The sequence below is a fragment of the Zonotrichia leucophrys genome, chromosome 14, assembly GCF_028769735.1.
Source record: "Zonotrichia leucophrys gambelii isolate GWCS_2022_RI chromosome 14, RI_Zleu_2.0, whole genome shotgun sequence".
Classification (NCBI taxonomy): domain Eukaryota; kingdom Metazoa; phylum Chordata; class Aves; order Passeriformes; family Passerellidae; genus Zonotrichia; species Zonotrichia leucophrys.
Genome location: NC_088184.1, coordinates 11,273,457 through 11,410,374, shown reverse-complemented (window position 1 = coordinate 11,410,374; position 136,918 = coordinate 11,273,457). Strand labels below are relative to the sequence as shown.

At 49.9% G+C, this 136,918-nt stretch overlaps 6 protein-coding genes across 23 annotated transcripts; 5 read left to right on the top strand and 1 right to left on the bottom strand.

Annotated features, from left to right (window-relative positions):
- The first annotated feature begins 19,491 nt into the window (after positions 1-19,491).
- Positions 19,492-23,490, top strand: PSMG3 (proteasome assembly chaperone 3). 6 transcript variants are annotated; one of them, XM_064726069.1, is made up of 3 exons: positions 19,492-19,610; positions 20,170-20,387; positions 22,386-22,931. In XM_064726069.1, the coding sequence occupies exons 2-3, from the start codon at positions 20,172-20,174 to the stop codon at positions 22,536-22,538; spliced, it is 369 nt and encodes a 122-aa protein (XP_064582139.1). In that variant the 5' UTR covers positions 19,492-19,610; positions 20,170-20,171; the 3' UTR covers positions 22,539-22,931. The 6 variants fall into 6 exon arrangements, with proteins under 6 accessions (XP_064582139.1, XP_064582137.1, XP_064582141.1 ...); XM_064726067.1 differs by lacking the exon at positions 19,492-19,610 and adding an exon at positions 19,713-19,807 and having other exon boundaries at positions 22,386-23,490; XM_064726071.1 differs by lacking the exon at positions 19,492-19,610 and adding an exon at positions 19,823-20,037 and having other exon boundaries at positions 20,170-20,392; positions 22,386-22,522.
- A 951-nt stretch (positions 23,491-24,441) lies between these two features.
- On the top strand, positions 24,442-36,405 carry TMEM184A (transmembrane protein 184A). Of its 5 annotated transcripts, none has more exons than XM_064726055.1 (9): positions 24,442-24,600; positions 27,879-28,103; positions 28,729-28,894; positions 29,700-29,790; positions 29,878-29,953; positions 30,494-30,585; positions 31,000-31,169; positions 31,269-31,466; positions 31,891-36,405. In XM_064726055.1, exons 2-9 carry the CDS (start codon positions 27,879-27,881, stop codon positions 32,139-32,141), a joined length of 1,269 nt encoding a protein of 422 aa, XP_064582125.1. In that variant the 5' UTR covers positions 24,442-24,600; the 3' UTR covers positions 32,142-36,405. The 5 variants fall into 5 exon arrangements, with proteins under 5 accessions (XP_064582125.1, XP_064582124.1, XP_064582128.1 ...); XM_064726054.1 differs by lacking the exon at positions 24,442-24,600 and adding an exon at positions 24,865-24,965; XM_064726058.1 differs by lacking the exon at positions 24,442-24,600 and adding an exon at positions 25,414-25,511.
- Positions 36,406-36,500: 95 nt separating this feature from the next.
- On the bottom strand, positions 36,501-50,662 carry MAFK (MAF bZIP transcription factor K). 5 transcript variants are annotated; one of them, XM_064726059.1, is made up of 3 exons: positions 50,539-50,662; positions 42,504-42,583; positions 36,501-41,338 (listed from the first exon to the last, which is right to left on the bottom strand). In XM_064726059.1, the coding sequence occupies exons 2-3, from the start codon at positions 42,537-42,539 to the stop codon at positions 40,904-40,906; spliced, it is 471 nt and encodes a 156-aa protein (XP_064582129.1). In that variant the 5' UTR covers positions 42,540-42,583; positions 50,539-50,662; the 3' UTR covers positions 36,501-40,903. The 5 variants fall into 5 exon arrangements, with proteins under 5 accessions (XP_064582129.1, XP_064582133.1, XP_064582134.1 ...); XM_064726063.1 differs by lacking the exon at positions 50,539-50,662 and adding an exon at positions 50,354-50,416; XM_064726064.1 differs by lacking the exon at positions 50,539-50,662 and adding an exon at positions 49,616-49,634.
- On the top strand, positions 48,799-64,669 carry LOC135454170 (lysosomal alpha-glucosidase-like). 4 transcript variants are annotated; one of them, XM_064726051.1, is made up of 20 exons: positions 48,799-48,906; positions 54,831-55,510; positions 55,715-55,860; positions 56,807-56,972; positions 57,436-57,532; positions 58,515-58,634; positions 58,889-59,007; positions 59,090-59,221; positions 59,979-60,089; positions 60,874-60,987; positions 61,146-61,230; positions 61,557-61,674; positions 62,020-62,153; positions 62,237-62,388; positions 63,011-63,159; positions 63,238-63,379; positions 63,554-63,652; positions 63,768-63,932; positions 64,012-64,158; positions 64,346-64,669. In XM_064726051.1, the coding sequence occupies exons 2-20, from the start codon at positions 54,989-54,991 to the stop codon at positions 64,406-64,408; spliced, it is 2,781 nt and encodes a 926-aa protein (XP_064582121.1). In that variant the 5' UTR covers positions 48,799-48,906; positions 54,831-54,988; the 3' UTR covers positions 64,409-64,669. The 4 variants fall into 4 exon arrangements, with proteins under 4 accessions (XP_064582121.1, XP_064582119.1, XP_064582122.1 ...); XM_064726049.1 differs by lacking the exon at positions 48,799-48,906 and adding an exon at positions 53,720-53,839; XM_064726052.1 differs by lacking the exon at positions 48,799-48,906 and adding an exon at positions 53,750-53,839 and having other exon boundaries at positions 54,982-55,510.
- Positions 64,670-65,396: 727 nt separating this feature from the next.
- On the top strand, positions 65,397-93,206 carry INTS1 (integrator complex subunit 1). 2 transcript variants are annotated; one of them, XM_064725887.1, is made up of 47 exons: positions 65,397-65,552; positions 65,639-65,929; positions 66,495-66,691; positions 66,907-67,044; positions 67,635-67,794; positions 68,158-68,263; positions 68,530-68,716; positions 68,846-68,991; positions 69,287-69,428; positions 69,777-69,953; positions 70,202-70,310; positions 70,914-71,034; positions 71,674-71,751; positions 72,247-72,404; positions 73,577-73,673; positions 74,072-74,163; positions 74,490-74,550; positions 74,933-75,130; positions 75,399-75,528; positions 75,742-75,921; positions 76,013-76,162; positions 76,669-76,848; positions 77,030-77,134; positions 77,969-78,136; positions 78,442-78,553; positions 78,880-79,038; positions 79,767-79,913; positions 80,310-80,408; positions 80,783-80,907; positions 81,605-81,934; positions 82,522-82,681; positions 83,294-83,434; positions 83,819-83,993; positions 84,077-84,200; positions 84,728-84,846; positions 85,825-85,912; positions 86,515-86,741; positions 87,619-87,742; positions 88,217-88,350; positions 88,716-88,908; positions 89,164-89,291; positions 89,750-89,862; positions 90,418-90,531; positions 91,379-91,449; positions 91,953-92,044; positions 92,159-92,268; positions 92,648-93,206. In XM_064725887.1, exons 1-47 carry the CDS (start codon positions 65,495-65,497, stop codon positions 92,761-92,763), a joined length of 6,630 nt encoding a protein of 2,209 aa, XP_064581957.1. In that variant the 5' UTR covers positions 65,397-65,494; the 3' UTR covers positions 92,764-93,206. The 2 variants fall into 2 exon arrangements, with proteins under 2 accessions (XP_064581957.1, XP_064581955.1); XM_064725885.1 differs by having other exon boundaries at positions 78,877-79,038.
- An 8,801-nt stretch (positions 93,207-102,007) lies between these two features.
- Positions 102,008-127,086, top strand: MICALL2 (MICAL like 2). The gene is made up of 17 exons (XM_064726236.1): positions 102,008-102,273; positions 109,171-109,219; positions 113,019-113,160; positions 115,633-115,793; positions 116,411-116,532; positions 116,892-117,563; positions 117,771-117,940; positions 118,773-118,848; positions 118,968-119,083; positions 119,607-119,756; positions 122,389-122,444; positions 122,965-123,088; positions 123,682-123,772; positions 124,133-124,206; positions 124,456-124,570; positions 125,437-125,483; positions 125,575-127,086. The coding sequence occupies exons 1-17, from the start codon at positions 102,131-102,133 to the stop codon at positions 125,658-125,660; spliced, it is 2,394 nt and encodes a 797-aa protein (XP_064582306.1). The 5' UTR covers positions 102,008-102,130; the 3' UTR covers positions 125,661-127,086.
- Positions 127,087-136,918: the final 9,832 nt, after the last annotated feature.

Genomic DNA, 136,918 nt, shown 5'->3' with positions numbered 1-136,918 from the left:
CACTCTCTATTATCACAAGTCCCCCTCAGGCTCTTCTCTTTGCCTTCCCCAGTCTTACACAGAATTTTGGCTCTTTCCCTGTTAATTAAATGACAGCCAGAGCTTGAATTACAGCTGCCTAAAGCGATCAGCAGTGATTGGAACTGTCGGATCATTTTGATTGCAAAGATTCCCACACGAGTCAAAACAAGCAGGGAGTGCAGGCATATGCTGGGAGCTCTTAGGAGAGCTCCTTTCTTTCTGCTCACACAACCCAAGGCCTGTCCCAAGCTCTTCTCTGAAAGAATTTAAGAGCAAGGCTGAGCAGAGTGGGGTTTTTTTCCCTTGGGTGCAGCTCCTTGCAATGGTTTGCAGTGGGAGCAGATGATGCTGCTGTTGGCCAGAGCTGTTTGTGGGACCCGAGGTAGTGCTAGAGATGAGGCACAGCCCACATACATCCTGCTCTGCTGTTTCAGGATTATTTCTTCACATCAGGCTTGCAGCAGTTGATGTTTCCCTGGCTTGTTTTACAGCTGTGGTGGAAGGAGAAAAACCAATGAAAGGGATGTAACTGAAATAGAGCAACTTAGAAGCAGGCACATAAAGATGAAAGAGTACAGATCAGTGAGGCTGTATGGAAGCTCTCCCCAGCAGGATTTCCCCAGGGATTGTCCACTCCTCTCTCTACTGCACTGCAGTGCAAACACCAGCCCTCCTCTGCAGCTCCTCTCCTCTCCTCCATAAAGTCTTGACCATACACACATCAAATGGGATGCCCAAGACTTCCCAGTACATCAGGAAAAGTCTGTCCCAGAGCTCATGGGAGGCAGTGATGGCACACTGGGAGTGCTATAAGAGGACTTGTGAGTAGCTTGAGGAGAAGAGGGTCAGGCATCAACTGAACCCCTGATCCCCCACTTCCATCAGCTCCCACATTGAACCAGGCACATGTAAAATGTTCTCAGTAAATATCAAACCAGCCAGGAAATGGAGAATCCAAGAATTCAAAATCGTTGGTGAAATCAGGCTGAATTTGGGAAAGCTGCAATGAAAATCCCTGGGGGAAAAAGGCAGCAGAAAGATGTTGCCCTCTATAAATGAAATTTCTAACTTGGGTTTCAAAGGACAGTTTTCTTTAAGACCAGACCTCATATTTAAAGTGAAGCAGGGAGAAAGCAGGAAAAATGTGCTTCAGGTCAAATAACCTAAAGCAAAATATTTCAATTAAGGTCTAGTGAGACAGCTGGGGTCCCCAGCTGAAAGACAAAGCAGGGGGAAACTGAACCAAAATTTTCCCCCTGATTTATCGGATCAGATACCAGCCAGAAGCCCTGAGACTTGCCAGCTCTGCTCTCCAGCCCAGGGCTGTTCAGGGGCACACACAGGACAGTGCTGGGGAGCATCTCCCTGCTGCTGGATGCTCTCAGGAGTTGCTGTGCCCCTCTCTGTTGCTACAGAAACAGCTGTGATGTCATCCCGAGATGGAGCTCCCGGGAAGGGCAGAGAGGTCACCCAGGATTGTGTCCTCCTGTGCCAAACCCCAGGCACCCTGTCCCTGGGCATGGAAAGGTGTGCTGGGGAACACAAGAGCTGCAGGAGAAGAGGCGAACAGATTTGTTGTCCTCGGGAAGCACATTTTAAGCATTTTAAGTACTGAAAATTCACATTTTTTTGGAGGTCTGGAATAGATTCTTAAATGTATTGGTTTGGAGCAATAATGACATCCAGTGGCTGGTTAGCTTAGTTCTCAAGGGGAATTGTGCATGAGTATCCCCCGTCCTGCTGCTGTCAAGGCTGTTAGAGAGGGGCAGGCTGGAGCAAACAGGGCTGTCTGCAGTCACTCCGCACTCCTATTGCACCTAGGATGAGAGGTCCAGCAGCTAAAGAACCAGCTCCCAGGACATGTTCCTGCTGCATGCTCCCCAGCAAGCCCCAAGCCTGCTTCTTTTGGAGTGAAATCTCTTGGTTTCAGGGAGAGAGCAGAATGAGAGCCAAGAGCTCTGCTGGTTCCTGCTGAGCTGGGCTTGCTGGAGAAGCCTGTATGGTGAACACCAACCTGCAGCAGCCAGACAGCAGCAGGGGTGCTGAACACTGACATGGTCTGAGGAATTGACTGACAAGAGCTGAGACATCTGAGGCCAAGCTGAGCAATTTCTGTGCCCAGGGAAACCAGGGAACCCTGAAACACTGAGACACCATGACAGGTTACACAGGCCACAGGATGCCAACACAGAGCAACTCCATTGGATGTCACTGTGCCCATGCCAAGGGTGACACTACTGCTGTGCCCCACAGCTTTCCCACCAATTGCCCTGAAAGGGGTCCCCAGGCACCATGGGGAAGGGACCAAGGCCGGGGGCACATCACAACCTCTGCATAGGAGAAACACTTTTGTGTGCATGGTGGGCCGGAGCACATTGCCTTGGTGTCAGGCAGATGGTCTGGAGTCAGTGTCTCTCCCCAGCCCTGCTGTCCCTCCCTCAGTCCCAGCCAGGCTGCGTGTGTGGCATTTGCAGAAGCAGTGGCTGGAGATCCTCTTGGCAGACCTCCTCCTGCAAGGTCAGCCTCCCAAGCAGGCACAGAGCCAACCTTAAAAAACCAAGCAGCATCTCAGGGCCCTCGGCAAGATGCAGTTGTGTCCCTGTTGCCCAAGCCAGGGAATGGGACAGCACAATCTGGGGATCTGAGGCATGGAATATTAGCAGATTTACATGGAATTAAATGAGACTCAGCCCCTGGGGGTGGCTTCATCACATCCCCTAATGACAGCAAAGGCAGGAGAATGATTTATTTGAAGCCCAGTCATTGGGTTTTTAAGGTGTCTGAACGCATCCCTCACAAAAAGCCAGGTTGGCAAAGCCTGTCAGGAGTGGTTTCTCTGCTCATCCCTGCCAATGATTACTGGGTCAGGCAGAGGTTTCACTCCGGAGCTGATGGCTTTACATGCATGGATGTTCCCTGTGCCCCTCAAGGCTGCAGCAGCAAACACAGCTCAGCTCACGTGCGCCTGCCCAGACCCCAACCAAGGCAGTGAGACGTGAAGGATGCAGTTATGCAAGCAGAGAGTGAGCTCCAGTGCCTTTTCCCTCTGAAACTCAAACATGCTGCTGTCAGAGGGCTGGCACAGCATCCCCCCCATCCCTGCCAGGGCAGACAGGATGATTGGGATCAGTGCTGTGCAGGCCACGGCCATGGCACAGTCCCAGGAGCCTCTCACCCCTTGACAGCAGCCTTAAAGCTCTCCCTCATGTGTGCTGAGAGTGTGAAATTTATCCCACATCTGCTTCTCATCTGTAACTGCATCTCAGGGAGAGCCACCTTTGTCCTGGATGAGCAGACGGAGCCATTCATCTCTGAGGAACCTGGGAGAATGCTGAAGTCAATTAAACCAGGGTACTAATTGCAGAGGGTCAACAGGCATCTCTCACTGCCCTGGAAGATGTGCAAAGACCCATGAACAATCAGGGACACAGAAGATCAGTTGATTTGGGGAATTATCTCTTTACAAAGCCACTTTAACAGTAAGTGATATTACAAAGACTAAAAATGTCCATGTAGTTAAAGCTCTGGGGCTCAGAGACAGGGGTTTGACTCCCCTCCCTGGCACACTCTCTTTGTACAATAAGGTGTTTAGATATGACACCACTGAGACCCATAGAAAATCCCTCTGAGGCTCATTTATGGAGGATGGCAAAGTGCATTTGAACATCCAGTCCCTACAGGTGCAGAGTTGCTCAATCTCAGTCCTCCTACTCCATGTGACACTTCTGTGAAGTTTAGAAGCCTCAATATTTCCCCAGCCTAGCACTACTCTGTTGCTAGCATAAATCCCAGCTCCCCCGTGCTGCAGCAAGCCCTTTAGAGCTCTTTTAAATGACATTACCTTTTCTTTGTATATTTTTGATCCAAAGCACAGGAGAAAGCTAACAGAGGGAAATCAGCATTTTAATCAGGATTGGTGATGTGGCATTTCATAAGCAAGTCAGCTTATACATGGGTTTGGATGATACAAAAATTGGCTAGTGGGAAGAATATTTACAGGAGTCTTTTCCCAGCTTTGGAATTAGAGAAAATAATCCTACTAAATTAAACAAAAGTGATAATAATATAAGAGAGTGCTTCTTAAACACAACAGCATCCTTCCTTGCCAGCAACATAGAACTCAATGTTTTCAACACATGTATAATGCATTTTTAATGTAAACAGCATGAGGCAAAATTCCAGCATAGGATGTGAAATAGAAAGAGAAATCGTTCAGGAAGGGAGCTGGGGAAATTGCTAACGTTGCACACAAAATGAAACTTTCTCTAAATCCCAAGCTCTGTCTGTGGGGCATTACAGAATCAATACCATTATCGCTGCACACCATGGGCCGCTTATTGCTTTTAATTATGTTAGCAAAATAAAGGATCCTTTCTGGCCAGACTGGATGGACAATGTTAAGCCATGCTGGCAAAGCTGGATAAACCTCATTAAGGAGAATTTGGCACAGAGAAAGATAAGGCTGCACGCTCACCGAGCTGAGGATACTTCAAAGGGAAAAAAGGCTTTTGATAATGGATTTCTTGGGAGTCACAACATGACTGGGCACCTTACTCATCCTGCAGCCAAGAGGAGAGGAGGTTTTCCTGGGAAAATGCCCTCTGCTTGCCTTGCCACCTCCACAGCCATGTGATGTAGTGGTGCTGCATCACACCCTGATTGTGGGGTGACAAGATTTTGCCCTGTTGTTTTAGTGCCCCTGAAACCACTGAGCATGCAGTGAAAGGACCATGGCCCCAGGCATGCACAAAATGGGATGGCAGAGCCCTGCAGATGTGCTGCATCCAATGGCTCCCAGACTGTATGGACAGCTGGGCTGCACGTTCTCCTGGGTTTGCTCCACTTTGTTTGAATGGAAGATGTGGCATTCACATCTTCTGAAAAATCCCTTCACCCAGGATTGTTCTCCTGGGAAGCTGAAAAGCTTCAGAGAAAAAGGAAAACAAATTCTTATCTCATTTGCTTCTCCTGTGTTGTGCTCACGTGTGGAATGTGTTTGGAGATTGTTTACCCACAGGGGATTGTTCCATTGGATTCTGGTGTGAGTTGTTTTCACTCAATAGCCAATGAGTGCCAAGCTGTGTTAGGACTCTGGAAAGAGTCACGAGTTTTCATTATTATCTCTTTAGCCTTCTGTAAGTATCCTTTCTGTATTCTTTAGTATAGTTTAGTATAGCATTCTTTAATATAATATAGTATCATAAAATAATAAATTAGCCTTCTGAAAACATGGAGTCAGATTCATCATTCCTTCCTCCATCTGGGGGCAACCCAAATACAACAGCAAGACACAGTGAGGGATGAAGGAACAGGGTTATTATGCATGCAGACAAGAGTGATTGGGGAGGGATGGCAAGGACGCTTTGGGGACAAGGTTAGAATTCAGAATTATTTAGACAAGTTGGATGAAACAGCCCCAAATACTGAGGTGAAATGCAAATGGGGAACAAATGCCAGGCACTGCATTTCAGCAGGAGGCACATCCAGGGTGGGAATGAAGAAAGGCATGGCTTTTCTTCCAGAAAGGAGCTGGGATAATGGCAGTTACAGAGGAATGGTCTCTCCTTCAGCTCCAAATGGTTCCTCTCCTTGCATAGCTTAACAAGTAGCAGAGGAGAGATGTTAACCTTGTCTCCCCCTCAGCTTAACTATTCAGTTCTTAAGGCCTTGAAAAGATAACCTTCTGAGAGGGGAACAGTCTGTCCTGCCCAGCTGCAGCAGATAGGGCAAGACGACACAGGTTTAAATTGCAGTGAGAGCAAATCAGGTTAGACACGCAGGACTGTTTACAGGGTCCGGAGCAGATAACTTTGGGATGCTGGGCAGTCTCCATGTTGAGAGCTGTAAACTTTTCTTTCCTGTTCATCTACAGATCTTTTCTCCCTTCTGTGATATCTGTGTGGCAAAGGAATTTTAGAATTTTATCCATCCTTGAGGAGAGGAGCTTGTCTTGGTTCCCCTGAAGCATTTTCCATAGCACAGGGGAGGCAAGGCCAGCTCATCATCCTATGCACTAACACTGCCCTGAATATTGGGAAAAAACAGAAGCAATGCTATTTTTGAAGGCAATATTGAATATAAATAGACATGGCAAGGTGCCAGCTTCAAAACAGAACTGTTTCCAATAGAGCTGGGTGAGGCACTCAAAGAGTCTTTTGAAAAATCCATTAAGGCTCCATCAAAACAAGGAGCTTTTCAGGATGACAGACACATAGGTGCCTCCTTCAGCTCGTTCATTGAAATAGAAAAATCAGGCATGTTTTCTCCTTATTTCCTTTCATTCAGATTCAGCCCCTTAAGAGGACAAAAAAAGTAAATTAAAGTTTCTGTTGCAGAGAAGAAGGCAGCAGCATTTCAAGTTTTAACAGATCTTCTATTGATCAGGTTTAAATCAGATGTTAAATCAGCTGTGTGCTGCCTGCAGTCGAGCTCTCGGCTCCGCTGCACTGCTGCTGACATGGAAAGGACTTAGCAGGCAAGCAGAGAGCTCCCGAGTCTGCAGCCCTCATGTGCTGCTCAAAGCTTCAAAATGCAGAAGCTTTCAAGTCTGAAAAGCCCAGGCTTTTGCCTTTCCACCAGTAGGTCTTTGAACACCTCTGGGTTTTTGTAATAGCAGCATCTGCTTCATCATTTCAATTTCTGCATGAGTCACAGTTCCCCTCATGTACTACTTTTCCTTTCCCACTCTGCCTCAGAGATAAGAATTCACTGTCCCAGAGCAGAGATTTGAGAAACCTCAGGCAATGGATTCATGTCCAGAAAAAAATGAATCTTATCTATGACAAAGAGGGAAAAGGAAGGGGGCGAAATGTGTTTGTAGTAAAATTGTTAAGAGACCAAATCTGTGCTTCCTTAGGAAGTTCCTGGGTTGTAAAGCACCAATTAATGTGCACATGATGTGAAATATGAATAGACCAGGGCTTTGACTCACCCCCCAGTGCAATGCAAGGGAAGAGCTTGAGTCGGCAAGGCAAGCAGCAATTTCAGGAGGGAAAAGGGAAGCCTTTCATTTGAACTGTGCCTCCAGCCACAGCAGAGGGACAGAGGAACTAATACAAGTTAGGAAGTGCCAGGACGTGGAGATGTGAGAAAAGGGTGCCTGGGGTCTGCCCTGGCCCCGTGCCAGATGAGAGCCCTGAGTCCTTGCAATTATTTCCATCACAAATCCAACAACCACTGCTGGTTTGCACACATAAGCAAGGACCTCAGACTCCAAAGGAACAACACACACTTCAGCTGTGGATCCCCAAGCACTGGGTCATGCTGATCAGCCAACCCACTCAGTGCCTCTGGCAGTAGAGTATTTTTAAAATATTTTAGGAGACAGGACAAGGATCAAATTGTTGAGGAAGCCAGCAGAATCCATGATTTGATTCTTCAGAAGATGCTTGTTTTACATGATTGCAGCTGAATGCTGGAGATAGTCCTTGGTTGTGACCCCCAACTGTCCCAGGCAACACAGCATCAGTGCCCCTGTCCTGCCTGATCCCCTGATTGATATTTAGGACCCAGCAGAGCTGGTGCTCAGATGCTGAGGACAAACCAAAGCCATTTCTGGTGCACTCTCTATTTACAGCTGCAGCACAACCAAATCCATCAAACGAGAAGAGGAGTTCAGTTGTCACTGTCACATCCTGGAGGAAGACTGGGCTGACTCAATTAGAAGACATACATGAGTATTGATTATTGCCAAGTACAAATTCTCTCTCCCTCTCAACTATGTGGTACACTGTTAGTTTATTTTCCCCCTCCAGGTTACTCTTAATTTCAAAATAACGTGATTGTTGTTGCTCCCAATGTACAATACAAATTGACAATATAATGTAGCTTGTACTACCACAATCCCTACTGGCTTCTGATGAGTTAGTAATTCAGCCATTTGATTTCCTCATTTTTTTTTTCCCTTTTCACTTGTGGATTCCAAGAGCCCAGAAAATGTATTTCTTGTTTATGCTCAAAGCAAAGCCACCTCACAGCTGCAGGATGCCTGAAAGATCTTTCTTGCCCTTTGACTCTACTATAGAGGGGGCTGGATCCGTTCCAAAGATCTCATCCTGTAATTGCAGCCATCAGTCACTTATTCCCAGGGAAACTTATTTACAGGGCATTAAAGTGGGGTGTGGGCAGATTCCTGGGAGCCAACCCTCTGTGTATGCTGGGACAACTATTTTGGAGGGACAGCAGAGGCTGTGAGCTCTCAGCTTACAGGCTGGGAGTTATCAAGAAATGGATGTTGCAAGCTACAGTCTCCCAGGGTAAATGAAGTGTTAGATCCCACCAAACAAATCTGCCAAGAGACTTTTTTATTCAAGTGGGAATCCATCATCCCTGCCTCTGGAAATAAAGACATTAGAATACCTTGCTATAAACTCATGAGACTAAAAAAGAATCTCCCTCATCTGAAAATAGAGATTCCCTGGTCCTGCACAGAGCAAACAGAAAAGTCCAACTTTCTACACAAACATCATCACTCTCCTGCCCTTGCAGGGGAGTCTGGGAGCCCAAATTCTCCCACACCTGCAGTTTCCTGCATGGAACTGGCAAAATGCACTGACTGCATTGAATAAGCCTAGAGACTCAGAGGTCCCATGATCTCACCAGGAGATATTAAAATTCTTCATCTTCCTCTTGCCTGATGAAAGAGGGATGAACTGTGCTTGGACCAGTTAGAAATTAAACTATTTCCAGTGTATAACATCTATTGCTCTCCTTGGGGATGACTCAGATGTGAGTTACATATTTCTGGTGGAATGGTACTGGAGAGGACAGCAGGGCCAGCACTTCAGGGCTGTATTTATGGATATCATCAGAAAAGTTTTATTGGATTCATATTTTGCATCACTCTCTGGAGGTCTTGCTACTTTCATAGTAGTTTTGTTCTCTTGCTTTCAGTAACTGATTTTATACATGTATGTACACACAGGGGATTTGGGTAAGAATTCCTCAAAGTATGGAGAAACACTGGTGGCATGACTGAAACATGGGTTCACTGTGTTTATAAATACAAAACCCATCTGCATTCAGATGCACCAGAGAGAGATTCAGTACCAGTCCTGCTTTAGCACCTTGGTCTAGGTACCACATGCCCTCATGTGTTGTCCTTTCTCCAAAATGTGAGACATGCTAAGATTTTCACCCAAATAGGAAAAAAGGAAGAAATTTTTTAAAGCTTTTCACAAAAACAGCATGTCCTGCAGGTAGTTTGGGTCAACCAAATGTTTTCCTTTGCTCACTTTTCCTATATAAGATAAAATGTGGATAAAAAAAATCGACATGAAGTGAAATGACTGCAACTTTGTTTGAAAAATCATCAAAGCAGAACACTGTAACCTAAAAGTTACTTTTGAAAAGGGAGTGATCAAAACAATACGGCCTGATGTATCGAAATAACATTTCCAACAAAAATTCCTTTAACAACATTTTCTCAAAGGCTCCTCATTGCACCATTCCCAAAAGGACCATTCCTGGTGATAACATGAAGAGATCACCTAGGAATTTTCTCCTCTTATGCTTCCTTTTAAGGCAGTGGTGACATGCATTGGTCTCTCCTTTTCTCTTCATGCGCTGTCTTTGAGACTTTTAGTCTTTTGTACCAAGTCCTGTTATTAATGTTGGGCATGGGGTGTGAGATGCACAGCACCACAGAGCCTGCACAGCTGTATCACATTTCCCTGCAATAGTGGGGGACTCATTGGATTGACACTGATATCCCCAAGACAGCAGTGATCTTTCAGAAGGAAAGCAGCTCCACATGAAGGTCACACAGATTTTGCCCCATTCATACTGGTAAGTCCAATGTGCTGCTGTTTGCTGCTGTGCATGTACAGATACTCAGATAAGAGGGGATGTGCTCATGCACTTGTCAGCAGAGCACTGAGATGTCCAGCACGTAGTAGAAATATATAGGAGATGATTGTTGGAGCATGATTATGTGATCCCTCAGCCCAAGACAGCACAGGCTGAACTCTGTCCACACCAGTAGGCTGGTACAGACCTGAGCAGAGCAGAATGAATGCCCTTCTTCATCATGCAGGTGTCACTTCTCCTGACTCAGATTCAAGTTCACTCATGGAGCTGATTGCAGATTTCAGCCTACTCTTGCATATCAAGAACATATTCAGTGTTCCAGGGACTCCATGAAACAAAAAGTCAGCACGTGGTCTTCCTTACAGCCCCTGAGGCTTGTTCATCCCTGGTGGAGCCACATAAAGAATGAGTCTGGCCTATTTTGTCAGGTGCAGGGGTATCTGTGGGATAGCATGTTCAATCCTTTATGTCATCTATCTTTTCTCAGTGAAATGTATCTGTGATCACTTCTCCATTTGCTGGGTTTTTAAAATGCAGAATTATACAATAACCCTCAAACTGAAGGAGAGGGGAATAAAAATGTTTAATTTAAAAGTTTAACTAGTCAAAACAAAGTTAGGGAAAGCACTGAGCATCTCAGGTGCTGGTTAACCTATAAATGAAAAATAATGAAGGCTGGAAAAAGGAATATTAAATTAAGTATATTCTTAGAGGAATCATATCTTGGCTCATATACAAGTCCTCAGCGCTGCAGGAAAGGAATGGGAAGACTGAGCTGGAAGAAAAGGGAAAATCAGTGTCTTCTCATGAAAAACAAGGGAAAACATCGGTGGAGCTTGGGTAAAATGGAAAATAGCTCTACTTTAAAAAGTTCAGGTCACATTCATACCACATAACAGCAGTAATGTGTTTTGCCCTCAAAAACAAACAGCAAAGCAAGTCTCATGCTCACATACAACTTAAAGCATGCATGTAGCTCGCACACAACCCCGTAAGGATTGTTCCCGTTCCATGGAGCTCCTGCCTTACAGAAAAGATGGAGCTGTAGTGTCAGAAAAGCACCCAGAGATGGAGCTGCACATTTCTCTTTGTCCTCCAGACAGGGACCCATTCCGGTGGGAACACACCCTGCCTTTTGCAGACACACCCCACTTCCTAATTTATGGCAAGTCACCTCAACATCTCCCTGGATGCTTTCCTTTCCCTGGGCAGGCATTTGGGATCAGGCCCAGGGCAAGGGCCACCCCTCCAGCAGCAGGTTTGGGGACAAGGGTGGCTACAGACACATCATCTGCTTCTCTGTGGGATCCATGTTGCATTGTTGTGTAGAAAAGCAGAAACTCCTCTCCAAACCTCTAATGTAGCTTCCAAGTCAACACTAAATAAACTTCTGCAAAGAATGCTGAGTTGTAATGCTGGTCCCAGCTGGTTTGGGGAACATTGTTCTGTTGGAAACCATATTTCATGGTCTGTAACTGTGACAGGGTTTTCTGAAGATGGCCAAGCATTTGGGAACACTTCTCAGTCCCTGGAAGCCAATGGTTGTTCCTCAGCACAGATTTACAATTTAATTGGAAAAAAAAAAAAAAAGGGAGAGAAAGAGAAGAGATTTTTATTAACACTGCTCTTAATCACCAAAGCTTTAGCTGGAAACTTCCTGGTCTTGCCAGCCCAAACCATAACATGTATGAGAGGACTGACAGTAGAAAGAAACAGAGAGGAGAACAAAATAAGAATGGGGTAAATGATGGTCTCACTTGCTCAGGAGCAAGCCCATGACACAAATAGCTACTCTGCATTTATGTGGCTGCAGAGGCTCAGTTTGTCCCAGTGCCTTCTCAACACTGAACATTTGTCCGGCTTTCTTATCTTTAAGACCTGCCCCTAGCAAGTCTCCTGTCAAGCTCTTATTTGTCTTGTTTGCATGATATATCAGGAAACATCTCTAAAAAGAGACATCAGTCTGTGGCATGGAATTCTCTCTGGGAAATAATCTGCTGTGCTGCAGGCTGTGGAGGGGAGATCTGTTACCATTCAAGAGCTGTCCCATTCAAAAACTGCTGAAGCAAAAAGCAAAAATTACCAGAGTCAACCCTGAACCAAAGTCCCAGCCAACATCAGGGAGCCCTTTTCTGTTAGAAGAGCCTCTTTTCTGTTAAGACTTTCATCCAAGGTTATCTGAACACTTGCAATCAAATGGCATTTTGTGCTAACATTAATCCTGGTGTCCTGGCCACATTCCAGTTTGAGTAACAACATTCTGCCAACCTAAATTCCTCCAGAGGTTTCAGCAGGATGGAATTTTCTCCTTCCTTTTTGTCTTACATTTCTGGGTAGTCAATTCTGGACAGTGCAAACACGGACCATCTTCCAACCCAACATTGGCAGCACCTCTATCAGGAGGAAAGTGGACCTTCAAGTGAGAAGGACCAAAATCCTGCATGAAAACACATAATTAATAATAAATGGCTTTTAAAACACTTCAGTGCTTTTATTTTAAATTCTAGTATCAGTTGAAAATGTAGAGCTGGAATACTACGGACACCTCTGAGAAAGTTTATCAGCAATCCCAGCAATCAGAAGAGAGAGGTGCCTTTTAACTTCTAATCAATACACTGGTAACACAAACGAAAGGGAGATGTTACATAAGGAGGATTTTTCCACTGGAGAGAGCCCTGACAGGCAGTTATTGCACTGAGGAGAGGAAGTCACCCAGATGGACTCTCCGTCACACTAATGAAGCCATCTCATAACTGTAACAGAGACCTCATGTATCTGCTGTGACACTTAGCAAATCTGGGCATGAATAAATAGCCAAAGTCCAATTGAATTAACCTCCAGCTGATCAGCCCTACTAAACAAATTATCCTAAACTCTGAACAAGATTAGAAGGACTGGCACAGGCCAGAATCGTGTGGCAGGAGTGTTAATTCAGTTTAACAAGTTTAAAACTAATCCTCCAGTGTTCTCAGATGTCAGGGTTTCAGGGCAAACTAGTTCCAAAATGCTCCTGGAAGGGTTAGAAAAGGAGGCTCACATGAAGTTGAGAACAAAAACAAGAGCTCAGCCTAGAGTCACCTAAAGATACAGAAGAAGAATTTCAAATGCAGAGCAAAGAAGGATTTAGGCAGAGCATTTCTTACTGAAACAGAAGAGAGGAGGAAAATAACATTGATTTCCTCATGGAATAATCCAACCTCATTTCCAGGATGAAACTTAAAAAGTTGATAGCATATCTGCTTTTTCAATTATCATGTTTTTTGTGCAGAAACAGGAGATAAGCACCTATGAAATAAGGGACAATACTCCATTTTAATGCCATTTTCTCCAGTATATAATTGTATTTTCTTCTAAGAGTACATTTGTACAGTCCATCAAAAGCACAATTAAATTATCACAAACTTCAGTTCATTACTTAGAATGGCACTAACAAACAACTTCAGTACTTGTTTCTTTTTATGTTGATTCATAAAAGAATTTATATGGTCAGCTAAAATTAATTTTGAACTTCAACTTTAACTGGCTCAATATTTTGCAGAGCTTTGGAATATTAAACCTGCTTCCAAGAGGAAATATTTATTTGATTACTCTCTAGACACAGGAGGAGATGTAGTAAACTCCACAAGTTTTCTGAAATGGAGATAACCAGGATTAGAAACTCTTCTAAAAACAAACTCCTGCAGTATATGAACATGATGCCTCATAAAATCTTTCAAATCACAATAATCTTTATAAATGTATTTCCAATCTTCTGTTAAAGGTAGGTCTTTCAATGGAGCTCCTAAAATCTCTCTATTTCCAGTGAGTCTGCTTAGTACAGGGAGATGAAGACAGAAATGTGAGAGTCTCTGTGGCCCACTAAAGGACACCTGCCTGCACTCTTCTGCCTTGCCACGGAAGGTCTTTATGCAAGGCTGACTTGGATTCTTTACTGTGGCTTCAGTTTTATGTGCTCAACTCAAGCACCAGACAGCATGATAATTTTGATTAGATGGCAAACAAATTTAATGTATCATGAAAGAGACATTCAGACACCAGGCAATTCCATCATCTTCAATATCTTCAACATATAAAGAACTTAAAAATCAGATTAGGCAAATTTTCACCTAATATTCAGAAGTAATTCATAAATCATTTTGTTACTGTTTCACTGGCAAGGCATTGTTGCCCATTTTGTTGAGAACTGCCTGAATGCTTCCACATATTTCAGTGTTGAAAATGAATACTCCTGTAATTCTGAAACTTCTGTTACACAACCCTCAAAATGGAATCATGACTTGTCTACTGTGTACTTTGCTGTTATTTATGCAGTATATAAATGCAAGGTAAATATTTATTCTCATTTTCTACTGTGTGCACTGACTGATATCTCCAAAAGTTAACAGCAGCATTATGAACTGCAAATGATGACACATTGTCAAAGTTGAAACCATTTGGTTAGATGCCTCTTACATTCTCAAATATTCCCAATGTAATTTCATAACTGTCTTGAACATAATGAGGCAATGGATTTTTCCTCCTCCAACTGTGTAACAATGAACAACTATTAGAACCACTTTATTATTTCCAGAGTTTGAGGGATCAGTGGCCACAGAGAAAGTATGCCCTTTTCAACCAAGTTTTTAATTGTTTTCTCACTTGAAAGAGGAGCTAATTTATTACTGGCAGCACAGAAGGCATTTGTCTCATCAAGATATATCATTTTAACTGTGGGTGAATTCTAGACAACAACACTATTTAATTTGCTGTCACAATTAAGTGATTTATAGGACTGACTATACTATTAGCATCATACTAATACTCTGACATTCTTGTTACTTCTGCAAGGACCATGGAGTTATTTTCAGTACTTTCACACTTCTCAGGAACAGAGGGGTATGAGTTTTACTGTTAGAAGCTATGCCACAATAATTTTTACAATCCACTCCATTTGCATGTTGTCTCCCATCTGACAGATCACCACAAGCACCTGAAACTCTCCTACATAAACTATAGTGAGCTTTAAGGCAATTACTGCTGTCTTTACTGATCCATGGAAATGATTCCTCTGGCCACTGCAGCAACACAAAGCTTCTGCTGCTCTCAGAGTAGATTGCTGATGGATGACACTATCCACAGGCGCTGTCATGGTTGTGATCTATGAGGGGCTGTTATTTGACAAATGAAAATTATGTAAACAGTACTCAAACTCAATCTTGCCTCATGATGACTCTGTCTGTTCCATACCCCCTGCCTACAGTGCCCAGAACAGCCAGCTGTTATCTCATGATAAATATCGAGGATAAAATTATCATCAGACAGCACCAGGTTGTCTGCATGATGTAATCCTGACTCTTTTAGGTAGCTGGAGCTTTTTTAGCTCTCTTAGGTAGTCTGGAGTGTTTCTGGAGGTGTATCTCACACATTTCCAGAGAGTCATTTTCATTTCAGTGGTTGTTGAAATAATTTCTGCAGAAATTTTTGCAAAGAAATCAAAGATTGTTGGTTTCAAGGGTACTGAATATATGAAAAATATTGTTGTTTGAGATCAAGCACCCCAAAAACTGTTTTCAGCAAAATCCTTCGGCAGATGTGACTTGCTTCACTCTTGCCAGGCTCTGTAATCTCAGCAGGAGCCCCTTTCCAAATTTCTCCCCCAGCACCAAGGTTGCTCCTTTCTCCTCTCAGCCCCATGGATCTGTAATCCTCCTCTGCCAGCCTGCAGAGCAGCTCAGAAAACACCAATGACACAGCATAAAAAAGTCCTACAAGGGCTGGAGTACTCCTCTATTTATAGGTCGCTAAATCTGACTAAAAAAAACTTCCACAGAGCACCAGTCAAATTGCTACCTAGATGTTTCCAGGCCCAGCCAGGGCATGCTGGCTTGCTGCCATGTTTTTAAATCCTACCCTGTGCATTGAGCTTTCTCAGGAAAATCTGCTAGTGCTCATATGTGGGCTGTTACTATTGACACAAACATTAATGAACATTCCCCTATTGCTTCCTTACTAAGCTGCAAGTGCAAGAAACCAAAACAATAACATGACCTGACAGTCTCAAGCATGTAAGCACATCCAGCACTTCTATTTCAGATGTGCAGCTGAGTGCAGCTCGCTAGGAAAGGGAACAATTTGTGTTTAAGTGTTATGTTTGTTTTTTCTTCTAACACTGTTTTTTTGCTGGCTGAATTCTACACTGGAAAAAAAAAAGTTTCATCAACAACAAAGTAGAGTGGAGTGGTTCTGCAATGCCTGATGGATTGGCTGAGCCTTCCTCTCACACAATCAATGAAATAAGAGATGTTCCATACAATAAGAGTCATGGGGACAACTTCAGAACAAAGCAAACCTCTTAGAATTGTCTTTCAGAATAAGGACTGATAATCTTGTTATCCTGGGGAGCACAGCAAAGGGACCAACGCACAAAAGAGCCAGAACCCCCTCATCTTCCTTCAAAATATGAGCACATAAACTGAGAGCCTCAGAGCTTTAACTCAGGTATCACCTAATCCTGGACACATCTGAACTCCTCAGCAGCCCACACTCCAACCTCAGGCTCCCCTGCACTCCTGATGTCCCATGTGCAGAAACAGCTGAGCTGAGCTCATGGTTGGCAGGCTCATACCTCTATCAGGAGGAGCTGCAGAAACCCAGAGATGAAACAACCAATGTCAGGCGCAGCAGGGGTGACTCCTGACTGTGGACAGTGGGGTTCAAAGCTGTTCCCACTCTGCACCAAAGGCCAAAGCCTCTCTCTGCTGACTGCAGCCAGCCAGGGAGACCTGAGTGCTGGGCTAAACAGCCCCAGGTGTGCTCTGCTCCCTGCTTCCCCTAGGGCCTCGATTCACTAGTATTTTCTGAACATGCTCTCTTCCAGACTAATTAAATGCAGTGGGGATGGCTTGAAAAGAGAAATCCAGGAGGTGAATTTCTGCCATTCTTTTACTCCTTTTACAATGGCCCCATGGAGAGAGCCCTCACACAACCCTGCAGCACCCACACCCCCGACCTTGCTGTGCCAGTAATAAGAGGAAAAGGAGAGTTCAGATATTGTCTGGCCTGAGGAATGTACTCACAGGCAGCTCCACTTCATGTACCTGATTTATAACAAGGGTCAGAATAATTCCCAAGCAGCTCCTGCATCAGGGAGCAAACTAATTCCTTTCCTCTCTCCTCGGCTGCGCAGCTCAGAGTCCAGCTGCACCCAAGGTTCCAGCTCACAGTCTATATTCTGCATCATAAAAGATACAAGAGAGAAATCTAAACTGGAGAAGCAATAACCTGTAAACTAATAAACCAACCCAGCACTTTGATAGTGAGGCACTCCCCAGAGCAGGGATTATTAATGGGTGTCCTGAAACACTGTGTGTCTATGTTTGAGAGCAGTGGGAAATATTTCTGATTCTCTGTGGATCTTACACATATGTTCTTATAAAATCAGTTCAGACAAATGCAAAGACTAATATAAAAGCAGCCTCCTTCCAGTCTACACAGAGGCACTTCAGAAGTTTAAAAAGAAAAGCACTACAAAACTGCTTGAATAAATAATAATAAAGGTATTAAGCCGCAATATTAGGAGTAGTTTTACTTGTCAAAGTATGGGGCTGCACAGTCATTGATTTTCTCTTATAATTGAGATACTGACATGCATGACTTATGTTTCTTTGGCAGCGAGTGCATGGGGATGGAAGAAGGGATCTTGAAATCCTGTGAAATCTCCAGCTGAGGATTTGATGGCTCTGAAACTGCTGTCGGTCTCGATTCTTTATTTCCTTCGAACCATAAAATGGGCTATATTAACAATCTGTTATGATGAAAGACAGTTTATGAGGCTAAATGTAATAACGTTTGCAATGTGATCAGGGATCTGTGGAGGTAAAGTGTTATAGAAACCAGGAGTGTGAGTATGGATCCAGATCCTCCTCAGCCAGAAATGCTGGGAAGCAGATGACAGGCAGACAGACCCCCTCAGGAAAGGTCCCATTACCTGTCCTGGTGTGTATTCTCAAATCCCCATGCCCTGCCTCAGTCACACAAACAGGAATCTTCTCCTTAGTTAATTTTTTAATGTATTACTTTCAGTGATGAGGATTCAGTGCTCAGTTGCTTCCGCTTGCTATATTCCATCTCAGCTACATGCCAAAATGAGACATCTAATTGACAGGAACTGTGAAAGACAACTTTTTTTTTTTGTCCCAAACTAATGTAAAACAGCAAAGAATGGTGTTTCCATGTAAATCTGAACTACAGTGGACTCCCTTTGTTCCCCTGTCATGTAAAAAATAAAATGAAGTCTGGCAAGGATGGCAGGAAGAATCCAGTGCTTTGTGTCCTGAAGTAAAGTTACTCTCTGGAGAAGGCAGAGCAGGAATAAACTTCTTTATGAGTCAGGAGGTTTTACTGACAATAGCTGCTATTATCTCTGTCAAACAGGCAAAGCCTCGAGTGATTGTGGTAAGCAAGAAAGAGGAATGCTGTTTATTCAGTGCTGGAAAACAGACTATTTGCCAGACTGCAAAGAGTACTGAAAAGGTATCGAGTCTCTCTCTGTTTGAATTAACCACAAAAATAACCTGCTGAATTAAAAGCTTTTCCATGGATCTCTGCTGCTCTCTAACGGTGCCTTAAAGGATTGTCAACACAAAGTGTATGTGTTCCTCCTGTAATCAAGTTTTGGTAAAACTTTTAATGCAAAACAAACAAAGGAAATATTCATTAGGTCCTTCAGAGATGTTACCTGAACAGATAACTCACAGATCAGGTAGTTATTGCTGTACCCATGGCCAGAATATTTGGGATGTGGTGAGGATGGTGGCAAAGGAGAGCTAAAACATGGGAACACAAGTTTTGAATGTATTTTAGATGCAGCAATTGCAAGAATCTGGCAGGTTGCAAACTTCTGGGAAATGCCAATTTTCAGTGCTTTGTATAAATTAGAATATAAAATTTTTATTCATGAGTACCGGTATTTCAAAGGGAAAAAATAGCATTGTATTAATGAGGTATAATTAATAAAACTAATGTTTGCACCTGGGACAGACACATTTGGTTCCATTCTCCTCTCACATATGTCTTTATTTTATCCCCCTGTACAGCTCTATTGGTCACCTGCCAATGCTCACTCAGCTAGCTAATGGCAAACCCACTTTTCTGACCAAAACCAGCCTTGTTTTCAGAGAATCACAGAATGGTTTGGGTTGGAAAGGACCTTAAAGATCATCTTCTTTCACCCTGTTGTGGGTGACACCTTCCACCATCCCAGGTCGCTCCAAGCCTTGTCCAACCTGGCCTGGGACACTTCCAGGGATGGCACAACCTCAGCTGCTCTGGGCAACCTCTGTTTGTCTATGTAAAAAGTTGCCTCTTTCACACAAGCCCCCTTTATAAGCCATTTTTATTAAGATGGGAAAGCACACTCGGGGTCTTAGAGCATGGCCTAACAAAACCCAGTACTGGGAGCGATCATATCCCATGCGCAAATGGAGGGAAAACAATATTCACAGCGCTTCTGTGTCCCCAGGGTCACCTGTCCTCTCACAGCCACCCCCTCATGCAGCAGAGGGGTCCTGCCTGTGAGTCCTCCCCAACTCTCGGCGTGAAACGGGGAGAAACCGGGCGTGGAAACCGGACCGGGGGAAGGGGTTCATCCCCGGAGAAGGGGATCACTCCCGGGAAAGGGGTTCATCCCCGGGGGAAGGAATTCATCCCCGGAGAAGGGACCGGGTGCGGCAGCTCTGCCCGGGGTCGGCGAGCAACCGTGTTGAGAGCGCGGGGGGGCCGGACATGGCGTCTTGCCGCGGCGGGTAATGGCGGCAGCGCTGAGGGAAGGAGAGGGGAGGGGACAGCCCGTGAGGGCAGCGGCCGCCCTGCGCCATCGCCCCCCGCCGGCTGCGGGAGGGAGAGAGGGAGGGATGGGAAGGGAAAGGAAAAGAAAGGCGCCGCTTCCGCCACGGCGGGGCGGGCCCGGGCGGAGAGCGGCGGCGCGGCCGGGCTGGCGAGGGTAGGGGCGGTGAGGGCCGCGGCCCGGCGGGGTGGGGATGGCTGTGTCCCTGTCTCCATGTCTCTCTCAGGAAAAGCCTGGTGGAGCTGGGGTGAAAAGCAGGGCTCGAGGTTTCCCCCTCGGTACCAGCTATCCGCGCTAGCGGGGCCCCTGTCGGAGGCAGCGGGGCCATGCGGGGCAGTGATGCCATCGCTGCGGGGCTGCGAAGTCCCCCCCAGTCATGGGTGCAGGTTTGCACTGAAATTAACGTAACCGTGGGTATTTCAAGTTACGGGAATGATTCAGTCTTTCTGTAGCTCGTGGCGCATGTTTTTAATCTAATGTTGTCATACTGTTGTTGTCGTTCTGTTCTTTTTCGGAAGCGATGGAAGCGAGTCCCATCGTGACGTCCAAGCAGCGAGAGGAGGTGGTGCACGGGGTGCCCACCGAGGTGGTGTGCACAGCCTTCTCCAACTCGGTGCTCGTGGTGGTCACACAGTACGGCAAGATGGGCACCATCGTCTACGTGGACCCCAACACCATCGGCGACAACGTGGGCAGGCCCTCGCTCACCACCAAGGTGCTGCTGGGCAAGGATGAGGTGAGGTGAGAGCGGATGCGAAGCGCAGAGGCAGCGAGGATAAGGGGGAAATGGGGTAGGTGGGGCTGTGCAAGCTGCCAGGGAGTTGATGAATCACAGCAGTTAAGCAGTGTTTGAATAGTGATAAGATTAATTTTAAAATGAGGAAAAGAGGGGCTCATCAGAAAAGTATGTGTGCTCGTCTGCTCTTGGACATAAAAGTTTAACTAACCGTGAGTGGTTTGGCGATCTGTTGTTTTTATCCTACAGGATATGGATTGCTTCTGCATGTTTATGGAAAGTTTGATAAAGCTCTGTTGATTTAAGGGTTGCAAGATTAAATATGCAGCCATTGATAACCTTTTTGGGTTTCTGTTCCAGTGAGTTTGTTTTCCTTTTCAGGTCTGTTTTCCCACCCCCATCCTCCCCTGTCTATGCCAGCCCCATAATGGACTTTAGTTGCCCTCTCCCAAGTGTGTCTGCCAGCACCTTCCCTTGATAAAGTTTAATTTGTTTTGCTTCAACAAAATGAGGTTTTTATCGACCATTTCACAAAGCTAGAGAGAAAGCAGAAGCAAATGTGTTTCTAAAAGCGTCAACTGGTCAAACATTAAAACAGAAAGTTACAGAGCTACAAGATTATGAGGCTTTCCATCAGGCTTGAAGCTATCACATATTACTTGCTAGCTTTAACTAGACAAGCTATAGCAGCACAAGTTCCTGATTCTATCCATGACTTCCCCTTGTGGAGTTCTTTTTCTTGAGCAATAGCCTTCCCTTTTTGGGAGATATTTTGCTTTCTCTGCTTTGATATCTGCAAATGCTGACCACCTCCATCCCCAAGCTTATTTGGGTTTTATTTGGAAATGGGAAGTGCTATGTTTACTTTGTTCCATTCTATTTTTAAATAATTTTAACTAACTGATCTAAAGTTCAAGAGAAGACTTTCACTAGTTTGCTGCTTTCCTGCTTGTCACTGCTAACATCCTTCTTTGGGATGTTGCACATTTCCAAACAGCAGCTGAAATCAAGCAAACTCATCCTTCTGACAGATACACAGCTCTGGGTGTAAATAAACCCTGGACAAGCTGGGTGGTTCAAAGCTGTGCTGGATGAGCTTGAGACTGGGCATGAGAAAACACCTCTTCACCAAGAGGGTGGTCAGACCCTGGAACAGGCTTGAGGTGGTTGATGCTCTGAGCCTGTCAGTGTTTAAGAGCCATTTGGACAATCCCCTGAATAATGTTTCAAGCTGAGCTGTGAGTTGGTCAGGCAGTTGGGCTAGATGTCATTGTAGGTGACTTTCAAGTGAAATGGTCAATGCTGTTCTGATCTATTTTGTTAAAGAAAGCTCATGGAAAAGGTTATATCATTTTTTTGCCTCCTTCAGCCTCACTACTTATTTCTGCTTTTCATGATTCTATTAAAATAAGAAGCAACATGTCTGTAACACCATGCATACAAAAACTTTGTATATAACACCATTTGGGGATTTCTAGGAATTACAAAAATAACAGGTTTTTTTCAGAGCTTGTCAGTGGAGCATCCCCTCTTCAGAACAAGTTTTTAAACAAAAAAACTGTACTTGCAACCTTCTTTAGAAACCTGGCTGTGAAGGAAATAAAGGCATTTGGATCCACAGCATTTCATGTCATTTAACACTGGTACCATAGTTCAGGTGGGAGGATTATGGAAGGAAAGATTTTCTGTACTGAGTTTCCAAGTTTCCCAGACAGTGCTGAACTCAGTTCAAGTGCAGCACCAGTAAAGTTGTTTCAGGGTGGTGTGGGTGGCTGGCACACTCATGAGACCAAACTCTTCCCTTTTAAGCTGGTTGAGACAGGGTTTTCTGAAGTTCCCTGTCCCATGGCTTGCCTTTGCTGACCATGTTGGAACTGCTCAGTCTGAGTCCAGGATCAACAGATTCTCCACGTCACCCCAGGACTCTTCCTCTCCTAACTCCTGCAGGAGGACTCTCCCATCTGTAGGAGTGTACATCTCTGTTCCTTTGCTTTTCAGCCCCTCGTTCATGTCTGTGCCAAAAACCTGGTGGCATTTGTGTCACAGGAAGCCGGGAACAAACCTGTTCTCCTCGCCATGGCTCTAAAGGACAAAACCATGGAAGGAATACAGGCCCTACGAGAAGTGATCCGAAGTTGCCAAGTGTGGTGAAGTTGTGCCATCTGGATTCAAGGAAATGATCCTGAGCCCATGACTCATCACCACCTAGTTGAAAGGACTAGAAATGAAAATGATGGAATGTCTTTGTGGTGGTTTTGGACGTCCTGAGGAATTTCATGAATTTTTCTCTACTGTGTAGAACGTTTGTGGGTTTTATTACTGGGATAGGTTTGCAAGTCCATATAGACAGTGGTGAGACGAGAGCAATTGTCTCAACAAAGGAGAGAAGTGCTACTTTTATCATGTTGGGTGGGTCATTTATTTGGGAAAGGGCTCGGCTCTGCTCATGTGTCCTGAGGAGCAGCAGATGCCAAGCTCTGTAGCTGTGCCATACCACAAAGGGGGAACACCCAGTGCAGAGGGAATAAAAGAAACATTGTCAAATCAAATTTTACCTGTTTTCTTTTTTGCTCTGTGAGAATCACTTCAATTGAAATACAAGCTTTGGTAAAAAATCAACAGTTGTATAATGGGAAAGGTTTTCTTGCCTTTTTTTAGGAAATGAGTCCTAGATGGCTGCTTTTGTCCTTATGTCCATTCTTTTCTGGATGTAGTCTGAATTCATTTTCTACTTTCACTCTGATTTTAAAGAGAGGCAGATCATGATGCTCTGCAAATTTCATGCAAGCTGATGTCAGGGTGGAAGACAGGAACCCAAAATAGTGGTAAGAAAATAATCTCTGCCAATGGATTACATGGTACCAAGACACTGGAGAAACAGAACATCCATAGGCTGATGACCTGCAATGAGTATCTGTCTTAGGAGATGTGGGGACAGATGGTTTGAGGGGTTACACAGGGTTGTTGTTTCTGCCAAGTCATTTACAGAAGGTGTCAGATTATGTTGTGTGAGCTGATGCAAAGATTAATAACCAAACTTTTGCCTTTTGCTTGGAAAGCACATTTGTTTTTACCTCTTGTAATAAACAACAACAAGTAGTAAATTTTTAAGTGAGCTGTTACACACTTTTGTCACTTATGAACTTGACAGCACAGACGGAGGCCAGGTCTTGGATTCTGGGCAGGGAGGAGTTGTGCTAAGACCAGTTGGTACAGCAGAATCAGCACAGAGCCTGTGCCTGCCCCACCATGGTGATCCAGCTGCCAGGTCATTCTGCTGCTAAAAAATCCCCTAGAAGCAGAAAAGCAGAAAATGGATTTTGAAAGCACGCTTTTCTCTGAAGTAAGAGTTATTTACAGCATTTAAAGGGATTATGAGAAATGAAACTCTTTTAAAAATACGTTCAAACACTGCAGGCTTCCAGCTGCCCTTGACAAGAAACTTCATCTAAAAATAATTTTCTAAACTGTGCTTCCAAGAATCAAAGATTCGCATCTGTCAGAGCTATAAATTTTTCCTCTTTTACACTTCCCTTTTTTTTGTCTAGGAAGGCTGAGAGAGACATGTGGAATTAGTTATTGTCAATTTTGGTTTGCTAGTAGGGATTCTCTCCTGACACAAAACTGAGGCTCTTACTGTGTCCATAGCTCCAGCAGCTTGAGGAGAACATGCATGAATCAGCAAATTGGATGGAAATTGCATCTTCCACTGTGGTGATACAGTGGCATACCACTGCTGAGCCCCAAAGAACTGAGTGTTACTGCCTAAAAGCCAGGCACAAGTTAAGTACCCTCATTTCCTGGCTGTGTATGTGCCACCTGGTCTGCATAGGACAGTGGGTCAGGAAAGGTCATGGAAACCTCTCTGATTTGATGCTCAGAGCCAGGACAGACTTACCTTGCTGCCTTTCCACGTGCCATAAATTAGAGCACGAGCAATTGGTCCTTCGACTTTGCTCCTCTCTGCTGCACAATAAACCAAAGGGAAGGCCTGCTCAAACAACAGGCACAAGGTGCCACCAGCTGCCTGCCTTTTAGTCATCGCTCTCCTCCGGGTGGGGATTAATTCCCGGTTGAGGGAAAGCTGCCTCTGCCACCCAGGCAGAGCTCTAGCCCTCGTCGTGTGCTGGGCGGGGGGCAGCGGCGTCGGGCCGCGGCTTTCCATCCGTGTTTGCTTTCCGGGCGTGGGTGCCGAGCACGGCGGACTGGAAAGGTAAGTTGAGTGGCTTTTCTGCGGGAGACAAAGCCCGACCTGCTGCTCCAACTCCCGCGGGGCCCGGGGCGCAGGGAGGGCGCTGGCACGGTGAGCCGGGCACAGGCAGGGGGTGCGGGTAAGGTAAGCGGGGCACCGGCGAGCCCGGGGCACAGCAAGAGCCACTGGTGGGAAAAGTGGGGTGCTGGTGGGAGCCGGGAGCAGCGAGGGTAAGTGGGGCAGTGGCAGGGCCCGCGGCCAGCAGGCGGGCAGGGCTGGGACGGTGTCCGGAGGAGGAGTCTGCAGCGGTGCAGGTGGAGGAGGGCACGGGGGATGCAGAGGCAGGTGCACGGCAGCCAGACTCCCTCCCGGAGCAGCCCCAAAGGGTGAGTGGGGCCCTGGGGGGTGCACAGCAGCTGGGGGAAACGCCACAAATCGGGGTTGACCCAGCCATTGGTTCTGAGCACCTGTGGGAGCCGCTGGGAGGGCAGAGCCGCCGCTAAGAGCCCTGTGCCTGCGTCATCCACTCCTGCAGATGGGCTTCAGAGAGGGCTCGATGCTGCCCTGCCGCGATTTGTAGCTGTGTGCTGTAGGTCCTTCCCCCTGAGTGGCCTGATGGTGGTGTGGAGAGGCTGGTCCCGTGAATAAGCCGAGTGTCCTGGCTTTTTCTGACAGCAATCAGGAGGAAAGGCATGCCTCCTCCTCTGCTGGGGCTAAGCCTGGATGCTCCCCTCCCCGGGATGTGGGTCAGGGATCTCAGAGGTGCTGCTGGGGGGCTGCGAGGGCTCACCTTTCCCTGCTGAATTGCTTCTCCCCACAGGGAGCAGCCACTGAGGTGGGGATTTGTCCTAAGTGCTACAGGACACAGGGAGGGATGTGAGCTGGGAGTCTGGGCTCTGGCAGCCTGCAGATGGAGAGGAATCCCTGGCAAGGTGAAAAGCCCCATTTGCAGGTGGCCTCCCTGAACACAAGCTTCGCTGCTCAGTTTCTTTTCATTTCTCACTTAGCATCTCTAATATCCCAGCGAGTGCATGTAACAGGTAGACACTGTATGGCAGCTACCTGCAAGGTGTCTGAAAACAGATTGGATATGGCTCAGTCCCATCGAGGAGCTGAATTTTGCAGCTGGTATTATTCCCGGTGTCTCCTTGCCGCCTTTGTTTTGGAAGCAAATGGCTCTCTAACTGCATTGAATGGCCTGACTACCTTGCACGGCCGGGATCTAATTACCTGTGGAGCTGGGAGCCCTGTCTGTGAGCGGCACCGAGGCTTTTGCTTTTAATGACTTGTTCTGCAATGTTCAGAGTGTGACAATGTCGGGGAGGCTGCCAGCACTGGCTGTCGGTGCCACTGTGCGATGGCTGGGAAAGTTAATAGGAGATGGGATATCTTGGGCCAAGCATCTGTGGTTGAAAACAGAATAAATGGATCTAGTGAAGAGCACAGCTCTCTGCCGTGTCTTGGGGAGTAAGCTGGATCATTTAAAAAGTGACTAGAAAATACAGCTAGAAAGAGTGAGCTTTCAAGAGTGAGCTTTTCAAGAGTGAGCTTTCCTGCTCTGTCATGATGCTCTGGCAGAGGCAAAGTGTGGCCCAATGCAGCCATTTACCCCAGCCAGCAGCAGGGCAGCTCCCAGAAAGAGTGAGGAGTGATTGGGGAACGAGGCACAGCTGGGCTCTTATCTCCTTCCCTGTGCCACAGCTATCTCCGTCCTCCTGTTAATGTTTACAAGGCAGGTCCGGCAGCATCCAAGTCTGTCCAAAGACCAGCTCCCGCCCCGGCTTTCCCGGGATCCTTTTTCTGCTGGCCGGGGCAGGAGCACAGGCCGGTGTCAGGGAGGAGGAGCGGGCTCCCTGCGGGCTGTGTAACACTATCGGCCGCGCTGCTGTCCCAGCTCCAGCCCCGCTCCCCCTCTCGCAGCGCAGGTACTCGGGGTGAGCTGCTGGGGCCCCGCCAGCTGCTGCCCGGGCATCTCCGCTTACACCGACTCTGCCAGAGCCGGGGAAAGGTATTTTTAGTGCTGTTGATCTGACACCAGCTGGGTTTGCTCTCCTGTGAGGTTGGGGCTCGGTGAGAGGGCAGAACAGGGAGCCGCAGGGTCAGCTCTTGCTTTGGTTTGTTTTCAGCGTTTAATTGGACCGAGGTCATTCCCTACCACTCTTATCTGTGGCAGATATTTTTGTGCTTCTCTCCTGTTCACGCTTACAGTTTTACTCCAGGCGATAGTTACCCAGCAGCTAAAATATTTGTTTATTAACAATGCACTGAGAAGCATCTGTATTGTTAAGAGTTCAGCTTGTAGGTTGTTGGGTTTTTAAACCACTATTGTTATTCTTGGGGAAAAAGCAGCCTTCCATAGATTAACAGAAAGAAAACCCAAACATGGCAGTTTATGCATCTGTTGGCCTTGAGATATGAAGCTGCCCTATAAATAATTGCTTATTATTAGGTTGGTCCTTGCTGTCTGTAACCACAGGGTACACGGTGTCCGTATGCCCAGCCACCCTGTGCACCAGGAATGCTCAGTGCCTTGGGGCAGCCAGCTTTGAGGAGCACACAGCAAGCAGGGAGATGCCATAGCTCTGCCTCTGGCATGGCAGGCTTGCTCCCCTGTGCTTAATTTGGGTGCAGGAGGAACTGCTGGCTGTCCTTCAGGTCTTGGGCTTGGCACTACTGGCACAGTGACACCCCCACAATCCCAAAATAACTGGGTGAAGAATGTGGGTGACACCAAATGTCTGGTTTCTTGGGCAGCCCCAGGCTTTCCCCCAGTAGGTCACACAGGATAAAAGGAGCCAAATTTGGAGGAGGGGGGACTTGGTGTTTCCTAGGCTCCCAAGGAAGATGACACAAATGTCCTGATGGCTTGTTGGTAAGGGACTCTTTATTATCCTGGGTGAGGGATTGGTTTAACCCTTAAGTGTCTGGTTTTTGATGGAAAAGGGTCCTGAGCCACAAGTGTGAACTTACAGGGGTGCAAATATGGACAGATCATTCCCTTTCAAGTGAGAGTGATTCCTGAGAAAGCAAGGAGCAAAGCTGGGAAGGAGAAGAAGTGTGTCTTTTGGGAGACATGGGAACTGCATAGACCTCCTCAGGGAAAAGAGGGTCTGCTCCTGAAGGATATTTGCATTTTCCTGCTGGGAGAAGCAGATCATGGCAAAGGGGCTGGTTTGGGTGAAGGACACCTTGGGGAGGAGATAAACCTCTCAGGAGGTTTGTACATGCTGTGTGGGCTGGGAAATCTGCTGGGACCTTCCCTGTCCTGCACCACTCCCCTTCCCTCTCCCTCCCTGCAGATGAGTAATGCCACACGTGCTGTGCCCTCTCCCGTGGCACCTGGCACGCTGGAGCCTGGCACAGCAGCCAGGCTGGCCTCAGCCCCACCATTCTCAGCTGTTGCCCTGCTCACGGCTGCCCACAACACCTCCCAGGAGGGCCAGCAGCTTTTCCTGACCACCACAGCAGCACAGGTCATCTCTGGCATCTTCGTGTGGTCAGCACTCATCGTCACCTTCCACCAGGTATGGGCTGCAGCAGAGGTGGGGCTCAGCACAGGGGTTGACATGAGAGAAAATTATTGATTGCCCCCAAGTCCATTGCAAATTACTCAGCTCTGGGTAAGTATTTCTTCCTGTTGCTGCCCAGAGGTGATATCTCTGCCGTCAGGAGCCTGGTGCTGGCAGCTCATAAGGATGGACTTTGCCCACACCCTCCCCAGGTGGTTGCCAGAGCCAGGAGAGGCTGCAGGGCATTGGCACTGCCCAGAGACAACACCCAGTGGGGCATTTGGGGTGGTTGGGGTGCCCAGCACCAGCTGCCTTGAGGCATCTCCTGGTTTAGGGGGCTGTGCAGGTCTGTGCTGCTGAAGGCAGCCCTGGGACAAGCAGCTGTCTCCAAGCACTGGGATGGGGCTGCACAGGGGAGGGTACATTCCTCACACAGCCCAGGGAAGGAACCTCATTTCCAGGTTTTCATGCAGGGGGTGAGCCCAGGGAGTGGGATGGAGCCTGTTGTGTGTGTTCTCTGTGGTGGAAGGCTGGCAGAGCTCTCACCCTAGAGAGGAGGGTTAGCACAGCACCCCTGTGCCTTGGGGGTTTCCATCCTGACCTCTGTCAGCCACAACTCTGCATGCTGGGCACTCTGCAGATCTACACGCACCTGAGGAATTACACCATCCCCAAGGAGCAGCGCTACATCATCCGCATCCTCTTCATCGTGCCTGTCTACGCCTTCGACTCCTGGCTCAGCCTCCTCCTCCTCGGCAGCCACCAGTACTACGTCTACTTCGACTCAGTACGGGACTGCTACGAAGGTGTGCACAGCATCTGCTCAGCACAGAGGCTGAAGGCAAAGCAGGGTTCTCATCCTGCTGACCTGTCTCTGGAGCACCTTGGGTTGTGAAGTACCAAATCTCCATTGCTTTCACTTCCCACTCTCCCTTCCTCCATGAAGAAGTTTTCCCTTTCCTTCTCTGTTGGCAGCAGGGAGGGGATGCCCTACACACAAACACGAGCTGGTGCCTTTCAGACACAGGCTTGGAGGGACCCCAGCACCACATTCCTGGGAAAGAGGTTTTCTGTGAGGTAGAAGTACAGCTTCTCTAAAACACGAGGCAGATACACCCAAGAAACTGGGCAGTTGGGGTGTGTTGAAGTGCAAAGGAAACTTGTCAGGGTTAAGGATGTTTTGCTTCCTCGGTCCATTTGGGTATTTGCATTACTTCAGGTTTGGTGTATATGAAAAATAAGTGGTGGGCACGTCCCGGAAAACTGTTCAGGACTTGCTGCTTGCTGGCCACCAGCCATTTGTGCTGTCCCTTAGCAATTTTGAGGTATTTCCATGCAGATGGTCCCTGGATAGACTGTGTGTGCCCAGAGGAGCTGCTGTGTCTGTAATGAACTCTGTGCATGTAGTGCAATGTGTCTGACTCCCCTTGGAAGTCAGATAGATTTGACCTGCTGCTCCTCTCCCTGGGCTCCCACCCACCAGCATCCCAAATCTTGATGCAGTGCCAGGTTGGATGAGGAAACACCTGAGCAGGAAGAAATGTGAGATGAAACAACCCCCTCCAGGACTTCCATCAGTCCTGCTGATCCTGTCTGCCCTTGCCTTGGCAGCTTTTGTGATTTACAGCTTCCTGAGCCTGTGCTTTGAGTACCTCGGCGGGGAGAGCACCATCATGACAGAGATCCGAGGGAAGCCCATTGCGTAAGTCCCAGCATCCTGTGAGTTCCTCCTCCACCCACTTTCCCCACCCAGCACCCCCTATGGCATCCCCTCTCCTTCTGCTTCCAGGTCCAGCTGCTTTTATGGCACCTGCTGCCTTCAGGGTATGTCCTACTCCATCGGGTTCCTGCGCTTCTGCAAGCAGGTGGGTACCCCAAGGGGATCATTGACTCCACTTCCCTCAGATGAGGGCTCTCTGGGAGGCAGGTTCCTTCCCCACTGCCCTGCCAAGGGGGCTTAGCTTCATTATTCACTTAAAATGCTGTATTTGGAGGCTTTTTATCTCTGAGGGAGGCAGGTCACCAGCTTCCTGGCACCTGGCCAGCAGCAAGGCTGCTTGCTGTCCTTGCCTCTGACTCACTGCTGAGTCAGGGTCTCCTCCCACTGCAGAGCTCAGATTGCCATCTCTGTCCAGTCCCAGGTTAGCCTAGATGCTGTCTCACTCCCCAGGACTGCACTGTGGGCTGAATCCTGTCACCTGTCTGTCCCCTCTGGTCCCCCACCTTGGACTGGCTATGCTGCCTTTTGAGAGCTGCCTTCTGGAAACCCCACTCCCTCACATGTGCAGACCTTGTGCTGGTTCATATTTCACCCCAGAGCACTGCTCTCTCCTCTGTGTGTGTCCCTGGAGCAGAGGGGTGGGATGTTCTGCTGCCTGTGGTACATTGTGTCTCCCCCCATGCAGGCCACGCTGCAGTTCTGCATTGTGAAACCCCTCATGGCAATTGTCACCATCATCCTGCAGGCATTTGGGAAGTACCACGATGGAGATTTCAAGTGAGGATGCTGGGTGGGGCTGGGGGGGTGGATGGGAGATGATGGATCCCTGTTCCATCACCAGTGTGTCCTGCCAGTCTCCCCAGGAAGCTGCTCCATGGATAGCGAGAGCACTGTGAGCCCAAAGTGCTGGGGAAGAGAGACTCACTGCCTCCAAACAATAAAGGGACAAAACTCCTCTGAGCCATAATAAATAAAATAATAAATAAAAAAATTAATAAAATGAGGTCCCACCAGCAGAGGAGAAGCTGTTACCTCTGCCCTGCTCCCCCTCCTGGGCTGTGTTCTCCCCCACAGCAAAGCTATGCACCCTCCCCTTCCCCATTTGATCTCTCTTTGGCCCCAGCTGCACTTTCTTGCTCCCCACAGCCCAGGGCAGCAGCCCTCTCTCTCTCTTTCTCTCTTTGTCTGCAGTGTCCACAGTGGATATCTCTACATCACCATCATCTACAACTTCTCTGTCAGCCTGGCCCTTTATGCCCTTTTCCTCTTCTACTTTGCCACCATGGACCTGCTGCGCCCGTTTGAGCCAGTCCTCAAGTTCATCACCATCAAGGCTGTCATCTTCCTCTCCTTCTGGCAAGGTGGGTCCCACCATGGACACCCAGGGCTTCTCCTCCCATAGCCCCACCTGGATCAGGGGTGCAGGAGCAGAAATTATCCCTATCCCTTCCCCCACACAGGGACACTGCTGGCAATCCTGGAGAAATGTGGGGTGATCCCTGAAGTTCAGATCATCGATGGGAAGGAGGTGGGAGCTGGGACAGTGGCTGCTGGCTACCAGAACTTCATCATCTGCATTGAAATGTTCTTCGCTTCCATTGCCCTGCGCTACGCATTCACCTGCCACGTGTACAGGGAGAAGAAAGAAAACTCAACAGGTAACTCTTCCTCACTTCTTCCTTTCTGCAATGACTAAGGAAAGAGGAAACTTCCCTTACTTTATTAGTATCCATTACAAATGGGATGCTAAAAGCCACAAGAGGAATTTCTTTACCCTGTACTCCATGTATTTCTTCTCCCTCTTCCCTCATGACACCCACAAGCTAAAACAAGGGGGCAGGTAAGGAGACCTTGGTGTGGCTGGGCAGGATTAGGGGATGGTGGTATTACCCACATGCTCTTGGAGAGGATCTATCCTTTGGAACATGGAGCTGGGATTGCCTTCCTTCTCCTTGGAACCACAAGCTGACATGGCCCACAATGAGCCCCTGATCTCGAATTTCCAAGGAGAAGTGTCTTGGATCACTTGTGCTCATTCACTGTCTGCTGTCCCATCACCCTCCTCGTCTCCCTGTTTTGCAGCAAACCTCGCTCCGATGCAGAGCATCTCGAGTGGGCTGAAGGAGACCATCAGCCCCCAGGACATCGTGCAGGATGCCATCCACAACTTCTCACCTGCATACCAGCACTACACCCAGCAGTCCATGCAGGAGGCAGAGCGCAAAGCGCCGGGGGACAACGGGCACGTGGCCTCCAAGATAGATGGACAGAGCAGCAGGAAGAGCAAAAACATTGAAAAGAGAATGCTAATCCTGTCAGATGAGGAGCTGTAGGACATATCAGAAGAGACACTGACACTGAAGACGTTTTAACCCATGCAGAGGGGAGGTGTCTTGAGGCTGAGACAGCCTGGGCTAATCAGAATACTGAGAAGCCAGGAACTCTGTCCAAAAAGCCAGTCTCTCAAAGGGAAGATGCAATAACCCAGAAAAGGTTAAGTGAAATAGTGCCAGCTTCTGCTGTCCGGGTGAAGCTGTGTTGGACCCTGTGTTGCAGTCTGGGCTTTGCTGCCCCACTGCTGCTGTCTCTCTGCCAGCCCTGTGCCAATGCTGGGGGATGCCAGGCAGGGAGGGGAGCCAGGGTGCAGGACAGACCTGATGCCCTCACCCTCCTCCTACCTCCAAGCAGTGCTGAGGCCTGAGAGAAATGCTTTTCTCAGCACAGTTCTGCTCTAGTTTCTCCCAATTTGAGTAAAAAATGATCTCCAAGGGCTCCGTGGAGAAAACCAGCCCAGGAAGGTGACTTCGCTTCACCTCAAAACCCGGTAAAGGTTGAAAGACGTCATTCCTTATTTTTACATCTTTCCCCGTCTCCTTCTCACAGCAAAGCTTATAGAGATGTGCACAAGACTTTTACCATGGAGAAAGAGTAAGTCATCCTCTTCTCCCTCCAGATGTGGATGCAGCTGTCCAAGTAACTCCCCCGGGAGTGTGGCAGGACCTCACTGGGACTAAGCAGAGGTCTGCAGCTGCATTTCTGAGAGCTGCCAGTGACAGAAGTGCTTGTTTATGTCTAAACCAGCTTATCTCTGAATGGATCAGAAGTTAAAAGGGATTCCAGCTTTCTTATCAGAATCTTTATTAGGGAACCAGACTGTGACTGGTGGTGGTAGGAATTCACTTACTGGGAACTGTCTGTTCCTCCGAACCCTTCACCATTCCCCATCCCTGGGCTTTGCCTGACCTGTGGGAAGGCAAGCAGGAACTGAGCCCAGCTGGGTGACCATGGTGAAGGTAGAGAGGTGCTGAGGGATGTTACCACTTGGGGCAAGACCACAGGCAAGGGAAGACTGTGTATGGAGGGATGCTCTTTGTATCAATGGTGGTGAGCTCATATCCTTCTGTTAAGACTTCTTCTCCTTTCTTCCCCAATTTCTAGTCTAATTTCTATTCTCCTGTTAATGAGATGATCCCTGGGAATGAACTTAGGCACTGGTTGGGTAGTTGTCTGGGATGGTAGCTGGCTAGTGGAAGGGTGAAGGCAAATCTATAGCCTCAGATTTGCAATCATGTGGCAAACAAACCAATGGATAAGGCTTGGAGCCCTTTTAAACACAACTCAGAGAATTTGGATCTTTTTTTTCCCCTGCTCTTAAGCTGCAAAATGTAAATCACAACACAAAATTATTTATTTTTTTTTCTAATAAACAGCAATTTCTAGCACAGAGCAAGCAAGCATTTTCACTGAGCTCAGCAAGCAAAGCCCACGATCTGCCTGTTCCTGCTATAATGCTGATGCTCTTAAGCTTAACGTCCTCCCTGCCCCTCAGTGCTGGCCCAGCAGAAATACCTGCACACGCAGCATCCTGCACATTTTGGCATTCCTACAGGATTTGTGCTCATCTTTTTCACTCCACAAAGAACGTGTGTGTCTCCTGCTTTGTCTCCTTGCACAGCACCTCTTCCAACCCTCACTTAAGCTGGTTCAGAGGTGCTGGATCTGGTTTAGCTAAGCTAAGCCCAGATTCCAGCACCAACAAGACAAGCTCTGTTTATTATTATTATTATTGGAGAAATCTTACCATGCTATAGCCCAGACTCCACATGAGCAACCTATAGTTCAGCCAGTCCTGCAAGTCCCTCTGGTCCAAAGGAGCACTGCTCATACCTGCTCAGCCAGTGAGACTGCTGCCACTTTTCCTGCAAGGAGGTCCATAAACAAGAGCCAGATGCTGTGCACATCCAGGCATTCATCCAGGATCCTGCACAGCCTGGGAGCCAGACTGTCCTGCATAGAAAGTGCAGCCTCAGTACTCAGGGACAAGGCTGCTTGGCTTTGTAATGCAGCCAGCACAGAAGCAGGGACATCTCAGCTGAACATCTTGGTCTTCACCCCTCTGGGAGAGGACAGCCACAGCTGCAGGAACAGAGGCTGCTCTGGCTCCTGGGGCGAGGACAGACTGCAAAGGTGATGATGGCACATCTGCTGGTGCTCTCGCAGCCGCTGAGATAAAGACTTGCACAAGAACACAGCAAGAACCGTGGTTGTACTTCATTGCACAAATGATCGACTCCGGTGCATAATGGGCTGCCTCCACTGCTCTGCCAGCAGGTGCAATTCCCAATGCAGACAATAACATTTGCCTATTTATGTCAAGCCCTGATTACTGTATTATATGTAAAACAGATCTTTCTTGCAAGCCAAACAAGGGGGGAAAGAAAAAAAAAGAAAAGTCAGCTGTGACTCATGCAAGTCAGCAGTGTGATACCAGGCTGAAGGAGCCGTGCTGGGCTGGACACCAGCTGGCTGCCGCGACGGCAACAGCAGGCACCCTCCCTGCTCCAGCCTGGGCCTCCTGCTCGTCCTTCTTCTTGGAGAGGGGAGAGAGGCAAGAGCTGATGGCTCAGGCTGGGCGCTGTCACGGCCCTCAAAGCCTCAGGCTGTCAAAAGGCATCCATGGGGAACAGAAATGCCAGCGCTGATGTAGGCTGGACGCCGTCTCCTCGGCTCGCGCGTCTCCTCCACCTCCTCAACAAGGACACGGGGAAAGCTGGCGGCGAGCACACGGGTGACCTACACAGGAGCCTGCTGTGCCTGGAGCCACGCCAGCAGGCAGCCCGGGAGGAACAGGCGTCTCTCACTGCCAGCAGCAGGCTCCAGTGGTCGGCAGATTTGTTTTCCCGTTGTCGCCTGTCCTCGGGCTTTCCCCAAGGGCAAGGCTGTGCTGCAGCTATCGAATCTCCTGGTGTTTTTTGGGCTTGGATCAGGCAGGTTTACACCCCACTCATGTCAGGGATGATCATCACAGCAAGCCCTGCCTCTACACCTGCAGGAGCTGAGGCTGACCTCTCTAAAAGCAGAGGGGAAGGAAGGCAGCTGCTGGCACCACAGGAGAGGCAGCTCTCATGCATGGCTGCTCGCTGAGAGCACAGCACCCAGTCAGAGACAGACACTTCTTGTTTTGGGTGCTAGCACTCACCAACGAGTCCCTGAGCCCAGCTGCTGACAGGCACCAGACTGCCAGACCTGTGCCAGAGAGCAGGATTTGTGCTTTTGTCACCCTATTCACAGAGATCTTCTATGCTCCTCCCCTAAGCATGGTGAACATTGAGTTTCCTTTCACTTCTGAAGCTTCACCTGGCCCATTCCTGATCCCTTTTCCTCCTGAACTAATGCTTCTCCATCCCTCCAACAGTCACAAATGTCCCACCTCCCTGTCCCCTCTGTTGTCACCATCTCCTCACTGCAGTGACTCCAGGCAGGAGCCAAAGCAGCTGATGATGCTTTTTTTGCTCAGCACAGAGACTGCCATCACCCTCAGGCTTCATCCACGTGCTGCTCAGCCAAGCCTGCCTGGCCCCACCTAATGACCATCCATTACCTGCTGACACACAAAGCCTTCCAGCCCTGCTCCTCTTCACTTTACCCTACGTCTTAATTCCAGCTTTGGCCAACACACCCATCTGTCTCCAACCTACTGCCTCAACACAGGCCAAGTGTTTTACCCCCTTCAGCTGTTCCCTCAAGAATTTCTACCACTTGAAATAGGGAATTAAAGCCAACACAACCTCTGGAAGCTCACTGGCACAAGGTACCATAAAGCCCCAACAGGGAAAAGCAAAAAGATGAAGTATTGATGTAAGGGGTTAAAGCAGTTTATTCACAAGCAGTCACACAGGGAAACCATGAAGGGATATTTCACAACCCAAAGGAAGAGAGAGGAGTGTCTCTCTCCAGCCCTTCCAGACAGGTCGCAGTGTCTCCAAGCCACAAGTGGCTTTGCTCAGCATCACAACTACAGGCAGGTGCCTGCTGAGCTGTCAGTCCTGCTTGTGCTAACACAGACAGCCCCTGATTGTGCACAAAGAGAGCCCCTGGGTCAGGAACAGACACACGGTCTGAGCACGGCATCGACCTGACAAACAGCCTGGACAACAGCTGTCCCTGGAGCACATTCCAAGTGTCCCAAGAAAGCACCACAGCAAGGCTGAGATGGGCTCCAGGAGGTTGGGTCAGATGATTGCAAAAGCCCAAGCCGCCATCCCACTCGCCTTAGCCCAGCCTGCCTCCAAAAAACACATTGCTCACTGCGGCTGGGTGCTGCGCTGGGGACAGGCAGCAAAAAACCCGAGGAAAACACTCCATTGAAGATCAATTCAGGCTCCAAAACGCTGACCATAGACCAGGGCAAGTCTGAAACCAGAAAATGCTTTATTGGAAAGGTACAAAAAAACCAGTCACTGCAGCTAAATTTACAGCAATAAATTACGTTGTGGCTGTCAAGAGAAGTAATGGACACATACACAGGGCTATTCGCCTTACAAACAGGAATCCACATTGCTTGGTATATCAATAATTTATTTTATAATAAAAAAGCAGCACAAAAATAAATATTGAAATGAAATTACTGAGTAACCACAGAGGATAGAATGAGCTGGTGATAAAAAACAACTTAAAACAGAAGACTTCTATCATTAAAAAAATGAAAGCAAGTATCCACCATCTACGGAAACACCCCAGCAGACTGAAATACAGACGAAGGAAAACAAATCCACATTACAAAAGTTTTTCGGTTTTGTTTTGTTTCTTTTTTTTTTTTACCTTTTTTTTTCTTCTTTTTTTCCTTTTTTTTTTTTTTAAATAAAAACAATCATGACAATGAAGTTTAAATGATTTGAGAGAGAAAAAACTGCCACCTTCTCCTCCTCCCCGGGTCTGAGCCATCCCATGGCACAGCTCACATCCGCCCCAGCCCAGTGCCTCATCCCTCCCGCCGTCCCCAAGCTGCCCTGGCACCCAGGTCTCTGCACTTTGTGGTCTCCTCCTGGCAGATGGAGAACTGGGCAGGAGCAGAGACACTGCCTTGTTTCAAAGGGATCTGGAGCTGCCCTGGAGGGAAAGGTTCCCCACTCCCAACAGAGAGCACAGCAAACACGTCTACGAGAACAGAGGAGTCCCTTCCCGACGCCTTCGTCTTCTCCTGCCTCCCGCCCAGCCTCGCTTCCCGCGTCACACTGCGGATGGGGAGCAACCAAAGAAAGGCCAGGCCCAGGGGAGAGGATCCCAGCACCCAAAAATCAGAGCCCCCCTGAGCTCCTCCTCAGCAGGGTCGGGGGGACAAACTAAGAGGGGCAGGGAAGGGAGCCATCCAAAGTACTGCAGCAGAGAAGCGTGGGAGGCGCGGCCGTGGGACGCGTCCCACGCCACCAGCTCCCCGCTCGCCCTGGGTGTCAGGCTGGCAAGTGCAGGACGGAGAGAAAAAAAAAAACAAACAAAACAAAACAAAAAAAAAATTAAAACACAACAGAAACAAACCGAACCCCAGAGGAATGCAACGCGACAACCCCGAGCTGGAGGGCCCTCCAGGGAGGAGGGTGGAGGAGCTGAGTCTCCAACGCCATCGACAGCTTTCGGGTCATTCCTCCCTCCACGTTACCTTGCAATTCTGATCCCTCTGTGGAAGTTTAGCCAGGACATTTCATTCTCCTCCAGGTCACCACCCAGGGAGCCCTGGACTGGCAATTTCTTTTAATAAAGATTTACAGTATCAAACTTGGAAAAAAAATTATTTTTTTTCTTTTTTACGAAAAATCTGTACGATAAAATGTATATAATTATATATTTATATATATATTTCTCTCTCTTTAAATATTTCCACGTGGTCCTTATGGATATCCAATATGGATTACCTACCATGGCTATGGTATCAACAGCTTTAACAACACCCAGGCCTCTTGTTCTTTATCGAGTGACCAGAGATTTAAGTGCCTACCAGCACTAAACTAGCAATCACTTGGACAAGCCTTTGGCACCCTTCCAAGAACTGGAAAAAAAAGAAATACTTGGCCACAAGGGAAGTGCCACATAAAGATATGTTTCTCAACTCATTCCAACAGCAAGAAGACCCCAGGAACAAAGTTCAACCTCTGTCCCCTTCAGTGAGACAGGTCTGATTTCCCCGGAGGGGTGTCAAGGGCAGCCAGAGGGTGTTCCTATCTAGCCAGGAATGTTATGGAGCTCTGGAGCTGTTTTAAAGACTGGAAGCATTTGGGCATTTTCAAGTCAACTGGCCTTTTTCAATAAAGTTTTCATTTAAAGCCCCAACAGTGCCAGGAGTCTCCATTTTGCCTGTTTTTGGAGGCACCTGTATGGTCTGGGAAAGTGTCCAATGTCTGTGAGCTGGAGAACATGAGAGGACCAGGAAATGACCGTAACATCTTTCTCTTCCTCAGCTTCTGCTGTGGGAGTCAATAACTGGTACTGATACACAGGACATCGATCTGCCTGTTTGGAGATAGGGAGGGAATGGAGGAGAAATGAGGTAACACTAAGTGCCATCCAAACTCTACGTGTGTTGGAAAATCACTTGAAGGAAACTCCCTGCTCCCCTCCAAAACGTGTGGATCTGGCAGGGGGAGTGAGCCTGCAGGAAGCATTTTACTGACACCCTTTCTGGCTCAGTAAAGTCACGGATGTCGATGTTGGGGACTGAACGAGAACCAAGTCTGAGGTTTCTCTTTTCATTAACCTATTTCACAAAGGATCCTCCTGGGAAATCCAGAGACTCCGATGACAAGGTGAAAAAAAAAAGAAAAAGCAAGCTAACAACTTCTTCCAAAGACAAGTAGGGCTTCACTAAATTTCTACCAACTTACTGCCATTCAAGGCAAGACAAAGCCTCAAACAACAAATTATACTGGGTGTCAGATGCCAGTTCACTGTCCTCTTTCCAACAACGGTAGCACTTGATTATTCTCTTTCAGTCCAAACCACTTATGAATTCTCCGTGATCTTTGTTCCAGAGCCCAAAATCTCTAAGCTCTTCTCCTCACCTCAAAACCTCAGCAATCTCATTCTTTTCTCACCTGCATGACAACAGGCATCGTCCATTCCATAAGTCTCTGACCTGCCCTACAAAACACAGAATCCCTTCCCTTTCCTACTTCAAGAAGAAAAAAAAAACAACAACAAAACACACAAACACCAACATAGCTATTTTTTTTTTTACAGTGACCTGGAAACATTCATTGTTTCACCACTGCTGCGTGACAGCAGAATCTCTCCTTTCAGCTTCCCAAATCCTGCCCACTGCCAAGCCAGAAATCCCACTCCCAAACCACTGCTCAGAGCCAAACAAACGACTTCTCCATCCCAATTCTTCTGCCCCCTACACACACATTGATTTTCCATCCTGCCCTCATTATAACTCACCCACTTGCAAGAGAAAGCATCAAGTTTCAGGGTCACATTCACACAGGTTGTCTGAACACTGAGGGTTGTTCACCGTACTCTTTGGATCCCAAATCCAGCATCTGATGTGCTATGGAGAGGGAAAGACTCTTCCAAGCTCCCATCTGACCTCCCCACAGCCCTTTTCTGATCACCAAGGACTGGTGAGCACAGCTCTCCAGCTAAGGATGCTCATTGCTAACATACCAGTGCTTTTGTCAAAGAAGAGACTCTAAACTTCTCTCCTCCTGGCTGAATGCTATTGCCCTCTAGTTACACTTCAGTGCTTTAAAAACATCCTTCCAACATCCTCTGCACAAACCCCTCCTCGCAGTGCTGATCCCAGCAGAACTGTCCCACCTTCTCTCCCAGCCAATTCTGCCTCCACCAGTAATACATGCAGCATTTTTCCTCCTCATCCTCCCTTCTCCTCCTCACCACACTGCTCGTCACAGCATTGACTGTGCCTCCCTCCCTTCAGCTTCAGGTAACCCAGGAAAAAAAAAGCTGCTACTTCAAGACTGCGGATCATTTGGAAGAAATAAACTGCATAAATATACCCAAATCACAGGCACACCTTTGGGAAGGAGCTATCAGGAAACTTGGGCTTGGAATAAAGGAGGCTGCTATGTAGGTTTTTTTTTTACAGGCCACACAGGTAATGGGGCATATTAAAATATGTAAAATATATATTTTTCCATATTTTAACAGCATGGATTGAAAACAAAAGGTTATTCTTAATGGGTGTGGTCAGACCCAAGCATTTATCTCCATCATCCTCCCACTCCCATCCACTGTTAGCAGGATGAAATCAAACCCAAAAAGCCTATATTCCTGCCCTCATAATATCAGGTGGAAGTGGGGAAGGTAGGGGAGACCCTTCTTACAAGGAGTAGGAGGCCACTAAAGGAAACTCTTTTTCCCATACATTCATCTCACATGATGATTTCTACGGTCCATATGTTTCCTGGCTCTTGAGCATCATTCACGAAGACTCCGGAGGCTCCTCAGGTATCTTCTCCCAGCTGGAAAGCTGCACAGCTGAGAGGGGTTTGTGGAGGCAGAGGGAAGGAGGAAGCAGATCTTGCAATTTGTACTGCATACAGAGCTCAAATCCTGGACACGAGAGGTTGATGGAGCCACTGAGTCCAGACAGAAGCAGCCAGTTAAGTTCCCTTTGTAGGAACCCTTTGGGTTTGTTTGTTTTTCTCTTTTCTTTTTTTTTTTATATTCTTCTGTTTTTTTGCACTTTTGGAAGAGACTTCTTAAAATGCCAATTCTTGACGTGACCAAGGACTCCGGAACAATGCATAAGAGCCTTATCCCCTCCCCTCTGAAAGGCTGCTAGTTCCCCCCACCGAGGGCACTAGGAGGCTGCTGAAAAGGGCACAGAACTGGATGAGATTTCGGCTGATTTCACGATGGTGATGACACTGGTGGTGGCAACTTTGGTCGGGGTAATAGGCCCTCGCGCCACAGTACGAGCAAAGGTCTGGAGTGCTTCGTACTTGGAGCGCAAGGCATCCAGCTCTAGCTTCATGCTGCTGTTTTCTCTGGCCAGCTTCTCCACCTCTTGCTGCAGCTCAACCCGCTGCCTCTCGAGCTCCTCTTTCTGAGTCACACGCTTGATGCGGCAGCTGGCAGCGTAGCCCCGGTTCTTGAGCGTGCGCCTCCGCTGCTTCAGACGGATGACCTCCTCTTTGGTGAGACCCCTCAGGTGCTGGTTCAGCTCCCGTACGGACATTGACACGAGTTCATCATCACTCAGCACTGGGGCATTCTCTCCTGACTCCTCCTTTACCTGCAAACACCAACAGCACAGGGGTAGCAGCAAGGCGACGTGAGCGGACGGTCTGGGCAGCAGAAGGAGAAAAGGCCACCCCAACATGACATCCCTACCTGGGAAATACTCCTGATGGGCTGTGGAGAGCACAAACTCCACTAAAACATCTGGGTTAAACACGGCAGATATCTGAGCACTGAGCTGCAGTGGGTTTGGGTCACTCTCTTAGGTCACAGATCTTTACACACCCAATGTGAACCCAACAGCAAGATTTTCAAGGGGATAAATGTAAAGTCAGCTGAAGCCTTTTTTTGTGAAGTCCTTTGTCAGGACCTGGAATTCATAATGAATGCTAAAGATGACACCTTATCCCAGCATTATGCTGGGACACCAGTGCAGCAGAATAGCTGCCTCTGTGCAGGGCTTAATTCAGCATTTTGTGGTTTTTCGTTGAAGATTGCTCATTTGAGTTGTGAACAAAACCAGCCATGCTTGGCTTCAAGGACAGCCCGATTTGGTTTTGCTGGGGCACAGCATGTAGTAACTGAAGTTACATGAGAAAACCACCAAGGCCTTGCCCTTTCCTCAAGCACATTTGCCACCACCACTATTTTCAGAATCACAAAATTGTTTAGGCTGAAAAACACCTTCAATATCACTGAACACAGAACTTTTAGGACACCATCCTTTTGTCTTTTCAGAGACTGTAGGACATATGAAGAGCCAAAACACTAGAAAGAAATTTCAACCACGCATGAACAGCCCAGGCACAGACCACCACCAAGCTGGTATGTCTGAGGCATTTACTGTCTCATGGATCTGGGAGACACCAGCTGAAAAAGTCCCTTCCCCAGTGCCTCCCAGTCCTGAGAGTAAAAGTAGCTCATTGCCAAGACTCAGAGCACTGGTTTCAGGATGCTGCCAACACCTCCTGTAGTCAGAAGTCTCTTGGGAAGCTGCTGGGATATGCCAGCCTCCAAGCCATCCCAGAGACTTCAGGCCTCTTTCTGGGTAATGCCAGTATTCTCCTACCCTAACATTTCCTGTAGACAGTGGGAAATTGTACCAGCACCCATTTCTAAGAGTCTCTGGGAATGAAAAAGAACAGTCACGTACGAGCACAGCACAGCTCTGTGACAGCCTCCCCAGCCACCCAGCACCACCCACTCAGCCTCTTCCCTACCTTTAATGCCTTGTTCGGTTTGGGATTAGTCGTCATAACCTGAGCACAGTCTTCCGGACAAAACTGCTCAGAAATTGCAACTGGAAAAACAAAACAAGGTTTCCAGGTTAATCACAGAGACAAGGGCAGGATAAAAAACACCCAACACACAGCCCAAGCCCCCAAATCAACCACCATTAAAAGAAATAAGCAGACAGTTGTTTGAATCACTGGGATGGATTCAGATATCATTTACCCTATTCAGATAAGAGCAAGAGAAATTTGTGTTGACAAGTGCATTGCTTTTTAACAGCCAGACCTCGTATTTTGCTGTTAACCACACTAAGATGCAGCAGAGAAGACAGGGCAGGGAGGAAAGAAGGACACCCACATTCATCTGTAAACAAGAGTCACACTCAGCATCACGCACCACCTTGCCATGTGCCACCCCTTCCCAAGGGGAGAATGGAGCGTGGCCTCTGAGGCCCCGTCACTGGCTCACCTCCCTCTGGAGGCATCCCAGACGCTCCAAATGGCCTATTAGGGACTGAATTACGAGTTACCTCTGCTCATAAAAGGCACTGAAAAGCCACAAGACAACAACTCCCTTCATTCTCATTTTGATGATTATTAGCTCGGCTCCAAATTGAGCCAGCAACCCAGAGAGAAGCTGCCTGGTTTGTAACCTGCTTCCAGCGCTGTCCCCACCCAAAGGAGACGCCACCAGAAAACCCAAACAACAGAAACAAAAGCCCCCCCCAAAAACAAAGCCAGCAAGGAGTTCACCTCTCCCAACACACCAAGACTGTTCCTTCCCAATCCTCCAGCCCCAGACTGTAACAGCAGACCTGCTTGATGTTTCTAGTGACGTGGAGGCATGTCCATCCACAGCCAGCCTGTCCCCTGCCGTGACACTGCCCTTCACTCTCACCTTAGCCACGACTACACCCCTCCGACCAGCACCCTGCAGAAAATCCACCTGCCCACACCTCCACCAACCCCTTCACCCCGTGGTGCGATGGTACCTACCCCGGGAGAGGCACAGGCAGCCGTGCCACCATCACAGCCCCTGCTAAGGCTCCCCAGAGGGGAGGGGTGAGGCAGGTGCCCCCGACACAGGGCGGCTTCGAGGGCTGCGCACCCGCAGCACCGCAGAGCTCCTGTCTGGCGGGAGTCCTCTGCCTGCCCCCACCTTCTCCTGCCCAGCCCAAACCCTCCCCATTTCCACGTCTGCATCGTGTCACACATCCTAATCATTCATGAAAAATCCAGCCAAAGCATCCCAAGCATGATTCCCTTCTGATAGTTGCCATGGTGACCTTGGGAAAGTAGCCAACCCGGAGACAGTCGCCATGGAAACAGAGAAGCCCAAAAGCAATAATGACTTCAGGTCATGTCTGTGCAAAGACATCACGAGGTCGTCGGAGAGTAAACAAACTCATTCATATCTGCAAACAGGGGTGGCGGGATTTGGGGGGGTGCAAAGGTGGGGTGTGGGGACCAGTGGGAGCTGAGTGGGTGAAGGTGCTGGCTCAGCCCGTGCTGTTGTCACTTGAATTTTATCAGTCAAGGCACCTCATCATCACACGACTTACATAAAAATCAAGATGAAGAGCAGGAGGGGGGGAAAAAATAATCCTGTAATTGCAGAGCTGCAAGATACTATCCTAGATATTAGGGAGTGTATTTAGGCGCCTCCTCTATTTTTAAGCCTGAGACAGCACAGCTCTCCATGTCTGGAGGAGGGACAAGGACAGCCACACAGCACACAAGCCAAGATGCTCCGTGATGAATGGACCACTTACAGCAACTGGTGTGCGCTGCATTTTCTAGAGCATCAGCGAGTCCTTCCCTGCTCTCCTCCAGCACTGAGCCCCACCCCGGGCACACCTCCAGCCACAGCAGCCCCTTGTCTGGCCAGCACAGCAGGAATGGGCAGGGCACGGGGCAGGGGGGCGACTCCCAGCCCCCGACAGACGGAGATGCGCCCAACCTCTGTGTGCGCGCTCTCCAGAGCGGCATGTCCTGCGAGCACAGGCACCTCTCCAGCCCCCTTGCACCGTCCATCGCTTCCCCTCCACACCAGCATTTGCTGCCCACCCCTACCTCCCGGCCGGAGCCGCAGACGTAGGCACTGGCAGGCGGGGAGGAGGGAAGGAGAAAGCTCCTTGTGTTGGCCAGGAGGTCTCGGAGCTGAGGAGCGCAGAGGCGCTGCCAGTGCGGAGAGGAAAGGGCCGGCAGCCCCCTCCCTGCAGAGGCGCAGCCGGGCCGCAGGCAGTTGGTGCCATAGTTATGCAGTGAGTCACCAGCTGTTTACAGAGTTTGAGCGCTCACATTCCCACAGCATCAGAAACTCTTCCTTCCCTCGGCGGCATCCCCCCCTCCCGCGCCGCCCCCGTCCCTACAAGGGAAGGGGCGCACCGGCCGCTGGCCGCGCTGCGAACGCCGGAAAAGGAAAGGCAAAAAGGAGGGGGAGGCCAGCGAGAGCCCCGTCACACCCACCGAGCGCACAAAAAGCCTTTTGATCCTCACCCAGCGCGTCTTCAAAGCGTTTCGTGCGCCAGCCGATGGAAAAACTGAACGCGGCCGCTTGGCCGCGCGGAGATGGAAAGAAATGTAAAGTATCATGGAAAACAAGAGGCGAGGGGTGAGGTTGCCTCCAGTGGGGGTCAGCGTGAGGGCTCACCTGCCACCCTGAGCAATGCTCCAGCTCTGAGTGATGAAACCCTGCTGGTCACCTGTTGCTCCATGTCACCAAAGCAACAGCTCCTTACCCTGCACATTCCTCAGAGGACAGCACAGGCGCTTGGCTCGGAGTCTTCTGCTGCACACCTGTTTTCCCCCACACCAAAACACCTCGGATGCGCCAGCATCCCTCAGACATAGGCTGGGATCCATCCTACTGCACCAGGGGCCATCGCCAAAGCTGCTGCTGACACAGACTAACGAGGAGGTTCAAGGCACCATCAGGAATTGTGATGCCAGACCCTCTCAAAACAAGGGTGGGAGACTGTGGGCTGGCCTGACCCAAAGGGCAAGATTTCACAGAGCAAGTAGAAACACTCAAACATGCTCAAGTCAGATATGAGTGCAAGGGTGAGTCTTATCTCTGCACTAGGTGAAGGCACAGGTGTGGTCTGGGCTCCGCTCGAAACCGATACAGCAACACTCGCAATCCTCACCAGCAGTCCTCCAGAGCCTTGGGCCTCATCTCATCTACCAAATCCTTCCCATCAGGATTATTTGGGACTATTCAGCTACCAGCAAGAAGACACTAAAAATCAGCATGTCATCTCCCTTACATTTGTTACTTACAAAGCAAAACCCCGCAATGAAATCATAAACCACTCTGCAAACAAGTCATACCCAGCAGCGTTCCCTAAACATGCTGCACAGGGGTCTTCTGGGACCCTGCCTGCGATTTGATTATTAGAACCCTTTTAGTCTTTACCCTACTCCTGCCCTTCTTTCCTTAATTGCATTTGCTGCATCACATCTAAAATTAGGAGCTCAGCTTTTTGGAACAAGGACCGCGCCACATCCCTGCTCTGTAAGCAGTACGACACATTCCGAATGCCACATCAATAAAGCAGCAAGTAGTATTACACCAACTGTGAGGGGAAAAAGCTTTTCCAGAGCTGCTCCACGCTCGTATTTACAGCAAGTGTTTTGACTGTGGGTTACATAAAGAGCCCTTGTAATTCTGCAATAAAGTTACCCATTGACAGCCTTGCCAACGCCCTCTCCCTCTCTCAGACAGCTCCTGTGCCTCCTGCAGCATCCTCCCAAAAACCTGGAAGTCTCCAGCTGACATCCTAAGTCTGACAGTCTCAGCTTAGAGCATCTAGAGATCTCAGTTCCTTTGCTTTGAAAGGGAAAGGCAGCAGAAAGCCTGACTCAGGCAGAGGTAGGACAGAGCTTTCCACACAAGGCTTGCAATTAAGAAAGAAAACATGCCAGAGTGAGATTTCAGACTTTCCACGCTACAGGGCTTTCCAAACGCATTACACATTAAGGAATTACTATAAAATCACTGCCGACACCCAACAACTGCAGATGAACTTGAATTTTAAAAGTCTTTCTACACCGAAAGACAACCCTGGCCACAACACGAGTGCCTGGCAGACAGCCCTGCTGGTGTTTAGCTTCCATCCTCACACACACAGAGCAAACTGAAAACATGCAAGCCTCACCTTCCGCCAGGCCAGCGATGACTTCCCGAGGGCAGAAAAACAGCGCAAGGTTCAAGCAGTGGCAGGGATCTCTGCCATCACGTCTCAATTCGGCACCGACAGCTACGCAGGGAACACTCTACTCATTCCCAAACGCAGCCATTTAAATCCTAGGCAGCTGTTTAAATTTCTCGTTTATCCTCAAGTTGTTCCCAGCTCCAGAGCGCCAGCCAAACGGATGTGCCTACCCCGGGTAACATCTGAGCTGACAGGTGAAGGCAACTACAGATGCTTAAATCCTCATCGCCGTGCCTCTGCCGCTCGCAGGCACGACACGGATTTCCAGCACATTGCAGCATGGTAGGCAGAGCACCATCCCTCTCCCCATCACTCAAAAAGCCATTCTCCTGCTCTGACAACCTTCACACATCCTGTAAGGCAGACTGACGCTTGTCACTCATTTGTAATGAGAGCAGGGAGGGACGGGCTGGTGGTGTGAATCAGAGAGTAGAGAAGCATATGCGAGGCAATATATTTGACATGAAGAGAGAGAAGACACAAGGAGGGGGTGAGTCACTGTTTACTGTTCTAGAGGAGCTCCACGCAGCCCTCGCCCAGCTGGCCAGCTTTCCATTTCCCTTATGGATCGGAACCAGCATCCAGCAGCAAAGGGGAGATTCAGGAACCTTCAGAGCACATTTGAGAGCTGCCAGGACAGAGCTCTCTGAGGCGCTCTCCGGGGAAGCCTGGACATGGATCAGACAGTCTTCAGTGCTTTGGTAAACAACCTAGTCAGAAGCTGCAAAGAGCCTGTGGTTAGGGAGCAGGGATACAGAGCACCAGGCGGGCACGTCTGTGTGTCACCTCTGAAACTTCATGGAGGAGGAGACTGAAGGGGAAAGGTATGTGACAGCCAGCCCTGGTACTGACAAGCTTACAGCACTTTTTCCATCACGTGCTTGTAAAACGCGGTGACAGAGATATACTGGAATTACACCTCAGCATCACCAGCCCAGAGATGCAGCTCCCCAGCCGGACAAGCTGAGCCACCAAGCAACAAATAACTTGCAGATGCACAGCCAGACTCTGGGGCAGAACTGGGATTCCGAACTTTGCTGCTCCTGACCCCAAATGCCAGCCATCAAGTCAGAGATCCTCACTAACTTTAATAATGGAATATAGCACTGCTATTTGGCATCCTGCAATATCGCAAAGCAGTGGGATCCACTATGCAGCCTGTCCCTCAACTCAGGAGCACAGTGCCAGGGTAATTGCTCTCATTACTGCCTTCCCCCAGCCCTTGTGCTGATGGTCACAGAGCACTGCATCGCTTGTGCTTGCTTCATGCTTGGAAGAGTCTCTGCCCAAGTTTGAAGATAGCCTCAAACAATAGCTGAGACAGAAGTGGAAATTGCCTGTTCATCTCTACAGGGTGCTGAGCCTGAAACTTCCTGATAATTGAAAGTGCTAGCACTGCTCAAGTATTTCACAGCTGGATGTTTACAAAAATGATCAGCGAGCGAGCTTATCCCGCAAACCCCGACTGCCGCAGGGGCCAGCGCTCCCAGCTGTCCTTTCTTCGCTTCCCAAACATCTCACACAGCTAGAGATTTTCAATACCAAGTCCTGCAGCACATTCCATGCCATTAATCATCTTCCAATACTGATGGAAATCAGAGAGTATCAAGCTGATCTGTATTTTTCCCTTTCAGGAGGCACACAGCAGTACTGAACTCCACGCCGCAACAGATTGCTGAGACGGGCGACGGCGCAGAAATGACATAAAACATGACAAAGCACGCTGTCCTTGACAGGCAAGCAGGGGAAAAAAAATAAAAAACCCAACAAATTTCTACCTCTGGTTCAGAAACAGTTGTGAAGCAAGGCAAGAAGCTGGCGTAATACAGCCAGGAACACTTCACAGGGCTCAAAGCCCTGTCAAGCTCAGAGCGTGCAGAAGCGGGCAGGGTGTCCTGACGGGCCAGAGTCACCGTGTGCCCAACCTTGCGGCAAGTGCATGGAAACCCTGGGCAGCCGCAGGTCCGGCAGCCCGGCCGGGCGGGAGCAGAGTTAACTCGGGGCCGCGCAGCCCTGCCTGCCATTGGGCAGCCGCGGCGTCCATCAGCCCGAGGAAGTGACTGAAGCCTTGGGGAAGGGCTCTCGGCAGGCAGCACCACGGACACACACGGAAGGAGAGGGGGGAAAGAGCGGAGGGACGCACGCTGCTCTCATCAGTGAGAAAAAGCCACCAGGTAAACTCATTCGCTGCTAGAACCCCGACGGCACCAGGCGCTGGGCTGGGGCGCTGGGCTGCGTCTGCCACAGGGCTCACAAAAACTGAAAGTGCAAGAAAAAGGCGTGCAGCTTTTCAGGGAAACACTTTGCTCTCTCACTGGCTCCCTCCACCTTCCGCAGTCCCGGCTTAGCTTTAGGCACGCTGGCAAAGGAGGGGGCGGCCAGGTGAAAGCGAAAATGGAGGCCTTTCCCTTTTCTGTAACAACTTTGCCCAAAGGGGGCTCGTTCCTAATTTGAGACCTCATGGCCTGCTTTCAGCAGAATCTGTAAAATAAATCCTCCACGGAGAAACCCACGAGGGAGGGGAGCGGGCTCTCAGCCCGAGGAAGAGGAGGAAGGAAACAGACCCTGACACACTGTGAGAGTTTGGAGATCTCAGTTCCCGTCGCTCGTGGCCTGGATGTTTCCCCACCTTGTGCCGCTGCCGTCACGGGGAGGCTGAAGAGGTTCCCCCCACCCACCTCCTCAGTTCTGATTAAATCCCCGAACCGTCCCGCACCCACCAGACAGTCACGCGGCACTGCCCGCTCCCGGAATGTCACCGTCCCCTTTCCTCCCACGGCCAGCGCTGGGCGGCCGCAGAGCACCCCGCTTGCAGGGCGGCCCCATGCACACGCATCCCTCCCTCCCCACAGGCTCCGGGACCAGCCCGAACACAGCACTCACCTCTCCCTCTTTCCACCCGACCAGCAGCTGTGCTCAGCAGAGATAAACCCCCACCCGCTGCAGGACGACCCCCCAGCCCACCCGACGCGCCCGCCTGGCATTTCCCGGTGGCGGCGGCTGCTCCTGCCCGATAACGCGGGGCGGACAGCGGATCACGAAGCCGCCACCACGCCCGGCCAGCGCCGCACGCCGCGGCCACGCTGCCCGGCCCCGGCTGCGCCCCGGCTCCCTCCGTACTACAAAAGCTGCTATTTTTAGTCGGCGGAGCGCGCGGCGTCACAACAGGTTTCCTCACATGTATTTTAAGAGCCATTCAAAGGCAGAGGCAGGCAGCGCGCTCATCCTCGGGGGGAAGAAAAATAACAACAAGAGACAGGGAAAGCATCACCCCGGCGAACACCCAAGGGACCCCCCCAGCCCCGTGTCCCCGAGGGTGCGGGGGCGCTGCCAGCCCCATCCCACGAGGGTTCAGCGGTGCCGGCTCCGCACCGCTGGTGCGAGGTGACAGGGAAGCTGTGACGGCGGGGCCGTCGCGCCTCCGCCCCGCGGGGGCTTCGGGGGCCGCTCGGCGGGGGCGGGCGGCGCTGCCCGAGCCCCCTCCCGCTCCCGCCCGGCGGGGCCGCCGCCGCCCGCCCCGAGCCCCCCGCCGGGCCCCACGTGCGCGCCCGGCCCGGCCCGGCCCGGTGCGAGGGGCGGCGGCACCACGTGCCCGGCGCGGTGGTGACTCAGCACTTTTACCTCCGCCGCCCCGCCCGCCCGCGCCCAACCGGAGCCGACCGGACCGAGCGGGAGCCGGGCCGGAGCCGGGCCGAGCCGCCCCTTCCCCCGCCATCGAGCGGCAACGCGCGGCCACCCCCCCTTGCCGGCTCCGACCCAGCCCCCCGCCCCCGCCCCCTCCGCGCCGCGCCCGGGCGGCTCCTCACCTGCGTGCCGGCGGGAGCGCCCCGTGGCGGGGGCGGCGGCGGGGGTGGCGGGGCAGCGGGGGCGGCGGCGGGGGCGCTGCGCGGCTCCCTCCTCCCTCCCTGCCAGCGAGTCCCGCGGACAACAACAAGCGCGGGGCGGCCGCCTCCCCCCCGCCGCGCCGCCGACCAACCAGCGCCCCCGCCGCTTCCGGCATGGCGCGTCACCGCGCGCGTCACCGCCCGGCCCGGCCCGCCCGCCGCGTCACCCCGGGACCGCCCGCGCCGTTCATTCATGGGCAAGGGCGCGGGACGGGCGGGGCGCCGCTGCTGCCGGCACGTAGTGGCCCCCCTTCATCCCCATCCCCGTCCCCATCCCTCCTTCGTCTCCATCTTCCTCCCCATCCTTGTTCTCATCCTGGTCCCCATCCCTCCTTCATCTCCATCCTCACCCTGGTCCTGATTCCTCTGTTATGCCCCCTTCATGCCCATCCTCATCCGCGTCTCCTCATCACCACGCCCCGTGCCCCCCGCCCCGCTGCGGGGCTCACCCCTCTCCGGCAGCTCCCGACCAGCCGGATCAGTCCCGATGGCGGGGGCGCAGCGTGGCCGGGGGTTTTGCGCGCTCACACACGGGTGCGTTTTATGGAATCATAGAATGGTTGGTTAGGGAGGGACTTTAAAGCTCATCGCGTCTTCAGCCCGCCCGAAGGCAGGGACACCTTCCACTAGACGAGGCTGTTCCAAACCCTACCTCAATTGGCTTTTAACACCTCCAGGGATGTGGCATCCACAACTTTTCTGTGCAACCTGTGCCAGTGCCTCTCCATCCTCATGGAAAAAATTTCTTCCTGATGTCTAAACTAAACCTGCTCTTTGTCAGTTTTAAACCATTACCCCTTGTCCTGCCACCACATGCTCCGGACAACAGTTCCTCTTTAGCTTTCTTGCAGGCTCCCTTCAGACAAAGATGGCAATAAGATCTCCCTGAAGCCTTCTCTTGTCCAGGCTGAGCAATCCCACTTCTCTCCTTTCCTCACTGGAGAGGTGTTCCATCTCTCTAATCAATTTGGTTGCCTCCTCTGGACTCTCTCCAACAGCTCCATGTCCTTCCTGTGCTGAGGACCCCAGAGCTGGGCACAGCACTGCAGGTGGGGTCTCACAGAGCACAGCAGAGGGATAGAATCACTTCCCTTGACCTGCTGGCTCCTCTGCTTTTGGTGCAGCCCAGGACAAGGCTGGCTTTCTAAGCTGCGAGCGCTTTGTTGGCTCATATCCAGCCTCTCATCCACCAGCACCCCCAAATCCTTGGAAGGGCTGCTCTTTATCCTTTTATTCTCCAGTCTGGATGGATACCAGGAGTTACCCTGACCCAGGGGCAAAACCAGCTGGGCAAATGATGGTGGAGAAAGGTGTCTGGGGCATCCCAATGCTCTTGAGAGGACTCATTTTTTCCCCGGGCTCCTTGAGGTGGCCACTGACCAGCCTTGCCCTCCACTAGCTGTGGACCAGCCTTTGGACTGCCTGTCCTGCAGCCCCCTGAGCACTGCAGCAGGGCCAAATCCTGCCAAGGGCTGGATCCTGAACCCAATCTTTGCACTTTCCTCGTGCAGTTGTGTGAGCTGCTAAACACAGCACCCCAACCCTAATGGTGTGAACAGCATTTTGGACCCTGGGGGCATCCAACAATGATGATAATGCATCAAAAAATGTAATAACACAGGCAATTGACTAAACCAAACTGTCTCCATCTCAGCTGGACTTGTTTTGATTTCTTTGTGTCCATAACAATGTTGGACAGTCTGTGTCAGCCCCATGCAGTTTGTGCTTTCCAGCCTTGGGGCCAAATACTGGAGCAGCTCTAAGGGCCACAACTGAGGCTGTGAGTAAGATCCCATCTCTCCCTGCTCCCTTTGAACAACACAAGCTGCAAAACACAGGGAGCCTCATACCTGGCACAGCCCCATGGGTCTGGGCAGCCAGAGCAAGGTTTAGTGAATGCACCTCCCTGATGTTAAGAAATCCCTATTTATCATTGGAACTGGGCTAATGAGGTTGGCTAAAGCTCCCAGGTGATGGGTGGCACGAAGCTGCTGTCCAGTGTAGCTGCAGCAGCTTTGGCCTTCACCTCTCCCAGATTTGCAGGCACTGGTTGAAATCCTGCACTGGGTGCTGGGACAGGGTGAGCTAAGGCTTGGAGGGCAGATTTCAGCCAAAATTGTGGTCTCCACTGACAAACCTCCTCTGAGGTTTGTCTCCAGATCTCCTTTCCATCCAGGAAGGTTCTAGTGGCTCAGAGATCCTAGACAAGCAAGGAGAAGGGATGCTAGGTGTGAGAGCCTTCCTCAGCACAGGCACTTGCTCCTTGTACTCTGAGTGATGATAACCAAGAGTGGTCAGAGCCATCCTAAATCATCCAGGGCTTATCCCTGAGACATCCATGAGACAGTGGTCCTTATGGAGGACCACCAGGAGAGACGGCCTGGCTACATCCTGGACGGGGGTTTCACCCTCTGTGGTGACAGCCCCGCACATGGGGCTCACCAGAATTGAGGTATTTACCATGGGGTTTGACAGATCACATATAGCAGGAGGGGAGCGGCTGTGTCACCTGAAATTCTGTTTCTGGATGAATTGCCCTGTTCACAACAGGTTACTTTTCATTTTCATTCCCTGGGGAAGGTGCCTCTGCTCCAAAGGTCTGTTTTCATTCGCTGCTGAACTTTAGACAGCAGTGGCCTTCAATAGTAAACAGGAGGAGCTTTCTGGTCTTTTGAAAAGTGGGAAAGCCTGTGCAGCACACACACTTGTTAAGCAAATGAAGAGGAGTGCATGGACCTCTGGTGAAAACTTGGATGGAGAAAGATTCTGGGAGGTGTGGGGTTTTGTGAGTCTGGCCCAAAACACACCCAGCATCACGATTCCCTGAAGCCACTGAGCAGGGATAAAGTGCTCTCACTCTATAAGGGGGCACAGAGGATTAGTCACCTAAACAAAGGTTTAGAACACCTAAACAGAGGTGTTCTTTCTTTGGGTTTTGAAACCCTGCATGCATCAACTGTGGAAAAACCTAAAAAACCCGCTGCTCTCCCACACTCTAGACACAAATATTAAAAATAATATTAAAACAGCACCCAAGGCGGAAGAGCGAGCGGAGGAGGGGCGTGTGGGGATGCGCTGCTACTAGAGAGGCGCGGTAGGAGCCGGCCGAGCTCGTCGGGTGTTTACGGCGGGGCCGGCGGAGCCGCAGCGCCGGGAGCGCTGCCCGTGCCCTGCCCGCTGCCCTGCCTGCTGCCCGCAGCCACAATGTCAAGAGGAGACCCGTGTATGTAAGCGCCGGCACGGCCGGAGCGGGGCCCGCAGACGGGCAGGGGCTCCCGGGGCGCGCCGCTGCCCGGGGACGCCCCGGCCGTGTGTCCGTCCCCGTTCGTGTGTCCCTCGGGCTGTGTGTCCCTCCGGGTGTGTGTCCCTCCCCGGCCGTGTGCCCCCCCGGGCACTGCCCCGGTGCGTGTGGCCGTGGCGGGCAGAGGGCCCCGGGGCTCGGGAGCGGCCGTGCCGGGGGAAGCGGCGGGCGGGCGCATAAGGCGGAGGTGCTGCCGCTCGGGGAGGTTCGCGGCCGGGCCCCGGAGGGTTGAGCCGTGGTGGTGGCCCGAGCTGGGAGAGGGATGGGGACAAAATGTGTTTGTGGGGGATGGAGCAGTTTTCTGAGCCTGTGCAGGGAGGAGGGTGAGGGGAGCAGGGTCTGAGTGAGAGTGAGATGGAGACAAGAAAGTTATGTCTCTTTCTTATGCTGAGATTACTCCCTGCAAACTTAACTAGAGCATGGGGGTCTCCTTTGCTTAGGATCCGGGAGTTGTTTGCCCGAGAGGTTGTCAGGATCAGCATTTATCAGCGGAAAGCAAGGACTAACGGCATATTCCCAGACATCCCTTGCTCAGCTCTCCTCGGGTCTAAAACCTCTGAGTCAGGGCTTTGGACGGTGATGACAGAGGATGCTCGAAGAGTATGCTCGGAGCAGAGAATGTTTCTTACCTCGGAGCTGCAGCTCTCAGCATCACAGCTCTGTTCCCACTGGAAGAACAAGCTCGGTTTTGCTTGCACCTTCCAGAAACACTGCAGCCCATTAATTCAGATCTCCTTGAGGGGCACTCTGCCACCTCCCAAAAGCGAATGGTGCTTTGGCCTCTTCACAGAGAGCAGCAGGCACACTTTCACCCTTGGGATTGGTGGGCAGTTGGGTGTCAGTGTCTCCCCACACCTAGCAGGGTGAGGACCACCTGACCTTGGCCAAGCCTTCCTTTTGTTGAATTTTCCAGGTGCATCTTGGCTGAAGGCACAGATGTGATGCTGCAGGGTGCTGAGGGAGCAGGCTCTGCCCAAACCACAGGCATCAGGAGAGGGAGAAGCTGTCCTTGAGGCCTGGGCAAGCTCTCCCCGTCTGTCTCTTTCACCCCTTCCATCCAGCAGCAGGACAATGAAGTCGTACCAGAAGCTGACAGCAGCCCAGCCAGCAGCATGCCGGCTGGAAGAGGAGGGGGCAGCCCCGGTGCCCTCCAGCCACGGGAAGCTGGCCCCGTGGTGGGTGGGCAGTGGGCTGCTGGTGGCCGCTGTTCTGCTGAGCACCATCACCGTCTGGGTGTTGCGGCAAGTGTCGGGGGGCTGGCTGGGACCCACGGCACCCCCAAAATGCCTGGTGGTCCCCGAGAGCCATCGCTTTGACTGCTACCCGGAGCGGCGCGTGGTGGTGACCCAGGAGCTCTGCGAAAGCCGAGGCTGCTGCTTCATCCAGAGTCCTCCCCTGGCAGAGGGCAAGCAGGGCGTGCCCTGGTGCTTCTATCCCCCTGACTTCCCCAGCTACACCCTGGAGAGCCTCAACCACACGGCGCTGGGCATGGTGGGGCTGCTGGTGCGGAGGGAGAAGGCCTATTACCCCCGGGACATCCAGAAGCTGAGGCTGGATGTGGAGTTTGAGACAGACACACGGCTGCACATCAAGGTGAGCTTCCTGCTGGCTGCCTTCAAGGGCCCGTGACTGTGCTCCTGACCCTTGCACCTGCATCCTGTAGGGGACCATCCCTTGCTTGGATCAAGTCTGGAATCTGCTGTGCTCCAGGCATGGCTTTGTGGGGCCAGCGAGCATCTCCAGCACTTTGCCCTCTCGCTTAGCTGGTCTTTAAAGCCCTTTTTCTCCCTTTTGCAGATAACAGATGCAGCCAACCCACGCTATGAGGTTCCCCTTGATGTTCCCCGGGTGATGAAGAGAGCAGAAAACCCCATCTACAGTTTGAACTTCTCCTGGGACCCCTTTGGGGTGCTGCTGCAGCGCAAGGCAACAGGGACAGTGCTGTAAGAACCCATCTCATGCTCACACTGTGCCAGTGGAGAGAAGCTTTTTCCACCTTAGGCAGGCTCCAGCATGTTTCCTAGAGGTTTTCCATTAGGAAAGCCCATGCTGTGAGTTTTCCAAACTCTTTGTCTTGCATCTTTTGAGCAGTGCTGACATGGGGATGTGGCAGCAGGTGGCTTCCTGGCCCCAGGGGCTGGCCATGTGCTTGCTCTGGCCATGGCAGACCTGTATGGGATCAGCATCTCTCCAAAAACTTCCCAGTGCTCTGATTCCTCCCAGGGTGCTACAGAAGGCAAACATTGTGTAGATCCCAGCACATCACCAATAAATGATCTGGTGGCTCAGGAATAATGTCAGAGAACAGTTGTGGCTTTGGCCTCTCCCTGCTTTTGGGTTTCCCTGGCTGTCCAAGCTGTAGGAACACCCACAGCTCCAGGCTTTTTGTGGAAAAGGACTGTGGGTGACTTTGCTGTACATCTTCTGTCACCTCCACAGCTTTGCCCACACTAAGTTGGTGGTAGGCACCACCAGCTGGACAATGTCTGGTCTGGGTGTGTTTGGGGATCCCATCCATTCCTCTTCTTTCCCATATGCTAGTGGCTGTGGTCCATTCTGTACTTGGGAGCTGTTTATCAGTGACAGCAGGCTGAGAAACTCCATGGCCATACACCTCAGTGATTAAAATTAACCTGGGTGGAAACTTCTGGTGTCAAAGGGAAGGTTGTGCTGTGCTGGGCTGGCTTGGGCTATGCCTTGTGTCCAGCCAGACCTGAATTTGCTCCTGGGCCAGGGTGTTGGGGGCTGGATGCAGGGTGGGATGTGCTGTTAGACTGCCCCTTGAGATGCTTTGAGAGGGAAGAGATCAATTATTGATGAGCAAATGGATCCTAATGCATCCCAGAACCCTCTCTTGACCCTCTCTCTTTCTTGGTGTCACCCTGGCAGGCTAAACACCACCGTGGCCCCCCTGATCTTTGCTGACCAGTTTCTCCAGATATCCACATCACTGCCATCCAGATTCCTCTATGGGCTGGGGGAGCACCGTGACAGCCTCGTGCACAGCCTGGACTGGAACACCCTCACACTGTGGGCCCGTGATGTCTCTCCCACGGTACATCTGCCCTGTCCCCAAGGGGTGCAGGGGGTGAGGGCAGGAGTGCCACTCTCCTGGGCCTGGGAAAGCATGGCAGGGGTGGGCAGCAGCACTGGGAGAGGCTGATGAGCAGGTATGTGCCAGGGAGGATTTCAGAGCAATTGCAAAATGCTCTTGGCACTCCAAGGGCGCTGGGTGTTTCCGCTCCACCCTGCTCCTCGTGCAATGTGTTGTGGTGAGGCTGGAGGCTTCCCCCTCACCCACCCAGCTCAGTAGCAGCCCCTGAGCTGGAGGAAGAAGCAGCCTCCCACGGCCTTAAGCTCCAAACCTATGCTCATTTCTTGCCTTATGCTCTAGAGTGACAGATGCCTGGTGAGGTGGTGACAGCATATACAGCTCAGGGTTATTTATTCACCTTCAGTGACGTGGGGCTCTCCTGCTTTGCCCTCTTTGCTGTCTTACTGGGCACCTTTCCTTGCAGGAATCATTCAACCTGTATGGTGCCCACCCCTTCTACCTGCTGATGGAGGAGGGTGGAAATGCTCACGGTGTTTTCCTGCTCAACAGCAACGCCATGGGTAGGTGTCCAGGGGACCCCAGGCCAGCTTGTCCATGGTGGAGGAGTGGCAGATCGGGACAGATGGGAGCTGCTGGAGTGGCCAGTTTGGGACCTTGGGGTGAGGGGAAGGCATGAAAAGGAAAGATGTGGTTTGATGGCTCCGTTATTGAGAGCAGCCATCTGTTTCCTGGCTACGGCGAGGCTCTTTAGCAACTGCCGAGCAGTTTAACCACACGCCCAGCTGCCATCAGCAAGGCAGGTCCCCTGCATGCAGCTCCATGCCCATTCCCCTGCTCCAGCACTGGGCACGGCTGGGGCACAGCCAGGGGTGCCATCTGTCCCCCTCACTGTTCCCAGCTGTGCTGCCAGCTGTGGCCGTGGGATCTGCCCCTGTGTGCCAGCTGATAACGCAGCAGCTCCTGCCCTGCCAGGGGCAGCACCAGGACCACCCGTCCCTCCTGCAGCTGCCTCTTGCAGCCAGCTGGGATGATGCTGCTCACCCCAGGGCTCTGGCAGCTCCAGCTGTGCTCTGCTCTGCTGCTCTGATGCTGCTGAGCAGGAGCTCCTGTCAGATGCAGCCACCTGAGCTGAGGTGAAAAGGTTGTTCCATGTGAGGAGCCCTTCCCAGGAAAAGCCTGGCTCCCACCTGCTTGCTTGTAAAACCAGCTCTCAATTCACTTAGGAGGGGATTTCAGGGGAGCACATGAAGGAAAACGTTGCACTGAAGTGCTTAGTCTTGGTCCAGAAGCTGGCACAGATTTGAGATTAAAGAGCAGATTTTCAAGATAGCATAAACCCATGATCTCTCTGGGCTGTGATGATTTAAGCTTCCAGACACCCATTTAGCATCTGCTGAGTGCAAGACAGGGATTTCTCTGTTCCCCTGAGCGCTGCCTGTGGTGCTGCCTGGGCCCCATCATAGGGGCTAAAGTCTGGGGGCTGCTCCCCAATTGTCACTACATTTTTCTCTTCTGTTTCTCTTTCTGTGTTGCCCCTCAAAGAGGTGGCTCTGCAGCCTGCTCCAGGCCTGACCTGGAGGACCATTGGAGGGGTGCTGGATTTTTACATCTTCCTGGGGCCTGATCCCAGCATGGTCATCCAGCAGTACCAGCAGGTGATAGGTAAGTGCCCACACCTCAACACAGCTCTCTGCAGGCACCTCCTTCATGCCCACATCCCTGTTTCACCCCAGCCTCACCACCATCCCCAACCCTCTCAGCTGGAGAGGGATCAGCATCCCTCAGCCATCCTATCCCCAGGCCTTCCAGCACACTGTGGTCAGTGATCACCTTCCTGTGCCCTTACCTTCCCATGCTTTTGAGGTGCTGCTGTCATCTTGGGAATCCCCATCCATGCTCCCACTGTCCCACTGCAGGGTTCCCAGCCATGCCCCCCATGTGGGCCCTTGGCTTCCACCTCTGCCGCTGGGGCTACGGATCCAGCAACGGGACCTGGCAGACTGTGAGAGCCATGAGGAACTACCAGATCCCCCAGGTAACCCCAGCCTGTGGGGCAGGGAGTGCCCCATCACCCATTCCTGTGCCCCATCACCCATTCCTGAGCCTCTTTCCTGCAGGATGGGCAGTGGAATGACATTGATTACATGGATGGCTACCGGGACTTCACCTTGGATTCCCAGAAGTTTTCCTCCCTTCCCTCCCTGGTGGAAGACCTCCACAAACACAAGCAGCGCTACGTTATGATCTTGGTATTCCCCCTCCTCTCCCACCGTGCTGTCTTTGCTGCAGGGATGTCAGACAAGGGCATAAGGGATGCTCCTGGTCCCAGCTGGACAATCCTGGCTCTGGGAATTTTAGTAGGAGGCCAATTCCCAGTGCTGGTCAGGCACTGTAAACTATGACTGGAAATCCCCCTAATGCAGGGACCTTGGAGACACAGCCAGGTTCTTGTGCTGTTCTCCTGTGGGTGCAAGGATGGCCCTGACCTCTGGGAGAGTAGGAATGGAGGAGCTGTGGGTCAGGCAGTTTAACTTGTGGGTGCTCAGCTTAGGTGCTCTCACATCCCCACAAGTGCTGGGATCTTGTGACCTGGTTGTGATGTCCCTTCTTCCCTCTGCAAGGAATGGGGGCACGGGTTGTGCTTGCTGGAGGCAGTGGGGACCAGCAGGTCCTTGCAGGAGGAAGCTGGATTTCCTCCTCAATGAACTCTCTGTAGTAGCCCTGCCCATGACCTGACATTTCCTGCATAAGAACAAGAGTTCTTGTATTTGTCCCCCACTCCCCAAAACACCATAACGGGTCCTGGGGACTTGCAGAAGTGGCATTTTATAAAACATGCCTGGAAGTGTTGAACACAAGTTTCTCTTCCCCTTGGGGGGAAACAGCCGCCGTGTGTGGGCTCTGGCTGACCCTGCCTGGGTTCTCCTCTGTGAATCACACTGGTCTGGCCATGGGAAGGAGCCATGGGCTGCCTGGGGTGGCACTAACCCTCTGCTCCATCCCCAGGATCCTGGCATCAGCAGCACCAGCCCCAATGGCTCCTACTGGCCTTTTGATGAAGGCTTGAGACGAGGCTTGTTCCTCAACACCACCCAGGGGCAGCCACTCATCGGGCAGGTGAGGAGCTCCGGGGCAAATCCCAGCCCAAAGGGTTGTGCAACACCAGCGTTGGGATTTCAGCACAACAGAGGGAAAGCCAAGTGGCCAAGGGACTTCTCTGGGGTAATTGCCAGAGCCTGGCTCAGCTCTTGTCCCCTCCTGGTGTCTTCACCAGCCCAGGGACCAGCCCTTGCTCAGCAGAGGAGCCTGTGGAAGTCATATGAGCTTACCAGAGTCAGCAGTGCTGCCTCAGGCTGATCATCTGATTTCTCTCCCTTCCTGTTTCTGGGGTGAGGGGAGGTTGTCTGTGATGAGCAGTGTGCCTCGAGACCTGCTCTGCAGCTCTTCCCTCCCACTTTGACCCCTCTGGCTGCTTTCTCCCACCTGCTCTCTCTTGCTCTCTCCAAGGAGGGAGCTTTTGATGTAGCCTGAAAACATGGGGGAAAATGAATTGGCTAAAATTCCTGGAATGAGGCAAAGCACAGAAATAATGGCTTTTCCCTGACATGTTCTTGGTGAGGTGGTATCAGGCCTTGTGCAAGTGAGGGCTCCATCAGCTGCCACTGCCCACGGCCTGTGGGGACTCCTCAGCACCTGGTACTCCTGGTACCATGGAGTAGAAGGGATGCTCTGTGTGTGTGTAGCCCCCAGGACTCAAAGCTTTGGTTGGGTTTATCTTCTATCTCATTTCCTGTTTCACCCCCAGTTGAAATCCCTGGCGTGCTGTGGTACCCTGTTCCTCATCGTGGCTCCCCACAAATCACCTGCTTGCTGAACCCATGGATTTGTGGTGTCTCCACAGGTCTGGCCTGGTTTCACTGCCTTTGCAGACTTCTCCAACCCAGACACACACCAGTGGTGGCTGGAGAACCTGCAGCACTTCCATGCCCATGTGCCCTTTGATGGCCTCTGGATTGTAAGTCCCTCCTTGCCCGTGGGTTGCTCCCTGCCAGCAGCTCAGCTCATGCCTGGTGTGTGTCCTGGCAGGACTATCCCTCAAATGCAACTTTTTTGTGTCTGCCACTAATCCCAAAAACACACACCTGAAATTGCAGCACAATTTTCTTTGCTTAGGACATGAATGAGCCATCCAACTTCATGGATGGGTCTGAACATGGGTGCCCCCCAGGAGAGTTGGACAACCCACCCTACACTCCAGGTGAGGAGGGAGATGAGATACAAGGCTATGCTCATAGGTACTGTGTGCTTTGAGATGGCTGCCAGCTGAGTGTGGTGGAGGAAAACCATTTCTAAGAGACATTTATGAATGCCTCCATCCCTTCCTTCATGTGCCGGTATCCATGTCTAAGCCATGCACACTTGTTAGGGCCACGTCAGGGTGCAGGATGGGTCCATTTGCATGAGCTTTTGGCACTGGTTGGCAGTGACAGCTGGCTGTGGGAGGGCTGACCCAGAGCCAGCAAGTGTGGGGGTCCATGTCCCCTGCACCCCAGCTGGGTCCAACTGGGCTCTGTGTCCTGGCAGCCGTGCTGGGCGATTCCCTCTCTGCAAAGACTGTGTGTGCCTCAGCAAAGCAGAAAGTCTCCGTGCACTACAACCTCCACAACCTCTATGGGCTGATGGAAGCCAAAGCCACAGCAAGGTACCTGAGCATCCCACCTCCTGACGGCCTGGGGATGGGCTGGGACAAATCCTTTTCAGAGCTGAGCAGGAAAAGGATGGGGACTTGAGTGTGATCTGAAGTGGAGAAGCTCTGACTGTTCACTGCCTCTGGGATGGGAATAACCCAGGAGAAGAGGGGAGCTGGCACTGCTCTGAAAGGAATGGGTGAATGAGGCTGGTCCTGCTGGAAGCCTTTTCCATACTGCTCAGACTGACTCTCCACCCCTCTGCCAGCGGGCTGGAATTTCCCTCAACTGTTGTGGGACAAGGCAAACCCTGGTGGTTGCTCTTACCCTCTGCCCCCAGCTGTGCTGTTGTTTTCCAGCGCCTTGATCCAGCTCCGGGGGAAGCGCCCCTTCCTCATCTCCCGCTCCACCTTCCCCAGCCAGGGCCGCTACTCGGGGCACTGGCTGGGTGACAACCGCAGCCAGTGGAAGGACATGCGTTACTCCATCCCAGGTGGGTGCCACAGAGCCCTAACACCACTTTCCTTGTTTGAGGTGTCTTTGAAACTGTGCCCTGCTGACTGTCCCTGCCCCCAGGGCTGCTGAGCTTCAGCCTCTTTGGCATCCCTCTGGTCGGGGCAGACATCTGCGGCTTCTCGGGCAGCACCTCGGAGGAGCTGTGCACACGCTGGATGCAGCTCGGCGCCTTCTACCCCTTCTCCCGCAACCACAACACCCAGAACGAGAAGGTCCAGGGCAGGGGGAGGCATCCTAGGGCTGGGATGTGGGATGCAGGATATGGGATGTGGGATGCAGGAGGTGGGATGGGGGATGCAGGATATGGGATGCAGGATATGGGATGTAGGATGGGGGATACAGGATATAGGATGTGGAATGGGGGATGCAGGATATGGGATATGGAACTGGGGATGTAGGATATGGGATGTGGAACTGGGGATGTAGGATATGGGATGTAGAATGGGGAATGCAGGAGGTGGAATGGGGGATATGGGATATGGAATGGGGGATATGGGATATGGGATGTGGAATGCAGGATACGGGATGTGGGATGCTGGATATGGGATGTGGGATGCAAGAGGTGGGATGTGGAATGGGGGATGCAGGAGGTGGGATGTGGGAGTCAGGATGTGGGATGTGGATGGGGGATGCAGAATATGGGATGTGGGATGCAGGATATGGGATATGGGATGCTGGGTATGGGATGTGGGATGCAGGATATGGGATGTGGGATGCTGGGTATGGGATGTGGGATGCAGGATATGGGATGTGGAATGGGGGATGCTGGATATGGGATGTGGGATGCAGGATGCAGGAGGTGGTACAGCTGCTGACTGCCCGTGTCCCCCCCAGGCCCAGGACCCAACAGCGTTCAGCCCCGCAGCCAGGACAGCCATGAAGGACGTGCTGCTGACCCGCTATTCCCTCCTGCCCTTCCTCTACACCCTTTTCCACCGTGCCCACCTGCAGGGGGACACCGTGGCCCGGCCCTTGTTCTTTGAGTAAGGCCATCCCCACTGGGAGTGGGGAGATGCTGGGCTGAACCAGGGAGATCCAGCGGTGTCTCCATCCTGCTGCAGGTTCCCTCAGGATAAGGCCACATGGGAGCTGGACAGGCAGTTCCTGTGGGGCCAGAGCCTGCTGGTAACCCCAGTGCTGGAGCCTGGGGTGGACTCAGTCACAGGTTATGTCCCCCAAGGCACGTGGTACGACTTCTACACGGTGAGGAGCATCACAGCATTTGCCAGGGGCTGGGTGATCCCTGCTCGACCCTCTTGGGCTGTGGGTGGGAAGCCCTGGCTGAGCCCTAATGGAGGAAGAGTTGGGGATGGCTGCCCTGCAGACCCCTGCCTGAGCCCTGGTCCCTCACACCCATGTCTCTCACTCCCTGCCCAGGGCTCCTCAGTGAACAGCAGTGGGGAGATGTTGAAGATGTCAGCCCCTCTGGAGCACCTCAACCTGCACATCCGGGAAGGTTCCATCCTGCCCACCCAGGTGAGTGCCCACCCATCACCTCCCTGGCTGCTGTCCACAGTGTGTGTGTCCCCCAGCACCTCAACTCCTGCACCCAGTGCTCATGGCCCTACAGAACCCATGTCTTTGAACCCAGAAACCAGGAACCACCACAGAGGCCACCCGAGGGAACCCCCTGCGTCTCATCGTGGCCTTGTCCTCACATGCCACTGCCTGGGGTGACCTTTTCTGGGATGATGGCGAGAGCCTGGACACCTTCGAGAAGGGCAACTACTCCTACGTGGTGTTCAATGTCACACAGGTGGGATGTGGTGGGGAGGGCAGGTGTGGGGGTCCCATGGTACCTGGTCACCTTGAGCTCAAGCTGTCCCCTCCTACAGAACATCTTCACCTCCACCGTCCTCCATGCCAGCACTGAGGCCACCAAGGTCACCGTTGGCACACTGAGCATCTTTGGGGTGCAGAAGCCGCCCAGCAAGGTCCTCCTGAATGGCCAGGAGAAGCCCTTTTCCTACCTGGACAGCCAGGTATGGCCCCATTTCAGTGTCCTTAGCTGGGTGGGGGTCCCCATCCTGAGGGTCTCCACCCCTCCTCCTCCAGGGTCACAGTGTGACCAACGAGGGGATGAGGACTCTCTGTGGCTCTCCTGCCATGCCAGGCTTTAGCATTCTTCTGTCAAGGCTGTACCCCAAAATGTCTCTTTTCCCCCCACAGGTTCTCAACGTGAGTGACCTTGGCATGAGCCTGAGCCAGGGCTTCTCCCTGCAGTGGCTGTGACAGGGGGCTGTGGGGTCACTCCCAGGACACCCTGCTGGGAGGTGGTCCATGCTCCTGAAGCCAGGATGCTGCCATGGAGAGGGCACTGGGGGCTGTCACCTGCTGCTTCTCACTCCCTCCAGCACAGCTGGGGACAGGGGGTGTGGGATGGGGGCTTGGCTGCTGGGTGCCCCCTGCATGGTCCTGGGTGGGTGGGTGCCGTGGGTGGAGGTGTGGCTACCTGCTGTCCCCACTGCAATAAAGGCACGTGGAGAACTTGTTCTGGGAGCATGATATGGGGACAGAAGGGGTGGCATGGGGGAGAGGGAGTGGGCAGCCAGTTGCTGCTGTTTTAGTTCTTGACCTTGGTTCTCCTATCTCCATCATCCTGATTTCAGCTGCTCAATTTTAGCCCAAATCCAACACCCTCAATTCCAGCCCCACATTCCACCTCTCCAACTTCAGCCACTACTTCCAGCTCCAATTTCAGCCCCTGACTTCAGCCTCCTTGATTCCCCTCTTTGATCCCAGATCCCCCAATCACATTTTCCAGACTCATTTAAGCTGGAAAACACCTTCAAGATCAAATCCAGCTGTGGACTAATCACTTTTTCATACACCATGGCACCGAGTGCCACGTCCAGTCATTTCTTGAACACCTCCAGAGGTGGTGACTCCATCACCACCCTGGGCAGCCCATCCCAACGTGTTATCCCCCTTTTTGTGAAGAAATCCCTCCTGATGCCTGACTTAACATCCCCTGGTGCTGCCTGAGACTATGTCCTCTTGTCCTGCTGCTAGCGGCGTGGGAGAAGAGATGGATCAAGTACCAAAGAATACATTTTTTTAAGAAGATGTTTGCATTTTATACAACTCGCAGCCTCTCCGACCTCGGGCTGCCCCCGATCCCCGGCGCTGCAATTCCCCTCCCGCCCGCCAGACGGCGCTGCCCGGCCGGGTGGGCCGGGCCGGGTGGTGCCGCTGCGGCGGCGGTTCCGGTTCCGTGCGGCCGCGGCCGTCGGTCGGTCCCGGCTGTCTGTGCCCGGTGTCTGTCTGTCCGTCCCGGCTGTCTCTCGGTCCGGTGCTGAGCCGGTGTTAGGCGGCGCCATGAACCGGCCGAAGGCGGCGGCCGTGCGGCGGCCCAGCGCCGTGCCCAAGCCCTCCGGTGAGTCCCGCGGGGCCGGCCGGGCGCTGTCCCTCCCTGTCGCTGTCCCTCCCTGTCCCTCACTGTCGCTGTCTCTCCCCTCGCAGCTCACCCGCCGCCCGGAGATTTCATCGCGCTGGGCTCCAAGGGGCAGAGCGGCGAGGGCAAGGCCGCCGTGACGCTGCTGAAGCCGGCGCCGCCCGGGCTGCCCTCGGAGCGCAAGCGGGACGCGGCCGCCGCCTTGGCGGGCCCGGCGGGGCTGCCCGGGCTCACCAAGCGGCCCAAGCTCTCCTCCACGCCGCCACTCAGCGCCCTGGGACGCCTGGCAGAGGCGGCCGTGGCGGAGAAAAGAGCCATCTCGCCCTCCATCAAGGAGCCGTCTGTCATCCCCATCGAAGGTGAGGCCTCGCTGCGCTCCTGCTGTCACCCGGAAACCTCGGGGGAACTTCTCCTTGCTCTGGAGTCTCATCCCAGGAGTCGTTCTGGAAGCCCACAATGCAATTATGTGCTGTGCTCGAGGGTTTCCTTCCCTGGATATCGGGCTGAAGTCAAGGTTTTCTCTTCTGTTGGCATTGGGTTGTGTTCATTCTGTCTAACAGCTGTTTAGCAGCTGTATGCAAAATACTCTCTTGAGGAGATCTCAAAGTCTAGATTGTGGTATCTTATTCACATACTTCTTTAGCAAACTCTGGGTCTGGATGTTGCCTTTGAATTGTCCATTTCAATTGTCCAAATGTATCCATTTCTGATATTGGACACATTTACAGAGGAGTGTGCTAGCATGGAAAAACAATGAAGGAGTATTATCAGTTGGGAAATACAACTTTTAATGGCAATTGAGTAGGGAAAAACTGTTGCAGAGGCTAAAAGTGAGCTGGTCTGTGCTTTGCTGTCCCTGCAGCACCTCAGGGTGGTCATTTGGCATGAGAATAAATGCTGATGCCTGTGTGTTGGTGGTTGCAGTTGTCCCCACGGTGCTGCTGGATGAGATTGAGGCAGCAGAGGCAGAAGGCAACGATGACCGCATTGAGGGGGTGCTGTGCGGAGCTGTGAAGCAGCTGAAGATGAACAGAGCCAAACCTGACACCACTCTCTACCTGAGCCTCATGTACCTGGCAAAAATCAAACCCAACATATTTGCCACTGAAGGGGTTATCGAGGTGAGGACTCACAAAGTCACTGACTGATCATTCCTGCCAAACTGTGAGCACAGTTGCACTTTCTCTTAGGCCAGAGCATGGTCTGCATGGCTTTGTAAATACCAGAGCTCTCTGGCAAGCTGCTGCAATTTGTATTTTTCTTTCTGCAGCTTCTCTGCATGCTTTCTCAATAGATGACTTGTTTATAATTTTATTTTTTGTGGATATTATTCCAGGCACTGTGCAGCCTACTCCGAAGAGATGCCTCCATCAATTTCAAAGCCAAAGGGAACAGTCTTGTGTCTGTCTTGGCATGCAACCTTCTCATGGCAGCCTATGAAGAGGATGAGAACTGGCCAGAGATCTTTGTCAAGGTTGGTGAGCTGAGGGGGCTTCTGGACTGAGGCAGTGATGGGCAGACTGATTTGGGAAATGTGGATGTGTTGGAGTAGGAGAGCATCATGGGCTTTATTACAGATGCAGGGAAGAGAGTGGCTAGTGTTCTCTTGTCCACTGTGGGAATGCAGCTGGAGGAGGCTGAAATTGGAGTCTGGACCCATCCTTGTAAAGAAAAATCTCCATGAGTTTCTGGAACGTAGCCTCCATTGCCTTCTGTTGCCTTAACCCTGCTCTTTTCTGAGATATCTTTGAGAGTCTGTATTGATGTAAGTGTTGCAGAGACTCCTTGCTTTCTCTTTGGTGTGTAGGGATTAAAACAGCCCTTTAACTTGAAAAGGCTGAGCTGACCAGCTTGTATATTTTGTTGTAGAGTGTTTCTTCAGAAGGTGCCCAGTAGAGCTTGGGATGTGGTGGTATAAATTTTTGTTCTTTTATGATAATCTGGTCTGGTTTTCATCCATGCACTGGTTATGTTAGTTTCCTACTGTGTATATTAGAAATCCATAAAAACTCACAAATACTCCTTAATTAACCCCATGGAAATGGGTTGTGCTCCCTGCTGCAGGTGTATATCGAGGACTCCCTTGGAGAGCGCATCTGGGTGGACAGCCCTCACTGCAAGACATTTGTGGATAACATCCAGACAGCTTTTAACACCAAGATGCCTCCTAAGACCATGCTCTTGCATGGAGAAGTTGGACGTAGTGGAGGGGACCTTAGTGCTGGTAAGATGATGTTTGGGAACCAGGAGCAAAGGTTTAGGGAGAGGATGGAGCCTGCAGTGCTTATTGACTTGTGAGAATAGTTTAGATGGAGTCATACAGACCCGGCTTTGAGTTCCAGGCATTGCTTTTCTCCTTTTTGGGTCTCTCTCATGCCCAGGGGATGTTTGGGGGTAGTTAAAAATAGGCTTATATGGGATGCAGTGTGAGAAGCTGTGGTCCTGCTGAAAGGGATCCCTGAAAGAAGCTGAACAAACCAGAGCACAAGTGATTGATCTCTAGAGAGGAGTTGTGTGCCATGTCCAATGATTGACCTCTGAGGAGAGGAGTTTCTCATGGGGTGTGCTGTGTCCTGGTCTCTCTTAGGGAGTAGCCCACACCCTTCCATGACAGAGGAGGAGGACAGCCAGAGTGAGCTGCTGATTGCAGAGGAGAAAATGAGCCCGGAGCAGGCGGGCCAGCTCATGCCCAGGTACAGTGCCTATTCCTCTCCTAACATGGTTGTGTGAAGGTGTGTCTGTAGATGTGGCTGTGCTCACCCACCTGCAGAGCTGGGGCAGGAAGCTGCTTCTCTGTGCTCCTGTGGCATCTGCTGGGGGATGTTGATAAAGATAAAACTGGTGCCAAGAGAAAAGAGGGGATTTTCTTGGTTTGCGAGTCATACCACAAACAAGAAAGAGCGCTGATCTCTGGACTGTCTTTTGTGGAAATGAGCAAAGTTCAATTTGTGTGGCCCAGGTATGAAGACCTTGCAGAGAGTGTGGAGGAATATGTGCTGGACATGCTCCGGGACCAGCTGAACCGGCGGCAGCCCATGGACAACGTCTCCAGGAACCTCCTGCGCCTGCTGACAGCCACCTGTGGCTACAAAGAGGTGCGCCAGATGGCTGTGCAGAGGCTGGAGATGTGGCTGCAGAACCCAAAGGTGAGGAGAGGAGCTGCTGGAGCACAGCCCTGGTCTGCAATCCAGCCAGGAAGGCTGCTTGCTGTACTCCAGTTACATTTCTGGGCTGTAATGGTGAGTGGTTGGAGTCTTTCTGCTCTTTTTCTGCAGTTGACCAAGCCAGCTCAGGACTTGCTGATGTCAGTGTGTATGAACTGTAACACCCACAGCTCAGAGGACATGGAAGTTATCTCCAACCTGATCAAAATTCGTCTCAAGCCAAAAGTCCTTCTCAACCACTACATGCTGTGTGTCAGGTGAGTGACTGGGTCTGTGACAGGAAGGGAAAGCACTGTGGGAGACATGCCCAGGGACTTGACAGTCTCAATGTCTCTGGTTTTAAATACCAGCTTGGGGCACAGAGTGTCTTGTGCTCATTTAAATGAATTTCATTGTCCTAGAATTCTTTCAGTAGTCCTTTGATATTGTCCTTTGATATGTGCTGTTCCATCCTTTTCACTTTTGTGTGCTAAATACTTCAAGGAGAAATGAAAAGAATGTGTCCAGCTGCAATGAAATGTCAATTCAGGTGTCCCTGGTCTTCCTTTGCAGGGAGCTGCTGAATGCACACAGGGATAACCTGGGCACCACCATTAAGTTTGTGATTTTCAATGAACTATCTAATGCAAGAAATCCCAACAACATGCAGATCCTGTATACTGTGCTTCAACACAGCTCAGAGCAAGCTCCAAAGGTAGGTGTAGTGTCTTGGATAACTGATGGTTACCCCAGAACCCCACCTGACAGATACAGTTGTTTTGAGGCCCAGATGAATCTTTTCACAGACAGCTGTCTGATCTGTATCATACTATTTTGAAATTATATAATTATTCTTGGTAGTAATAAACATAAATGGGCATTTTCTAACCCCCACATTCTGGGTGATAATGCAGTTTCATGAGAGAAACATTATTACAGCTCCCCAGGGGTCTGAAGGGCAGGATACCTCCAGCATGGTTTCTTTGTGTCTCTTGTGTCTCTTCATCTTGTGGATGCAGACCCATTACAGTGCACTGAACGTTTTCTCTCTGTGTGGCCCCAGTACCTGGCCATGGTGTTCCAGGACCTGCTGACCACCAAGGACGATTACCTGCGAGCGTCACGGGCTCTGCTGAGAGAGATCATCAAGCAGACAAAGCATGAGATCAACTTCCAGGCCTTCTGCCTGGGTCTCATGCAGGAAAGGAAGGAGGCCCTGTATGCAGAGATGGAGTTCAAGGTACCATTCCCCACCCTTGTGCTGCTGGATGTGCCAGAGATGCCCTGAGCTCTCCTGTGTCTGCTTTCCTGGCCATTCTTCCTTTTGCTCTTTGGTGTGTGAGTGAGTCACTATTTGTGTGTCTCATAGCAGCACTCCTATATCTCATTTCCAAACATCCATGTTCATCCTTTTTGATGACAAAACACTTCCAGAAGGCAGCTCTGGCTGTTGCTATTCAACTCCTTTTTTTTCTTTTCTATTTTAAGGAGCGGTTTGTCATTCATATAACCGACCTGCTAGCTGTCTCCATGATGCTTGGCATCACAGCCCAGGTGAAGGAGGCTGGAATTGCTTGGGACAAAGGAGAGAAAAAGAGTAAGCAGAAGAAACTAGGTTCTCTCTGAGGATGAGCATTTTAGTGGATATCTGTCCCTGGTGTTGGGAGAACATCAGCTAGGGTTGGGAGCTTGCTGCCATCCTGGGGCTGACAGAGATTGGGGATGTGGCACTTGCATGGCCAGGTGCTTCTTGGATCTATGGAAGCAGTGGCTGAGAGGCTGGGGAGGGGGAGCTGTGGGTGAAGGGGCCTCAGGCCTGAAGGGGCAGCTGTAAGGATTAAGGGGCTGGGAACACAAAACTTTGGTGTGGCACTGATGTGACGGCCCACGTGCCTTCTTCTCACCAAACTAATCCATCTGTGCTTTGTGTTGGGAGTTTTACTGCAGAAAGCAAAGAACATATTCTGCCAGAGCTGGGGGACTCAAGTCCTTCTCATACACTCGTCTGGGTCCCCTTTTCTAGGGGAAGGTGTCCCTGCCTGTGGTGCAGGAATTGGAACAAGATGATCTTTAAGGTTCCTTCCAACTCAAACCATTCTGTGATTTACTGTTGATGCCTCAGAGTCCTGTTTACTGTCTTGAAACTACCACACTTCTGATGAGGCCCATGTGTGTATTTTGTGCCCTGAATGTTTTTCAGACCTGGAAGTGCTGCGCTCTTTCCAGAACCAGATTGCTGCTATCCAGCGTGATGCTGTCTGGTGGCTGCATACAGTTGTTCCATCTATCAGCAAGCTGGCTCCAAAGGACTATGTGCACTGGTGAGAGTCAGCCTGCTCATGTCTGTGCATAACCAGTCCCTTCCCTAGCACTGATATATTATGAAAAGCCAGGTATACACCAGGGTTTGGTTAGATTTCTCTCCCATTTTCAGACAGGGAGCAGAAACAGTTTTAGCAGGGACTGTCTCCCTCTCTGAAACTCCTTTAGATGCATTCAGAAATATATGATAATGGAAAATATTTCTGATTTATATTTGGGTCCACTCAGTAGGGGATTTTTAGCTATCTGATCAAACAGATTCCCTGTGGACTCCTTGTTGGTTTTTTTTATTTGACATCCTTTTTAAGGCTCTGTAGCTGAGGGCTCCACAGATAGTTCTGTCTTCTGGAGGACAGGTGGTATCCTGGGGTCTTGACACAAGGCATTACTGAGGCAGTTCAAGCCAGAATTTTTAGTAAGCAAGACAGGTTACTGAAAGTATAAAAGCCCAGAGCCCGTGTGGATTGCATAGTCCTCTCTGTTCTGAATCATGTTGTTACTGTTGCTGGACTCACTTACCTGAGAGGGCTCCTTCATGTGCAGGTTGGGAAGCTTTAGCAGGACTTGAGGGAGACTGGACTGTTGTATGTGTTCTTAAGCCTCACAGATGGTGTTTACTGTGCTCTTCATCTCTACAGCCTCCACAAGGTGCTCTTCACAGAGCAGCCAGAAACCTACTACAAATGGGACAACTGGCCCCCCGAGAGTGACCGCAAGTGAGTGCGTGCCCTTCCTGTGGTGGGTGCAGGGGGAGCTGCTCTAGCTGGAGGCAGAGGAATGGGTGTTTTCTGATGATCCTTATATAGCTCTGTGTTGGAAAGGCTTGGAACTGTGCTCAGATTTTCTTCATCTGTTACACTGCCATAAAACTGGGGGGGTGTTGTTCCACTCTCCATCTGTTCCTCTTCCTCCTTCATTCCTGTTCCCTGTGCCAAGCTGTTCTGTATCTTGACACTGTAGTTGTAAGGAGAGCAGCCCCGCAGTGTGTGGGTAACTGGGGTGAGGTGAGGGAGCTCAGACTCTAGGAGGCTGGAGCATAGAGGTACAAGGAACTTCAAGTGATACTCAGATAATAATTTGTTTCAAATAGTTGCTTTTGGAGATAGGGGAAAGAAGCTATGATGTATCTTCTGCTCAGATACGTTGTAAGGTCCCTGGAGGGTTCCAGGAGGTTTCTGTGCACGGTGATTGATGTCTGGTGTCCCCTGCAGCTTCTTCCTGCGGCTGTGCTCGGAGGTGCCCATCCTGGAGGACACGCTGATGCGCATCCTGGTGATCGGGCTGTCGCGGGACCTGCCCCTGGGCCCTGCTGATGCCATGGAGCTCGCCGACCACTTGGTGAAGAGGGCTGCAGCTGTGCAAGCAGATGGTGAGGCTGCACAGGCTCCCACCAGCAAGAGCTGGCTTCTGTCTCCACGTCCTTCTATTGCCACCCAGGGCTGAGACAGCTCCTACCACCTACCAAAGAGCCTTTGCATCACTTAAAGCATATTTTAGTCGTGATGGCTAAACATTTGGCTCAAAGCCAGCTGTGCTGCTGTTGCTTTCTCACTAGAGGAGCTTCTTATTTTTTCTTACTGTTTCTCTCTGTTGCTAATTTTGTATCGTGGAGTGTTTGGGAAATTATTGGTTGTGTGGAGAATGAAGGAATGTGAACAACCACCCAGAGTTTTGAGTCAGCATTTTAAAATTCAATTTAGTCCTTTGTACGTACTGTAAAATGAAATTTGTAGGCTATGCAAAAATGGAAGGATTGGAAGTTAAATTAATTAACCAATTGTATGCTCTTCTCAAGTCCATTATTGGGACACTTGCAAAATAGCAGTTACAAAAGCAATCTTTACTCTTACTCCTTTTATGAATTCATTTAGCATTTGTCTAAATTCCTGCATTGCTGGTAAATACATCCATTCAGCTGTATGTGTTTGTGGCAGAATTGAGGGTGTTGTCTGAGTTTGATTCTAAAGCATCTTACATGCTCTTAGTGCTGACTGGTTAATGACAAAAAGTGATCTTGGACTGCTCAGTGCTTGTGGAAGGATCTAGACTTTGCTTGCTTTGTTGCTGTTCAGTATGTTTCCTGCCTCTCATATAGGATTTTAAATCCTGCACCATTTCATATACTGGAAACCTCAGAATTAGAGTGAATCTGAAAACTTGCAACAAAGTTGAAATTCATTTCTAGTTCTTCTGAGCCCCAGAAGTTCTGAGCATATTTGTTGCTTACCTGAAGGAGTGTATCCAAGTTCTGAAAAAGTTACAAGTATCATATTGGATGCATTTGGGAAAAAAAAGTACCCTTAAGAATTTAAACCAGATTGCTGCTGAAAAGCTCCATATCCTTATATATTGACTTATAGGATTTTTTAAGTGTTGTTGCTCTTTAAATGTTGATTTTTAGTTTTTGTAATATCACAAGAGCAAGCCCACAATAACATAGTTGCTTGAAGTAAAATTTTTTTACACTGTGCTGCTTTTCTTGAAGGACTTTCAGGCAGGTAGACAGGTCAATAACTTGTTCAGTCTTTTCTTCTCCTCCAGATGTTGAGGTCCTGAGGGTAGAAAGAATCCAGCTGATCGATGCAGTCTTAAATCTGTGCACTTATCACCATCCAGAGAATATCCAGCTACCTCCAGGGTAAGACTTATCACACAGATAGTCTTGCTGTGATCTAGCTCACTTTCACCTTGTGACTAACATTTCCAGCACACAGATTTTAAGATGCTTTTCTGTATTAAAATTTGTAATAACAAAATGACAAGGATTTTCAGGGTCATGTTAAGGTGGGTATTTCTCTAGAGCAATCAAGACCTGAGTCATGGAATGTACTTTGGTCTGCAAGCACTGACTTTCTGCCCTAGAAATCTTCAGCTGAGCTGGAAGGATTTTTGTGTGGGTGTGGGTGTCTCTTTGTTGGGAAAAGCACTGAACTGGCATGACTGAATCTAAACAGTACATGATTAAGGGGAAAAGCAGACTTGAGATGGGCTAAGGAATCAAACTTGACCACTTATTTCTGTTGGTGGCTTTTGCAGGTACCAGCCTCCAAATCTAGCTATTTCTACTCTCTACTGGAAAGCCTGGCCTCTCCTGCTAGTAGTGGCTGCATTCAATCCTGAAAATATTGGTAAGTTTGGACATTTCTCAGGATGCCAGTTCTGCTGCAAAAATTGGCCAAGATACTTTCTTCAGAAGTCTTGTTGCTTGTGTGCAAGGCCTGTGCTGGGTTGGTGAGGTAACTGCACTTAAATAACTGTGTATCCCCTGTGGGTGAAAAATGTGTGCAGGTAGGATTTGGGCCAGCATGTGGCTGGAGTTGCCTTGTTTGTGCTCTGAGTGTTATGAGCTGTTCTCAAGTGAGCTTGTGTTTCCCCACCTTGCTATGTGTTAGAGTATATTTAAAGGCTCTATTTTTTCCTGTATTCCTTATTGTTGTTCTCTTCTCTGCTGCAGGTCTGGCTGCCTGGGAGGAGTACCCCTCTCTAAAGATGCTCATGGAAATGGTCATGACCAAGTTAGTATGGTTAAATCCCTATGTATGTCAAACAGACCACTGAAAATACACATTTCTGAATTAAGTTTGTGCCATGCAACTCCTTCCTTTCCAGTGGGACTTGTGTAAAATAAACTGGCATCAACACTGCAGTTGGAGTGGGAAAAGTGCCTTCCCTTGACAAAAATATTATAAGCAAGGGAATAAAGCTGAGAAAAAGAGGGAGGGGAATGACTGCTGTGCCTTGCTGAGAAGGTCTCAGTCTCCTGGCTCCACTGAGAAACTACTTGGTTTTTTCTATGTTGTCTATCAGAGCTGAGGTCCTGTGTTCTTTCTGACTGTGGTTCATGAATTTTGAATAGAACAAGATAACCATTTCCTTTTTCAAACTCTTTTTTCTCAGTAATTATTCCTATCCTCAATGTACCTTGACGGATGAGGAGACGCGCACAGAGATGATTAATCGTGAACTTCAAATCTCCCAGAGAGAAAAACAGGAGATTCTTGCATTTGAGGGTCATCTGGCAGCTGCATCCACAAAACAAACAATTACAGAGAGCAGCAGCCTCTTGCTGTCCCAGCTGACAAGTCTGGACCCTCAGTAAGTAGCCTTCTGCATTCTAGTACCTTTATGAAATCCTAGTTAACAGCACTAGCAGGGAACCCTGCTCCTCCACAGGGTGCATGATGGGGAAGAACCCTGTGGTGTGGTAGCCCATGGGATCACAGAATGGTTTTGGTTGGAAGATCATCTGGTTGCAACCTGCCTGCCGCCTTTTTATAAACCCCTCATGCACTACAGAACTGACTGATCCTGCTCACATCAGAGTGGAGGTCTGCCAGCCTGTAACTTGCTGTTTCTGTGGCAGGGGCCCCCCTCGCAGACCTCCACCACATGTCCTGGAGCAGGTGAAAAGCCTGAACCAGTCTCTTCGCCTGGGCCACCTTCTGTGTCGCAGTCGCCATCCTGACTTTCTTCTCAACATCATCCAGAGACAGGTGGGCTGTGATGGGGCTGGATCCCTTGCCTCTGAACCTTGAGCAGAGTGAGGGGCAAAAGGAAGCTGAGTGAGATTCAGGGGAAGGCGGTTTGCTGCTCAGGAATTAAATGATCAGTGTGCTGCTCTGATCTGTGATCTGTGTTCTATGATCTATGTTCTATCTGATCTATGATCTATGTTCTGCTGACCTTGTTATTCTCATCCTTCCCAGGCCTCATCACAGTCAATGCCATGGCTGGCAGACCTGGTTCAGTCCAGTGAGGGCTCCTTGGATGTCCTGCCTGTGCAGTGTCTTTGTGAGTTCCTGCTTCATGATGCTGCTGATGAATCAACCTCAGGTGAAGAAGAAGAGGAGGGTGAGAGTAAGGACCAGCGCGCCAAGAAACGCCAGGTGAGCATTCTCTTGGGGATCCCTTCTGTTAGCTACTTTCTGTGCATCCCAGATTTGATTTCACTGGACAGACCAACTTATCACTCCACAGAGACAACAGAAACAAAGGCAGTTGCTTGGACGTTTGCAAGACTTGCTGTTGGGACCCAAAGCAGATGAACAGACAACCTGTGAGGTGCTTGACTACTTCCTGCGGCGCCTGAGCTCCTCCCAGGTGGCTTCCAGGGTCCTGGCCATGAAGGTGAGCAGAATGGAAATCATCTTGACTGGGGTCTGTCTAAACCCCAGGGCAGAGCCCTAGATTATCTTGAGTCCAGAGCCAGCACAGTGAAGTTGTTCCATGTCATCCTCCTTCAGTGACTTGTCTCAGTCTCCAAACCCCATCAAATACACTTCTGCTCCCTGCTGCTCAGAAGTTATTGTTCAACAGCTAAGTTGTACTGAAGATAGAGCTGAATTTTATGTTTTATGTTTCCTGTGGAGTTCAGGTGTGGGCTCAGGAGGCTGTGTGCCATGTGGAGTAGCTGGCAGAGGCTGTTGTTTGTGAGTGAGTGCCTGGTGCTCAGACTGAAACTTCAAGCAGGGTATCTGTCAAGAAAACACATTACATGAGATGAAACCTGTTGTGTGCTGTATTTGGATTGTTCTGTGGTGTTTGAAGCATGTTTCTGTTTCATTCACTAGTATGAACCTAGCAGTCCAGCTGTGGCTTCAAGTGCAACAGCAGTATGTGTGTGTCTTGTGCAGGGCCTGTCCTTGGTGCTGTCGGAAGGAGGAATGCGGGATGGGGAGGAGAAGGATCACCCCATGGAAGAGGACTCTGGTGATTCTGAGCTGCTGCAGGGATATCAGTGGCTGCTGAGAGACCTCCCAAGGCTGCCACTGTTTGACAGTGTGAGAGCCACGACAGCTCTGGCCTTGCAGCAGGTAGGTGCAAGCAGCTGAAGGGAGGAGTGTCAGGCTTGTTCTTTTTCTACTAGTGCTGAAGCAGATCTAAACAAACTGGATCTGGCTGCGATATTGGCATGTTTATGTGCTTGCAGAAGAATTTTGCTTATGCTTGTTTTCATTAAATCCTGATTTCTAATGAAAACAATTCTCATTCCAGGCGATCCACATGGAGACAGATCCTCAGACCATCAGTGCTTACCTGGTGTACCTCTCCCAGCACGCCCCAGTGGAGGAGCAGGGACAGCACAACGACCTTGCTCTGGTGAGAGGAGGGATTGTGTGGGGGACACATGGCATGTTCCAGGACAGGGGTAGGTATGGGACTTGCTGTACCACCAGGATGAGTTCTGGGGAGTGTGTTACTCCAATAACTGCATGTTTGTGTCTGTGTATGGGTTGAAAGGCAAACCTGTGTCTTTAGTTTATATAATGAAATGGTAATCAGAGCAATAGCCTCCACTGTAGCTATATATTCCATCAGCTGGAATGGGGAATGCAAGAGTGGGTAGTGTTTTGATGGAAATCCCACCACCTGGCAGTGTTTCATAAATAAGCAGGTGCCAAACCTGCAGTCATATGTGTTTTGGGAGTAAATGGGAAGTCAGGAACTTCAGTGGTGGGATATGTACTCCCCTATAACCAAAACTAGATTTCTGGGTTGATTTTTTTGTGAGTTTTGTTCTTTTTAAAAAAGCTTTTGGTGATATTTTTTTAATCATGATTTTTTTTTTTCTTTTTTCTCCCTGGGTACTTTTTTTGTTACATTTAACACTCATGTGCTGATATTGCCTCTGTTTGGATACATGGGAGAGTTCGAATGATAAGTGTCAGAAGATCTTTTTCTTCAGAGTAAAGCTATGTAAAGGCTTATTTTGTAATGGGGTGCATCAGAATGCATCTGTGCTCCACTGGGGCACTGTAAGATGCATGTAAAGCACCAGCTTTTTCCCTTCTGTGTCAGTTCCTGACTCCACAAGCTGATCTCCAGAGTGGTGTGTACGGGGCTGATGATGGGAATGGAGAACACAATGCAGTGAAGCAGTGGGGCCTGGCTGTGCTTTGCAGTAAACACCTCCTGGATGTTTTCTCCCTGCAGGACGTCGCCCGACTGATCGTGGAGCGCTCCACCATCATGTCCCACCTGTTCTCCAAGCTGTCCTACAGTGCTGAGTCAGATGCAGTGCTCGTGGCTCTGCTCTCCATCTTCTCGCGCTACATCAAGCGCATGCGGCAGAGCAAGGAGGGCGAGGAGGTGTACAGCTGGGTGAGTGCCTCCTGCCCTGCCCCAGCAGCTCACAGGCACTGGGCAGGTTAACAGAAACTCTTAATGGGTTACTCAATTTGAATAAACCAAGTCCAGCTCAAGAATTCCCTGATCTGAAAATAATTGGATTGTGACATAGTATCAGAGCCAAGCCTGTGTGTTTGTAAAATGCCTTTTTAACTTTTCCTCAAGTATCTCCACTGTTGGAGATGTTGGGAACTATGGTCTGACTAAATTTGTCCATTCTCATGTTCTCCTTTCTCTCCCCACCTTTGCTCATCCTGTCTTATCCTTCCTTTTTCTAGTCAGAGTCCCAGGACCAGGTGTTCCTTCGCTGGACTAGTGGGGAAACAGCCACCATGCACATCCTTGTGGTCCATGCCATGGTCATTCTCCTGACACTGGGGCCACCTCAAGGTCAGTGAAGTATGCTCAGGGTTTTTTTGGGGGTAATGGTCAATACAGGATGGCTTTTCTCTATCTGCTGTCTCCAAAAAGGTCAGACTGGTGTTAATCCTATTCACAGGCTTGACCCTTGCAGTACATGTTTGTAGTTGTAAGATTTATCAGAATATTGCTGCAAAGAGTGAAGGATTTGCAGGCTTATTTATTTTTCTTTTTGCTTTCTGCAGACAGCAGGAAATGCCAAAACAATGGTGTGTTCTGGTGTATTGACAGAGAGGAGCAGGGCATTCTAGGTGCTTGTGAACATGGGAAATAATTTCTTATCCACTCTTAAGCAGGGGATGGTGATTTTTACACCTTACTGGATATATGGTTCCCTGAGAAAAAGCCCCTCCCTACTGCTTTCCTGGTTGACACCTCCGAGGAGGCCCTGCTGCTCCCGGACTGGCTGAAGCTGCGCATGATCCGCTCCGAGGTCCCGCGGCTCGTGGATGCAGGTGAGCCTGGGCCGTGTCTGTTGGTGTTTCAAACCCTGCTGAAAGGAAAGGGAGAGGCTTCCTTGCTCAAGTGTGCCCAGCCATCCTGTTTGGATGCCTTTGGATGTAGTCATGTTGCTTTTAAAGGAGGGGAGTGAGTCTGAATGGATATTCCCCTTTCTGTGTATTTTAAAGGAATGGGAGACTCTGAATTAAGTCCCATCTCTTTTACAACAATTCAATTCAAGCTATGCAATCATCAGACAATAGGCACAGCACTGTGGAAAGCTGTGCCTAAAGGATGTAAGCTAAACCTCTGGTTTCTCTGGTCCTCATACCACTCATCAGTGCTCTCTTTCTTCTTGGTATTCAGAGCTTTCATCCCATTTTACTAATTAAATGACAGCTGTCTATAGCCAGTGATTGAATTATTCAATAATTCCTGCCTGCAGCCATCAAGAGATAGGGTGGAAGTTATTTTTTAATACGAATGATTGCATTACTGAACTTCTAATAAAATTAAACAGAAGATCAGATTAGCCAGTGAGTGAATTAACTGGAAGATGCAATAAGGCAGCAATGATTTGCAGAGGAAAGAAAATACAGTAGGCAGCTGTCAGACTTCTGGCTTTAGGCTCTCTGCAGCTCTGTCATTAATGTGTCACAGACAAAAGCATAAAGATAGGTAATGAAGATGACCCTCCATGGACAGTTCAGAGGTCTGAGGACTCAGTGTTTGTCTCTTGCAGCCCTGCAGGACCTAGAACCACAACAGCTGCTTCTCTTTGTTCAGTCCTTTGGAATCCCAGTTTCCAGCATGAGCAAACTTCTGCAGTACCTGGATCAGGCAGTATCTCATGACCCACAGACGCTGGAGCAGAACATCATGGACAAAAGTAAGAGCTGCAGAGGAGGCTGACTAGGCATTTAACTTTTTCTTGAACTGTTTCCATGAGTATCTCCTGTGACTTCCTTGGAAAAATCCAAGCTAGTTCAGCAAACTTTGTGCACAGGCTGCTTTGGCAGCTTGTTGTCACTGTCGACACCTGGGTGGCCCTTGGCTGTATTTCCCAAAATAGAGGAGGATTTTTTTGGATTGGAATGTACAGAGTCAAAAAGTACTTTGGAAGGTACTTTGTAAAGGAAACAAAGCTTTCAAGGCATCATCTTTACAAAGTCTGTGGGAACAGCAGATTCTCTTGTCTGTGGGGGCTGTACAAACAGCCAATTCTGTCCTGCTTTAATGAAGAGGGCAAGATGATGATGTGCTCTTATTTCCTCCTTTTTTTCAGACTACATGGCTCATCTTGTGGAGGTTCAACATGAGAGAGGAGCAACAGGAGGCCAGACTTTCCACTCCCTGCTTACTGCCTCCTTACCAGCCCGCCGAGGTACTGCCCAGGATTGCCTAAATGTCAAAGTCATCTTCCAAACTTCCCTCCTTTGTCGCTGTTGAGAGGAACAGGCAGAGATGTCTTAAAAAGCAAGCGTGTTGTAATGAACCAGCAAGCTACAGTTAGACACCAGTCCTTTGCTAGCGATTTTTTGCTTCTGGCAATGAAAGAAATTCCAGTATTTTTGGAGTTTATTACAGTGAGTTTTTCTGAGTCATATAGAAAAGTAGGTCTTGCTTGGAATGAAGAGAAAAGCTGCTGAATTCCTCAGTAGTTAGAGACTGTGAAGCTGAAGGTGATCTTGTGTTGGGGCTCCAGATGCTATCTACCATAACAGCATTTTCCTTTCTTTCCTTTTATTCCTCTTGCAGACAGCGCTGAGACTGCAAGGTCAAAATCCAGTCCTGAAAACTCCCAAAGTCAGAGTCGGATCCGGGCCTTGAGCCAGGTCCGTGTGCTGGGCCCAGAAGATGATCTGGCAGGCATCTTGCTGCAGGTACTGTCATAACCTCCAGCTGAGTAGCTGCTTCCCTGCAGCAGCTTTACAAAATCCATTTCTCTTAGACTTGCATCTTGTGACTCCTTATCCTGCAGTGTTTGCAGGCAATAAATCTGGAAACCCTGATGCAATGAGGCTGTGCCATTACAGCCTGGTGGAGTTGATACTGGCAGGAATTTTCTCTTGTAGTTGGAACGTGATGTGGCTTTTGATCATGCCTGGTACTGTCAGTACCTACTAGCATGTTGTTGTCTCAGCACCTTGTTTGTTCTGTGCATAGTGCCTTTCCTCTCAGCAGTGGATGCAGGATTTGTGAAATGCTCACAGGGCCCTGGCAGCAAAGCTGTGTGCAAACAGCATTTGTACTCTGGCTTGTCTGCTTACAGAGCTTCCCTCCCTCCATTGACTCCAGAAGGAGCCTACAGGGAATTAATTGGCCAAGTCAGTTGTTGGTGTTTGGGTAGTAGGATTCCCCTGCAGTGTCAGTGTGGATAATCGTGTTGGGGTTGCAGAGATGCTGCTTATGTTCATGTGCCAAGCACTAGAATATAGAAAAAGCTGTATCAGAAGGTTCCTGTTAGCCTACAGTCAGTATAACTGTACAAGGTAAATCACTCCTCAGCCTCAGGGTGTTGATGGTACAGCAATCCTTTCATTGTCTTTCATAAATGTACTCCCTGTTGTATCTCCCCAGCTTTTCCCACTGACCCCGGACCCACGGTGGCAGAACTCCAGCCTGCGGCCACTGGCCCTGGCACTGCAGCAGTCACTGGGGCAGGAGCTGGCCCACATCCGCCAAGGGGCCGTGCCAGAGAGCGGGGTCACAGCCAGTGGGGCCACCAGCAGTGGGGTCACATCCAGCGGGGTCACAGCCAGTGGAGTCACGGCCAGCGGGGTCACAGCACGGCTGCTGCAGGCCGTGGCTGCGCTGCTCAACTCCGCGCACGGCGGCGCCCTGGCCATGGCCATGCACCGCCACCACTTCATCTCCTGCCCGCTCATGCGCCAGCTCTACCAGTACCACGTGAGTGCCTTGGGAGCATTTCATACAGAGGAGTGGGGGAGAAATGGGGAATCTGTTTATGAGCATTTCATACAGAGGGGTGAGGGAGAAATGGGAAATCTGCCGGGCATGTGCTCTGCTGTGTGCACACTTTGTAATGCTCAGCTCAGGTTGCCTGGCCATGGGCAGCTGGATGCAGGCTGGTGGCATTAGGCTGGCATTGCTGAGATTACCTGCAGAGTTGGTGCACCTTACCCAGCCTGGTAACTGTTTTTTGGATTTACAGCTGTAGGTCTCTGCTGGTTTTGGGATATGTAGTCGTGCTGTTCTGTAGTGTTGGACATGTCTTGCAAACCAGGGCATTTGCAGACAGTTTGAGAGCTGAAGTCTAATTCATAGAGTGATAAAAAATGGTTTGGGTTGGAAGGGACCTTAAAGATCACCTAGCCCCAATTCCTCTGCCAAGAGCAGAAGGACCTTTCACTAGACCAGGTTGCTCCAAGCCCATCCTACCTGGCTTTGAACACTTCCAGGGATGGGGAGTCCAGAACCTCTGGGCAATTTCTGCCAATGCCTCACCACCCTAACTGTAAAGAATTTCTTCCCAGCGTGCCATGCCACAGGACACTGCTTTCTCCTCGCTCTTCTTCAAAGTGCTCATGCAGATGCTGCAGTGGCTGGAGAACCCTGCTGTGGAAGATGGTCCCCTGCGAGCTCAGCTGAAGGCCTTTGCTGTGCAATACTCCTCAAGGCACAGGATCAGTGATGGTACGGGCACTGGGCAGCTTATGGGACTCAGAGGGGATGAGGTGGGACAAGAAAGAGACAAAACTGCACCTGGAGCAGGAAGTGTCATGGGCAGCCTTTTAGACAGGTGTCCTAAGTAGTTACAAAAATAGCACATTGTGCTGCAGAAACTCTTTGAGACTGTGAACCCTGCCTTAGCTCTGGGGGCTTGCAGTAGACACCTGGTAGCATCTCACAAAGCACAGCAGATCTCTCAGGGAAAACTTACAATTTCTCAGGCCAGGAATTCTGTGTGAATTGTAGTTTTGGTAGATGAGCATGCAGGAATGCCTCTGGAACTAGGTCACATCATGACTTATAGAGTTGTTTATCATCTGCCATCCCTTGGGAGCAGGAGTCTAACCAAGTGTTTGGGCATGGAAATGGGTTTGTGGTTACAGAGCTTCTTCTTGGCCTCATGTCCCTGTAACATGCAGGAGAGCTGTCAAGGCTTGTGGTGGCCATTAGTGGCAGTAGAATGTATTTTATGTTTGAGTGGTTGTGCCCTGGAGCCACATGGGGAATCTGTGGGAGGGAAGTCTGATGTGGGGGCTGCCTTGTGCCTGTGATGCCAGTGCTGTGATTTTGTTACAGTTAGAGGTGGATTCCTGCATCTCACAGAAGCTCTTTCTTTCCGTCGTGACCCGGACTTGATCAGCTCCACAGTCTGTGCCATCATTGCAACCCTGAAATCAGGAGAGAAGTGTAATGTGGAGCCAGAGCTCATCAGCAAAGGTATGGATGTCCTTGTGCTCTCCTTCTTTGTAGCATCAGTTTGAACTTCCAGCCCAGCAAGGCAGTGCCTAGTGTGCAGGCTGTGGGAATCTGCTGTCTCCTGGATCAGAAAATGTGAACTGATCTAAGCTTGGCCCTGTCTTGTATCACCTCCTTTCCTGCACTGTATGTGGGTTTATAAACTGTGATCTGGGGCTTGGATTAAGTATCTGAGCAAACTGTTGGTTTCCACTAACAAAAAGAAATGGAAGCCTCCTATCCAGATAAAAATGGCTTCCCTCCTCCTCTTGGATTATTCCTGGATATCAGGAATAATACTTGCAAGGTTCCATACCTTTCACCACATTCTGAAGTTAATGAGTGGCATCTTTCTCCCTCTGCTAGTCCTTCAAGGTCTGATTGAAACCCACTCTCCATACCTGGAGGAGCTCCTGACTGTCCTCTTCTCAGCTTCTGTTGAGACCAAGTGTCCTGCCATGAAACCAATTGCTGTGGTGTGCTCCTTGTTGCTCCAGGACAAGGAAGAAACCCCAGTAAAGAAGGAGGTGGAGAGTTGCAGGTGAGCCAAGGCAATGATGGGAATTCACAGGTAGGTCTGGCTGCATGGTATCACCAGTGACACTGGCCTTGCTTTGTCCACAGTGCTGAATCAGCTTGGCCAGGGCCTGCCTCTGGCCTTCTCAATGACTGGCTGGAGATGTTGGACCCAGAGGTCATCAGCAGCTGCCCTGATCTGCAGCAGAAGCTACTGTTCTCCTGGAGCAAAGTAAGAGTTGTTGGGCAGAGGGACTGCTGTGCTGAAACAACTTTCTGGGGTACTGACCTGCACCTGGAAACAGGGCAAGGGCTGTTTTTATGTTTTGCCACAGGTTACTGTAGGAGTTCCAAAGCAGTACAGGCTGATTAGGACAGTTGTGTGCAAGGCTCACATTTGTCAGTGCAGGGCTTATGTTTTCTTTTAGCTTTATATTTCCTCAGTTATGTTCTTTGAAGGACTTCACAGTGCTTTGCAGACACAGCACAGTCCCATAACAACCCAGCCAGCTGTGTTTTCATTGGTATTTTTGCAGACAGATCAATAGCTTGCCCAAAGTGCCATGCCAAAGTTAATGCTGAAACTGAATTTCACATCTGATACTATGTTCTCTAGAAAGTGCTGCCCTAAATCCTCATGCTGTCTGTGTTGTCTGCCCTCCTGGATTATCATCCTTCTGCAATACACATGGCATGTCCTACAGCCACCCTGCTACCAGGACCTGTTCATTGCATCTCCTCCTCTCTCTGTGCTTGCAGGCAGGGTCCCAGGTGCCCTCCTTCCGCCCATACCTCCTGGCTCTCCTCACTCACCAGTCCAGTTGGACCACACTGCACCAGTGCATCAGGCTTCTGCTTGGCAGGAACAGGGAGCAGAGGTGAGTCTTGTTTGGCCTAGCCAAGGGATTGAGTTGGGCAACTCTGTCTGTCTGAGAGAGAACAAGACCTGCCATGTTCATGATGTGACTGCCAGGAGATATAAGTCAGCCAGAAATAGACTTTGTGAGAAGGATGCAGATTTTAGTCCTGCTGATTTGTGTACCTTGATGTAAATATTACCTACTGTTTGATGGAAGCAGCACATAAAGATTTGGCTGTGTTCTAAACAGGAAGTGCTAATTGTGGGTAATCCATCTTGCTTTGCCCTTGTTAGTAGTGTTTATGAACACAGGGTTTGCAGGATGGCTTGGATAGCAAACTGAAGGCTGTCTCTGTACCTGGGCAGGCTCTGATGGATATTTTGGTTGTACTAAACTCCATTTCAAGTCTTTTTTCTAACCCTTTCATTACATCAGCCTCCCAGTTTTGATCTCTGCAGCAGCTCTAGCTCTGATCTTCTGTACATAGCTTTAAAATACTGAAGTTCCAGTGTAGTAGTATTGTTACAGTTATGGACCAGGACATGCTAAAAACTAATAACAGCAATACTTCTAAAACTGGTAGTATTTCAGTTTATTATTTTTTCTTAATTTCTTGCTCAAAATTAAATTGCTTTCTCAGTTCAAGGTAACTGCTGTGATAGGGACAGTCAGGTCATTGGTCTGATTGTACCAACTGTTTGTGTTCATGACCAGCTCCTGTCCTTGGTGTAAGGCTCCATGTAGTCCCCACACTTGCTGAATGCCATTTGTTCTGTTCTGTACCCTGTGCTGTGCTTTCTGCCACAATTATTTAGTCATAATCTGGGAACAGAACCAACCCCCTTCTTGGGACTTAATAGGTCCTATTTTTACATTTGCAGATGTTTCTTTCTTCACAGCACTCATCATGTTTAGTGATGCTTCCATGTGTTTGTGTGCTGCCTGAGGGTTGTGTTGATTCTAATTGCAAATCTGTCTTCTTTTGTCTTCTGGCAGGTTTGACCCAACTGCATCCTTGGATTTCTTGTGGGCCTGTATTCACATTCCTCGGATCTGGCAGGGAAGGGACCAGAGAACTCCTCAGGTATTGGTTCAGCTCTTCCAAGATTCCTATCTGGATGGAGTGAGAGGCAATGTTTTCACAGTGCCTGATTTTTCCATGGCCAAGAGGTGGCTGGAGTGATTCAGGTGCAGTGTGCCAAGTTTGCTGCTTGTACCTCAGCTGATTATTTGGTTGCTCTGCTGTTCATGTGACAGTGGCAGTTTAGAGTCCAGAAAGCTGATAGGAACACATAAAGTTTGCCCACTTGGCATTTCCCCTGCAGCAGTTGCCACAATTTCTGGTAAAGGCACAAGAGAGTGGCAAGCACGCTAAAACTCAGCATGGGATAATTGGCATTTTAGAAGGAAAAGGAGGCTGTGTCTCTTCTCCACAGAATTTCTTTGGTTTGGTGACTGAATTATGCTTTCTGACCCATCACATCTGAGATGGAAGTAAATGAAGAAGTAGAGGAGGGGTAAAGAGATTTTATTTGGGGTTGTGATTCTTTCAGAGCTCTAGATACAGAACTATTCTAAAGTCTGGTTCTGAGATGTTCCATTCCAGTCAGGGAAGGTATGACAAGAAGGAACTAAGGATCTTGGGATTTGGTGTGGAATAATTTGGGGTGTTCTCTTGCATTACAGAAGCGCCGTGAGGAATTTGTGCTCCACCTGAAGGCATCAGAACTGATCAGCATGGTGGAGCTGATCCTGGCTGAAGCAGAGACCAGATACCAGAACACTGACGAGGCCTCCTGCACACTCATCCAGTCTCGACTGCCGTTGCTGCTCAGTTGTTCTCATGGAGACCTTGAGAACATCAAAAAAGTAACAGAATATTTGACCAACTGCATCCAGCAGTGGGGAAGCAGGTGAGGGTGCAAATGAGGAGCATTGTCTGCTGGAATTGTAGTTCTTGGGCACAGGCAGGCAGGTAATGCTGAGACTTGCCAGTATGTCTTCAGTAAGAATGTCATGTTCCAGAGCCTGTATGAAAATGCACACTATCCTCCCAAGGTCTGGGGAAATAACAAGTGGTTTTAAGTGGTACTCAGCCCAGGAAGCTGACTTCAAAAGTGAAATTTAAGGGCCTTCTGCTTTTAGGACTTCAGAATGAAATTTTTGACATGATTGGGGTTTTTTCTTTCATTCTTTAAGGCGGTGGTTATTTTTGATTACTAGTTCCTAACGTGGGATTTCTTGTCTACTCATCCCTTGAGTCACTGCTTGTAATACATCCTGCTTCTGACTTGCTTTGAAAGCTGAATGGAGACCAAATTATTTCCTAACAGCTATTTTAAGACTGTGGAAAGAACAGGAAGATGATGTTTTTGTGGCAGTGAAAGGAACTGACCTAATTCCAACCTTGCTTATGGTGATATTAGGAAAGATTCTGAGTGACTGTTTCTTCCTATTGCTTCCTGGTACAGACTATGCCAGGGATCTCCAGGGGTTTCAGGTGTGTAGAGAACATGCTGGTTAGTCTGAATAGTCGTGGTTCTGGCTTATTTTCCAATTGGGATGGGGCTGACTGTGAGTACCACATGCAGGAACTCTGCACTGGAGATGTAAGCAGAGCTTTCTACTCCTGTGCCCTTTGAACTGCAGTTTTCTAACTCCAAATGGCCTCCAGGTGGATCCCCATAGACTGTGGATGGATCTGTGGTGTTACTAATCTGATGGGGCTTGGGTGTTTGCTGGTTGAACTAATGTAGTGTCCAGTGACTGACCTCTCCCTTTTTCCTTCAGCTCTGTGGGGAAATGCTGCCAGGACCTTCTGCTGCAGATATACCTGCAACTACCTGAGCTCCTGGTGCCTATGCCTGACATGCTTCTTACCAGTGAAGGAGCCAGAGACAGCAGCACTTGCAAGGTAAAGTTAGAGGCATAGGAAGGCCCCTTCCAGTTGTGTATGCACAATGGATTCTACCTTGATGCCCAGTTTAGAAGGTGAGGGCTGGCAAAAGCTTCCTGGGTGATTTTGGTTTCTTTATTTTGCTTTTCTGTTACCCCATCCCTGCCTGCACTCTCCAGAGCAGAGTTCTGGTGTGGTTTGTTTTGCAGTGTCCTTCTATAAAATAGTATAAGCTCCACAAGCTTCTGTGTGCCAAAGGCTTCTGTAAGGCACAAGTGTGCAGGCATCTGATCCTGCTTTGATGTCTGTAGGGACTGTGGACTTCAGATCCCATGCCAGCTGGAACACTGCATCTGCTCACAGATTCTACCTGAAAATAATTTCTGTTAACCCCCCTGTGTAGCTGGAAAGGAATTGGGAAACACTGCTGGAGAGCCAGGGGTGGTTTGTACATTAAACTTCTTAACAGTTTGCTCATTATTTCTCTTGCAGCTCGATGCCCTGGTTCACAGATTCATTAACCTCCTCGCAGACACCAGTGACTCCAAGTCCTCCGAAAGCCGCGTGTGGGATGCCAATATGGCCTGCAGGAAGCTGGCTGTGGCTCATCCCATCCTCCTCCTCAGGTACCTCTCTCTCCATGTGTGTCTCTGGGGCTTATTGAAAAGCATCCACCCTTGTCCTAGAAAGGGAACAAACTGGCAGCAGTCACAGTGGTGGTGACAGAGTTCACCTTCATGGACAGAAGTCAGGAGAAAAGGCAGCAAAGTGACATCTTTTACAGTGAGGCAACACTTTGTGTCTGTCAGGAAATAATCTTGGAATTGGAGACTAGGGAGCAGAGTATGGTGGGAAATGGGGCATGCTGAGTCTATCTATACAGGGATCAAGACAAGAACTGAGAGAGGATAAGGGATTTTGCCTTCCAGGAACTGAGGTAACATGTACCTTTGAAAGATCTAGGCCTAGATTTTCTTGTTTGGTGTTTCAGGCACTTGCCAATGATTGCAGCACTGCTGCACGGCCGTGTTCACCTCAATTTCCAGGAATTCAGGCAGCAGAACCACTTGACCTTCTTCATCCATGTGCTGGGGATCCTGGAGCTGCTCCAACCACAGGTGTTCCAGAACGAGCACCAGGCGGCACTCTGGGACTGTCTCCTGTCCTTCATCCGTCTGCTGCTGGTAGGAAAATCCCTCCCTGTGCCGGCTGCTGGCCACTAGATGGGGAAGCTCCTGTAACACAGGGCCAGCCTTGGTGTTTCTCTTTTGAGGAGAAAGCCTTCCTAAATGCCTAAGAACAAAAAAGTGCATTAAGTACCTTGGAGAGCTTGAGGAGGAGGCAGCAGATCAAGAAACTGCTCCCTGGTACCCAGAGGTGCAGGATGGGGCAGTGCATTGCTATTTTTTGGTTAACTCACCTTTTTGATCCTTTCCCAGAACTACAGAAAATCCTCCCGGCACCTGGCTGCCTTCATCAGCAAGTTTGTGCAGTTTATCCACAAGTACATCACGTGCAATGCCCAGGCAGCTGTCTCCTTCCTGCAGAAACACTCGGATCCACTCCAGTAAGCTTCCTTATGCCTGTTAGCCCATGCACAGTCACATTGCCAGGAGCTAATCAGACACAAGACAGCAAGAGGATGTGACAGAGTAGCTGCTAATATGGCATTTTTTACCCTTAGCTCCCTTAAGTCACCACTGAAATGAGCAGCATATCTCTTCTTTATAGGTGAAAACTGAGCCCAAGGAAGTCACATAATGACTTTAACTCACATTATGGCCTAAATGTTATATTGAGGTATTATAGTGCCCTGCAACCTTTCATAGAGGCAGCTGGAGAGTCTTTCCCCAGAGCAGTGGCTGCAGGGTCCCACCTACAGATATGTGGGGGAAATGCATTTGAGTTCCAGTTATGAAGAAAGGAATTGTTTCTGCTTCTGAGAAGCTCTTTGTTTCAGTGTGCATATCTGTTCTCTTGCCATTATTGCTACTGAAAGCCAAATACACCGCTTTTTTTTCCCAGTGACCTGTCCTCAGACAACAGTGACCTAGCAATGCTGAAGTCCCTCCTGGCTGGGCTGAGTCTGCCTAGTAAGAGTGGCATCTTGGACAGGGGCTCTGATGAAGAGAAGGATGGTGAGTCTGGGTGGGAGGAGAGTTATTCCAGCTGGTAAACCTGCTCTCTGTTTTGGGGAATAAGTGTTTTTTTGTGGGGTGTATACTGTGCTTGTTCTTGTAGCAGCTCAATGTGTTTAGGGTGAGAATAGCACTTGTATGCTCAGCAGCTGGGAATCAGTATTTGGGATGGGTTAATTTGTTTTCCTGCCAGTGGTATCACTACTGGAGCAGAACAGCTCTTAACAAGGGTGAGTTTCCTGGTTGTGGATTTTGCCCTTTTAATCCACACTTAAGGACTGACCTGTTGGGGGGACTCTAAGGGTACATCCATTCTTCCACTGTTGACAGCTTGCACAGCTTGCATGGAGAAAATTATTCAGCATTAAAAGAGCTTGCAAAGCTTCCTCCTCAGTGTCAGCTGAGGAGGTTACAGGAGGTGCAGTGAGATTAGAGGCAGTGTGAGACAATTGTATCTCAGCATTGCTGGTGGTTCCTGATACACCACTGCACTGCTGGGGAATCCTGGCCAGTGCACAGGCTGTCAGGAGTGCCCTGCTCTCTCTCTCCCCTCAGATGAAGCAGCTGCTGGCTCTCTCCCCCTGGTCAGCGTGTCCCTCTTCACTCCCCTCACACCAGCTGAAATGGCTCCATACATGAAGAGGCTCTCCAGAGGCCAGACAGTGGAGGGTGAGTGAGGCCCTGCTGTGCAAAGACACAGGGCAAATACAGACATTTGTCAACCTTGTTACTTATCTGTCAGCAGCAGCCTGGCTTCCTGTTTCAATCTTGTACCAGCAGTTAGGATGTTGTTCCATTTTTGGATTAACTTGTCCATAGCCTCCTGTGATTCTGTGACAGAGGCTTCCTATGATTCTGTTATCACTTAGCTCAGCAGTACTTCAGTGGCCCTTCTAGGCCATTTGAGATTGGCCCTTCTGGGCCATTTGATGACCCCTTTGAGGCTCTTCAAGGATCTTCAAGCATTTTGGGAGATAGCATGAGTAAATCAAGGAATGCTGCAGTTCAAGCCAGGTCTGAAGTGCTGATAGGAATGAAGTACCAAACTGATGAGAAGCAGAATTTGCTAGAAATCCCCAAATGGCCTTCATGGAAGAAAACCATGTTAATCTGGCATATGGGAACATTAATCTCCAAAGGTCTTCTGCAATTACAAGTGTCCTGTGTTCATACCTAATATGTGACAGTTTTCCTTCCAAGGTAGAATAGGACAAAAAAGTCCTGCCTGGACCCTGTTTTTTAAAGAGACACTCTGAAGGTCTTTATTTACAGAAGAAGGTGTTCTGAAACTGAAACCTCTCACTCCTTGTATTCCTTCTGCTTGGGCAGCTTGGGATGTGTTGATCTGGCACATCTCTGGTCTCCTCCTTTCTGAGGAACTGCCTTTATTACACTACCTCTGTGTGCAAGTGGGGAAACTTGATGGCTTGGGAGATTTGTTTTGTGGGGAAAAAGAAAAGATTCTTTGCTGGATCAGTGAATTTCAGTCACCTTTTAAACCTCTGTCTTCTCCCAGACATCCTGGAGGTGCTGACAGACATTGATGAGATGTCCAGACGGAGGCCAGAAATTCTTGCCTTTTTTGCTGTGAGTATTGGTGTCTCAAACTGCAGCTGGAAGAAAGAGATGCTTTTCACCAGATTCTGTTGCACAACCAGCTGAAGCACTACCCTTCCTCTGCTTTTTGGGTGGTTGTTGCAGCACCTTAGGACAAAAGTGTCCTCAGTTAGCCCAGATGAGGGCAGACAGTATTTCCCTCCATTGCATACTGCCTCAACTATCATCTACTGTATGTCAGAGGAAGAATTAAACCTCTGTCCTCTTCCCAGGGCAAGGAGAGAACAGAACGGCTCTGTTGAATAAGCTGGAAACTGGGGAAAACTCAGCTGTCCCACATGAAATAAGATTACAGAAGGGTACTTTAAAGTATTCAAAACCAGGATAATCTGTCTTACAAAGAGGGATTTCTGGGGTCAGCCAGTACCTGCTGGATTTGTGTTGGGCTGGATTGGTGTGGAGGGGAGTAATACCAGTCTGAGGAGTTTGTGGTCCCTGAATGGCACTGTGATCCACATTTGTCCATCTTTCAGACAAACCTGCAGAAGCTGATGAGTTCATCAGAGGATTCCTGCCGAAACCTGGCCTTCAGCCTGGCTCTGCGCTCCATCCAGAACAACCCCAGGTGAGCACCACTGCACCTGAGGCTGTGCTGCCTGAGCTGGGGCTCCACTGACCCTGTTTGCTGTGGATTTCCTGCCCACATGCATGTACTGACTCTGTCATGTTTCCCTCCCAGCATTGCTGCAGATTTCCTGCCCACCTACATGTACTGCCTGGGCAGCCGAGACTTCGAGGTGGTGCAGACAGCGCTGAGGAACCTGCCTGAGTACACCCTCCTTTGCCAAGGTACCTGGAGATCAGCCCCCTTTGGGGCAGGGTTGCCTCACAAGGGTCAAAGCTGGGAAGTTGCCATGGATTGCTGTTGCTTAGACCAGGCTGTCAATACCAGCAGTAGCTTTGGGCTGAGCTTCACAAGGGGGATTTGGCATAGAGACAAGGGGAGCTTCCTTGAAGTAGATTTGCTCCCTTATGGTTTTCTCTGAGTTGTGACATCTCACATGATCACAAACCCACAGAGCCGTTAGAGGGGAGATTGTTCCAAATTATTATGAAAGGGGAAATTTCTCATACAGCTGCAAACGCTCAGCCAGTGGTTGGTGGATTGCTCTTGCACAAGGAGCCCTGGGGCCAGTCCTCACTCTGCCTTTCCTTTTCCCTTTCCCAGAACATGCAGCAGTGCTGCTGCACAGAGCCTTCCTGGTGGGCATGTACGGCCAGATCGACACCAGCTCTCAGATCTCAGAGGCCTTGAAGATTCTGCACATGGAGGCCATGATATGAACATGTGGTTCTGGGACTTCCACTTCCAGAGGAATTAATTTAATGGATTCATCAGCTGCATTGCAGCCCTTTAAGAAGAACAGTGTATTGCAACTCATGTGCTGGAGGATCAAAGAGGTGATGTGGCAGGCCAGACTGTGCTGGAAAAGAAGAAGGTGCTGACTGAAGATCAGAAAAGGGCAAGGATCAATCTGCCTGGCTGAGATGCCATTATTGTGGGAGAAAAATCTCCTAAACATTGTGCCAAACAGGGACCACTTCCTTCTTGGAGTCTTGGGGCAGTGGCTGTTGGTTTGTTGTTTGGGGTTTTTTGTCTCTCCAAGAAGGCAGAGCTGCTGGGAGAGCAGAAGGGAGTGAGTGATGGCCCTTGCAATTGAAGTGTCTGTACTCTCTGTGCTGGAGAGAACATGCAGATTTGTGCAGGGGGAGAGACCACTTTGGTTTCTGGGGGTGGGTGGGTTTTTTTTATTTTATAATTAAAATTCTCTTTGTTTCCATTGTGCCTTTCTCTGCTCCCTTGGGTGTAACATGACATCCCTCTCACCCTGTTCTTCAGGGTGAGACAAAGCACCTCTGGAAGACCTCCATGGCCAAGTGCTCACAGGGCTGTCTAGGCCTTTTCCAGGAAATGCAAGAAATGGAACATATTTGGAAGGGTCAGTGGGGTACCATGGATGAGTTGGGTCAGTACCAGCTGCTGACAGGACAACTTTTAAGAGGTTCCTTGGAAAACTTTTGTTTAAAAACAAATAAAACAAACTTCTTGGTACATCTGCAAACATCCCAGCAGCTGGCCACTGTCTCAGTGGAGGCTTTGAACCAGCAGCTGGGTTTCCTCCTTGGGATCTGCCAGTTCCTCCCTGTGACTCTTCTGACCACTGCTCTCTGGTCCTTGCCTCTGATAGGGATGAGGGTTTATTTGCCAGCTGTCATTTGAGGACAGAAATCTTCATTTCCCTGCTCCAGAGAAATTATTGCTCCTTGTGCTTGTTGTCCATCCTCACTTAATTTCAATCACCAATTTGTTCTCCTGTCATTTGTCTCTATTCCTCTGGTGCTCCACTTGTTAGTAGAGAAACACTGTAGTATGGTAATGACAAACATCCTGGAGGAATTTTATCTCCTTGCTGGTGACAGGGACAGTTGTGACCTCAGAGGTGGCTGGTGGGGAAATATTGGCTGTTCCTGCACCACAGCTGGTATTTAGCTGGTATGTCAAAATATGAATGAATGTCCAGCTGGCTTTGCAAAGAAATGAAGAAGAAAAGGGGGAGAACTGAACCTCCCATCAACTCTTAAGTAGCCTTGTCTTTAAATAGAGATTAGAGCCATCAGTTATGGATGCAACATGCTCTTTTCCTCAGCAGCATCTGCTTTGCATCCAGAGCCACTACTGAGGCAATTAGCTCCATGTAAATTATGTGGAGGAACAGCTGAAGGAGATCAAGTCAGTGGAATGGGTTTCCTGAGGGGCTCAGTGACAGCAGGATTAATGCCTGTCCAAGGGGAGCCAGGAATCTCACTGGGAACCCTTTCCTTAGTCCCTTATCACACATCATTAAGGCACAGCTCAGTTTGTCAGGGCAGGGAGGTAGTTCTGTTGGTGCTGCTGTGGGCCTAGAGCAGCTGGGAACTTGTGGGACTTCCTGGAAAAGGCTTTTAAGGACTTTGAGTCAAGGAGCAAGGGAGATGTCCCAAGACTGTATTGTGCAAGGACAGTGAGTCAAACACGACAGTGGTGCTTTGGTAAAGATCCTCTCTGCAGCTGGGGCTTTCCAGAAATTCCACTCTTGGCCTGCAACTAGAAACATTTACAGGCAAAACCAAACAATGTGGTTGGTCCCAAATTATCCTGTGTGTGTTTTGCAATGCCTGTGGTGAGCAGAGCTGCTCCAGGATGCCTGGGTCACAGGAGCAGGACACGCTTGGATGTTGACAGAACTATTTCAGGACCCCCCAGTCCAGAGCAGACAGGCTTTGCAGAGCTGTGTGGAAAGAGATGTGTCTGGGAAGGTGGAAGGAACATCTCTTTAGCAGCAGCAGGAATCTCCTTTTGGGAAATCAGGAAATGAAGTCAAATGGAGATGATGTGGGTGGAAGTTACTCTGCAGAACTGAGATTTCCCATAGATCTCCCAGTACAAAAATCATCATCTGTGATTTGTTGATCTCTTCTTTTTTCTGTCCCACAATGCATTTTCTCTGCTGCCATGCTCTGCTTGGAGCCAGTGGAGCTAAGCAGGTTGCCTTGCCTTGTAGCACATCATCAAAACCAGATGAGTGCTGAAACCAGGGCTGTCAGAGGTGCCTGGCTGTGTGGAGACAGCTCAGGGCAGGGCCCCATCCCTGCTCTTGGGGAAGGCAGCTGTGACAGCTCTCAGATGGTTGGTGACAGTGGTACTGATGCCCTGACACTTGCTGCCTGTACTCTGTGCTCTGTAATTTCCATCTCTGCCTGGCTGAGCACCTCCTCTCCTCCCATCCTGGCTGAGCTGGCAGTGTCACCCTTCACAGCTGATCCCAGGCTCCTTCTGGGGCTGGGGCCATCTTCTATGTCTTCAAGAGCTTGTGCCTTCATCAGAAGAGGAGTGGTGAGGAGGTTTGCAGGGTCTTTCCTGGCCAAGCCCATCGGGCCCCTTGACTCACCCAGTGCAAGTCACTGCTCCCATCTGCCTTACAGGCAGCACATCCCAAACTGGTGCAAAATGCTTGTTCAGACGCTTTTTTACCATCATCTCCTGTAGTCAAGAGCTTTCTAAAGATAACTGGGCTGCCAGAGCTGGTGGCTGGGGCTGGAGAATGGCACTGGCTTGTGGGGAGGCTTTTTGTCTTCTCAGATACACTGGGAATCTCTTGCCAGCTATAGGGGGAGGCATGATGGGGAGGAGAAAACTGGCCAGAGGTTTGTTTCTCGTGCTGGGACTGCACCCAGCTCAGGGCAGGGCTGGCTCTTGCCCAGCATGCACATGGTGGACCTCAACTACTTGGATTGGCATCTCCAAGCTGGCCATGCCACACACCTGCCAGGACCTGTGTGGCTGCAGTTGTGGCCCCTCACATGTGCCAGTGTCCTGGAGGTTTGTGGCTTTTTGGCACAGCTCTGGGCAAGGTTGTGCACCCCAGGAACTGTGAGGGGTATCCTGGAGCAGCATGTAAATTTGGTTATGAGCAGGATGTGACTAAGCAGGGAGGTGCCTGCCTGTTCCTGCCCCAGTGGCTGCTGCTCTGGGATGTGCTTGGCATTGGGGAGCTGGGCAAGCCTCAGATTTTCCTCTGGACAAGCTCAGAGGAAAATCTGCCCAACCTGCTGCACCAACAGCAGAAGCACAGGGAGAGGTGTGCAGCCACCAACTGGGATTTCATGGCTGAAGGCTGATGTTGTGCCAGCCATGAGAAAGGGTAAAGAGAAGCCTCACCTTGCAAGGAGCAGCAGGTAAGAAATCTTGTGCAAAATGAAAAAGGAGAGGAAAACTCTCCTTCTACCTGGTGTCTGTGAGTGGAGCCTGTTCCCAGGACTGCTCCCTGGGGCTCTGCCATCCACTCCCTCCAGCCAACCTCATCTGTGACCCCCATCAGTGACAAATGCAATCCTGGCCCTGCCTGCCCTCAATTAACTTCCTTCTGGCCATACCACAGTTCAGGACAGTACAGTTCACACTGAACTCGAGCACTGGTTTGCTAAAAGCTAAAAATGGTAACTTTAGGAGTGTCAAAGCCATCCCCATGCCATCCAAGTAGCCTGGCTGCTCTAGGGGTAGAATTTGCCTGTGGTGGACTGCTCTCTGTGTTGCCTGTCCTTGTATTTAGATAATTTGCCCCTAAAGTATACAGAGAATACTTTAGGGGCAAATTATCTAATACAAGGACAGGCAGAATATAGAGCTTGACATTTCCCATCATTTTAAAATCAGAAGACCTCTATAACAACATATCTGCCTGTCCCATGTTGCTGGTGGTGTTTTGGTATCAGCCTGTTTGCAGAACACCATCTCTAACACAAGAAGATACTGACAAAAAATGTCAAGACCCCCAGCAACAATTAAAAAATTAATTAAGCTACAGTAGGCCAGTCATTGCTGGGTAATTATTAAGCTGTAAGAATTGCTAATTGTCTTATTAGCATTAAGCAATTATGCAAATAACGGAAAACATACCATAAGAGTAATAAAATTACCTCCCTTTCTCTCTCTCTATTTTTTTTTTAAACCAATAATGATATTCAAAATCTAAAGTGATGCATATGATTTTATTGTGAGGATCTTTGGAGAGGAGTGAGACCTCTAAGGGTGCTCAGTCCTTTTGGGGCATCCCAAAACACATCTACCATGAGTTCTCTTGCAGAGCTTGTAGTGCCCCACAAGTACTTTTGGTTCTGCACCCACCAAAGCACCAACACGGGTGAAAACAAGGCAATTTGTAGTTTTTCTGTCAATTCAGTGCAGAAGTGGAAAGTTCTGGCCTTTAGAGTTGCTCTGTCCCAAGGATTTTATTCCTATGAAATTCATAACCTGAGGTAAGAGCTGGCTTCTTCTCCAGGTGAGATTCCAGCTGGATTTCAGGGTTCAGGAATAAGCTGAATGATGAGCAAGTGTTTTTGTGTTCCTTGAAACAAGAACAAGACCTCACCCTCATTACCAGGAAAAGGAAACTTCACTTGGACCTGGAACACATGAAGTGATTTTTTGCTTCAGCACGTTCACACTGTTAATCACTAACAAATTTTATTGCTTTTACAGGCTTTAAATTCTGCTTTACTGATAAGACACAGCATTTCAAAGTGCCCAAGCCAGTTCCTGCTCCAGGGTGTGTTCTGCTTCCATGGAGGCTCCTTGATAAATCTGGGGTCACTTCACCCGGTTGCGTGATCCAAACAGGTTTTGGTCTGCAAAACACACCTTTGCTTTCACTTTCTGATAAGAATGGGGATATTCTCTCCTGGAGAACCAGAGAGAGTGTTCTGCTATGGCAATGCAGACTGGGGATCACCTTCATCTGTTTCCCCTCCTTGTCAGACAAGGGGAAAGCACCTTATGAAATAAATACCACCCCAACCCTCTTGGAGTGCTCCTTTCAGCTCCCTGGGACTGGTGACCCACCAAGCTGCTGTTAATGCTCTTTTCATTTTTCCTATCACCTGGTGTGTAGGATGCAGGATGTGAGCAATCTCTTATCTTTGTTGCCTGGAAACAACTTTCTGAAATCACCCTCTGGCCTGTACCTCATTTCACTGCACTGGGGGACAGAAAAACCAGCAGGACATCTGGCTGGTGGGAAGGGGGGACAAGGGAGAGAGACTTCTTTCTGTTTTGATGTGATTTTGTATTATACCTAGGTGATAGGACACTCTTCTTTCTGATGCTCACTGGTTTTGGTCCTTTGAGATTTTAGGATAATTTGTTTACCATTTATGAGCTTCTCAGGGGGATGTGTTGCAGAGAGATTTACCAAAGTGCCTTTTCCTGTAACTTCATGTTTCTCTTTCATCTTCTTGGAAGAATGGAAGAAGTGGAAATTCTTGTTCAGACTTGAATTCCATAATAACTTTTTTTCTGCCACTTTTACAGGTCAAACTAGTCAGACTCTGAGGGGAGGCAGGTATCATGTGGAAGCATTTCTGCGTGAGTAGCTGTGAAATTGTTGGGGCTTTCTTTTCCCTGTTTGGGGCCTTTCCATCTCTATGGAGTCAGCTTGGCTGCCTTCTGGGAAGAGAGAGCTGATGAGGCATGTTACTGATGAGACAAATGCTTTTTCCTTCTTGCTTTAAATCCCTCAATTTAATTCAAGCCATTGGCACGGGGATGTATGAGAGCTCTTGGCTACCACACACACTTCCTATTGTTGGGAGTGAACAGCCCTGCACGCAGCCTAAGGCAAAATTATGAAGTAGCTCAATCAGCTGATTTCTCACAATAGTTAAAAGATGTGATTTTTTTTTCTATGATGTTATGCTCTCTTATGAGGAGAAAATAAAAAGCATCACTTGATTCTCAGCTTCATGAGGCCCCACATTTCTTGATACAAGGAATTGGCCCTTCCCCTTCTTGAGTCTTCAAGGTGACAAATGTTGGTTGGGTTTTTTGGGGCTTTAGAGTGGCCTAGTCAGATATTTAAGTTTTTTCTCCACTAATGGTAAAGTCCATTGGTTGCTGCATATGGGAACCAGGATGAATTTAAGAGGTGATAGCAGAGTAATCCCCACTGGTCATAGTCATAGCAACTGTCAGGAAGCACCAGCATTGCTCTGGTGCAGCCTGGTATCTAAGAAGAGAACTGAAAAGGACTGAGGGAGAGAAAGAAGAGTGTCTATAAGCAGGGAAGAATAAATCAGTCCATGTCTGTGGATTGCTGCTCCAATAAACTTCCAAACACACCCTGGGGAGGGAGCTAGGGGAGCAGGCACTGTGCTGCAGGACACACTTTGCTCCAGGAGCCAGCTGTGCACCACAGGTGGGAAACCTCACCCAGCAACTCTGGGAAAAGCTCAGTGAGCAGGGGCAAAGTCTGCAAAAAAGGGTAAGGACATATAAGGCTCCCTCAAAGGAAAATATGTGGAGAGGTACAATGCAGAGTAAGGATTTGTCAGCATCATCCCCTGAGGAACATCCTCAGAGAAAGCAGCTGTGGGTAACAGGCAGCTGCACAGGCAGCTCTGCTCCCTTCCTGCCCTTTCCTCTCTCAGTGTGTGTTACTTTACCTGTTGGTGCATTAAAGGCTCATCAGAGCTGCAAACTCCCGCAGAGCTCTCCTCCAGAAGTTGCACAAATCTCTGCTGCCTGTACTTTGGAAAGCCATTCTTGGGCCAGCAGCAATACCCTTACTGTATTAGCAAATTCCTCCAGCAATGTCATTTTAATCACCTTAGTGGAAAATGTGCACCTGATTCTTCTGGCGTACCAAGGGCTGTACCCCCAGACTAACCCTCTCTTGGGATGCGCAGCTTGAGGCCAGCAACTAATATTTTCTTCTTCTGCTGCCTGCAAACCTGGATTTGTGGTCTGACCATCCTGGTGATAAACAGGGCTCAGTGCAGGGAGGGACGAGGTGAGGTGTGCCTGTGACACAGAGGAAATCACAGCTGCTCTGAGCCCAGCCTGGCGTTCCACTCTGTGGGTCTGTGTCCCCTGCCACCCAGCCCCAGCTGCCCCTTCCCAAAGCACGAGGTAATGAGAAGGGACTGACTGCATTGGCTCATTGAGCTGGGTTTGTTAGAAGACAGATTGTCATGTTAAACAAATATATTAAAAAAAACCCAAAGTCTCATTCCCTGGGCCATGCCCCATCTGGGCCATTAAATCTGAAAGGGGTAAGTACAGCTGTGTCAAAGCTGCACTCAGGAGCTGATTTTCAAGCTGATTTTCACTGTTTGTATGACTGGCAACTGGCAACCACTCCATTTCCAAACCTCATTTCCTTCTCCTCCTTTCCCAGATCTGCGCTGTGTCAATTGGAAGCGCAGCAGGGGATGCACGCTGCTAAACACAAACTCCACAGACACATTTCCTAAACCCAGCGCTTCCTCTTTATTTCTTACCAAGCTCTAAGACACCTGAGGATGGGAAGGGCTGCTCACTGTTAGCCAGGCTTTTTGTAAATTATACTATTTTATCAAAGGTGTTGTGGAAATGTGGGACAGCTCATCTTTCAGGGCTCCAGCAAGTGTGTTTTTTGAGGGAAGTGAGGGGTAAAAACCCAACTTTGAGTTAATCCAGCCTTTCTTTTGATTGGTCCCTTGGTAGTCTGATTAATTTTGAGTGCAGATGTTTCTGCTTTCCATCACAGAATACACCCAGGACCTGGGAGCAGCCTCACAGTGCCGTATTTCCTCCTCACCACACCACTCTTGTTACGGTTGTGCAGCAACATATGCTAAGGCCTTATTACAAGGGATTCCTATAAATGGCATAAAGGATTAATAATGTATTTATAACACAACTTTTTTTTAGTATAAAGTGATCTATAAATTTGTAATAAATGTTTTATAATGTTTTTGTAGCCTGTTATAAATGATAAATGGGAGACTATAGATGCCACATCAAATATTCATGCTGCATTGTGTGCATTATTATGCCATTACTGTTCAGGAAACCATTAATAATAAAGTGAATGGAGATGTAAAAGTTGCTGACATGCCCAGCAAGCCATTTATAATGAAATGTATAATCCTTACCATAAAGTAAATACATTGGCCAGTGATTGTTGATGAAATGGAAACACTCTGAATTATTTGTGAGGTATTTATATATTAATGTATATTATCCATATCATGTCACAGAAATGCCGTTAATGTATTATATGTATTATTGATTATTTTCCTCTAATTTATAGGCAGCTGTTTAAGTGTTACCTTGTCTCTTCTCGTGTTTTGCCAGCTGCCTGAGGTCTGCTGAGTTATTTTATGGGACGCGTGTGCTGCGGGGCAGCTGTTGCGAGCTGGCCATGGCAGCGCTGGAGCGAGCCCAGCGGGGCAGGACGGCAGCGGGGCCGCCTTATCGAGCCACAATCCTTTCCCTTATCGAGCCACAATTCCTGCGGGGACGGGGCCGGGGAGGAACCCGCGGGGCTTCTCCAGCCTGAACGAGTCCAGGGTTTCACGGCACTGCCGGTGCCTGGTGCGCTGCCCCAGCAGGGACAGACAGAGCCGCTGCTCCCGGCTGGCCTCGCCACGGCGAGACCTCGGGGCTGGTTCTGGGCTGATTCTAGGGAGGTTCTGGGCTGGTTCTGGGCAGGTTCTGGGCTGATTCTAGGCTGATTCTAGGCTGATTCTGAGCAGCCTAGAAGCCTGATTCTGCGCAGGTTCTGGGCAGCCGAGCTTCGTCCTCCCTCCTCCTCCTCCCCGTTCTCTCTCTCCAGAGGGGCTTTTGCGGCTCCAGCACCGCTCGCCCTCGGTGTTACCTGGTGATGCTGGGGATGTATCCGCCCTCCCCCTGCTCAGAATTATCCAGCGAACACTTTACATTTAGATGCTCTATGATGCTTTTTAACTTTTTCTCCTCCAAATGGGGAGAAAACATCCCTCCCAGTGACTAAATATGGTTCACGCCTCCGCTGCTGGCCGCCCCTTGGGCAGGAGGTTTTTCTGCGGGAGCAGGGGAAATTTCCCATGCCCTTGCTGCGGGCCCCCGTGTGCCGGGGGTGCCGCTGCCCGTTCCCCGAGGCGAGGCGGCGCCTTCCCCGCCGCTTCTCCGCCCCTGAACCGCCCCAGAACCGCCTCAGAGCCGCCCCTTTCCCCGCCTCCCGCCGCCGGTCCGGCCGCCACCCGCGGGCTGCTCGGCCCGGGCTGGGCACGGCGCGGCGCGGAGGGTCCCGGCCCTGCCCGGCCCGTCCCGGGCCTGCCCGGCCCCGCCAGGCCCTGCGGCTCCCCGCGGGCCATGGCGGCCATCCAGAACCTGCAGCTGTGGTGCCGCCAGCAGTGCGAGGGCTACCGCGATGTCAGCATCACCAACATGACCACCTCGTTCCGCGACGGGCTCGCCTTCTGCGCCATCCTGCACCGACACCGCCCCGACCTCATGTGAGTACCGTGCCGGGCATGGAGGGACCCCCCGCTCCGGGCCGGCACCCGCGCTGGGCTGTGGACCCCGTGTCCTCCATCCCCCGGAACCCTCGCTGGACTCCCGTCCCTCCGTCCATCGAGCTGTGCATGTGCTGTGTCCATCCCACCGTCCGCTGAGCTGCGGACCCCGTGTCCTCCATCCCCAAAGAACCCTTGCTGGGCTGTGCCCATTGAGCTGCGGACCCCGTGTCCTCCATCCCCAAAGAACCCTCGCTGGGCTGTGCCCATGAGCTGCGGACCCCGTGTCCTCCATCCCCAAAGAACCCTTGCTGGGCTGTGCCCATTGAGCTGCGGACCCCGTGTCCTCCATCCCCAAAGAACCCTCGCTGGGCTGTGCCCATCCCTCCATCCATTGAGCTGTGGATGTGCTGTGTCCATCCATCGAGCTGTTGATGTGCTGTGCCCATCCCTCCATCCATCAATCTGTGCCCATCCTGCCGTCCATCGGGCTGCAGACCCCAGGTTCTCCATCCACCCAAGAACCTTCTCGAGCCTGTGGCCATCCCACCATCCATCAGGTTGTGGATGGGATGTGGCTGTCCTAACATTCATTGAGCTGTGGACCCTGGTCTTCCACCTTCCTTGGGCTCTTGCCCTCACCAGCAGCATTCTGCTCACACCCACGCTGAGAATCTCCAAGAGAAAAGCTCTGCTCTCCCAGCCTATGTGCTGTTTTTTTCCATACATTTTTCCTTTTTCCCTTTTCTTCCCTCAGTAGCCGGATTATAAATGTTCCAAATGCGTCCTTTCCATTGCAGAACAAGTTCAGGCACTGATCTTTGGGGCAGCATTTCCTTCTTTGCTGTTGTGTTTGCTCTGGCTGGGCTCTCCTTGCTCAGCCCAACAGCAGCACAGTGCTCACAAGTCATGAGGCAAGGGCTATTTAAACAAAATGCAGTAAAAGGGCAGGGCCCCACAGCCACTGCATTCCTGCACATCCTTGTTTTCCCCATCTAGAGCTCTGTCTGTCAGAGCTTAAGTGCTTTTTATGCCTTGCTGGGGCCATTTCTGGTGCCCTGTGGGTTTTGAGCTGTCCCTGTCCAAATGTTGGCATATGAGAAGGTGAATGGCCAAAGGGAGTCATAGATCCTGCTTCATAGTTGGTGTTCTTTGAGTTTGATTAATTTTTTCTTCTGGGCTCTTTGAAGTGGTGGGTTTGAGAGGGAAGATGAAGGCAGAGGAACCCTGGAAAAAGTGCCCAGGAGTATTGATTTAAGCATTAGGTCTCTCCTGGTCAGATGTGCCCAGCTGGGTGAGGAACAGATTGGATGATTTGCATTGCAGTTTTCCTCCTGTCCTGCGTCTTCTCCCTTTTTCTTCATGCTCCCAGGACAGCCTGCCACTTGGGTTTGTGTGCAGCCATCCCTCTTGCAGGTATCTTGCTTCTGCTTGAACCCAAGAGAAGAACCCTTGTTTTCTCTCCTCTGTTACCTTGAAACGTGCCAGAAGCTGGAGCAGGCTTGGGCAGCAGAGGTTGGTTCAGGAGCTCCAGGCACCCTTTGTTGTCCCAGTGCTTGCACCGTCACTGTGGTGTTGCCATGAATGACTTCCTGACATGTTGTCATGTCCATGTGACTCCAAATATTTCCTTTCCTTCCTTTGATTCACAGTCACAAAAACACAAAACACCGGGGCAGGAGGGCTGAGGTGTTCTCGTGGAGGGGCTCTGACTGCTTCCTGCAGCTGGCCCATCCGGAGCACAGCGATGTGAGAGCTGGAATAATCCTGTTGCCCAGTTTAGTGAGTTGTTTATAATCCTTGAACTGTGCAAAAAGGGTTGTGGATAGACATCTCTTAAATAAATTTTCCTGTGCTGGAGAGGGAAGATGTTCCTTGAGGCATCTCTCTGTTGCCTTTCATTTTCTTTTATGGCGGGCATTCTGCCTGGCTTTGTTTGGGACATCACAGAAGCTCTCTCTGACTCAGACCAGCTCAGCAAGGGCTGCCTGAAGGTTAAAGTAAGAGAAGCCTTCATTTGTCACCTTCTTCATCCGTGTCAGTGCTGTAATTTAGCAATGCACCACGTGTACTACTGACTGGGCAAAGTCCTGCTGGAAGGAAATGGTGCTTTTGGGTGGTTGGTGGCCAGGCTTGCCAGGTGCCATGTGTCAGATCCTGGGGCAGAATACTTGTGCAGGTTCTCCATTTATCCCAAAAAGCTTCTCTGAGTGTTCTTGGTGCAGGGTTCCAAGGTGGAGAAGTGCAGCTGGGTGCACGTGTGACTGTGATTTCTCCTTCCCAGGGGTCCATCCTGGGCTCCTGTCCTTGCTTCTACCAAGGATTCTAGTTAAAGATTAAAAACACCAGAATGAAAGTAAAACTAGAAAGGGGTGTTTGGAGCTCTTGGTGAGTTTTCAGCAGCTCTGCTGCACAGATTACTTGCAGAACATGAGTCAGTCACAGCATCAGTTTTGCAACAGCGTGTTTTCTGCCTTAGTTTACACAAATGACATTCTTGGGCTGAGTACAGGGGATTTCTCCTGCAGGAGCCTGAAAAATTACCAGGAAAACTTCAAGCTCAAAACGTGGACATAAACACAGGCTTCTCTTGTGCGGTATGTGGCTCAGAGGGCAGGCTGGTGTGGGTCTCTCCTTCCTTCCTGTTTTCTTGCTGGAAAACATATGGAAAATATGATAACTCCTCTCAAACTTAGCCAGTGTTGGCTTGTGTGTTACCAGCGAACAGGGCAAGCTGTGTAAAATTAGAAATGCATTTCCCACTCACTTCCCACTCATGCAAGGATGCTTGGGGGAGTGAAGATCCATGCTGAATTACCATGGAAATCCACTTCTTTTTTTCCAGATAAAGAGTGTTTCAGAGTCAGTCCCAGCTGGGCACACACACTGTTTCAGGCAGGCTCCAGCCTTTTTTCTGGGGTGGTTGTAGAGCCTGGGGACATCTCTTGTCAGAGGAACATGAAGCCTCATGGCAGCATGGTAGGAGGCTGAGGTCAGCAGCTGCCACATGTGGTGGTGAAGGTTGTGCAAGCTTCAGCCAGGATTTTAGTGCCCTTGTCCTGATGAATGAGTTAAAGAGGCAGGGGAGCTGTGCATGCTCACTGAGATATTAATGCCAGATGTCGAGGAAAGGTTTTGATTAGGACGCTTCTCTTCATCCAGGATCTTGCTCTTTCCCAGGCTGGTGTTCTGGGAATGGGCTGGTGGTGAAATCCCCCTTGGCAGCTGAGCAGCAGCAGTGCTCCTTCCCCCAGCAGCATTTCCAGGTCAGTGGCAGCTCAGCAGGGCAGGATGAGGTCAGGCTGGGGATGGGCTGTCAGCAGCAGGCTGGGCTGAGGCAGAGCTGCCTTGGCTTGGTGGGTTTGTGGTTTGTGTGGCAGGCACAGGCAGGGGAGGATGGCCGGGGGTTCATTTCAGCAGCATTCTGTCCCTTGCCAGCCAGAGCATGGCAGTGTGGGGCAGGCATTCCTCAGAGGAGGATGGGCACATGGGGGGCATCTCCCTCCTGGAATTCCCAGCCTTGTCCCAGCTTGGCATCTCCAGAAAGAGCAGAGCTGAGAGCTCCTGTTCCCAGCAGAGCAGGCTGGATTTGAGCCCCTGTCCAAGGCTGGGAGCTGGCAAAGTGTGCCTCACTCCTTTACAGTGATCCTTTTCACTGCACATCTTACTGTCTGTAGAGAAAGTAACACAAAGTTGCCAAAAAGAAGAAACTTTTTTGGTGCCATTGAGGCTCTGGGATTTATTTAGTTTTTGCTCAGTCTGCTCCAAGGTCAAGTTTCCAATCAAGTTAGTGCTTGCAGCCGCAGAGATTCTTCCTGTGGAGGCACATGTGCTTGCAGAGGACTGTGGCATGTTTGTGAGTGCTGGGTCTGTGCAGCTGGAGCAGGGGGTGGTCACAGAGATTTGTGGGCATGGGAAATGCTCAGCCTCTTATTTGCTAAGGGAAGGGTTGTTTTTTCAGAGCTAAAAACTTCCCGTGTTTTAAAACAGGAATAAAACTATTCCTGTGCTTGTGAACTCCACTCTGATTTGTTTCCAACACTGGAGGCCTCTCTTGGGTCACATTTATATTTTTCACATTTTCCAATTAATTCAGTTGCCTGTGTTTTCTCAGTGGAGAACTCCTGCTTCTCTGTTTGTATTACCTTTGCTGTCTTAGGATTACATTGGTCCAGAGAGCTTTGATATTCCAAGATAGGAGATGCACCAGCAAGATCAATTTCCAAAAGAAATATTAGATGTAAGCAGTTCACCTGACTAGCCAGGAAAGAATGATGCTGAGAGGTCAGGGGACTCTTGAAATGACCCAATAACCTGGTTGTTTGCACTTTCTTTTGAGGAATAGAAGGGGATTTGAGACATCACAATCAAAAGATTGGGGTTTTTAGGTCTCTGCTGCATGCCAGGGAGTGCACACAACACTACAGCAAACAGTGTTGAGTGTGGCTAAGGCACTGACTGACAATAAATAATAATTCCAGTGTCTTACAAGTCAGAATGACCAAGGAACTGGAGCTGCTCTTTGTTCTTGCAGGGTTTTGCTGCATTTCCATGCTACTGTTTGGGAGCAGAACAGGGAGTGAGGCAAAGAGCTGATATCACCTCCTTCAGCTGGGCCTTTAAAAAAACCAATTTTCTGGCCTGACTTAACCCAAGGATGGTTATATCTATTGTTCCATTGAGACTTTTTTGGCACGTGATTATTTTTGTTGCTCTTTTTAATCCATTGTCTCAGGGAAGGGAAATCTTTGGGCAGGAGCACTGCTTGAAGAAAAACCTCTGCAATTGCCTTTGATTGTGCACAGGAAGGACTCTGTGGTTTAGAGGTGGGATGTGCCTTGTCTTTACTGCTTGGGGAGTTTAACCTCAGGGTTTTATCTTCATTCCTTCTGTCCCTGTCCCACACAGCAATGCCAGATGTGGGAAGCAGGGAGGAGGCATTGGCATGATGAGCCAGGCTGTGTAAGGTTCCTCTCTTATTTATGATGTAATGCTCCCCTTTCTGTGCTGAGCAGATAAAGGACCTGGCTGCCTCCTTGCTGTTACAGGCAGTGGAAAAAGTTCCCCTGCTGCGATACAGATCATGTGTTTCTCTCATGAATAGGGTGCTGTGAGCCAGCTTTGCTCTCAGAGCTACCCTGGCTCATCCCACAGGAGAGGGATGGGCTAAGGAGGTGGGTCCACATCAGATATAAAGGTGCTACATACAAGGAATGCAAAGCTGGTGCTGTTTTCTGTTTGTCAGTGAGAATTCCCCTCTCAGGTATCAGCAGACACAAGGATTGGAAGGTGAAACGGGGTTATCAGAGAGGGATTGACTCTGCCAGCCTGCCTGGGCAGGAGGAAGCAGTGTTGCAGAGCAGGGCTGCCAGCCAGCAGCCAGTTTTGTGTTCCCTGCTTAGCAAGTGGCAGCCAGTTTCTAACAAAGCTGATGGTGCTGTTTCCTCAGCAAGGGACACGCTCTGCTGTGGCTGAGGGGGCACTGCCAGAGGGCTCCAATTGCAGCAGCACAAACTCTGCAATCCCATCCCTGCCCCAGCACATCCCAGGGTCTCAGCTCCCAGCACAGTGCAGGGAGTGTGGATCTGGGCTGTACCAGGGAGAAGGAAAGCAAATCTGGGGAAGAGGTGAAGAGGGAAGTGATGTCTGGAGACAGCAGAAAGGAGTTGTTGACTTTGGCTTGGATTTGTGAACAGTAATTGTCACTTCCTTTTCAGTTGCTGATTATGAGCACGAATCAAAAGTTACAGCCCTAGGGAAAGCAGGCTAAAATTTTTACTGGCAGCTTTGGTGTTATCAGATGCAGTATGGTGTGGGCAGAGGTTTTCCCAGGCAGATCCCTGGTGCTGGTTTTGTGGAGTTCTGCCAGAGGAAAAAAAGAGGATTTGAAGCCAGAACTTATGTGCTGCTGGACCCAGGAGCTTCTGAGATCAGAGGATATGGGTGTGTTGGAAAAGCATGTGATATGTGCAGTGTGTGAGGGATCCATGAGAGACCTCCTTGGAGCTGAGCTCTCTGTGTGGAGACAGCTTTCAAGGCAGGAGAAGAGCATGGAAAGTACTTTTGGGGAGAGAGTGTTCATACCTGGCCAGCAGGTGTTGGTGTGTCTCTTTGAGGTGGGAGGGAACTGTGACAGTGTTCACAGGGGTCTCAGGTTGAGGGAAGAGACAAGGATCTGACTCCATGTTTCAGAAGGCTTGATTTATTATTTTATGATATATATTACATTAAAACTATACTAAAAAAAATACAAGAAAAGGTTTCATCAGAAGGCTGGCTAAGAATAGAAAAGAAAGAATGATAACAAAAGCTTCTGTCTCGGACAGAGAGTCCAAGCCAGCTGTGATTGGCCATTAATTAGAAACAACTCTATGAGACCAATCACAGATGCACCTGTTGCATTCCACAGCAGCAGGTAACCATTGTTCACATTTTGTTCCTGAGGCCTCTCAGCTTCTCAGGAGGAAAAATCCTAAGGAAAGGACTTTTCATTAAAAGTTGTCTGCGACAGGGCAGCAAGGCCTTTCTGGGGGCCAAGAAACCACCCCATGAATCAGAGGTTGCTCCTGGCTGTCTCAGCAGAACCCCTCAATGTGCCTGGGATGTTTTAGCACCAACATGTCCTGTCCACAGGCAGCTGTGGCAGCCAGCCCTGCAAAGGCAGATGTGCCAGAATTGTCTGGTGCTGCCTGTGGGCAGGTGCTGTGCCTGCTGCACATCCCTGTCCTGGGTGCAGCAGTCTGTGACTCTCAGGTGGGCTCTGCCACGCTGCCCTCTCTGGGCCTGTTCAAGGGTGGATGGGATGCTTTGTCCCCTGAGCCAGAGCTGGAACTGGAGCAGTTCACTCTACATCACCAACCAAAGAAAAAAGAGATTTTTCTTCTTTCTGTATTTCAGAAACTTCGACTCCCTCAGAAAAGAAAATGTGTACGAGAACAACAAGCTGGTAAGTGACTTTTAATGTTTACTTTTGGTCTAGTCTGGGACGTGGCACTTTGCTCATGTGATTTAGCAACAGAAACCCTGCAGACACAGTGTGCCCATTGTGCTGTGTTCCAATCTTTGCCTAATTCTGCACCTTCCAGCCTTCTCCTGTGGACAGCAATGTCCTGCTTGAAAGCACCTTCAGGGTGTTCACACTTCTTGGCTCACACTGTGATGCCTGTTCCCAGTGTGTCCTGTGGCAGCAGGAGCTCAGACAGAGCTCAAAACATGGACATGTTGAGTGTGTGATGCTCCTGAGGGGTGGAGCAGAAGCTGGGGAAAAACTGGTGTGAAGGGAAGCACAGGGAGTGTCCTCCCACTTCTGTTCCTTCCTGCTGCAGGGAATCAAGGTGGATACATCCTAAAACCTGTCTGGGTGCTGCCTGGACACTTCAGCCTGGTATTGGAGTTTCTCATGTTCTTCCCACAAAGAAAATAGAAGTTAGGCAGGCCAGCCCCCTCCTGCACTGGATTCTGGCGTGGTCTTAGTGATCCAAGGAGGGATTTTCCTCTCCTTCCCTCCATTGCAAAAGGAGAGGCAGTGAATTATAACACTTCTCTTCCCCTGGCATTGCTCCATGCAGCTTCATGGCTGCTTGACAGGAGCTTGGGATATGAGCAAACCATGGCAGCTTACCCCTGTCTGGGCTGGAGCAGTGACACTCACAGGCTGAAGTGATTCTTGCCTCTGGGAGAGCCAAACCTGTCCTCTCATGCTCCTTAGCTCCTGTGATGGCATGTCCATCACAGCCCCTGTGTGCCCAGGCTGGGCTGCAGCCTGTGAGGAGTTGGTGACACTCTGGGGCTCAGCCCTGTGTGTTCCTCTCCTCAAGGGCAGATTCAGACCATGCATTTTGCCCTGGAGGGTTGGTGTTTGGCAGGAGTTGGGGCCTCTTCTCCGTGGAATCTTGGCTGAAGTGCTGAGGATCCCTGAGTGTTGCTTCTTGTCCAGCTGGGCTGATGGTGTCTGCTTGTGTCTGGGAAGTGAGCTCTGAGAGCTGCCTCTGCTGCTTTCATTCATGAAAAGCTCCTTTGTGCTTCTCATAAAGAGCTGCTCCCTTCCTTTGTTGCAGTCTGTCTGTCCCCTCTCCTCCCCCTTTCTGAGTTTCTTTAATGTTCTTTGTTTTGCTCTCTCTTCCTTACTCCACCTGCTGTGGGGTGACTTGTCTGTGTTGTCCTTTCCCTGCTGGTGTCCTGCTGTCCTGGCTGTGCTGTCTGTGGGACTGTCCCTCCACCTCTCTGTGCTCCTGGGCTGCTCTCCAAACTGGCTCCTACCCTGCCTTGCTCTGCCTGTCCTTGGGATACAATGATTTGCTGATTTCTCCCCAAATTATTGCTCTGCTATTTTCCAGACCCTCCTTGATGCCTTACTCATCAGAGGCTTATTTTCAAGGGCTGTATTGTGCATGTAAAAAAGCCTTGTTTGAGCTGCAGTTGGCCATATAAGGTCATCTGTCAAGGAAGAATGTGTCACTTCTCATGTGCCACAAGACCAACCCCAAACCCTAGAAAAATTTCAGTTGGTGGCACTTTTTTTTGTTAGAGATTTCAAAAATATATAAAGAGAAGGAAAGTTTCTAGAGGCCTGGAGTCAGTGCTGGTGGAGGGTGGTGTGGTGTAGCAGGTGGAGCCTGTGCCAGGCCAGCTCAGGTGGCCTCAAGCCTATCACTTTCCCATTTTGCATGGACATGGCAGCAGTGCCACTTTCCTTCCCTGGAAAGCCCTTGGAGCTGCACTGATGAAAACCATGATGCAAAACCAACATGTTGGTCTGTGATGGTGGTCACAGGGGTTCTTGGATGAGGGAAGAGACGAGGATCTGCCTCCAGGTTTCAGAAGGCTTGATTTATTATTTTATGATATATATTACATTAAAACTATACTAAAGAATAGAAGAAAGGTTTCATCAGAAGGCTAGCTAAGAATAGAATAGGAAAGAATGATAACAAAGGTTTGTGGCTTGGCTCTCTGTCCGAGCCAGCTGAGCTGTGATTGGCCATTAATTAGAAACATCCAACATGGGCTAATCAAAGATCTACTTGTTGCATTCCACAGCAGCAGATAATCATTGTTTACATTTTGTTCTTGAAGCCTCTCAGCTTCTCAGGAGGAAAAATCCTAAAGACAGGATTTTTCATACACGATGTCTGTGACATTGGTCCTTCAAAGGGCAGCCTGGGCAGGCAGGCAGAGCAGAGGTGACTGGGTCCTTTAGGTGCTGATCCTGTTGGGTCTCCAGGCAAGAGCAGCTCCCAGGAACGCGAGGATGATGCAGGCACAGGGGACACCACGTCCTGATGGTGCTCTCTGCATTTGGCTCTGCCCAAAGCAGGTGGGAGCACAGAGCATCCTCCTCTCTGTGGTCCAGCAGCCCCTGGCTCGTGTTGCGTGCCCGCTGTCACCCATGGCAGGAGGTGGCATGACCTGTGTCCCCACTAAACCTCACACCAGCAATGTCCAGCAAGAAAACTCGACTGGTCAGACCAGTTGTGCAGTGGGGAGCACTCCAAGGAATGCATTCAGTACCAGTTTACACGACAGGAAAGTGGCAGGCTGGGCTGGCAGCTGGGGTGACACAGCCGGTGGTAACTGGCTGAAAGCGTTTTTAATGTCAGCTCTGTTGCATTTTTACTGGGATACCCAATGGAAAAAAATGGTAATTATCTTGCTGAAAAATAGTGGCTGTTTGTTTCTTCTAAGCAGGAATGGTTGGCTTGTACACCAACACTGTGTGTGTCCGTGCCAGAGGTCAGATGCGGAGGGGTTTAATATATTCAAGGTTTTTTTTTTTTTTAACCCTTTCACTGTGGACTTTAGCAGTAGCTTTCCTTGTGCCTCTGGTCCTACAAGTGCTGTTTTCCTCTGCTGTATTGGCATTTCAACAGGGATGCTCCAAAGGGGGAGAAAAAGGATTTTTTTCCCATAAGTTGGGAAGGAACAAGGCTGGAGAAGGTGCTTAGTGAAAGCCCTAAACTGAGCTGGGCAAGGGTGAAGTTTGGTTGTTGCAGTTTTTTTTTTGTATTCTATTAAAGGCTTTTTTTCAGAGGCAAGAGAAAATAGCTTTTTCCTCCTTTACCTGCAGTTTCAAAGCAGAGGACACCAGAAAGAGGAAAATCTACCCCAAATACATGTTAGGCAGCACGGAAACAGTTAAACTGGAAGGCAGCTCTGTATCACAAATTTTTCTGCATTACACCTCTTTTCCCCCTTTCTGCTCTGGGAGAGCGGGGTCTCTCCTGCAGCCCAATTTTCAGATGGAGAAGAGCAGGCAGTAGGAGGCTGGAAAATTCAGCCCAGCGCTCAGAGATGAAAGCTGCCTGCAAGCACCTACCAGCCCACCGTTAATTGGGGAGAGCTCAGGTTGGGCTGGGAGCCTGGAAGCAGCTCTGCCAGCCTGGCCTGGCACATCCCCTTCTGCCAGCCTGGCTCTCTGCAGCTGTGCACTCACACACACAGGCAGGCTGCAGGAAGAGCAAGGCAAGCCCAGGTGAGTTACTGAGCACTGAGCTATGGCCAGCTTGCCAGGCCAGATTTTTGGCTCCTTGCCTGGGTTTCTCAAGGCAGTGGCTGGAAGCCATGACTCCGTTGGTTCCTATGATGTAGGAGTTAAACTGGTGCAGCTGTTCCCCAGTTGAGTTATTTTTATTTGAGTGGGGCTGTTTGCAGTGCACTTTTCTTACTTATGATGAGGAGCAGCTCTGCTGCCTGCCATGGATAAACCCCTCTATTTTTATTTTTATTTTATTTTTCCCTTTCTGCAGGCATTTCGGGTGGCAGAGGAGGAGCTGGGGATCCCAGCCTTGCTGGATGCAGAGGATATGGTTGCTCTGAAGGTACCAGACAGGCTGAGCATCCTCACCTACGTTTCCCAGTATTATAACTACTTCCATGGACGGTCTCCTAGTAAGTACAATATTCCCTGGAGGGCTGGGAAGCATCAGGGCTTCATTTCAAGGCTGCTTCAGGGCTGCATTTCCTCCTGACAAGCTTGGAAAAAGCAAAATAAACTGCACAGAGGCCTTCTTGGTACCAGAGCTGTTTCACTGGGGGGATCTGAACTCTTTGCCCACCAGCCTACAGTTGCACCAGTGCTTTTGGAAGGGTACAGGGCCATGTCTTGTCTTTGAAACTCTACCTTAAAATTTAAAATACAGTCTAAAATTTCATGTGGTCCAGCCAGAGAGGAGCCCTGAAGGTTCCTCTCCATGGTCCCCACCTCAGCTTTCCATTCCTGAGCACCTCCACCCCTGTTCCAGTCTTTGCCATGCCTGAGGGCTGGTGAGAGCATGGAGCAGAACAAGGCTGAGCTTGTCTGTGAGGCTGTGCCAATGTGACAGCATCAGTGGTAGGGCTTGTACAGCGCAGCAGCACTGATGGAAGGAAGGAGAAGAAAATTATCACCCTAACTGACATAATTGTGATAGAAATTCTGTCAAACATAAAACAGAGCTGCCAAGGCATTATATTCATGTACTGGAGAATTTAGCTGGGCTCACAGGAACATTTTTGTAGTCTTGGTTTATATTTGGCTTTAAGCTCACACAAAATGAAGTAATATAATAAACCAATTTTACAGGTTCCTCCAGAGGAAACTTTCTAAAGTGGGACATGAATGACTTAAGTGGTTAAGGTGAATGTAAATGGAGAGATATGTATTGAAAATGTCCTACATCTTGGAAAGAAAGCACAATTCACTCAGAGCTGCCTTTAATGCTTAAACTCTTCCTACTTCTCCCCCTCTTTACACATTGAAGCATGCTTTTTCTCTCCTTCCACAACTTCTTCTCTCCCTTTCTTCATTTTTTATTTCTTATTTTAAAACTGCTCTCATTGAAATCAAACAAATTCTGTCATGTTCATGCCAAGTGGTGAGAATCTGGGTCAGGCTGGGGTCTTTGCCCCCTCCTCCCTGCATTTATCTGCAACATCATCAAGCACAGCACATTTTTATACTCCCACAAGCGTCCCTCAAAACACTTTGGTTGCATTCCTGTTGCTGGGGTGAATGGGAATGTCTGAAAATGAGGAATGTGCCCTCTAACACGGAGCGGAGTCGCGGATGCACAGCCCTGCCCTTCAGATGGGTTCCTGAAACGAGCAGGACACAGGAGGGCAGGCAGGGAGAGCAGACAAGGCATTAGTGAGGCCATGCTCTTGTGGATGAGCAGAGTTGAAGCCACCCATCTTTGTGCTGGGCTTTGGGATTTCGGTGAGTGGCACAAGGGGAGTGAGGGGCAATCTGAGCCTGAGCTGTGTGATGTTTAACCGTGCCCTGCTCCCTGCACTGGGAGTGCTGGGTGTTTATTTGGAGACTTGGCTTTCTTGAGGGCAGACTGCTGGGAACTGGGCTCCCTCTCTGCTCCCTGCCCTTTCTGTGTTTACTGAGCAGGGTATAATCTCTTTTCAGATGAGTGGCCATTGAAGTGTCACTTGGAAAGTGGAGCTGTGGCTCAAATATCCCACAAGGAACACTGAGACATCTCATTCAGAATAGGAAGTGGTGCAAGAATAACATCCCCGTGAGACACTTGGGGTTTGTGTCTGTAAAACCTTTGCACAAAGCCTTATTTCCCAGGGAAGGTTCCCTGCCCTTCCCAGGGCACAGGGCACCATTCCCTGCTTGACTGAAGTGTGCTGGAGATTCTCTTTTCTCCACTTGTAGTGAATTTTGAGGGGTTCTATTCCATCTGCAAAGAAAAGAGAATTGAGCATTTTCAGGCTGCTTGTAGCAGCTCTTGGTTTCCACATCAGCACCTCTATGGCACCTCCAAGTCTTTGCAGAATTACCCTTTTTTAGTGGTCATTTCCACATTCAACAAGGCTGTTTGCTCTGTGGGAGTCCCAGCTGGGGTGTGGGGTGGACACTTGCAGCAGTGAATGTTCAGGCTCTGTAGGAAGTCTGGAGCACAACAACTTGAATGAAGCAAACCCTCTGTTTGCAAACCCTTCATCTCCTTAGCCATGACTCCTCTGCCTGTTCCAGCAGGGCCTGTTCCAGCTGGGATCAGTTCCAGCCAAACCATGGGCTGCAATTGAAAGCCCAAGGTCTTGTTCTCACCAGCGATGGATGGTGATTTGCATTTCTTCACTTTTGCATTTCTCTTCATGAAATTCTCTGATTGCATTTCTTCCCTCTCGCATTTCTCTTCATGAAATTCCCTGAGAAGAGAAAAATCAGCAGTTTCAGAATGTTGTTACAAATCACTTGTTGCCTCTTGCCCCTCAGTCCAGTACAGAACTGCTCATGAAGGAAGTCTGTGTCTCCTTGTGTGCTTTTCATGGCACCTCTGAATATTCTTACTTTATAAATTATTCCTTAACCTGTGAATTTTCCTTATGTTTCCTTAAAAATATTCCGTTCTTCCATTCTTCCAGTTGGAGGCATGGCTGGAATCAAGCGTCCTTCCTCTGAATCTCCAGAGCAGCATCCTGGAAAGAAAACTGCTCCAGAGCCTCCCAAGCCAGTGCCACCAAAATTGCCTCCTGCCCACCCACCAGCCAGAGCCAAGCCAAAGGAAACCTCCCCAGTTACCACAGTAAGAAATGTGGGTTTGGGTGTTCCTTATACCCTAAATGTGCCCAGTGAGATGGAGAGTACTGGGCTGGTTCAGGGCTCCTGCTGGTAAGGATTTAGTCCCTAAATTTTCTGTTCCCTATTAGTGATTTAATTCTGGCATAGATGGAGGTGGGAGTCACTGGAAAACCATCAGTCAGCCTGGATACTTCCTGAACAGGATGTGGATGTCTTAGGACATGGAACATGTGCTGTTCCTAGATATTGGGAATGGAGATTTTACAGGATATAGTGGTTTTTTTGCTAGAAAACATTGATCCAATTATTGGATATGGCTTCAAAACAGAGTAGAGATGAAAACAGGGTAGAAGCCCTTTCCCAGCTCATTTAAATCAGAGACCTTTGCCTATAGGCAGACAGGACACCGTGGTCCTCTGGTTTTGTGGGAACATATTCCCCATGCTCTGTCCTTCCAAGGGCTGTTCTACTTCTATGACCAAGAGATTACAGGGAGAGGGAATTTCCTGGGTGTCACTTCTCTGTCCTGGCTGTGCAGGTCAAACACTCACCTTCTTGGGAGATTTGTAGCTGTGTCCAGTGCCATGCTCTCGTCTGCTCACCCTCTGCTTCTCCCCACAGAAAAGGGTCCTGGCAGAGAGTGGGAATGTGCCCAGCAGCAGCTGTGGGGTCTGTGGGAAGCACGTGCACCTGGTGCAGCGCTACCTGGTTGATGGGAAGCTCTACCACAGGAACTGCTTCAGGTACAGCAGCTCTTCAAGGCAGGGGCACAGCCCTGGGGCTCACAGAGGGCCAGCCTGGTTCTTTGGGGCTGGAGAGAGTGGTGTGGCTCATTTTATTCAGAGTGGAGGCAGTCTGAGCTTGCTCTTGACGTGTGTAAGGGAAACTGTCTTCACTGGTTTGTTTTCATCCACACCTTTCCTGCTTCAGGCTGTGCTATCAACAGCTCTTGTTCTGGTGCCTGAGGAGTGTGCACACAGGGTCTGCTCACTGCCAGTGTGGTGCCTTCACCCTCCTGTGGGTGGTGGAGTCGTGCCTGCACTCCCAGCTGTGTGTCTCCCAGCACTCTGGAGGATGTTTCCTGAGATTTTTGTATCCACAGGTGCAGGCAGTGTTGGAACTTGCTTCTTCCTGGAAGCTACAAAGCTGGGCCTGAGCCCGGTACGTTCATCTGCACCAGCCACCAGCAGCCAGACAATGTCCAGATCTCTGGTCTCCACAGTACTGGGAAACAGCCTGACAGTGCCCCAGCCCCTGCTGCTGCCAGGGCGTTCCAGAAAGCAGCAGAACCCAAGAAACCAGAGCAGGTGTTGAAGAAACCCAGCCAGGAAGGCCTCACTAATTCAACCAAGCCATCTGTTTCATCTTCTGGAAGCTCTGGCTTCAAAAGTGTAAATACTCCATGGTCCTCCTCAGCTGTAAATAAATCAGATGACTGCAAAGGTGCCTGGTTGGGGAATAAATCAGATCCCCATGAAGGCAGCCCAGCAAAGCCTCCTTGGACATCCTCCACAACAAAAACACAGCAAGCACGAGAAAACTTTTTTCGCTCTTTGGAGTCCCCCAGCAATAAATCTCCTGAGACTCAAAAGCAAGTCCAGTCTCCTCAGGGCCCTGATAGAGCTGCCCCTGCCAGAAGCATTGCTGAGGTCAGTCGGGTGACTGCAGGGAAGGATCAGGCACGTAACCATATTATACAGGCTCTGTCTGCAACAGGCACTGCTCCAAGCAGGCCAGGAGGACTCAGTTCCACTGGCTCCTCAGCCCCTGGCAGGTAAGCACTGTTTCTCTTTCCCTTTTTACTGCCAAGATGTTCCTTGGGATAATTTGAGAAGCCCCTGCACCTTTCTTTGCTTTGTCCTGACTGTCTTGTGGCTCAGTTTTAAAGGCATATAGAGGGACACATAGAAATCATTGGAACAGAAGCAAATAAAAAGGTCCATCCTTTCAAAAAAACTCATTAAGTTGTTCTTTTTTGCAGTGGCAAATTTTCTCCCCCCAGTTCTCAGAGTCCAGCTCCAAAACCACAGTCCAGCAAAACAGGGTGCCCAGCACCAAAGCAGGAAAAGATCACAGACCCTGTGCCCAAGAGCCAGGCTGCCAGCAAACCTGCTGAGCCTTTGCACAAACCAGAGCCAAAAGGCATCAAAGGTGAGGATGAATGATTCACACAGCTCTGCCTGGACACAGCACTCCAGCTTTATGCCATCCTCTTGGACCAGTGCAGCAAATGTGTCCATGACTCTGTCCTTTGTGTCTGTGAGTGTTTTCTGAGCTGTGTTTTCTCCCTGTATGCACTGTCCCTGTGCAACTGCTCCCTCTAGCATGGGGAGTTCTACTGCTCTGAGGATCTCCAGGTATTTGAAGTTGTACTTGCTGTCATCAAGCATTGGGATCATGGTGGCTTTCAAAGGCTTAGGGTTTCCCAGGTGGGAGACCTTGCCAGAGCTTTGGGATGGTTTTTTGATTGCAGTTGAAGGTCACCCAGTCTCCTTGTATGTTTTGTACCAAGCTCCTATCATGGTGACTTAGCAGTAGGCCAGGGGATGATATCTGGGGGTTCCCAGTGTCCCAGGCACTTTCAGGTCACCAGAAAAACTCTCTGTTTGCAGTTAGCTGTGACTTTGTGGGGCTTGTTTGTCTCTTCCTGCCCCAGCCTTTGGTCTCTGAGATCTGAGCTGTTTGTGTTGTATTGCTGTTGAATGTGCCTGTTCACGTACTCTGCAGCTGAATTTCTGTAACTGTGATTGATCTTAAAGTGACAAAATGCCACTTAGATTACTTACTACCTATTGTATCTGAATCTGCCCATGTTAAACTTGTTGAGCTGGTGCTGGTTTGCTGCAATAACATCATAGTACCTGCCCCAGTGAATGCCTTATCTCCTAGGATTCTCCTGAGACTCAAATCTGGCTTGTTTCTTTTTATTGGATGCTTTTGTTCTTGTGTATTTTTATTTCCCTTGCTATGTTCTTTTCTTCAGGAAGCACAAATGTTGCTGACAACAAGTCTGAGAGCCCAGAAGGGTGGAGATCTCGGTTGAAGCCTGTGGCCAACAAGTGAGTGTCTTTGCAGCTGGTGGGTTTCCACACCAGATCCACACCAGGATGGCCAGAACTTTTCCTATGGACCATTCTGCATGAGGGATTTTTCCTAACTTTGTCTTTTTTCTTTACAGGGACCAAGATGGCTCTAAGAAACCTGCTGATAACTGCCAGGTGGGAGCAGGGAGCCCAGCACAGAAGGAGCCAAAGCCAAGCCCATTAGTTGTCCCACCAGCAAAGCAGGACTCTGGTATGAAGGATAAAAGCTTTGCCTTCGTTTTGCTGATCAGGAAAGGGACAGGCATTGTACTGCAAGGATGTGTTGGTGGAGAATGTGCCTTTGCTTTCAGGGATCTTTGCTCTCTGCACCTGCTTTAGCCTTGTGGTGCCTTTATTTTTGATGGATGGCTTCCTATCCTTCCCCAAGGAGAAGGACTCAGTATCCATAGGGTTCCCTTTTCTGCTAGACAGTGTGCAAGATTCCACTTACCCTCTCTTGCATGATTGTATAATGTTGAGAAATCTTAGTGGTGGTTCCCAGCTGTTTATTCTCCTCCCAAATGTTTATTCTCCTCTTACTCTGACCTTGTAATGAGTGTTTTTTCCCTGTTTACTTTGGGTTTATGCCCTTCATTATCATCAAGAGAGGAGAATTAGGACTAGAAATGGAGTTTGGTAGTGGTGACTGCCAGAGACATTTGGCATTAAAGGGATTTTTATGAGATAAGGGTTGAAATTTCTTACCCAAAACTGCTCTGTGCTTCTTAATCCAGCTTCATCTGGTGGATTCACGAAGAAGTTGTTGATTCCCAGCTCAGATCTTATCAGGAGCTGTCAGAATGCAAAGCAAGACTGGAAAGATCCTGGAGGGTCTGCCAAGAAAGAGGAAGATGGCAACCAGTTGAAAACAAGCACTGCTACATGTAAGATCTCTTCTGCCTGCCAAAGTCACCCTCTCCCCTGCACTGTCAGGGAACAGCCTGAGTGGTCAGGGGGGGTTATGTGTCCCAGAGTTTTCTGTGCCTAACCCTGTGGCTGCTGTCATGGGGGCAGAGTCTGTGTAATTGATTTTTATTGGCCAGCTTGGCCTGAGCAGGAGGCAGCAAGGCCAGAGAATTCAGTGGGAAAGGAAGAAATTGAAATAGGAATTTTTCAAGGTCACTGCCCTGTCATTCTTTGGACTTATGAAGTGCTATGAAGAGGACCTCTCCTAATTTGGGGAACTGGGATCTGGTTGATGTCTCTGTTCCTCTTCAGCTGAGTGGCTTTAGGAAATAAAAGGAATGCAGAGAATTGTCATCCAGAGACTCCAGCTGGCAGGACCCACAGGAGCAGGAGCCAAGGCTGCTGTTTCTTTGATATTCAAAGATGTCCTGACCAGTTTTTTCCTACTCTTAATCCAGTTTCTTACTCCTGTTTGTTCAACCATAGCTTTACTGTGTACCTCTCCTCCAAGTTATCCTTGCTCTGACACATCCCACCACAATGCTGAGGAAATTTTCAGGAGCTAACCTGATGTTTGCTGCTGTCCTGTTTGCTCAGCTTCTTTGTCTCCCTTTTCCTTGCCTCATCTTGCAGTGTCTTACCTGTCTGGAGTAGAAGCTTCACACAGCAGGGCTCAGTCCTGCCCCTGAAGTTTGTCTTGAGCAAGCAGGATGGATCCTGGTGGCTCCATGGCCTCATGCTTTATTTTTTGTCAGCTGGTTCCAGTATTAGCCAGCACCTTTGACAGCTACCAAACATTCAGTCTCCAGTTGTGTTGTCTTTTTAAAAAGTTTGCTGTGCCTCCTTTGCCAGCATTTTCCCAAAACTTCCCAGCTCCTCTTCCCTCAGCCCCAGGGTTCAGCTCCGGTCTCTCCCAAAAGTGAGTGAGCTGTTCAGATAAGGGAGGCTGGGTTCATATCTGTCTTCCTAAAGGTTAATGATTGCCATGGGGCAGGGCCATTGGGAAATGTTCCTGGCAGTGTCCCCCAACTTTTCCCCAGCTGAAAGGCTGGTTCCTGCTGCTGCACTGGGCAGGCTGTGGGGTAGGGACAGAGCTCTTGCTCCTTCCTCTCTGTAGATTTTACCCCATCACTCAGAGCTGAGAACAGTCAGCTGCTGTTGCTGCCCTCAGTCCTGGGCTGGTGTTGAGCTGGTGAGAATTTCTGTAGATCATTTTCTTTGGTGGTAGGTGATGTTTTCTGCTGAGAAAGGAGGCTCCAGGCTTTTCCTGCCAGCTGTCCTACTTCCAGCTTGCTGGCAAGCAGCCAGCCCATCCTGTGTCTGTCAGGCCACAACCCCAGGGTATCAGGGGATATCAGATCCTGAGCTGGTCACAGGGTGTCACTTTACAGGCTCTCCCCCTGCAGTGACCCTGGCCTTCTCTCCATCAGGGCTGCAGCTCTCTGCCGTGCTTGGAGGTGCTGCAGAGCCCACCTGGGAGGAGCCCAGGGATGCAGGACTGAGCTGGGAGAGGGAAATGTTGTTTGGGCAGGCAGCTTGAGGCAGGACAAGCTCCTCTTGGAGGAATCTTTAAGAGAAGTGTGGGTTGCAGGCAGTGCACAGGCAGCAAACAGCAGCATCCAGAGGGAAGGGATCCCTGACAGAGCCCAGCAGTGCAGGAACAACACAGACACATCCGGCATCTTCTCCTTTTGCACTCCTAGAAAGCACAATGGGCAACTGGAGAGCTGTCCTTGAGCTCTTCCTCAATCTCCAGAAACACTCAGGAGGCTCCCCATGTCTGTCTGTCCTGCCTTTCTGCTTGTGTGTGCTGAGCCTGCATCGCTGCTGCCTTTGTTACAGCCCTGCTCTTTTGATAGCAGAGTTTTCCTCCCTTATCTCATCATCCACTCACGCCTCTGTTCCCTCTCTGTGGTAATTATCCAGCCCAACCCCTTGGGGATCCAAATACCTCACACTCTTCTGTAGTTATCCTTGCAGCACAGTTGGGCAGAGGAAGCTGAGGCACAGTGGAACAAATACACATTGCTTAAGGATTGATTTTAATAGGTGTCCAGAGCCTGAATAATGCTGTGTAGTGGGGCCTAGGGGACTTCTCACCTAGGAAGTGTTTTGTGGGAGGAATTGAACCTTAGTTTCCTGAGGTCCCCTAGACCATCTTTGTTTCATCAGTATTTACTGATACTCCTTTGTAAAAGAGCACTAGGGGGACATTTTTAGTGTGTCTTGGTGTTTGCTGTGACAGTAACCCTGTCTTTCTGTGCTGCCCTTTGGAACCTTAATAAGGAACAGGTTTTGCCACAACAAATATCTTTGGGTTTTAAGATAGTGAATGAACATGCAAGTCAGTATTCTTGGGTGGAAGTTCCAAAGTCACACCTGAATTAGGTGACTGCCTATACCCTGGGGTTGAAACCCTGAGGGACAAGCCACAAGGAGTAAATCAGGCTGTGAGATGTCTCTTACTTTGGCCAGGCATGTGGATGCATGTGTATCATCCGTGACCTCTGTTGGGTAGCTGGGACCTGTTGTGCTCTGGTGCTCTGGGACAGGCACTGTCCCACACCATAAAATCATTTAAAGGTTGTTGTGATTTTTTTTCTCTTGTAGTTAAACTCCCTGTTCCAAAAAGCGAAGGAAAGCCTCAAGTGGTGTCCCCAACCAAGGTATGGCTGGAAATCAGGTGGAAGAGGAGATGGGTGGGGTGGTTAAATACCCTTCTGGAGTGCTTGTCCAGATACATCCTGGTTTGTCTTATTGGGAGGGTTTGTTGGGATACCCAGGGAAAGGGTGAAAGGCTCTGGGGCAGAGCAAGGTGGAGAAGCTGCTGGTTATCTTCCATGCAAGGAGACAATCAAAGCTGGAATCAGGCAGAGCCAAACAAAACTATGGCAGACATTGCATTCCCCACAGAAGGAGGGAGAATTGCTGGCAGGTGTGGGGGAGTTACCACTGACAGCAGATGTGTCACAGCCCTGCAGTGGCCACTGACAGCAGATGTGTCACAGCCCTGCAGTGGCCCCTGCTCTGGTGTGAGCAGCCAGCTCTGCCCCTCTGCTGGCCTGGCCCTCCCGGGCTGTGGCTCTGTACCTGGGCTCCTTATGCCCTTTCCCATCTCTGTGGTGACCTCACCAGGCAGTCTCAGGGCTCCTGAGCTGCATTTGGCCCTACATTTTTATTCCCTAGCTGCACCCAGACTACCTCCCTGAGGAGAAAATCCAGGAGAAGGTTTGTGCCATCGAGAAGCAGCTGGACGAGCTGGAATTGAAGGGAGTGGATCTGGAGAAGCAGCTGCGTGCCTGTGAGGGAGGTGAGGAGCTCTGGTGCCAGCCCTGCCCTGCTGGGGAGCTGTGGGGCTCAGGTCCCACCCCTGGGCACTCTGGGCTCCATTTTTAGGAACTCGGGCTGCGTGTGAGTCACCAGGTTGCCAGGGGTACCTGGTATACAAAGATAAAGCCTGGGGAATTTTGAACCTTCTCTGGCTGTTTTGTAATATATTTTATAATATATTACAAAATATAATATATTACAAAATTAATAGAAATTTTTTTTGAGCAAGGTCTTGTGTTAATTTGGCTGAGGATCAGAGCTTTGGGAGTCCTGTAGCAGAGGATCCATAAGTAGCTTCCTTGAATCCACAAGGAGTGACCTGCATCCCTTGGGGCTCCAAAGATTGCCTGTTTTCACTTGGGGTCTGGAAATCCCCACACAGGCCCTTGCTTTCAAGGGAACCAGATGGAATTTGCTCATGTCTAAGACTCTAACTGTTGGGGTTTTTCCTGTTTTTTCACTTGAGGTTGCCTGGGGCTCACATAAGTCACCCTAGGCTCTCCCTCAAGAGATTGTGTGTTTGAGCCAGGGTGCTGAACTGATGCAGCTTCTTGCCCTTTGTCTCCTCTGTAGATGAGTCTGAGGATGCCCTTATGGTGGATTGGTTCAAACTGATCCATGAGAAGCAGCTACTGCTCAGACAGGAATCAGAGCTGATGTACAAGTGAGTAAATCAGAAATTCTGCTCTCTGCTCGTGCACTTCCTGTGGGCAGTGAAGGACAGGGAGTGTGGCAGCCCAAAACAATCCTGTGCCAGTTGGTGGGATGAGAAGGGTTGAGGGTGTCTCTGGGAGAGCTGCCAGCATGCTGGTGCATTAGCTGGTGGGCTTTGGGCACCCAAGGTCTGTGAAGAGCTCGTGAGGAGGGAAACATCAGAAATGTGGTGGAGGAAGATTTCCCCTGAGCCAGCAGCCCCTGCCCAGGTGGTGGGTAGCACAGAGATGAGGCTTTATCATGACAGGAGAAGGGTCCAGCCCTGGGGCATGGCAGGGCAGTAACCCATCACTTCTGTCATTCCTTCCAGGATGAAGCAGCAGAACCTGGAGGAGCAGCAGTGGAACATTGAGATGGAGCTGCGAAGGCTCATGAGCAAACCAGGTAAGGACTGGGAGTCCTGCTGGGAGCCTCCACCTGTGTGCCAGCCCTGGGATGTCCTGCAGAGCTGAAGGCACTGCACTGTGGGTGTTCCTGGGCAGGCTCCCTGTGACACCCAGCCCACCTCTGCTTGGTGAGGGGATGTAGGATGTGCCCCTGAGTGTGAGGATTGTAAAACTGAGATGGAGGCAGGAGCCACAGTGGGGAGGCACTGCCTGTAGCTGTGAGATGGGCTTCCCTTGTCTTGTGCAGAGGAACTGAAGACTCCCAGGGAGAAGGAGCAGGAGAAGGAGCTGCTGGAGTCGTACCTGAACACGGTCAATGACCGCAATAATATCGTGGATTGCCTGGATGAGGACAGGCTCAGGTGAGGCTGCTCAGAGCCAGCCCTGCTGTATTTCCACTGCTGCCCAGGCTGTAGGGGTGGATGGGTGCCTGTAGTCCAGACTTCTGCTCCAGGAGAGGTGGGTGGTCACCTGTCATCAACATCTTGTCCTGAATGCTGCTGTCTTTGCATCCTTGGCAGCTGTTGGGAAAAGGTCAGGACCACAGCCCTGTTCTCTCTCAGGCTAAAGCTGCTGTGAGAACTGGGCTGGGAGATGTGGAATGCAGGGGAGGGGAGGAGATGGGGAGGCTGCAGGCAGTATGGGAGATGCAGGAGCAATCTGGGAACATGAAGTCAGGAATGTCTGCTGCAGCAAGTGGAAGAACAACTGTAGCCAAAAGCTGGATCCTTCCCAAGTTCAAAGGAAAACTGTCAAGTAGCTGGATTTGTGCCTCCTGATGCTGAGAACAGCCTCCATTTGTTGACCTCAGAGCAGCAGCTCCTGCTTGTGGATTCTGGTGCTGCCAGGACAAGGTGGTGACAGCAGTGTGCCTGTCCCTGATGGCAGTGAGCTCCTCTGTAGCACCCCAAGCTGCTGTGTCTCAGCTTCACTCATCTCCTGGGGTGTGCTGGTGTCTCACCACTCCATGAACTCTGATGATTCATCTGCCAGCTGGGAGAAGGTCTGGAAATCCCCACACAGGCCTTTGCTTTCAAGGGAACCAGATGGAATTTGCTCATGTCCAAGACTCTCACTGCTGGGTTTTTTCCTGCAGCTTCTCAGGGTGTGCTGTGGAGGTTGGTCATTTCTTACTGGGGAATAAGAGCAGTATTTTCATGGGCTTTGGTATCTACCAGCTTGTCATGAGCACAGGAAGGTTTCCTAATGCCATGCTGTTCCATTGCAGAGAGAAAGAGGAAGACCAGATGTTGGCAGACATGATACAGAGGTTGGGTAAGGGCCTTTTCTCCTCTTCCAGGGCAGCACTGGGGCTCACTGGGGCTGTGGGTCTCAGCCTGCTCTGTGTCTGCTCCCTCTCCTGCAGATGGATCTCTTGAGAGCCACGAGCCAGAGAGGAAGAAGAACAAGTTCCGCCTGTCCAAAATATGGAAGCAGAAAAAACAAGAATAAAGCTCAGGAGCTTGATGTTCCTTTTCCCAGTGGCCCAGAGAGACCCATCAGAGGTGTGGTCCTTCCTCAGTGCTGTGTTCTTGGAGCTGTGCAGGACTGTGAGAGGCCCCAAAGGGCCTGTCAAAGGTGTGGTGCTTCCTGAGTGCTGCTTTCCTGGAGCTCCTGGGCTGTGAGAGGCTCCTGTGCTCCCTGGCATGGAGACTGCAGGTTTGCTGACCAAAGGACAGTGTGAATCCCCCCTGGCCCTGGTGTGGGGCCCGGGGATACCACGTGGACTTTTAATACTGTTTTCCTTCTCTGGGTCAGAGCTGGTTCAGCCTTGCTGGTAGCTCAGGAGGGCAGAGCTCAGGCTGGCCACCCAGTGCCTGGGTCAGAACAGTCCTGAAAGCAGGAGCATGGGCCTGTATGGCACCCCACAGTGTCCCATGCCTGTCCCAGGGCTGCACCAGGGCTGTGGAAGGGCCATTGTCCCTCCCTTCCTCCTCTCTGCTTGTGCTGTGGCTCTTTGGGCAGGGTCAGAGATGCAGGGAGGGAGATGCTGCAGGGCCAGAGGGGTTGATGGTTCCCCTCTCACCACACCAGTGCAAACTGGAGGCTCCATGGCTGGGGGGAGCAGAGAGCAGAACCTCTCTGTGTGTGGTGTGGGATGTTCTCCACCCACAGCAGTTTCAGCAATAGTGATTTGTTTCCAGACCTCTTTTGGAAGTGGCTGTAGGCTGATTTCTCAAAGCCATGAGAGGCTGCTCACTGCTTCATTCCCTCTGTGGGGGAGATTTGTAGCCTCCTTATTTCTCTGACTGCTCAGTGGAGCAGTGTTTTCATTGTCTGTGGCCTATCCTGATGAAAATGAACAGAACCATTATTTTATTAACCAGGTGCTAACTTGGGAGCACAAGGGAATACATGGGTTTGTCTCACCCCTGATTCTTCTGCTTGGGACCAATATTTCAGCTCCTGAGCTCCATCCCTGGACATCCAGGGGTTGTTGTGGGTCACCTTGGTGAGAGCAGAGTGCAGGAGCAGGTTCTGGGCTGTTGCAGGGAGCCTTTCCACTCTTCCCTTAATGCACCCTGCCCTGGGTGCACCCTCTGTTTCCATCAGCCTGGGGAGCAGGGATGGAGACAGCCATGGAAAGACCAGATTCATTCATGTTGCTTCTGGTCTGTGTGACCTCCTCCCTGCACGGCAGCTCCTGGGGGATCCTACAGGCGCTGTAGCCCAGCAGGAGCGGGGGTTTGGCCGGAGGTTTGCGGAGCAGAGGTGATGCATCCCTCTCCCACGAGGTGGCAGTGGGACTCTCCGGGCAGGGATGTGCTGGGGTGGCCCCAGCGCCCGAGGGGCTCCCTGTGGGGACCGTGTGTGTGCGAGTGCTGGGACACCCCGAGCCTGCAGATGCTTTCACCCAATAAAGAATTACTGGAGCAAATCTCAGCATCCCAGTGTGATCGGGGAATACTGTGGGTATGGCTGTCCTGGGAGCACTGATTGTCCCTCTCTGGAGCTGGTGTGCCTGTGATGGGGTAATCCTTGCAGGGATTGCTCATTAAGGAGGGGGGGAAGCCCTCTTTCTTTAGCGTAAAAGGGCTAATGCTGGTTCATAGCTTCTTAATGATTAGGATGATATTAGAGAGGATCAGGGCAGGGCAGCTGCACATCCCGAGGGAGCAGTGACACCAAGGGGTTTTTCACCGACTTTGTTTAGGTGTCAAACTCACTCCTGCTCTCAGGTAAATGCAATTCTCCCCTTGCTGCTTTAGCATCACACACATCCCAAAGTCTGTGGGGTCCCAGCCTGGCCAGCAGATGGGGGAGAGGAAGAGGCAGAGCTGGTTCTGCCACAACTGGGCCATGGCAATGGTGACATGGTGGCACATCTGTGGTGTCACCAGTGAAAGGCTGATGGAGGCTCTGCCACCTCTCTACCCCCTGTGCTCACCCAGAGGGGAGGACAAACTGGGCTGTGGGGACATGCTGACCACAGGGGCTGGCATGCTGTACATTGCCATCCTGGCCTGCTTGTCTCTTTCTTCCCTGGTGTGCAAACATGAGGGGAGGGAGGAGGGCTGCTCTTCCAGACCTGGGCAGTGGCAGCAAATCCCCAGAACTAAACCTGTCTTTGTGGGCTGCCAGCTGAGAGGAGGGGAGCTGAAAGCATCTCTGCTGAAGGACAGAAATACCTTTCCTGATGAGCTATCCCAGGCTGTCAATATTGCTGGGCTTTCATCTTTTCAGGCTCTGATTCTCCAGCCTCAAAAAGTTTAGTCTGCATGGATTTGGAGGATGGTGGCAGCACCATCCAAACTCATCCAATCCTTCCCTCTCCAGCCTTCACCCACCTTGGAAACAGGCAGGAACTGGACCTCTGCAGGAATGTGATAACAAAGTGCTTAAACAGCACCCCCATGGCCCTGTGATGGCAATGGCTGGACCTGCTGTAGGGTTGGCTTTTGTGAGAGGGCCAGGCTGCTGCCAGAATGCAGGCAGGGCTACACCTACTCCAAGAACAGGTTTTGAAGGGAAAACTGTTCCTTCTCCCATCTGGAGTCTGTGTGAGATGGTAGCCATGGTCTAAGGGATGTGAGGTTCACCTGGAAATGCTGTGTGGGTTTAGGTTTGAGTTTCTAGGTAGAAAAATACTGAGAGAGAGGGGAGACAGAACCCAGCCTGGCTCACCATGCTGCTGCTGTGAGGCTGACTGCAAGACTGACCTCAGTTATTTCTACACCAAAGATTAGAGGGTAAGTAGTGGAGTAGTGATCCAGCACATCCTGCTCAGAGTCCCAAACTTTTCTGTATGGATGGAATGCTGTCTGGCTGTGACCAGAGTGTACCAAAACCAAGCTCTGTACAGCCTGTCCCACAGCTCCTGCACACCCTGACAAATGCTGGTGGTGACCATGAGAACAACCCAGCTTGTTCCTCCTTCCTCTGCCTTGGATTTGGGACTCACAGGATTTGCAATTCCACCATTCTCCTAATCCAGTGCTTGAAACGAGCCCTAGAAGAACTAAGCTGTTGGCTAAGGTGGAGAAAAGGAATGGCTTTCCTCCAGCTGGCTGCTTTCAGCTGAGCTGATTCCCCTGCCTGACCCCTGTTTGCTCTCCTGGCACCAGCAGCTTTGCTCACCCCTTGGAGGAGCTCCAGGAGGCAAAGCAAGAGGATTTGGCCTTGGGACTGAGCAGCCAGGGAGGTGTTGGGAACCAGCTCTCGACTGCCTCTCCACAGTGGTCACTGCTGAGTAATTAGGCAATCCAGGCACCCTCCCATAACCGAGTGGGAATCAAATTCCTCTCCCTTCTCCATGAGAAAGGGCTGTTTGTGCTCTGCTCCAGCCCCACCAGAGGTCAGGCTGGCAGGGGGCTGACAGATCCATTGCTGTGTGCGTGTTGGTGTCTGCATTTCGGTGATGACTGAGGCCTTAATTACTCTTCTAGCTCAGCTGCTCTACTTCCAAAATGGTTTTCAGGGGGCTGAGCTTCCTGCTCATTTCCTGATGGCCTCCAGTGGGGTTCGTGGCCTCACCAACTCCTGGATACCTGGAGTGCTGCTGCTGCTTCCTTTGCAGCTGAAGAGGAGTGTGGGGGCTGCACAGGGGCTGCACCCTGAGCCTCTGCCATTTCGGAGGTTCTTGGGGATCCTTCTGCACGTTTGGGGTGCTGTGGGCTCTGTCTCTTCCAGGCTTGCAGATGAAGCTGTGCTTAGGCTCTGTGTGTGTGTGTGTGTGTGTGTGTCTCTTCTGCTGTTTTCCTTAATTACAATCTCCGAGGTAATTTCTGACGCATCATTAACAGTTCTGAGTAAACAAGGGGAATTCTCCAAATTATTTGCCATGAGCACAAAGGGAAATCGACTTTCATCGTCTCCCTCTCCATCCGAGTAAGAAGCTGATCTGCAGTGAGCATGGGGATGTTGTGGCTGCCCTCTGATGCTTTGAGTCTCTTTGAGACAGAGCAGCAACACATCCAGCTTTTCCAGCTGACTGGGGCCAGTTCTGCCCACAGCTTTTTGTCCCCTCTGCTGAGCAAAGTGGCTGGGACTCGTCACCATGCAAAGTGCTTCTTTCCATGACAGCTTTAGGTGCTGCCTTTGAGGGTTCACCTCTTGTTTCCAGCTGGATGAATCGGAACATGAGCTGCTCAGGAGATGGGACAGTGCAAAAGCATCCAAGGCTGTGTCTCAGCTTGGAAGGTAAAACCCTGGTTGTGGCTGGTGGGTTGAAGGGTAGCACCTGAGAACAGAGTGGATTTAATGAGGGAAAGAAGGAGCACTGATACAGAGTGCAGGGTTGGGGAGGGAAGGAAGGAGCATTGAAACAGAAGAACTTGGAGCCCAGGAAACTAATTCTGAAAAAAATAACGAACTAAAGCAAGAGCTCACAGGGATGCTGGTGTGCCCTGTGAGAGCCACAAACACACCTGGCAGCGGGAGGAGGTGGCTGCAGAGGGCTGCTTAGCTGAATGGGAGAGCATTCCAGCCTAGTGCAGGGCTCAGGGGAAAGGGGCCTCACTAGAGGGGTGGCACGTGGAGCTCAGAGCAGGCAGTGCCTGCTGGAGCATCCCTACCCCTGCCCTGCTCTGCCAGCCCCTTCCTCCAGCCACGCTCCAGCACGGTGGCAAAGCAGCTGCAGCAGCAGCCGAGGGAGCGGAGATTATTTATATTCATGCTGCAGCCCTGCCAGCCGTGCCTCTGTTATCTGCCATGCATGAATATTATTTGAATACGGAGTTTGTCCTGACTATTCTTCCATGTGAAACGAGGGATTTGCAGTGGGATGGAAGCCCTCCCTCTGGCTGTCAGTCAGGAGGGGTTTCCTTTTCCTGTCTCGTTGGAAGCCGCGTCCCCAGCAAGGTGAGACAGTGGACACTTTTTCTCTTGTTAATATCCATGTCTAATCTCCTCTCAGAGGGGCCCTTTGTCCTAGACTGTAGCCAAGATGAGTAATTCAGGGATAGATGAGACGCTATAATTGGTTTGTGACAAATTAAAACATTTTTCCTTGGGAGCTGAGAGCAGGACTGTGGTCTGGAGCTGTCAAGCGTCACAGGGGAGGGCGATTTTCGGAGTAAGCGCATTGCAAATTGGCTCCAGATATGCCTTGGAGTCTGAAATTAAACTCCAGCTGGTGACTCCTCTCAGTTGGGGTTTTATTTTAGGGGAGACAAAGGGAACATGTGTGTGGAGGGACAGCCTGATCAATACAGAGAGTGTGACTGCTCTTTACATCATAACGTGAGCTGGGAACCAGAATGAGCCTGGTGGGGATGCTGGGGAGCACCAGGGGCATGGCGGGACTGAGCAGGCCAAGCCCTGGGCTCACCATTGCCTGTGTTTCCTTCACACTTCTCTCAGTGGCTCCTCCATCACGTCCCAGAAAGGAAGAACCATGATGGAAAGCTGCAGATCTCACCATCTCCTCTCTTGGTCACAAGTGGGTGCCAGCTGCAGGACCTCTTTAGGAGATACAGGCTGGTCCTTGCCCTCTAATAATTCTTTTACTGAGCCAAAAAGAGTCTCTTATTTCCACCCAGAGATCAGGGGACTAGCTAAAATTCAGGAACACAGAGATGGTCAGGACAGACAACTTGGTTTGACCGTAAGGTGTTTATGAGCTGGTCTAAGGCAAAGGGGTGGAGGTGGGAGGAAAAGAACTTCTGATGTTCAGCACAGCTGCATGGAGAGAGCGACAGCAGCAGCATCTCCACCTTGCACTGAAGATGGGTGGAGAATGAAGGAATGCTTGGAAAGGATGTGGGCCTGTAAAGGAGGTTTAGAAGGCACAAGAAGAATCACCATGTGGGCTGGTTTGTGTGTAGATGGTGATGGGGAAGAAAGCCTCAAGATTTTCTGTCTGATACAGAAGAAAAGGGAGGCCCAAGGAAAGGGTGCTGTGAGTTTTGCAGTGTCTCAAAGTGAACCGAACAGTCTGGAAGAGATAGTCCTAGCTGTGAAAATAGGGTAAGAGCACAGGCTGTCAGTGAGTTGGAAGAGTTCTGACCCTGGAGGTGCTGGGTGGAGAAAGGAGGAGATCTGGGCATCTCTTAGATATGAGGAGCAAAACAAGCAGGCCATGGTAGCAGGGTGATGGGTGATGGGGAGTTGGGGGGCTTGGAAGGAAAGATCAGAGGATCTGGTTTAGCAATGGAAAGTGCATAGATGCAGCAAATCCTGAAAGGCAGGATCAGATGGTGAGCTGTGACTGGTGTCACTGGCATTAAGACGTTCGCTAATCCGGTTTAAGGGGATAAGCCCAAGAAAAACTGTGGAGACCTAAATTGGAGCTTGTCACTCTCCTGTGGAAAGCAGAAGTGTGGAGGAGGAGAAGGAGGATTTGCAGAAAGAGGCCCTGGGTGGTTGGTCAGAAACAGAGGGTGAATGGAGGATGGCTGTGAAGATGAAGGATCAGGAAGTATCCGGTGGGAAGGAAACAGGAGTCACCAAAAGTGGAGAAACCCAGGAACCTTCTGGTGAGCACGGTCTCTCTGTCAATAACTGACCTGTAGCCCATCCTAATGGTGAAGCTGGCCAGGTAGCAGGGAATCTACAGAAACCCAGTGATTTTGGTCTGGGAAGCTTAAATGATGCATATCAAAGCCAGGATGTAAATTGCACAAGTGTGATGTAGGTCTGGCACTAAAGTGATAAGAGTCATATCAAGGGAATAACTTAATTAACTGGTCTTGATCAAAGAACTGTATGAATTCAATAGCCCAGTTTTCAGTGCTAAATGATGAAGTTTAGAAAAACTGTACTTGACACAATTATCAATTTTCCTGTCCGAGAAGCTTTGAAGTGCCATTAAGAAGGGACAGTCTGTTGTTCTGTTTAGGACAATGTTCTCCTTCCCTCCAGTGATCAGAAGGCAGAGGGGCTCTCTCTCATTTTCTTGTGCTCATTTGAAAAGGTTTGAAGCATAATAAACACTGGATGTCAAGGGGAATGGTACTGTGGATTTCACAAATTAATTGTTTCAGATGATGTAAGTCAGGAGCAAAGAGCTGCCCTTTCCCTGCCATCCAGGAAACAAAAACCGGAACAAACAAACAAAAAACCCCAAACAAAACCAAAGCAAAAAATCCAAGAAGATGTGCAGAATATGGGTCTTTTCTCTGCTGTTACCTTGGCAGGCCTCAGCTAGGGATTCCAGAGAGATATCTGCACATTTGAGTGTGCCTTTCTGGAAAAGGATGTCTAAACCTTGTCAGTGACAGAGGTGGGAGTAAAGCCCTACTACTTCCAGCTACTTCTACCTGTGAACTGACTTCCCTGCCCTTCTCCATTCTCTGGGCACCGTGTCCTTTCCACTGGTGAGTATCTCATTCCAGGGCAGGGAAAACTGTCCTGTCTGTCCAGTGCAGTGTGAGACTGCTCTGAAAAGCTGAGAAGCCTCACAAAGTCCCTTGGGAAATCGAGGATTAATTCAATTTCTTCACTACTCCAGGACTTCCCTCTGCAGAACACAGATGGACTCTGAAATGAGGTGGTTCCTCCTCCTGGGCAGAGAGAGGGAATGATTTCCAAAGCAAGCCCAAGCTCCTCTTGCTTGGGTCTTCCCCAGAATAAGACAAGTGTTGGCAGTGGGATGATTCCCTCTCGGAGCCACACTGCTGGTTTGTCTCCAGGAGATGGAGGGAAGCTGGGTGCTGGTAGCCAGGAGGCAAAGCTGCAGCTGGCCACGCCGGCTCCGAACAGCGAGGGCAATTAGAGATCAGAAGAGCTGGGGTGGCTTCGTCACATTTCCCTGCTGCTGTTCTGGAGGTGATAATATAATTCATATCAGAAGAGTTAGTGGGCTGAAAATGAATTGGAGAAATCAATCCAGAGGGTATAAATGAATTAGCATGTAAATGAGGACACTTGCTCTACATAGTTTAATATTGCCTGCAGCTGTAAATAATTCCAGGGATGGAATCAAAAGCCGCAAACAACTTCATTTTTGTGCTCCTCCCCCGTCCGGGAGCACCTGCAGCTACGACCGACCCACCCTTGCAGAATCATCGCCTTGCAAGGGAATTAAAGGAGATGAGATGTATAAACTTTTTTTTTCCCCCTCCCCTGATTGGCCATTATTTACAAGACTGCTGCTCCCAGTTGTGTGTGCACCGAGCCCCTGTTTGTGCATGCACATGGCAGTGTGAGTGGTGGGGAAGCAGCCAGCGGTGAAACCTCGTGCAGTGCATCACGAGCCACCCTGGTCACCCTGTGGTGGGCTGGTGTGTGTGTGAAATAGCAATTTCTCACCCAACAGCTGCAGTGTGAAAGCTCCTGGTTGGGGTGGAGGATTTAACCCTCCTGGGGTGCCTGAGGGTGGGAGAGGTGGGTGCTTGGAGAGCAGGAGCTGGCTGGGGTAGCGCCTTGGTTCTTGGAGCTGTCTGGAGAGGAGGTATTTCCAAGGGATGGGGAAGCATTTGCACTGGGGACTGCACATTTTGTGCAGTCTGGAAAACTGGAAGAGGTGCAGAGCCATGTCATCAGAGAGGGGAAGGTGTCAGGAAGCCCCTTAATGAGAGATGGCTAAAGGAGCACAGCTTATTTGGCCTAATGAAAGGAAGGCTGAGGGATGTGATTGCACAGGCAGATAAACACAGAGAGGGAGAGGAGCTAGTTAAGCTAAAGGCCAGTGTTGATACCAGAACATGCAGATACAAACTAGTCATGAATAAATTTCATAGGGAAATGAGATGGAAGTGTCTAAGCACCAGAGCAGAGACTATGGACGAGCACTGGAGAGTCCACACAACCAGGCTGCTCTTGCACTGGCATTTGACTGTAAAACAGGATTACAGGAGCAAGTCCCTCGAGATCAGGCAACTATGTTTTGTGATCTGGGAAGTTCTGCCTGTTGCCAAAAGCCCCTTTATTATTCTGGCAGGGCAAGGATGCAGATCTGAGGAAGGGCATATGTCTCTTTGAGTGACTCCAAAAGCGATTGTTGAGAGCTTTTGGAGTGATGCTGATGACAGGAGGTTAAAGATGATCCTCAGCAGTCTTTTATCAGTACTTCCCTCTTGTTTTTTGACACTGACAGATCACTGAGTTCCCTCTTTCATCAGGTTGGAGTTTCAGGTTCTGCACTAACTAGATCTCCCAGGTGGACTGGAAACACTGATTAAGATGGATAGAGTGAAAGCAAGTCCATTAAATTGTTAATAAAGAATATTACACACATACCTTAATCTGCAGCTAGCCTGACACTTTATAAAAGTACATTAGGATATAATCCAATTGAAGCCACAATATCGAGAACATCTTATCTCATCACAAATTGAAATTATATCATATTCCTCATTTCTTAAATTAAAAAGCTAAAACCTTTTAGTTTGCTCTCATATGCTTGTGTAAAACTTAATCAGTGGTTTTAACAACATTATTTTTCAATATGGGCCATTTCTGCTCTCATTTATTTACAAGAGAGAACTTCCTGGTAGAAGAAGTGATTCAATTTGCAGGAGGATACATCAAGCACTTAAGGATTTTGTAGGGATTGATTGATTATTTATCGTGTTATCTTGCCTGGAGACGTCTGATATGCCTGTGCTTTTGCTATCTCTCATTCCACCTAATGCTCTCCCTTTGCCTCTGCTCCCCTCCGGTGCCACGGGCGCTCTTCCCGCAGACGTGTCTGCATCAGCACACAGGGAAAGGGGGCCAGGGAGGCAGGGCTGAGGCTCCTTCTGCTGGGATGAAGGTGCTGGACTGGGCAGATGGGAGAGATTCATTTCACTGGGAGATAGCACAGAGGTAAGAGGTTGAAGGGTGGTTTGAAGTTCTGCTGGGTTTGAGCCGCAGGCTACAGAACTCTGAGTGCAGCAAATGTGTCCTTCCTTGCAGGGGAAGGAGCTGGGACACAGAGAGGCTGGGTGGTTTGCTGGAAGTGCCCCCAGGAGCAGAAAACAGCCCTGAAGGGCCATCAGCTCTGGTTGGTAGCTGGTCACCTGGGTCACACTTTCCAGGGTAGCCATAATTACCTTGAATTGCCCGGTGAAGCACTGGATGATGTTCTGGAACATCCATGGGACAATGCTTCCCACTCAGCTGAGCTGCCCCAGTGATGCAGTGCTTCTCCAGGGATGTTTGAAAAACATCCTGACACTTATGGAGAATCTGGTGACCTAATATGGGGTGCAGAGAGGAAGGGGCCACCTCTTCATGCTTAAAGGAAACCACTCACTCCAGTGGCTGATTATCTCCCACTGCTTCACTCTGGCAGATGGGCTCATTAGCAATGACAATTAGCATGTCCATGGTGGAGGTGTCAGCCCAAGGCCTAAGGGGTGACATGCAAGGTCTCCATTTGAGGGGGGATGACCCTCAGGAGCCCTGCAAGAGGGCTGTGGCTTGAGCTTTGTCTCGAACATTGGTCATCATTTGGCACTGGAACCTGAGTGGGAGAAGGAGGGATGTTGTCAGTGGGAGCTCGTGGCCTCCCATTCCTGGTGGGGCATTGGATATGGCAAGAAAGAAAACTTTTTTGATTCTATGCAAGAAAACAATGGCAGTAGAAACTCCAACCAAACCCTCAAGCATTTGGACTGTGATTGTCTGTAGGCACTGGGAACCAGGACATCTGAGGTTTATTCTTTTCACTGCTGCAGATTTTGGCAAATCGCTCTCCCTGCCATAGTTTTCCCTGAGCAGTTTGAGATCAGCTGGGTTTATTCTTTTATGAGTACTGGAGTGCAGGAATTGCTGTCTTCTGGTGAAAATAAATACAAAAATCCTGAAGCACGACTCCAAAGAGAGATGAGCCTGCAAAAAAAAAGCACTGCGCTGGAAAGGGAGTATGTTTGGTTTGTCTTATTTTTCTTTTGCTTTCTGGGATTTTAGGATTCCCGTTGCAGGGATTGCACCAAGATGACAAACTAGAGAGTTTTCAAAATGGAAACACAATCCCCTGACTCCAGGAGCTCAGACTTAAATATCAACAAATAACTCAGGATGCGGTGCGAGTGCTGATGGAGCAGCTGACTCGGTGAGCGTGGAGGTGAGCAGCTCAGGAGCCCCACAGAGCCCCACAGCCCTGATTTGCTGAACCCAGTGGAATGAATTCCTGTGCTGGATGATCCATGTGCATGGGCCTCCATGGGATCACGGCCAACATTTGCCAAGTGCTGTGAGATGCTTGGATGAAAGAGACCACAGAAGCGCAAAGTATTACTTTTTCATGATTGCTGCAATTGCTATCCTTGGGGCTGTCCAAATACTGTTGTTCCAAGTGAAAATATAAAATCCTTTTTGGCACGTTTCTGTTTTGCGTTGTG

Excerpts from the sequence above, each read along its gene's own strand:
- MAFK (XM_064726059.1), bottom strand. The coding sequence starts at position 42,539 with ATGACGACTAATCCCAAACCGAACAAGGCATTAAAG. Across the intron at positions 41,339-42,503 it reads AACCGAACAAGGCATTAAAG|GTAAAGGAGGAGTCAGGAGA; the intron begins GTAGGGAAGAGG and ends TGGTGTTTGCAG.
- LOC135454170 (XM_064726051.1), top strand. The coding sequence starts at position 54,989 with ATGAAGTCGTACCAGAAGCTGACAGCAGCCCAGCCAGCAGCATGCCGG. Across the intron at positions 61,675-62,019 it reads GAAGCCAAAGCCACAGCAAG|CGCCTTGATCCAGCTCCGGG; the intron begins GTACCTGAGCAT and ends GTTGTTTTCCAG. Across the intron at positions 63,653-63,767 it reads GTTCCATCCTGCCCACCCAG|AAACCAGGAACCACCACAGA; the intron begins GTGAGTGCCCAC and ends CTTTGAACCCAG.
- TMEM184A (XM_064726055.1), top strand. The coding sequence starts at position 27,879 with ATGAGTAATGCCACACGTGCTGTGCCCTCTCCCGTGGCACCTGGCACG. Across the intron at positions 28,104-28,728 it reads TCATCGTCACCTTCCACCAG|ATCTACACGCACCTGAGGAA; the intron begins GTATGGGCTGCA and ends GGCACTCTGCAG. Across the intron at positions 30,586-30,999 it reads TACCACGATGGAGATTTCAA|TGTCCACAGTGGATATCTCT; the intron begins GTGAGGATGCTG and ends CTTTGTCTGCAG.
- MICALL2 (XM_064726236.1), top strand. The coding sequence starts at position 102,131 with ATGGCGGCCATCCAGAACCTGCAGCTGTGGTGCCGCCAGCAGTGCGAG. Across the intron at positions 116,533-116,891 it reads TACCACAGGAACTGCTTCAG|GTGCAGGCAGTGTTGGAACT; the intron begins GTACAGCAGCTC and ends TTGTATCCACAG. Across the intron at positions 124,207-124,455 it reads AAGGCTCATGAGCAAACCAG|AGGAACTGAAGACTCCCAGG; the intron begins GTAAGGACTGGG and ends TGTCTTGTGCAG.
- INTS1 (XM_064725885.1), top strand. The coding sequence starts at position 65,495 with ATGAACCGGCCGAAGGCGGCGGCCGTGCGGCGGCCCAGCGCCGTGCCC. Across the intron at positions 65,930-66,494 it reads GTCTGTCATCCCCATCGAAG|TTGTCCCCACGGTGCTGCTG; the intron begins GTGAGGCCTCGC and ends TGGTGGTTGCAG. Across the intron at positions 85,913-86,514 it reads GGGACCAGAGAACTCCTCAG|AAGCGCCGTGAGGAATTTGT; the intron begins GTATTGGTTCAG and ends CTTGCATTACAG.
- PSMG3 (XM_064726065.1), top strand. Across the intron at positions 20,388-22,385 it reads TGCTGCTGGGCAAGGATGAG|CCCCTCGTTCATGTCTGTGC; the intron begins GTGAGGTGAGAG and ends TTTGCTTTTCAG.